Source organism: Ceratotherium simum, chromosome 11, assembly GCF_057802395.1.
Source record: "Ceratotherium simum simum isolate JZ-2026a chromosome 11, ASM5780239v1, whole genome shotgun sequence".
Lineage (NCBI taxonomy): Eukaryota > Metazoa > Chordata > Mammalia > Perissodactyla > Rhinocerotidae > Ceratotherium > Ceratotherium simum.
This window is the reverse complement of record NC_141910.1, coordinates 16,770,204-16,910,910: the sequence shown is the minus strand read 5'-3', so window position 1 is coordinate 16,910,910 and position 140,707 is coordinate 16,770,204. Positions and strand designations below refer to the sequence as shown.

The following is a 140,707-nucleotide window of genomic DNA, read 5'->3' as shown; positions in this document are numbered from 1 at the left end:
TAAAACTGAGTAATCAAGAATAGTTAGAGATATGGAGGAAAATATCACACTAATTGAAAGTGGTTGCCTCTGGGAAGTGAGAAAGTGGTGGGGGATGGGGAAAGAGGATAGCCAAGAGACCGCTTTTCTTGGAAGTATTTATCGTCCTCCTCTTTTTATGCAGCTTTATTGAGATATAATTTATATACCTTAAAGTTCTTCCATTTAAAGTGCACAATTCAATGGATTTTAGTATATTTACAGAGTTATGCAACCATTATCACAATCTAATTTTAGATTATTTTCATCATCCCAAAAAGAAACTTACACTGTTGTTTTAGTAACAAGCTTTGTAGAACTATTTCACTCATTAAACCATGATAAAATAAAATAAAATAAAAACCAAATTTAAAAAGGAAAGAAAGCAACAATAAGGAGTGGTTTCCTCTAGAAATCAGGACTTGTGGGTGGCCATGGCATGAGAGATGGGAGCTTTCCATTGTCAGCCTTTCTGTAACACTGTCTGCTTTTTTATTTTAACTATGTACAGATGTTGGTTTTATATCATTTTCTTTAAAAATTATAGCAATTTCTTAAGCACGAACTTAATGGAAAGTGAAAGATTAAATTTGAGGCAGCGATTGTAAAAGCCTGCAGAAGCCCTTTAAAGTTAGAATTGTTGTCCTTCCACCATCACAGCCAGAAGGGAGGAACAGCAGGAAGGGACAGCACCATGTGAGTGATTTGGGGACTGCGGCTGGGCAGCATAACCCCTGCGGGAGGGGTGGCTGCGAACGGGAAGATGGGGCTGTCCCCACAAGAGATGTGCTTCTCGGAGATCCCTGGGGCACCCGGGCCAGGATGAGCGAGTCTTTGGTGAGGAGCAGGCGAGGACCACGCCTCAGACCACATGAATGTGCACGTGTCCAACATCAGAGACAGAGGCCAGGCTGTGATGGGGATAGGCAAGCATCAATGACCGAGGAGGAAAGAGAAACATGGCATCTGTCATCTCAGCTACAATCTGCTCTCCCCAAAGAGCAGTTTTCATTCCTCTTGGGACTGGGTGCTTTTTAAGTTTTGCATTTTCCTTCACTTGTAAAAAAAAAAAAAAAAAATGACCCCAAGTTGGACTGACTTTTTTAAATGCCAAGGAATGGTGCTGGCCACATAAGCGTTGTTCTCGCCTCTGCCTTAAGCTCTGTTTCTCATCTGGCTGTGGAGAGAAGTGGCCATTACTCTGCCAGCAAACTGTCTTTGGGAAGAAAGGAATGGAAAATGTGAAGAAATTTCCTTCCAAACTCCCAAAGAATCCTCGTTTCAGCTTAACCAATGAGAACTAGCTGCACAACGAACCACATTGGAAAAAAAGAAAAATAGGGTCATAATTCCTCAGGGCCTGATGGCATCTGAGTTTATAGCAAGATCTCTCTTCCTGGACCCCAAAAATGTTGCCATGTGGAGGGAAGGCTTCCCAAATGGGACTGGAGAGGTGAATCTCCTGGGTGAGGACCCATGTTGCAGGGCCTTGATGGGAATATGGGACTAGCCACCCTGAAAACTGAGAAATTTCAAGACTTGGACTTGAGGCTGGAGAGGGTAAACTGTTCTCAACCTTCAAAATGTGACCAAGCCTGCCTAGTCATGACCATCTCTCACTTGTCCCTGAGTGTAAAGCCCACTACCCACTGTTCCCAGGCTGTCAGAGGGGCAGCCTTTGGGAACTCTGTGGGCCTACAACACATATGCCCCAGCAAAGCTTATTTCATTGATTTTTTTTTTTAACCAGGACACCTGGGTGAGAGCCCTGGTATGAGAATGGGACATAGGACAGGTAAGTTTTGATGGGGAGGAAAGGAAAACAGCCAATAGGAGACCTTACTAGGAGGGCAGCCCTGATAAGGAGATGTGGGTGCTGGCTTTGGGCAATACTAAGTGGAACAAATAGCAAGAAGGAAAATGGAGCATAAGTGATACAATGCAATAAATAAATGATAGGAAAAATAAGAGGAAAGTAAAATGATGCAATAATTTAGAGTTTATTTTTCCTTTAAATTTCATTTCGATCGACAGCCATTTTATCTTAAATATGTTACTTGAAAATAAGAAAATTTATATGCAATGCAAGTATGCAACTGAAGTACTGAACACAAGTTTCAGAACAGTCTTTGTATATAATTGTACCCAGCTGAGCCTCTTCTTCTAAATGGAGCCTGAAATATGAATTTCTCTCTTCTTTCCTCTTTAGGTGGTAAAGACACATAGTGCAGAAGTTTTGGGATCAGCCATGCCTGGGCTGAAGTCCTGATTCTGCCATTCATTGGCTATGTGACCTTAGGAATGTCACTCCACCTCTCTGAGCACCAGCGTCTCCATCTGACTCATGGTAGTAGTAATAAGACCTAAAACTTTATCATTTTCTATGTACCCATGTTTTACACTCTCTACATACATCAACTCTTTTCATCTTCATAACAAACTTTCATGTATATTGTTATAAGGTGAATTGTGTCCCCCAAAAATTCATATGTTGGAGTCCTACTCCCAGTACCTCAAAATGTGACCTTATTTGGAAATAGAGTCATTGTCAATGTAATTAGTTAAAATGAAGTCATACTGGAGTAGGATAGGCCCCTAATCCAATATGGCTGATGTCCTTATAAAAAGGGGAAGTTTGGGGGCCGGCCCTGTGGCTTAGCGGTTAAGTGCACGCACTCCGCTGCTGGCGGCCCGGGTTCGGATCCCGGGTGCGCACTGATGCACTGCTTCTCCGGCCTGGCCGCGTCCCACATATAGCAACTAGAAGGTTGTGCAGCTATGACATACAACTATCTACTGGGGCTTTGGGGGGAAAATTAAAAAAAAAAAAAAAAATTAAAAAAAAAAAAAGGGGGAAGTTTGGACACAGTGACATGCACACAGGGAGGATGCCGTGTAAAGATTGGCCTTACACTGCCACGAGCAGAGGAACTACTGAAAGCTAGAAAAGATGCCTGGAACAGATCCTTCCCTAGTACCTTCAGAGGGAGCATGGCCCTGCTGACACCTTGATCTCAGACTTCTAGTTTACAGAATTGTGAGACAAAAATTTCTGTTTAAGCCACTCAGTTTGTGGTACTTTGTTACAGCAGCCCTAATACTCTAACAAATATGTACTATAATTACATTTCTACTTTACAGACGAGAAAACCAAAATGCAAGAGCTGAAGTTCACACATTAAGTAGCTGAGCTGGGATTTGAACTCAATCAAAACCTTTACCCTAACCTCTACATTATCACAGAAGTGGTATTTAACTCCAGAGGATTGTCATAAGGACCAAGTGAGATAATTCATATAAAACATTTAGCTCTGTGACTAGCACATATTAAGTGCTCAACAAATTTAGTTATCATTGTTTACTATGATTGCTCTGTGTCCAGAATTTACATTTACTACTCCTCACAAATTCCTCACTTTAGATATCATTCTCCCCATATTATAGATAAAGAAACTAAGACTCAGAATTAGTGACTTGACTGAGATTTCAAAACCAGTTGTCTTGCCCCAACAACCATACTAAACCACTTCTATTTTCTAATTATCAATCTCCATCTAACTCTATTCCAGAAAAGAATTTCAATAAGCCTTTGTTGGAAAAATTCCAGCCAAGCTCACTGACCGGATCATGGTGATTCTTTTGGAGAATTATGATGAGACAGGTCAAGATAGCTCCACCCTCAAGCTGAAATGGGTCTGGCAGGCCTTGAAGCTGCTTGAGTCTCTGCAGGCCTAAGTAATAGTTTACATGGATTAGACAAGAACCAGGGATGGCGAGAGGACCCTACCACAGGATATAAACTAAAACCCATTATACCACTAAAAATAAACTGCTAGACTTGAGTAAGAGATAAATCCCTTCATTACAGGCCTTGATGAAAAAGTTCTTAAATGAGACCCAAAAGGCATAAACAATAAAGGAAAAGATTAATAAATGTGACAATTAGAATTAAGCAGAGTAAACAGTAACAAACAGAAAAGCCTAGGAGATACATTTGCAATGAGTATAACCAACAGAGAACGGGTAGCCAGAAAATAATTTTAAAAATCCTGATTTTTAGGAGTTTTAAAATAAGATAAACAGGATAAACAGCCTATCAGGAAAAACTGGGCCGAGACTCTGAGGTATCTGCCAGAACTATAAGATACAGGAAGGTTTGCATTTCACATTATGTGACCCAAGAAATGAGGCCAGTGTGCCTGCTCTTCAATCCAGCTACAGAAGCTCCTGTGTGCTCCAGGAGACATGAACCAGAATGTTCTCTGCAGTATTATCTGTAATAGTAAAAAATAAAAACAACATAGATGAATAAATAAATGGTATCATTCATAAAAATGAACTAGAGCTAGTGGTAGCATTGTGGGTAAATCTCATAACACATAATATTGAGTGAAAAAAACAAGTTGTAGAAGGATACATGTGAGACTATGCCATTTCTATAAAGTTTATAAACATGCAAAATAATGCTATGTATGGTTTAGAGCTAAAATTGTATGTAATAAATCTGTGAACATATGCAGGAGCATGATAAACACCAACCTTACAACCAGAGAGAGGGCCAGGTAATGGGATGCAAAGGGAACAGAGGAAGTTTCTTTTTTTTTTTTTAATTTTTTATTTATTTATTTTTCCCCCAAAGCCCCAGTAGATAGTTGTATGTCATAGCTGCACATCCTTCTAGTTGCTGTATGTGGGACGCAGCCTCAGTATGGCCGGAGAAGCAGCACGTCGGTGCACCCCCGGGCTCTGGATCCAGGCCGCCAGTAGAGGAGCACGTGCATTTAACCGCTAAGCCATGGGGCCGGCCCCAGAGGAAGTTTCCAATGCATTTTTTTTTTACTTCTTAAGCTAGATTATGCACACATGGGTGTTGGTTAAATTATTCTCTAAACTTTTAGTAAGTCTGATATATTTCACAATAAAAAAATAATGGGAAAATCTTTCTAGTAAGAGTCCTACAGCAGTAACATCAGCAAGGTGGCCAAATAAGAAGTCCCTTGCTCTTATCTCCCCTCAATAACAACAATTTGGCATCCATCCATAGATAAAAGACATATGGGATCCAGCACCATATGCCAATGGACCCAAGAGGAGTCTTGTCCACTCATGTGTCAGGTAGTAGAAATACAGACCTTGGTCCTAGCTGTGAACACTACAGTGGCCTGTGAACTGGCTCTAGCCCTTCTCAGCTGGGGTCCAGGAGTCTCTGGAGAATACTGTCTTAGACAATCACCCACAAACAAGAGCCCTCCAGGAAGTCCAGGAGTCCAGCAGAGAAGTTCCAGTACACTTGTGGAGCAAGAATAATAGAAGTTTGGACATACTGGAAAGATCTATCAGTAAAGACTGGCAGAGGTGACTGCTACTTTAAATGCAAAGACAGCAACACAAGACTTCAAAGAACATTAAAAAACAAGGATACATGACACCACCAAAGGATCACAATAATCTTCAAGTAAACAACCCCAAAGACATGGAGCTCTCCAATTTACCCAAGAAAGATTTCAAAACGGCTGTTTTAAGAAAACTCAATGACCTAGAAGAAAACACAGAAAGACAATTCAACAAAATCAGGCAAACAATACACAAACAAAATGAGAAATTTAACAAAGAGATAGAAATAATTTAAAAGAACCAAACAGAAATTCTAGAGCTGAAGAATAACAATAAATGAAACGAAAAATACAATAGAGAGCATCAACATCAGAATGGATCAAATAGAAGAAAATATCTGTGAATTAGAAGACGAGAACTTTGAAATTATCCAGAAGAGAACAAAGAAAAAAGAGTGAAAAAAACCATATGTGATCTATGGGCCACCGTCAAAAGAAACAATGTGCAAATTATTGGAGTCCCAGAAGAAGAGAGGGAGAGAAGGGTGGAAAGCTTATTCAAAGAAATAATGGCCAAGAACTTCCCAAATCTGGTGAGAGATTTGGACATCCAAGTTCATAAAGCTAACAGGTCCCCAAACAAATTCAACATAAAGATATATTTTCCAAGATCTATTATAATAAAACTGTCAAAATCAAAGACAAAGAGAGAATCTTAAAAGCAGCAAGAGTAAAGAAGCTTGTAACTTGAGGAATCCTCATAAGTTTATCAGCAAATTTCTCATCAGAAACCTTACAGGCCAAGAGAGAGTGGGACAATATATTCAAAGTGCTGAAAGAAAGAAAACTGCCAACCAGGAATACTCTATCTGGCAAAGTTGTCCTTCAGAAACGAAGGAGAGATAAAGACTTTCCCAAACAAACAAAAGCTGAGGGAGTTCATCACCACAAGAACTGCCTTAAAGAAATGCTGGAAAGAGTTCTTCAAGCTGAAATGAAAGGATGCTAATTGGCAACGTGAAAACATTCTCCAGGATAGATCATATGATAGGTCACAAAACAAGTCTTAGCAAATTTAAGAAGACTGAAATCATTCCAAGTGGTATGTGGATAGAAAAGTCGGGCCGCAACACTATGAAACTTGAAATCAATAACAGAAAAAAACTGAGAAACTCACAAATATTTGGAAATTAAACAACACACTCCTGAACAACCAAAGGGTCAAAGATGTGATCAAAAAATATCTTGCTGGGCCGGCTCCGTGGCTTAGCGCTTAAGTGCGCGCGCTCTGATGCTGGCGGCCTGGGTTCGGATCCCGGGAGCGCCCCGAGGCACCACTTCTCCGTCCAACGTGAGGCCGAGTCCCACGTACAGCAACTAAAAGGATGTGAACCTATGACATACAACTGTCTGCTGGGGCTTTGGGGGGAAAAAAACTGAATAAATAAAATCTTAAAAAAAAAAAAAAAAAAAAAAAATATCTTGAAACAAACAGAAATATAACATAGCAAAACTAACAGGATGCAGTGAAAGTAGCTCTAGAGGAATTTTATAGTGATAAATACCTACATTAAGAAAAGAGAAAGATCTCAAATAAACAATCTAACTTGACACCTCAAGGAACTAGAAAAAGAACAAACTAAGCCCAAAGAGCAGAAGGAAGGAAATAACAAAGAGCAGAGCAGAAATAAATGAACTAGAGGCCAGAAAAACAATAGAAAAGATTAGTGGAAAGAAGGGCTGGCTTTTTGAGAAGATAAACAAAACTGACAAACCATTAGCTAGACTAACTAAGAAAAAAGAGAGAAGACTCAAATAAATAAAATCATCAATGAAAGAGGAGACATTACAACCAATACCTCAGAAATACAAAGATCATAAGAAACTATTATGAACAATTATATGCCAACAAATTGGGTAACCTAGGAGAAATGGATAAATTCCTAAATACCAAGACTGAATCATGAAGAAATAGGAAATATGAACAGGCCAATAATGACTAAGGAGATTGAATCAGTAATCAAAAACCTCACAACAAAGAAAAGCCCAGGACCAGATGGTTTCTCTGTGAATCCTACTAAACATTTAAAAAAGAATTAATGCCAATCTTTCTCAAATTCTTCCAAAAAATTCAAGAGAGAGAAATACTCTTGAGCTCATTTTATGAGGTCAGCATTGCTCTGATACCAAAGCCAGATAAGGACACTACAAGAAAAGAAAACTACAGGCCATAAGCCTTGATGAATATAGATGCAAAGATTCTTAACAAAATACTAGCAAACCAAATCCAACAGCACATTAAAAGGACTAAACACATGATCAAGTGGGATTTATCCTGAGATGCAAGGATGGTTCAACATGCACAAATCAATAAATGTGCTACATCACATTAAAAGAATGAAGGGTAAAAAGCATATGATCATCTCAATACATGCGTAAAAAGCATTTGTCAAAATACAACATACTTTCATGATAAAAACTCAACAAATTGGGTATAGAAGGAATATATCTCAACATAATAAAGGTCAAATATGACAACCCCACAGCCTACATCATACTCAACAGTGAAAGGTTGAAAGCTTTTCCTCTAAGATCAGGAACAAGACAAGGATGCCAACTCTCATCACTCGCATTCAACATAGAACTGGAAGTCCTAGCCAGAGCAATTAGTCAAGAAAAAGAAATAAATCAGAAAGGAATAAGTAAAATTGTCTCTGCAGATGATATGATCTTATACATAGAAAATCCTAAAAATTCCACCAAAAAACTATTAGAACTAATCAATAAATTCAGTAAAGTTACAGGATACAAAATCAAAACACAGAAGTCAATTGCATTTCTATATACTAACAATGAAATATATGAAAAGGAAATTTTAAAAAAAAATCCCATTCACAATAGCATAAACAACAATAAAATACTGAGGAATAAATTTAACCAATTGATATCGTTAAAATGTTCTTACTATCCAAAGCCAGATATAGATTAAGTGCAATCCCTATGGCATTTTTCACAGAAATAGAAAAAATAATCCTAAAATTTGTGTGGAACCACAAAAGACTCTGAAGAGTAAAAGCAATCTTGAGAAAGAAGAACAAAGCTGGAGGCATCACACTCCCTGATTTCAAACTACATTACAAAACTATAGTAATCAAAACAGTGTGGTACTGGCATAAAAAGAGACACATAGAACAATGGAAGAGAATCAAGATCCCAGAAATAAACCCTCACATATATGGTCAAATAATATTTGACAATGGAGCCAAGAATACTCAATGGGAGAAGGATAGTCTTTTCAAGGAATGGTGCTGGGCAAAGTGAATAATCACATGCAGAAAAATAAAATTGGACCCCTATCTTATACCACTCACAAAAATTAACTCAAAATGGATCAAAGACTTAAACACAAGACCTGAAACCATAAAACTCCTACATAAAACATAGGGAAAAGCTCCTTGACACTGGTCTTAGCAACAATTTTTGGATATGACATCAAAAGCACAAGCATCAACAGCAGAAATAAATAAGTGGAACTACATCAAACCAAAAAGCTTCTGCACAGGATAAGAAACAATCAACAAAATGAAAAAGCAACCTACAGAATGGAGGAAAATATTTGAAAATAATATACCTGATGAGGAGTTAATATCCAAACTATATATGTAACTCATACAACTCATAGCAACAAACAAACAAACAATCCCATTAAAAAATGGGCCGAGGAACTGAATAGACATTTTTCCAAAGAAGACAGATGGCCAACATGTACATGAAAAGATGCTCAAGCAATAATTCCTGACTTCCAACAAGCCTCAGCCCCCTGCCCTGGCTGAGGCTCCCTCCCCGATGCCCCCCTCACCCAGGGTCCGCAGCCCCATCCCACAGCTGAGCTGGCCCAAGCTGAGGAGTTGCTGGAGCTGTACCAGGCCCTAGTGGAAGGGCAGGAAGGCACCTGGGAAGCCCAGGCCCTGGTGCTCAAGATCCAGAAGCTGAAGGAACAGATGAGACACCAAGAGAGCCCAAGAGGAGACACCTAAGCTTTCCCACCACTTCCCACTTCACCCTCCAACACCGGAAATACTGTGCACCAGCCCCCCTGAGCCGTTCCATCAGAAACATCCCAGCATCTCCCAGGCCACAAAATAAAATGGAAGACACCTCAAAGGGCCAGAAATTGGAAAGTAGTGGGGAGCCAGAGCCTTTGCAGTCTTTTTAGTCACATCCTCCACTTTGACCCCTCCCACTGACCTCTACCCCCACTAGTAGGGCACACAGTCCTTACAGGAATATACCCTGGATCATGCCCTAAAATAATCTCACCCCAAATCCAATAAGGGGATGGAGAGCTTGCAGGCACCAAAAAAAAAAAAAAAAAAATGATGCTCAATATCGCTAATCATCAGGGAAATGCAAATCAAAACCACAACAATTTATCACCTCACACCTGTTAGAATGGCTGTCACCAAAAGACAAGAGACAACACGTGTTGGTGAGGATGTGGAGTAAAGGGAACCCTTGTGCACTGTTGGTGGGAATGTAAACCAGTACAGCCACTATGGAAAACAGTGTGGAGGTTCCTCAAAAAATTAAAAATAGAACTATCATATGATCCAGCAATTCCACTTCTGGGTATATACCTAAATGAAATGAAATCAGAATCTTGAAGAGATATCTGCACTCCCACGTTCATTGTAGCACGATTCACAATAGCCAAGACATGGAAACAACCTAAGCGTCAGTCTACAAATGAATGCATAAAGAAGATGTGGTTCATATATACATAGACTATTATTCAAGAGAGAACAAGAAAGAAGGAAATCCTGCCATTTGCTAAACATGGATGGACCTTGAGGGCATTATGCTAAGTGAAATAATTGAGACAGAGAAAGATAAATCCTGCATGATATCACTTACATGTGGAATCTAAAAAAGCCAAACTCATAAGAACAGAGAGTAGAAAGGTGCCAGGGGCTGGAGGGTGAGGGAAATGGGGAGATGTCGGTCAAAAGGTACAAACTTCCAGTTATAAGATGAAGAAGTTCTGAGGATCTAATGTATAGCATGTGACCATAGTCAACAGTACTGTATTATATACTTGAAAGTTGCTGAGAGAGTAGATCTTAATGTGCTCACCACAGAAAAGAAATAATAATGTGTGGTGATGGAGATGTTAACTAACCATACCTACTGTGGTAATCATTTCACAATATGTAAGTATATTAAACCATCATGTTTGCACTGTAAACTTACACAATTTTATTGTCCATTATACCTCAATAAAGGTAGGAAAAAAAGAACTCCAAGGTCGGAGGCCCAGTGGGATCCTGGGGAAAGAATGTTAAGTAAACAGCAAACGGGAACCTTTTCCTGTAGCAGGGCCATAGGCCCTGCCCTGTGCAGAAAGCTGAAGAGGGTGATGAAAAGTATAAGACCCAAATGGCTTGTGAGCTAATGGAGAAGAATAAAATCAGTGGCAACACCAGGCAGGAGTGAAGTGACGGCCGTGAGGCCACATCAATACATGACAGTTGGCTGCCCAGACCACCAGCCCGCTGGCCCAGCGCCAAGGGGGACTTTTGGCCCCAGAGAAGTGAACACAACTTGTCCCTTTGCTACAAGACTCTTGCAGCCATCTGAGCCATCCCTCTTCCCTCATCACCCACCTCCCCATACCTTTTCTTGTTGGTTAAATTTTAAGCTTTTTTAATTTTTAACTATGAAACATTTCAAACATACAGAAAAGTACAGATAATGCTACAGTGGACATCCATGCCTACCCTAGACCTTCCAGATATTAGCACTATTTGCATTTTTGTTTGAGATATACTTCGTAATATACCAACATAGATGGAGCGAAATCTTCAGACTCTGACCCCATGTATTCCCCTTCCGTCCCACTCCAGTGGCAGCCACTATCCTAACACTGGTATTTATCACTCCCATGCATACTGCGGGGTCTGTAAACATGTAATATTGTTTTGCATTTTTAATGTATATAAAACAGTGATTTTCAGACTTTTCTACCACACTCAATGTAAGAAATGCATTTTACATTTGGACCCTGTAAACATGCATATGCACACCCATGTGTGTATGTATAGACAGATACCTGTGTGTGTATGTAATCTAAAATAAAACTTTTATGAAAATACTTACTGTTTAACTATTTCCAGAACATTCTGGTATGTTCTTTCTATTCTAATTTTATTTTGTAATGCTGGCAGCAATCCACTAAACTGATTTCACGACTTACACATGGGTCTTAACCAACAGTTTGAAAAAAAATTAGTATTCCATTGTAATATCATCTTACAGCTTATTTTTACACCTCTAATATTTCTTGAGAGTTAATCATTTTGACACAACGAGATCTAGTTCATTCATTTGTACCTAGGCATGTTATTCAAAACTTCATCTATTCTCCTGTTCATAGACAATTAGATTGATTCTCTATTTTCACCATTCCAAAGTGTCCTGCAGTGAATCTTATACATAAATACAAAAGTTTCTCTAGGATACATAGTTGGGGGTGAAATTGCTTAAGTCAAAGCTTGAACCTCTTTAACTGTAATAGATACTGTTAAATTTTCCCAGAAATTGGTATATGAATTTACATTGCCACCAGCACAGTTAAAGAGTTTCCATTTCCCAACATTCTAACCACCACCTAGTGTTATCAGATTTTGCATTATTTTTGTCAATCTGATGGTGTGAAATGATTTCTTATTTTATTTTGCATTCCCCTCATTAATAACAAAGTATGCTTCTTTTCATGTCATCACCCCCCACTCAATCTTCTTTTCTATGAATTACCAATTTTATTGCCTGTACTTTTGTTAGTAATTTTCAAGAGTTTTTGTATATTCTGCACACTATTCTTTATTAGCTATATATGCGGCAAATATCTTCTCATTTTCATGTAGTCGAATTTATCAAACTTTCCTCTTTAACTTCTTTGCCTATTTTCCCTTATTTAAAAATATTTTCTATACTTGAAGTTATAAAGATATTTTTCTATACTTTCTTCTTAAAATCTTAAAGTTTTCTATTCTACATTTATATCTTAATCCAGCCGTGTGTTGTGTGTGTGTGTATCACAAGGCAGGGATCCTATTTTATCTTTTTCCATACTTTATTGTCCAAGGCCAATTTATTAAACACTCTGTTCTTTCCCTGCTGCTTTGTAATGCTACTTCTGTCATGAGCCAAATTCCTAATACAGTCATGCATCACTTAACGACAGGGAGACAGTCAGAGAAATGTATCGTTATGCAATTTCATCATTGTGTGAACATCATAGGGTGTACTTACACAAACCTAGATGGTATAGCCTACTACACATCTAGGCTGTACGGTACTAATCTTATGGGACCACTGTCATATATGTGGTCCGTTGTTGACCTATATGTCATCATGCAGCACATAACTGTATACATAAGTCTCTTTCTACAGTCTCTATTCCGTCCCATTGGTAGATTTCTCTATCCCTATGCCAATATCACATTGTTTAAATTATTGCAGCTTTGTATAAATTTTTGAAATCTGGTAGGGCAAATTTCTCATCATCATCATCATAATTATGATGCTGATTAAGATTCTTGGGATATTTTTGGCCTTCTTTTTTAGGTTTGAATTTTTGGACCTATTTTGTCAAGTTTTGTGAAAAACTCTCTTGGAAATTTTTATTGGAATTGAATTAACTTAAATTAATATGGACAAAAATTGACATCTTTTATGATATCAAGTCTTTCTATATGTGAACATGATATTTTTATCTCCAACTTCTTAGGTTTTATTTTATGTCTTTCAATAAATTGTTTTGATTTTTTTCCAGAATAGTCTTGCACTCTTTTATAATATTTATTTCTAAGAGTTCATACTTTTTTGTTGTTGTTGTTGTTATTGTAAGAAGTATTTTTAATTAAATTTTCTAAATTTTGCTACTGATGATTTTGTATGTTGATCTTGTTTCCAGTAACCTTTCTAAACTGTTATTGTTTCTTATATTTTGCCTATAGATTCTCTTAGATGTTCCATCTTGGCCATCATATAATCTCAAATAATGAATGTTTTCTTTTCCCCTTTCCAACCTCTTTCTTTTTTCTATGACCACAACAATCCCAACCCAGCTCCAGGTACTAACAACAGAGTAGACTCTACTGTCTCTATAGCAATACTTGGTGGAGAATGAGCAGGCAAAGGAAGCAAACTTAACATTGATTCATTACGTTGATGGTGGCTGATCATCAGATATGTCCAGTATCCAAGTTCTCTACCATGTGTTTTTGAACTGTACAATTATACAATTTAAAAAAAAAAAACTTCTATCTTCTCTCTCATGACTCCTTTCAGATTCCTCATTCATTCTCTCCCACTGTATGATCTTATGGGGCTGCTCACAGGAATCGTACTGGTCAAGTATTTCCATTTCTTTTCAATATTGTGTCATTATAATAGAAAGATTATTTTGGTGTCCTAGACAGCCAGGTTTAGTGTCTGCATTCTTATCCTCATGATAATCCTAATGCTAGCTGGTGTGTTTTACAGAAGTGTATAAACCATGCTAAGCTTCAGTGAGTTGAAATATGCAAGGACAAAATGTGGGCCTCTCATTTTCTCTTTCCAACATCTGGCTTTTGGAGTGTTTTTGGTACCTTGGGGTTTTTTGGGGGAAAAGTGAGGATGCTATTGGGTTTTGTTATTTTGTTGGTTGGTTGGTTAGCTGGTGCCAACCTGTATTCCTTAGTTTAAATAAGTTTCCTCTTATTAAATAAGTTTCCTCGGTTTAAAATGTAAGTCTACTTATTTTTAAATCTGAACATGAACACAAACATGTTTTATTATCAGTGTTACTCCCATTCTTTTTCATAATATGTTATTCTCTCATTGTGGCTTCTATTTTTTCTTTTTATCTATGTAATCATTTAAACATTCCATATTTATGGTTTCTTTTAGATTGTTTTGCTATGATCTCAAGTTTGGGGTTGCTGACCCTCTTGCTTCTTGTGTCTGCAAATTCTTGTTCATGGGGATCTTTCCATGGGGTGTTTTGTAATTTTTTACTGGGAACTCATCTTCAACTGAGCTTAATTTTTCAATGGAAATTTCCTATGACCAGAGTAATTTTCCATCTGCTTCTGTACATGTCCTAGCAGTAACATAACCAGGACCACTCTTTATGTGCATTTCTTAATTTGGGAAGTCCACAACTCATGGACAGTATACATTCTGTGTCTAAAACCTCTCAAAGTGTAAGCTTGGAGATTCATTTTTCACAAAAGGCTTTTATTTTTTTCATCCAGAACCCAGGCAGAGGCAAACTTTCTTGGCATCTTCCTGATTCAATGGCTAGATTTTTTTTCTAGTCCTCCTTTCACGGAGAGTTCAGCCCTGCAATCGCCCTGCTTTTTTACTTTCTTGTTTAGGCCCCTGCATGGCACTGGCCCATGGCCTTAACACTCATCTCTGCATGGCCCTACCCCAGCCTAATAAGAACACAGACAAACACACCCACACCCTCCTTGCTTCGGCGCCACTCACCACTTCCGGCTATGTTTTTCCATTCCCTCTTTAGTTTCAGCAACTGGACTACTTTGGTTTTTGTTTTATCCTGCATTTCTATGTGTTTGTAATAGGAAGGGTTCCACATTAGTCCACTCTTCCTGAGTCCCCTTTTTCTTCACAGAGGCCCTCGAAACCAACCAGGCCTTAAAACCTCTTACAGAAGCCAGAAGCAGATGCCTGTGGGGTCTGGGGTAAATTCTGCCTGCAGAAAGCATCTCTTGAATTTGGCCAGAATCTATTTGGGAAGAAGAGACTGGGCTTGTCTGATTACTGACTGGACAATTTCTGCTTAACAACCACCTTTCTGTTCTTGTGCTGGAACGAAATCGGAATGCTTCTTCCCTGCCAATTTCAGAGGGTGAGATCATCCTTACAAAGTCCTTGGGGAGACATTAAGTCAGGAATCTTTTACAAAAGAAATGCATGTGGCATGTGAGACTTGATGAAGGATTCTCTCCTTGAGAAACAGACCCAATGAGGTCTCTTTGTTGTTGTTGTTATTATTGTTGCTTTGTGAAGAAGGCTTCCCAGATTTTTGTTTTTATTTTTTAAAGAAAAATAGCAATAAGCCAGGGAGCTTGGCCCTTTATGGAGGGAACACATACCTTCTTGGGTCAGCAGCCTGAAGGATCACAGCTGAGCACTCTGACAGTGTTCAAAATTGTCTCTTTCAAACAGGATTGGTGTGGGAAGTCAAGAGAAAAGTCAACAAGTATCTCAGGAAAGGAGAGTCATGGAAAACAGAGCCCAGATTTTAAAGTCCATGAGAAGACAAACTCCTTACAAACATTCCAAGTGACGAGTTTCTTCTACATAGACACAAATGTTTATAGCCCAGTGGGCAGCATGCCTATACACCCAGGCTTGAGAATAATCAACCCAAGACTAAATGTGTAGAAATCTCCTTAATAGAATTCCTGGCCTTAGACTTACTGACGTCTTCCTTCCATGGTATTTCCTCACTCCTGTTCTTTAAAGCTCAATACCCTTCTTAGACTCAGAACTGGCTTCAAGGAAAAGTTTGAGCAACCCATCAACCGCACATTAGTGTAAATTTAACCCAATGTATTATCCACCCAGAGATGTTGTCTCTTGAGAATTACAATCTTAGTGAGATAAAGATTTGCCTGAAATTATATGGCACAGAGTTGGGACTCAAACAAGACCCTCCAACTCCAAATCCCAAGCTCTTTCCAAAGCTCACGACTGTGCCTTAGGAAGAGTAGGCTGGGGCTCTTCTCTGGGCCATGAGGCCCGGCCAGGCCTGTGATCTTGACCTTTCTCTACCTAAGTGCTCAGCAGCTCTGGGCAGGCATTGGGGATGAACATGCCCAGGTTCTATTCCTACCATCTCAGCCTCAGAATACACATCCCCACCAGTCAGATCTGTCTGCTGGGGTCATTAAGAAAATAGGAATGATGAGAAAACTCACTTATTTTCTCTTAGGGAGTTCTACCTCATGGTGAAGTATCTTTGGGGAGCCATTAGCTAATTCCTTGCTACCCTTTAGGGAGATTTCAGCATCTCAGAGAAATAACCAAAGGAATTTTCCTGAAACAATTTCATTCACATCAATCCAGAGCCTAATGTACTAAAATCTTTTGAGAGTGTCAATCTTATTAAGAGCCTCTTATAAAAAGTTGCTGGAACACCATCCACAATTTCTGCTGAAGGGTGTGTCTGTGGGCCCATGTTCGTAACACATGGCCCCACACCCTGGCCAGAGATGACTGAAACATGAGTAGAGACCTAGCCCAGAAGAAACCAACACATTGGTTAGGCTGAGCCAGTCAGATTCTCCCTTATGACAGAGAGGCCCAGAGGGTAAGGTGGAGGTAGGCACTGGATCTGTAATTCGAGACCAGGCCACAGTTGTGCCATGGTGAGCTAAGTCAAATGCAAAATGCAGTCAGATGCCTGTAGACCTTAGAAGGGGGAGCTGCACCCTCAACCTGAAGTCAGCCAGAGCCAGCAAGCAAACCTTACGAAGATTCATGTGCTTTGCACTGCACCCAGATACCACGTTGGAACAGAGGAGGGAGGGAGGATAAATCCTGAAAGACAAGTAAGTACCCCACAAAGGCAAGAGACCTCATAACGACGATGCATTTAGTGTTGAATTCTGTGGCAGAAGCACTTGTGAAGGGAGAGAGAGTGGACAAATGCATAAAGAGTGGCCCTCATGGTGAGAGAAATAGGGATCATAAAACATGAAAAAGTCCTCCTAGCTGCTACCTCTCCTCTTATTTTTCTCTACATGTTTCTGATTTCCCTCCTTGCAGCAGCTTTTTCTAAACTTCTTACCCTACCCTTCACCTCTTCACTTTCGGGTGGAGATCTCCCTGCTCTGTCAGTAAAAAGATCAAAACACTCAAGAGGAGGTCTGCTGATGCCCCTCACTCCTCCACAAACTCCCTGTTTCATCACCCACCCATCCCTTCTTCCTTATCTGTTACAAAGGAAACTCCTCCTTTACAAAGCTGAGTCTTCCAGTCTTGTGTTGATCCTGAGGACTGGGACCCCTCCATCCATCATCCACTCTCTCTTTTGCATCTTCAATCTCTCCCACTCTCATAGAACCTTCCTGTCTGCCCATGAATGTGCCCCAGGGTCTCCAACCCTTAAATCTCTTTCCTCAACCCCAGTATTCCCTCCAGCTACTGCCCTACTTCCCTCATTCTCTTCATAGCCAAATTTTTTGAAGGAGTAGTCTATACTTCCTCAAGTCTCATTCCCGCTCAACTCACTATGGCCATCATTTTTGGGAAATGGCTCTGGGGAAACGGAGAGTTCTCAATTGCAAAATTTTATGTCCTGGTTCCAGTCTTCCTCTTGCAACATCTAGCGCTGCCGACCATCCCCTCTCTATTGGTCACGGTCCAAACAGGATACAGAAGGCACACACAAGCTTGGTTGCTTTTCCCAAACCATCCTCTATACATCTCTATAAACAATCCCTTTATTCACAAGGAATGGTGCGGTATACCATGGCCAGTAACAGAGAAAAGAGCTATCAGAACAAGAGTGAGCGAGCTGTGGAGACGGCCTCCCAACAGGAGCAGGGGCCTGTGGTGGAGGCTGAGATCTGGAATATACACCCCAACTCACTCTCCTCCTTCCCTCCAACCTCCTGCCAGTGCTCCCCAACAGCTTGAACCCAACCAGAGTCCAGAAGGCAAGAGAATCCATGGCTGCAGTGTGACAGGCACTCCTCCCCTGGGAGGCACAGTCAAAAGATGGGAGTGGAGGATCTGGGGAGGGGGACAGAAGGACCCAGTACTCCCTCTTCCTCCTCCTGACTCTCTTCTCTCTTGGTTTCTGTCTTCTAATGATCTAACCATGTTTTGTCAGTCTCTTGACTGGTCTCTCTTCATCCATCAACCTCTTAAATGTCTTATCCTAGACCCTATGCCCTATTCTTTTTTCTCTTCATCTCTCTTGCTCCTTTAGCAATTTCATTTCCCCTAAGGCATCCATTATGACCTCCAAGGTGGCAATGACCCAGGTCTGCGTCTTCAACTCTGACCTCTCACTGACCTCTCATTGAACTCTAACCCCACTAGTCATCACCATACAATTTCCCACAGAAAAATTTACGTTCCTCAAACACAACACATCCAAAACAAAACTCACTCTCTTCTCCCTCAGACTCTTGTCCATGTTCTCCCCTTCATTAACCGCAGGCACCTTTGGCTTCTTCCTTTCCTTTACAGTCTTGCTACTCAAAGGAGGTCCAAACCCTGCAGTATGGACGTCCCCTGGGAGCCCATTAGAAACGCAGCATCTCAGGCCCCATCCAGACCTCCTGAATCAGAATCTGCCTTTCAACAAGATTCCCAGGTGGCCCATATACACAGTAAAATTTAGAAGTGCTCATTTAGCATACATCACAACCATTCCTCTTTCTGTTTAACATGGTGTTAACATGCACCAGACTTAGAGGCTTAACATTAAAACAGAAAGAAGTAAACTCTGCAGCAAACAGGAATTCTGTAGAATTCCCCTCTACCTCCCATTCACGGCTTTGGACTCTGTCTTAGAGGAGGTTGCCTTAAGGAGGCTGGTGTGCTTAAAGAAGTGAACAAACATGCACTTCCACATGCATGCACACACCCACATCCACATGCACACACATAGGCAGGCACATGCACTCGCACACATACATGCATACACATAAGTACTCACATACACTCATACACGCACATGAGTGTATGAGTTTTAAGAAATCCTTACCTGTCCCCTCAATCCTTCTTGCCTATATCTCTGGATAACTCTGAAAGGCACCCAGATTACCCTCTTTGTAAAGAAATGAGAGAGAAAGACAATTTTGAGTATTCAAAATGAGAAGCCGATCTGTCTGAAAAAGTCCCGGCTGACGTTTGCCACAGGCACCATGTAGGATACATAACACCCAGTTCAATCTTGTCGGGATTTTTATCTCTCTGAGCTTCAGTTTCCTCATCTATAAAATGGGGAGATAATAGTAACTCCCTTATAATGTTTCTGTAAGGATTAAAAGAGGCAAAATATATAAAATATGCCCTCCAAATGGACGGTGATCAAATATTTATTGAATGAAGAAAAGAAGTTATTTAACATATTGGAGCCTTAGTTTACTCAAATGTAAAATGAAGAACATGATACCAAGGTCACTAAATGTAGGTTCCCCAGCTCCTCTCCATCATACCTTCCCACAGTCCCCCACACACGCTCACACACATGCACGAACATGCACTTCTGCATGCATGCACACACCCACAGCCACGTGCACACGCATAGGCAGGCACATGCACTCACACACATACATGCATACATATGTGTACTCACATACACTCATACACGCACGTATATATGTGTGTACACACAAAACAGCCAGGAGGAACTCTGGCCACTTTCCCCTGATGTCTCCTCTGTGGCCTCCTGCTCTCCGGATTCATTCACGTGGATGACTGCAGAGCCTCTACCGGCCTACCCACCACTCTCCCGGCCTCCTCCAGCCCTCCTCCCACAGCAGGCACAGTGATCATTCTAAAATACGAGCCTTATGGTTTCACTCCTGCTAAAAACCCTCACACTGTAACCAGGCCAAACTCACTCCACATTCCTGAACACACTGTGCAGTTTCATCCCTCTTGGCCTTCATACACATTGTGTCTCTCTATCAAAACTCCTCTTCTCCAAGAAACTAATTCCTATTTGTCAAGACTCAGCTCAAGCATGGCCTCTTCTGGTTTTCCCTGATGCCTCTCGCCGGAGGTGGCCCCTCCTTGAGGCTCTGAGCACCTACAGCAGGGGATGCAAACCTCTGATGTCACCCTGTCCTTCTCCTCTTAGCTGTGTGGGCTCCTCCAGGTGAGGACCTGCCATAATCTGACTGTGTTTTCAGTGTCCACCACCCCAAAGCCTGCAGCACAGTGGGTGGTTATAAAAGCTGGTTATAAATGCTGGTTAGGGGAGAATGTGAGGAACACTGCTCCCCCATCCCAGCCCACCTGTCAGAACCACCTGCAGTCACAGGATCCCCGCCACTCACAGGAGACACAAGTTCCACCAGAAAGACCACACTGCCTCCTATTCCCAGTGGCAACCAAGGCACTGGGATACTTTAGGCCTTCTCCTTTGAGTTGGAACTGCAGAACTGAGGACAAAACCTTGCAAGAGGCTCACTCCTCTGTTTGCGCCACCCCCAGCAGACTGCCTTATCCAGCACCTGGGCAGAGCCGGGGCAGTGGAGTCTCCCCAGCAATGGCCAAGCTCCTCCCTGCAGTCCTCACACACATTTTCCTTCGATTTCCTTCAACACAGAAAAACAACTGCCCTTTCCAAAAGGCAGAAATGTTGGGAAGGAGGAGCTTGCTTGCCCAGAAATAAAGATCCAGATTCCCTTTCTGCGGTTGCAGAGATTTCTCTAGACTGGGCATCACACCCCAGGCCAACCCAGGAGAGCGAGTCAGACCAGATGCCCTGCAAGTGCCAGCACCACAGGGACCCATGAGTGAAACGGACAAGGAAGTGTGAAATGAGCAGAGAGGGAATGTGAGTGAAAGCAAGGTCGACCCACATCACCGTAGCCTGCAGGAAGAGGCTGCAGTCCTATCCATCACCCTCCTCTAGAACAGGTTCTGTCTATGCAAATGCCATAGATATCAACATCAAATTTATATTTCCTTAGGGAAAGCCTGCCATGGACAGCACTGTGCAAGGAGCTTGGGTAGGCTCAAAATATAAGACCCGACCGGTCCTCTGCCCTCAAATATCGGTGAGCTCTACCCTGGCCTGGGTATCAGGTGGGTGTGAAGGAATTGGATAAGAGTTCACCCCCCCGGAAAAGCTTACATCTCATCAGAGGCTGGGCATAAGGCCCACACGAGGGAATTAAAGAACTCCACGACGCCAGATGTAACCAGGAGCTAAACCGTGGCAGAGACATTAGCTGCTGTAAAACTTCAAAGAAGAAAGGGAAAGAGCTGAGTGCCCCGGGAACCTCTGTTCTGTGCTACCGAGGTTGCAATTTAGGACGGAACACAGCAGGTGTCGGACCTTGACAGGCGGAGACTGGAGCCAATGAAAAAGGCAAGATGTGGATGCTGCAGCGGAAGGAAGTGACGTCAGCGGAAGTGCAAGGGAGGGTCTGGGAAGTTGTGTAAACGCCACTTGAAACCGGTTGTCCTGTGCTTGTGAGAAGAGGAGGCGGCAAAGATGTCAGAGCGATAAGTTTTGAACAAACACTATCCACCCATCTTTGACCTGTCAAAGATTCTCAGGCTCAAACTCCCCGAAGACCAGTACCACGTGGTGCGGTGATGGCCCCCCTTCCGCCTGAGGTGTGAGACCTGCGGAGAATACAGCTACAAGGGCAAGCAATTCAACGTGTGCAAAGAGACGGTGCAGGACGAGGCCTCCTTGACCCTGCCCATCTTCCGCTTCTACATCAAGTGCACACACTGCCTGGCTGAGATCACCATCAAGACAGACGCGGAAAACACGGACTACACCGTGGAGGACGGAGCTACAGGGAACTTCCACGCCGAGAAGCTCATGGAGGAGGAGAAGAGGGTGCGGGAGGACGAGGAGCTGAACCTCCCCATGAAGGTGCTGGAGAACCAAACCTAGGACTCCAAGTGAGAGATGGAGATTCTGGAGAACCTGCAGGAGCTCAAAGACCTGAACCAGCGGCAGGCCCACGGGGACTTGGAGGCCAGGCTGCGGCTGCGCCGCCTGTGAGGGGGAACTGCGGGGAGGAGGAGGACGAGAGGGACACGGCGGCCTTGGAGGAAGAAGCTAGGAAGCGAAGACTGCTGGAGACTCCGAATCAGAGGAGGATGCTGCTGCTTCCAGCGGCCTCCAGCCCAACTCCACCGCATCCTGGACGAGGCCCCAAAGGCCAGGAGGAAGATGGAGAGCTGGGAACGGAGCATGGGCACCCTTGGCGGCAGGCCCCAGTAGTCGGGCCTGGTCTGGTGAAGAAAACGGACCTGGATCGCAGCACCTGGCAGGGCCAGGCTGCACCCACCCGAGGCGCTGTGAAGAACAGGAAGGCAGCTGACCCTGCACCCCTGGACACCCGGCACTCCCTCCCTCAGCCAGCTGGGTGCATAGTTGGACAGCAGCAGCTGTCCAGCAGTTGTCTGGTGGTCGGGAGGCCTTGGCACCAACCAGAGCCAGGACCAGACAAGCATGAATATCCTCCAAGGCTGGTGGAGCCATCAAGGGTTTTGGCTGAGGGACTTGGTTTCTCTCCTGTCCCCACACCCACCAGCCCTCTGGGACCTCAGGCTACTCAGCTCAGGCTGTCCCCCGCCTGGCACCAAGTTCAAGGCTGTGACATCCCTGGAGCAGCTCTCAGCTTCTGGCAAGGCTTTGCGGTCCCCTCTTGGACAGCCGTTGAGATATCAGCCATGTTGTGGGCATGTCGGTGAGCCCACCCACCCCCAGTTGGCTCCGTCCCTTCCTACCACAAAAGCGTCTGGAACCAATAAAAGGAACCCGCCAAAAAAAAAAAAAAGGAGAGCTGTGTGGACAGGAATTCTAGTCAGGAAGATTCATAAAGGGGCACCTGGAAGGATGGATAGGTGAGGTAGGGAGGGCATTTCAGAGGGGGAACAGCACATGCAAAGGCACAGAGTATGATTTGTCATGGTGCATCTGTAGCAAAGACATGGATTTCTGCTTGTTATGTTGGGACAGCTTATTTCTACTGATGATTCAATTTGAAATCAGCCCTGCCAGGACTCCATGTGGCGTAGGAGCCTGGATGGGTTAAGTCATCTTCCTTGCCCAGACGTGTAAACAAACCACAGAGCAAAGCCAAACCACGGGGAGCTAGTCAGACAAGGAGAGGAGAGGCAGCCTTGAGAACCAGCGCTCTCTCCTTCTTAAAAGTCCAAGGAGAAAACCTGGTCCTTCCAGTCTGTCTGCAGCTTCACCATCTGTGCTTAGAAACACGGAAATCGATGCTAGTGGGAAAGATAGCTACAGAGAAGAGGGGGAAAACTGCTCGGAGTTGTCAGCTTATTTATCCACCTCCTAGCCTTTGATGGATTTGACTGATTGATCAAAGTTCCCTGAAAGATGAAATATCCTGAACCAAAAGAGAACTCTGTGGTAGGCAGCTTCTAAAATGGCTCCCAGTGACCCCCACCTCCTGGTGTTTGTGCTGTGCTATAGCCCCTCCCCTTGAGTGTGGGCTGGACCTAGTGACATACTTCTAATTAGGAGAATATAGTCAAAACGTGATGGGATTTCACTTCTGAGATCAGATTGTAAGGCTGACTTCAGTCTTGCTCACACTTTCTCTCTCTCTGGCTCCTCTAGCTTGCTCACTGTGATGAAGCCAGCCACCATATTGTGAGGTGCCGTCTGGAGAGGCCCACCTGGCAAAGAACTGAGGGTGACCTCTGGCCAACAACAGCCATCGACCAGCTGAATCCTGCCAACAACCACTGAGTTCACTTGGAAGAGGGTCCTACCCAGTTGAGCCTAGAGATGACCGTGGCCCCCAGCTGAGACCTTGACTGCAGCTCATGAGACCCTGAGCCCGAGGACCCAGTCAGCCATTCCCGACCCACAGAAACTGTGAGTCAATAAATCTTGTTTGTTTTGAGCCACTAAGTTTTGGGGTTATTTGTTACACAACAATAGATAACAAATACACTCTCCAATCAGGCTTTCGAGGGTAATAAATGAGATCATGTGTGTGCCTGAGCAGATACCCATGGCTGATACAACCAGAAATGTCCCCCAAATCTTTTCACCCATCCTCACTGTGAATTAGCATGTCTCCCAGTTTAATACACCGTTTTCAGATTGTTCAACTTGAGAATTGCTTTGTGTGTGTAGAAATGCTGAGTGAAGCAGAAATTTTATATTATGCCATACTTTCATATGTAGGGAGACACTGCAAGTCCCTTCAGAGAAAATCTTTCTTCTCATAGGAGTCAGCGGACCATCTTTTTGCAGAGAGTAGGCACCCACAGTCAGGTTCAGGTAATATTCAACATAGCTAACAACAGGCGTGGGCGTGAGAGCTGACCGTCATACCCCGGGTAAGCCCCTGGTCCTGAGGAAGGGGTCTGCCAGAACTCCAGGAGGCGTGACAAGGCTTTCCCCTCTCTGACATCAGGTGATAGGCAGCTTTCTGGAAAAAGGCAGCACTGTGTGCCAAAGGAGAGCCCAGCTGCTTGGCTCAAACCTGGCAATATGGACAGGATGGTCTTCGAAGAGCGAATCAGGAAAGGACACCAAGGGCTCCAAGGAGGAGCTCACCAGGAGGAAAAGAGGAAGGAGCTGTTTGTTTGTTTGCTTGTTGGTTGGTTGGTTGATTGGTTGGAGGTGGGGGTAGTGGGCTGGCCTGAAGGAGCCGAAGGTCATAGACAGGCCTGAGGCTGAGGCTGAAACCTGTCCAGACCCTCCTATCCCCATGTGGTGTGGAGCTGTGGACCCTCCCGTCCTGGGGCCATGTAAAGCTTTGCGGCCGGGGATGGCTTTTGAATATGATCTCAGAGGACTAAAACTTCAAGCCCAGTATGGGACTCCCTGCATTCGGTTCTCAGCACACACTGTCGAGGTGAGATGACCAAATTAAAATGTCCAGCGTCTGAATCAACGGGTCTTGAAATCATGAGAGTTCAAAACTGAAGATATAGATTTTGTTTGTTTGTTTGTTTGCTGAGGGAGATTCACCCTGAGTTAACATCTGTGCCAATGTTCCTCTGTTTTGTATGTGGGTCACCACCACAGCATGGCCGTTGATGAGTGGTGTAGGTCCGTGCCCGGGAACTGAACCCGGGCCCGGGTGGAGCACAATGAACTTAACCACTAGGCCACAGGGCTGGCCCTGATACAGATTTTTTTATTGTGGTAGGATATATGTAACACAAAAGTTACCACTTTAACCATTTTTAAGTGATCAGTTCAGTGTCATTAAGTACATTCACATTGTTGTGCAACCATTACCACCATCCATCTCCAGAACTCTTTTCATCTTGCAAAATGGAAACTTTGTACTCCTTAAGCAATAACTCCCCATTTCTCCTCCCCACAGCCCTTGGTAACCTCTATTCTACTTTCTGTCTGTATGAATTTGCTTGTTCTAGGATCCTCATGTAAGTGGAATCATACAATGTTTGTCCTTTTGTGTCTGGCTTATTTCACTTAGCATAATGCCTTCAAGGTTCATCCATGTTGTAGCATGTATTAGAACTTCATTTCTTTCTAAGATATACTACTATACCATTGTACATATACCTCACATTCTGTTTATCCATTTATCTGTTGATGGACATTTGGGTTGTTTCCACCTTTTGGCTATCCTGAATAATGCTGCTGTGAACATGGGTGTACAAATATCTGTTTGAGTCCCTGCTTTTAATTCTTTTGGATATATACTTAGACATAGAATTGCTGGATCATATGGTAATACTATATTTAACTTTTTAAGGAACTGCCACACTGTTTTCCACAACAGCTGCACCATTTTGCATTCCCATCAGCAATGCACAAGTGTTCCAATTTCTGCACATCCTCACCAACAATTGTTTTCTGCATTTGTTTTTCATTGCAGCCGTCCTAATGGGTGTGAGGTAGGATCTCATTGTGTATTTGCATTGCCTGATGATTAGTGATGTTTAGGATGGTTTCATGAGCTTGTTGGCCATTCATATAGAAGATATGGATTTTTGAATTGTCAGCAGATAGGTGCTAAAGTCATGGGTAGCACCCGCTGCTGCTTTCCCATCCAGTGTTCATCTTGTCCTTCTTTCTTATTAATACTCCCAGTTCTGTTCGGGGCTGCATGGTGCCCAGCTAGATTATTCACTTCCCATGCCACTCTAGTAGCGAGGGGAGGCTGTGGGACCTGGTTCTGAAATAGCAGTGCTGGGGAGACTCCTGAGACAGCTTTTGTGAATGTAGCAGACTCAGTCAGCATCCTCCTTTTGCTTTTTGCCCCTTTCACTTCCCCTTCCTGGGATGTAGATGTGATGCCTAAAGATGTGGCAGCCATCTTGCACCCTAGGGAAAAGAGCCACATACTAAGGCTGGCAAAGCAAGTCTATAAAGGGAGCCCAGGAAGCCCTGGACTGACAGCCTGCCCCCAAACTCCCTGTTACACGGGAGAGATGAGCCTCTCACTTATATCAGCCACCATTTGTTGGGTTTCTGTTATAGGCAGCCAAACATAAGCCTAACTGACGTATCATACGAGTGGATTTGCTCAGGTAAGTATATGGAGCAGGAAGAGAAAAGAATAAAAGAGAGTAGCACCCTGGGAAATGTTGAGAGATAACAGGAGGCAGCAGAGGAGTCACTCAGTGCATAAGTGAGTAAATGAGTGTGGGAAACATGAAGTTATGATAGCAAATCAATGAAGGAAAGACAGCATTCAAGAGACAACGTCAACGTGCTAGAAGCTGAAGAAACATCCAGGGAGGGAAGCACTGGAAAACACAAGTTCAACAAAAATGAGGCCCCAGGTCTCAGAGGAGTGTTGGGGGAGAGCCATATTGCCTGCACTGAGGCGTGAATTGATGGGAGGAGGGAGGCAGAGAGTGTGAGGAACGGGGAGGAGATGGGGGCTAACAAGGAGTGTATGGCAAAGTGGGGTCTGAGGAGGTATTTTTACAGATGAGAAACACTTGAAATGCTGAGGGCCGGAGCCAGAAGAGAGGCAGAGGTTGACAATTTAGAAGAGAAGGCATGAGGCTGTCTCCTTCTCTCGGTCAGTAATAGAATCCTCTAGCTTTTAACTGCGCAGGTGGCCACCTGAATACAGTACATGTTTTCCAGCCCCTCATACAGTTAGATTTGGTCATCTGTATTTGGACAAATGCTATATCAGAAAATCTAGGTGTGAATTTTCTCGGTTATCTCCTTAAAGACACTTGCTATGGACACATTCTTTCCCTTCCTGCCGGGAAACTGCAGCAGCTACTCTGGACCCAGAGAGGGATGCCATCTGCAGAGGTTGGCAGAGTTGGCTCACTGGCCTGGGTTCATGGAGGACCTTGTAGAGTGGAGCCCTCCACCTGCCCAAACTGCCCACCTACCTTTTGACCAGATGTGAGGGAGCAAAAACTCTTCCATCTTATTCAAGCTGCAACGTGTCAGGAATTCTTTGTCCTAGCAGCCCAGCTTATCTGATACATATGGGAGTCAGAACAGCAGTGCTGAAAACCCCCAGTCCATGAGTAAATAAGGCAATGTATAAACAGATTAAAATTTTGTTTATAAATTTAAATGTATTCAATTTAAAGATTTCCTTTTATTTTGAGATTACACCCTTCCTAAATTGTATTTATATTCAAATATACTTCCTCTTAAGCAGATCGAAGGTTGCGTGGGGCCCAGGCTGGGAGGAAGGGATTGACTGCAAAGGAGCCTGAGGAAACTTTTTAGAATGAGGAAGCCATTCCATATCTTGATTATAGAAATGAGTATACGATTGTTTAGAATTATCAAAATTCCTCAATTTTAAAATGGATGAATTGTGTGTAAATAACATTGTGATAAAAAATAATTAAATTGAAAAAGTGCTCCTTCTTTTATAAAAATTATAAGGAGAGTAAAAATTGGTTGTCATTTTTCAAGGCCTATTTTGTAAAGTAAAAGTAGCAACTTATGTGGATCCACAAATTTTTCCAAAATTCTCAGGGCTGAGAAACTGACAAGTCTGAGAGCTATTGTATTCATTATCTATAGCTGTGTAATAAATTACTCCAAAATCTATCAGTTTAAAATAATAAACATGTATAATATCACAGTTCCTGTGAGTCAGGAATCTGTTCAGGCTTTGCTGGGTCCTCTGGCTCAAGGTCTCTCCAGAGGCTGCAATCAAGGAGTTGGCTGCAGTCTCATCTGAAGGCTCAACAGGGAGGGTTCACTTCCAAGCTAACTCACATGATTCTTGGCAGGATTCATTTCCTCACAGGCTGTTGGACTGAGGAAATCAGTTCCTTGCGGGCTGTTGGCCCAAGGCCTCCTTCAGTTCCTTGCTTCATGGGCCTCTCCATAAGAAAGCTCACAACGTGGGAACCAGCTTCCAGCACAGTAAGCAAGTGAAGGAGCAAGAAAGGGCAAGCAGGAAGGAACCAGACTCTTTTTAGAAGCTGCCTTCTGCAGCCATCAATGTGAATAGGAGAGAGCCGGGTTTGGCCAGGCGGGGAGCCTTCTCCAGTGTGACGGGAGAGAAGGAGAGGCCGGGAGCCGCCACTCCTACCTGCATAATGTCGATGGGAAGCTGAGGGGGGTGGACTGCTGGTTCTGTTTTCTCCCCACCTTAGGGCAGCTGCCAAGAATGGGGTGCAGGTGGTAGGGTAGGAGGTTTGAGGAGAATGGAGAACTTTAAAATAGCTGGTGTGGGGAACAGGGGCAGACATGAGCACAGAAACACATGGGGTGCTCTAGCTGGGACCTCAGCCTGGAGAGTTTTTAAGCTCTGAATAAGCCTTACTCCAAGGCTCCAAGTAGTTCACATCCGTAAGGAGGAGTCAATACCTAAATCCACCCCAAGGCAAACTTGCCCTTTTCTGAGAAAACCACCTTAAGTGCAACAAATGCCCACACGTGGTCCCCGAGGAGAACTGTGCGGCCACCAGGAACCGGAATGTAGATGCTCTGGGCAGATGTGAGCTTCCCCTGATGCTGAGGGACTGACTCTCGACATCCTCCATGCATGGGTAAGGCTCATGTGTGCCGCTGGTGCGCTGCGGCTCTGTGACGCCCATCCTGTGGTAGCAGGGCTGCCCCTGAGGGTGGGGCTGCTGTCTCTCTCTGGAACTGGACAAACAACCCTGCAGTCAGACATCCTAGGAAAGGCAGATCCCAACACGGGGAAATAAGAGGACCAGAGCCCCGGGCTGCGGTGAAAAGGCATTTCCTCTCCTCTCTGGGCCTGGGGACAAAGTAAAGTTTGTCCCAAAGGTGAATTCAAGTCCCCACCCTCTCTCCAGCTTGAAGGCCTGCGTGTAGGGAGGGTAAATAGGGCCCTCTCTTTTGGGGAGAGATGATGGCAGTTAGAACTCTGCAGGGGGACCCATGCTCTCCAAGGATGGGCCTGTGGCCCCAAGAGCCATCACATCCGGGAAGTGGACACTCAGGACACTCCACATCTCACTGCCCTCTTTGTCCGAGCCTGAGTGTTGTACCTGTTTGTCCAAGCCTCCAGCACGGTCCTGTTCCAAATGTCAGCCTGATCTCAGCCGCATTGTGGGGCATGAAGAGAAAAGTTTACCTGCCCCTTTGGGTGCAATAGCAGAAAGGAGAGCAGTGTCCCTTTTTCCAGGCCAGGGCAGCCACGTGCTGACATGACGCAGAAGCCAAAGCCAGGACCACACATGACCCTCCCTTATAAGACAGCATGCTGGGTGAGGGTGGGGGAGCTGAGGCATGCAGGGGTTGGGGTGGAGGTGAGGGCCCTGCGTGGACAGTGGCTGTGAAATGGACTGAAACATGGGTTTATACTCGCAGGGACCTGCTGAGAGTCACACGAACTGGTCACACAATAGCCAGCCGGTCAGGCATTTTGGGGGTCAAGGCTGAGGCACGGTCCACTCTTTTGCACCTGCAGTTGGGTGGCTGGGACTCCCGGCCCCCATCTCCTAGCCCAGGGCCTTTCAGATCAGCTCTCGGCCAGACCTCAGATAAGCTGCTCCCTCCAAACCCAACGAGCTGACCACCTGAGAAGCTGCACATTTCCCTTCTCTCCCCCAGGGCCGTTACTCATGGAGCAAGAAGCAGGCATTAAATGAGACCTAGAGTTCCAAAGCTATCTTGACACCCAGGAATTCAGAATTGTTTTGAATAACCAGATCCAACTTCCAAATCAAGGCAAAATCCCACTCACCTTTGACCCTCGTTTTAGCTACAGCCAGAGACAAAGTTGCCCTCATCACCCCCCAGCCCAGACCCTGAGGCAGACAGCATGCTTACCTTGGGGACATCAACACTCTTTCCTGTGCTATGGACTGAGAAACCTCCGAGCCTCGCTGACCTCAGTTCTATTCCTTGTGCCAAAAAGGAGTTGCAGCCAAAAAGAAGAGAGGCATGAGAGAACGAATTTTAAGGAGAAAGATATTTACAGATACATTCATTTTCTTGCTTTCAACACCTGAGCTATAAAACCCTGGAAAGTTGCAATTTGCAAGCAAATGTCAGACACGCAAACTTCTGGCTGAGGAGCACAATTGTGTCAGCTTCCTGAATTCTCTTCTCAAAACCAGCTCTGTGGGGATTTAAAATGGTTTGCACGAGAGGGGCTTTAGCCACCAAAAAGTAGGAAAGAGAGAGGGCATGAGGCTTTGCGCAACTGTAGGAGAGCTTTTTGTGTGCAAATCCAGCACCTTATTTAACACACCCACCTAGGGTGCTCATCCCTCAGCCAGGAAGCCCACTTCCCGGCTGCTCCTTCTTACACAAGAAGCCAGGACTCCAGGCCCAGCTCTCCCAGACAACAGCCGTTTCCTGGATCCCGTTAAGGAGGCACAAAGAAACCACAGAAATCTAGAGGACAGGGGAAAACACAGTTTTCAGTCTAGGGGCTGATGCCCTCCAGACACGGGCTCCTTTACTCTTGCCCTGACCCTGGGTGGGAGGCAGGATGGCCGCATCTTGCAGGTGAATATTTATCTCTGTGTGCAGAGCACTGTTGGGAATTTTCCCAGCAAGTGAGGAAAGGGAGCTGGTCCAAAGCAATGCCGTGCTTGCCCTGTCACTGTGACGTATTGTGACCCCCCAAAAATAGTTTGGTCCCTGCGATCACCGCGCCTTAGGTGTCTCCAAACGCCCCCTTGTGGTCACTGCCCGCCCCTGCAGCTTCTGTTGCTCGGTCACCATTCCGGGTCATGCCAGCCACACCAGGGAGTGCAGGAGACAAAAAGATATGGCAAGGCTGAAGGCCCTTGTCACCCGTTGCAAAGGCAGGTCTGGGTCAACTGCAGTATTTTGCTCTTGGCCGGGTGTGTCTGGGGCTCCAGGAACAGGTGGAGGTGGTGGCCAGGTGGGAGGAGCTGCGGGGAGACCTCTGCCCCTCCTCTCCATAACCCAGAACAGCTGTGCCTGCAAAGCCCAGAAAAGTGCCTGAAGCACAGTGGCTGCTCACCAAGTATTTCTGGAAGCGGGAGGGAGGGGACGCCGAGGTGGGTGAGATCAGGGAGCGGAGCAAAGGACTCCGGGGCTACCCGCTCAGTGCCCCCGAGTCAGCGGCGCGAGATGCTCCCCAGAGTGGCTATTCGGTTCTGCTCCAAATGGGCTCTGGACACATCACACCCTCAGCCTCCCAGAGCAACCACGCCCCGTTATTACAGGCGCGGTGCGCCCCTCAGAGAAAGAAAGAAAAATAAAGAGGGATAAAGGGCCTTGCCGTGTGGCCACATTTCTTTTCTTCCTCCCGACTCCCGCGGGATTTTGCCCGTTTGGACTTAGACAGACTAAGGAGGCACTGCCCCCTTGTGGCCTCTGCCCGTCACAGCAGCTGTTTTAATTCTGGGCACCATTCCGTTTTCCCTAAGAGATTTTTATTCTGTACAACTTCGCCGCTCTGTCCATTTGAAGTGACCCTCTGCTTCCTCCCGGTCACCCCCACCTGGGGGTAGGCACAAGAGGGCACCATATCGGCATAAAATGGCATGTTTCTGGTTCAGCCCCACTTGCAGAATTGTGAGTACTGTGGATCGCCACAAGTTCCAACCGATTAGTTCAAAAAATCCCAGGGAGTCTGGGCCACTTTGTGGCATTCGCCATTTTCTCTTGCCAACGTAACCCTTTCTCTGCCCCTTGCTCTCCCTCTCTTCCCAGCACTCTCAGTTCTGAGCTCCAGTATGGCCCCTGTCCCTGGCCCTCACAGATAAAGCTGTGCTGCCCTGATCCCTCCAGCTCCGCCTTACTCGAAGCTGCCCTCTCCCTCTGACCGTAAGAGACTGTCCTTAGAGCAAGCTGGCGCCATCCTCAGACGCCCTCCTTCCTTAGGGCTCCCATGCAGTAGCCTGGTCAGTATTATTCCATGGCCCTCCCCCAAGGTTCTCAAATTAGACTCTCAAAACTAAAAACCCTGCTGTATTTGCAAAGTGCCTTTTTTTCTCACGTTTTAAACCAACAGTTCTCTCAGATATTATTATTGACAGAGAAAGTGTTAATTGGTTATAAAGGAAAAAAGCAGAGAATGGGGACATCTGGATCCCAGCCCTAATGGTCATCGGGCAGCTCTGTGACCCTGGAGGTCTCTGTGCCTGTTAAGAGCAGGTGGTGAGCATAGAAGCCTAGAAGGTAGGACCTGTGGTGTTCGTGGGGGAAGAAGAAACTAGAAAAGGATACCGTGGAGCAAAGGATGAGAGAGTGGACATCGTGGCGTGTTGTCTCGGCCTCCCCCACTCCAGGAACTGAGCCCTGTAGGATCTCAAGGGTCTTGGAGATACTTTGGAGTGACCAGAGAAGAGCTCATGGAGGCCAGGCATGGCCCCGAGGAGAGTGCGCAACAGGTGTAGTGAATAGCCAACACAGACCTGGCAGAAGACATGAATGGATTTGTTCCCAAACTCATAAGCAAAACTCCTAAGGACTTTCAGAAATGCCTGCGTCATTGGGGTGATGGGGACACCGAGGTCTTGTCATTGTGAGGGGCCCTGAAGTTTGGGGTAATGAAGCTAACAGGTGGACCCCAGATTGGCTGCTCCTGGGGATACCCAGGGGACATAATTGGGGTTCGTGTGGATCACTGGAGTCCTGGTGCTATGCATGCGTACATCAGGCACTTTTGGCACCCTTGGAATAGAACCGGTTTATTCATTAGGGAAACCCTGGAAGGGGCGTCCGTAGAGACGTCTGCTGCATGTGGTTGAATACAGACCCTCAGTGCTCCTGCTGGCTTTGGAGTCCCCAGAGGGCAGTGATGAGGCAACAACTGAAGAGACCCTCATGGGCTGCTTGGAGCCTCTGGGCAGGTCTAGAGATGTGTTCAGATGTTCATGAGGGAGAAAAATGCAGACAGCTTCACCCAAGCTTGCACAGCTTCCTGATCACTCCATGTTCCTAGGAAAAGGATGCCTGAAAGCACTCTTTCAGTTCCTTACCTCAGACCCTTAGTTTCTAGGACTGAGGCTTCCTGGAGACGGCAGGGGGCAGACAGTGTCAGGTGTGCCAGAACCTGGGGCTCTCTGGAGATGTGGGCATGTAAGCTGGATCCAGCGATTCCTGAGGCCAGATCTACCCCTGCCTTTCCAGTTACATGATCCAATAAATCCCCTTTTGTGTTTCAGTTCAAGAGAATAGGGCTCTTGTTACACATTACCACATGAGTCCTCTTACAATATGGGAGCTTGTTAAGACTTCGCAAATGATTGGATATGGGCTAACAAGAGGGCAACATCCCAGGGAATGGCCACCTGAAGCATGGTGATTGGGAGGGCTGCAGTGCTGTTAAGAGGGAGAAGTTAGCTGGTGGAGTACAAGTTTCATCAGGCACGTGAGCTGAATTAATACGGCAGCCTATACTTCTGAACCCTCAGTGTAGGCTGGTCCGATAGACTTTGGATCCATGAAAAGCCTGTTTTACGTTTTCATAGCAGCCTAATCTCTCTTCCCATCACTAACCACCTCTCACCCCTGTACTTCAAGATATCAGTACTTAACACTTAATTTTGAAGTGTATTGGGTGCCTGAAAACAACCCCACACAATAATAAATGCTACCCAAGTCCAAATGGCATGAACTAACGACACACAAAGAGAAGAGGCCCTGTGGATTGAGGATTATTAAATATGAAGTATGTTTGTCAGGAAAAACCTCTGTTTATAAAAACAGTAGAAGGGCCGCCATGGTAACCCTGCTTGGTTTGCTCTGCAGCCCAGGAAGGCCTCCCAGCCCAATTCCCACCTCCTTTTTCACTGCTAGGCTACATTTTTTAAAAACATCTCCAGCCAAAATTCCATGATCTGCCTGCTTGGTTTCCAGGCTCAGAAAATATCATTTAAAAAGTGCTGGGGAGCCAGTTGAAACCACTGCCAAAGCTTCTAAATGAAAGCTCATTTCTCACACACACACTCTCACACACAAAGACACATCTTGTTTGCCAACTACAGTATGCTTTTCCTTTTCTATGTAACCCAAGTTTCCTTGGGCCCTTCAAGCCTGCAGAGCCAATGAAATAGCTCACATATGACCAGCAGTAACCCACATTTGCTCTGGGGTTTTTTCCCACCTGTTCACAGAGGCCTTCAGCCTCCTAAGAAGTGCTTCCTAGTATTTTCGGGGGTGGACTTAGATGTGTCCCTGAACGAATCCACTGTGCTCTCCCTGGAAGTCGGGGTTCTTGGTGGCATGCAGTGGAGCTTCGGGGAACCCTCACTTTCCTTTGTGTTGTGCTCAATAAATGCACCCCAAACCAGGCTGCCGGGCCCACTGTCTTCTTGTCTTATTGACATATTTAGTGGAAGATGCCCCTGCCATCCAAAGAACCCAGCCACATGTCCAAGGGCTTGTCTGAGTGGTGGCACCTGGCTCTTCTCAGGATTACCCTCCCCTCCCGGGGCCAAGGTCAAAGTCGTCCTGTCCAATCCACAGGAGGCCGCTCAGGCCCTCACCCAGATAGGCTTCTGGGGGGCCCAGCCCACCCATTCAGACATGTCCCAACATGTCTGACCCCACTTATACCTAAGCCGGGACCCCTGATCCATCAGACAAGAGACCATCAGAGACTGCAGCAGTGACGCATCCCCTCCCTCTCGATCCACCGGGCTGAGGCGGGTGATCCGGGCCCAAGCACTGGGGGAAAGGATTGCTCTACTCCAAGAGAGAAGTAAATTGACATCAGATTATTTTCCGACAGCTTTTCCCACTTCTTAACATTTGCCACATTGCATTCTACATTCCAATTTTCAAAAGGACAGGAGAATTAAAAATATAAAAGAAAGATGTGAAATTAACTGAAATCAAGAACTTTATTATTTTCAAGGGTATAAAGCATGAGAATTATGGCAAGCATCAATATGGCTTTTACCTGAAATATTCTCCTTGAGATACCAGAGAAACCAGACTTGCAGAGATACAATGATGTTGCAACAAATCAAGTTAAAGTTATCTATTAAGTTTGGTCAAGTTTTGGATTTCTCTCTTTTTTTTTTAGCTTGGCTTGCTATAGTCTTGCTTACTTTTTAAAGTTTTTAAATAATGCAGGATAAGCAATACCATCTCTCTCAATTACCTACTTCCCATTCACATTCCTGACAAGTTTTACCTTCCATATGTTACATATATTACGTATGTTACATATATTACAGGATTAAAAGTCCTTTTATATACATTCTCTCAGGTAATATGTTTAAGAGCTTCAAGGCCCCAATTCATATATTTTTTTCAGTCTCAACTCAGGCTCCAATTCACACATTTCCAACTCAAGCCAGGGTAGGTGGGAGCCAAAAGTGACTTTTGGAGAAGGGCAAATTGGCTTATCCTGGTGTGTTTCAGGCCAAGTATCACACCAAGAAAATGGTGCCTCTGCTTAGCTCTAGAACCACCTGAGGAGTAGGAAGAGAGAAGCTAAACAACTTTTTGTATAACTCAGGCCTTTTATATCATTGCTTTCTTCGAAGTGTTGTAAATATTTGAACAACTATATTAACAATTTGATACCAATTCCAATGTGGGGGGGGTTTCCCCAGACTACCAAGCAACTAACTCAATTCTGACACCATCTACCCAGAGATAGCATCAGATCCCACAGGCGAAGGGCTCAGTCCTACAAGACTGCCCCCACTTCAGATGCCAATCATAAGCCCAGCTTGTTACCTGTGCATCTGACCGACTGGCTATAAATCAGAGGTTCCCATGACCCCTCTTTGGGTTCGATTAATTTGCTGCAATGGCTCACAGAACTCAGGAAACCCATTTACTCACTAGATCACCAGTTTATTAGAAAGGTTATTAAAGGATATCAGTCAACAGCCAGATGAAGAGACACATAAGGCAAGGTATGTGGGAAGGGGCGCGGAGCTTCCATGCCCTCTCCAGGAGCGCCACTGCACCTCTACGTGTTCACCAACCCAGAAGCTCTCTGAACCCTGTCTTTCTGAATTTTTATAGAGGCTTCATCACATAGCCATGATTGATTAAATCATTAGCCATTGGTGATTGATTCAACCTCCAGCCCCTCTCCACTTTCTGGAAATGAGGGGGTGGGACTGAGAGTTCCAACCCTCTAATCACAAGGTTGGTTCCCCTGGCAACCAGCCCCCATCCTTAGGTGACCAAGGGGCTTTCCAAAAATTCACCTCATTAACAGAACAAACACACCTTTTTGATGCTCATCGCTTAGGAAATTCTAAAGCTTTAAGGAGCATTATGCCAGAAACTGGAGAAAGACCAAATATATATTTATTGTTATAAATCACAAGCTACTTTTGCTCTTATTATTTCACTCAGATTCAAATCTGCAGGGGCACACAGTGCTCCCTCCCATACCATGATTCAAACGATAGACTTAGGTAGGTCGGCCCATGAATATAAAGAGATCAATGGTTACTGAACACTGCAATGAACGTTTTCCCCTGCAGGAACACAGAGCCATGGCTCACACATGCTCGTGCCTGAGGGTGTACAATTGATACTGGATCAACACAAGGTTGACATAAGGGAAGCCATATTGTAGAAAAGAAACAATGTTGTAACTTTGAATGACCTCTGACTAACTAACCCAGCTGGGTCTGCACCCTCCAGATCTACCTGCTCTGTAGATTTTATGATCCCTGCTTGTGCATGTACCTTCCAGCTGTGATAAGATGATAACTTTGTTCTATTGAGTTCCTTGTTTCCTTAGGAATGTGATGACCCCTGGACAGAGAGTCTACCTGGTGTGGCCACTCCTAGTCTGCAACACCAGAAGGTCAACATTCCTAACCGCCTCCCCTGTAACCCATGGGCCTGTATAACTGCTGTAAGATTCTGTGCTCCCCTTAAGATGGTTCTTTTGGACATTAGTCAGCCATCTTCCCTCTTGCTAGCAAGCTGTAATAAAATGTCCTTTCTCTGCCACCATCTTGCCTCTTGACGATTGGCTTTTGTCTCATAGTGAGCAGATCATGCCCTTTTGTGTGGTAACACAATGGACCCTATGAAGCTATGACACTTAAAGACGATGTTTTTCAAAATGTGGACCTGTGCCACCTATATCCAGAACATCTTTGGTAATTGTTAAAAATACAAATTCCTGGGCCACAACTCCACCCACTGAATCATAGTCTCTGCTATTGACCTGAGAATCTGCACTTTTTAATAGGCTCTTCAGGCACATTAAAATTTGAGAGCTGCTTCCCCAAGGCCTAAAAGGAGACATCTCTCTAAGGGGGACATGCTCGTCTCTTTTTGTAAAATTGTACTCTGCAAGAAAACAGTGATGACCAGTATACCAATGAGGTCCTTTAGGAGTTAGAGTTGTGTAGATTTAAGCCTCAAATTCACATCACCTGATGGCACAAAACCTCAAGCCATGAATGCAGAAACCAATTCTGGACTGGCAGAGTCTTAGGCATCTCACAGAAATAAATGCAAATCCTCCCTGAAGGAAGGCATCTTCAACTTGGGCCTCAAAGAATTCCAAAAAATGATTCTCCAAGGAGCTCACAGTCTAAACGACCAAAGTACACAAAGAGAAAAGGCACCAGGAGTGAACGTCAGCAGAAATGACAGACAATCCAGATGCTGGAAATATCAAGTACAGACTTAAAAATAACTCTGCATATCATGTTTAAAGAAGTAAAAGACAAGGTTGAAAATAGCTTCAAGGAAGAAAAAATAAATAGTGACCAAAGTTGAAAAATAACCAAAAAGAACTTCTAAGCAAAATATGTATATATAATAATTGAAATTTAAAAGCCGGTGGATTGACTGCAATCAGGCACAAAGGAACTTTCTGGGGAGATGGAAATCTTCTACAACTGGATCGTGGTGATTGTTGCACAACTCTTGTGATATTGTGATTTATAATAAGAAATATATATTTGGTCTCCGTCCCTGTTTCTGGCTCACAGCTCCTAAAACCCTTGGAATTTCCTAAGTGATGAGAGCAACAAAGATGTCTTTTGTTATGTTATGTAATGACTTTCGGAAAGCACCTAAAGATGGGGCTGGTTGCCAGAAGATTCAACCATGTGATTAGAGGGCTGGAACTTTCAGTCCACCCTACTGACCTCTGGGGAGGGGAAAGGGCTGGAGGTTGAATCAATTGCCAATGGCCAATGATTTAATCAATCATGCCTATGTAATGAAGCCTCCATAAAAACCCAAAAGGGGGGCCAGCCCAGTGGCATAGTGGTTAAGTTCGAACGCTCCACTTTGGCAGCCTGGGGTTTCCAGGTTTGGATCCCGGGCGCGGACCTATGCACCACTCATCAAGCCATGCTGTGGTGGCATCCCACATATAAAATAGAGGAAGATAGGCACAGATGTTAGCTCAGGGCCAATCTTCCTCAGCAAAAAAAAAAAAAGAGAGAGAGAGAAGGATTGGCAACAGATGTTAGCTCAGGGCTAAACTTCCTCGCCAAAAAAAAACCCAAAAGGACTGGGTTAGGAGAGCCAAAAAGACTGGGTTGGTGAATATGTGGAGACTTGGGGGAAGTGGTATATACCTGGAGAGGGCATGGAAGCTCCGCACCCTTGCCCACACCTTGCCCTATGCATCTCTTCCATCTAGCTGTTCCTGAGTTGTATCCTTTTATAATAAATTGGCAAGCTGGTAAGAAAAATGTTTTCTGAGTTCTGTGGGCCACTCTAGTAAATTAACCAAACCCAAGAAGGAGGCCATGGGAATCTGTGATTTATGGCCAGTCAGAAGTACAGGCAACAGCCTGTACTTCAGACTAGTGTCTGAAGGGTGGGAGGAGGGCAGTCTTGTAGGACTGAACCCCTAACCTCTGGAATCTGATGCTTTCTCTGGGTAGATAGTGTCAGAATTGAGTTGAAATCTCAGATACTCTGCTGGTGTCCTGAGAATTGCTTGTTGGTGGTGTGGGGGAACCCCCACACACACATTGGAATTGGTACCAGAACTAATTTAACTCTTTAATGAAGACAAACAGAGAGATGTGCTCAAACCATCTACATAGACTGGAAGATTCAATATTGTAAAACTGTCAATTCTCCCCATATCCATCTATAAAATTAATGTAATCCCAATAAAAATCTCAGCAGTTGTGTTTCTGCAATTTGACAAGTTGTTTCTAAAATTTCTGTATAAATGCAAAAGGGAAAGAAAAACCAAGCCATTCTTCAAGAAAAGCAATGAGGAGAGGAGAGTTGCCCTATCAGATATCAAGACTTTCTATAAAGCTAAATAATGTAGATAATGTTGAATTGGTACAGAGACCAATGGGTATAGCCCATGGAAACAGGTCCACGCATATGAACTCTTGATATAAGAGGTGGCACTGCAGAGAAATTGGGAAAGAATGAGTTTTTTGATAAATAGTGCAGGGAAATAGGGCAGCCACATAAAAAGAAAAAGGTAAAATGAATCCCTATCTCACACCAAACTCAAAATCAATTCCAGGTAGACTAAAAGTCCAAGGATGAAAGGCAAAGCTATAAGGGTCTTAGAAGATAATATAGGAGACTATGTTTATGACCTAGGAAGAAAGATTTATTGAGCAATTCACACAAAAGCACTAATCATAAATGGAAAAAATTGATAAATTTGAGTATGTTAAAGTTAAGAATTTCTATATTATACCAAAAAGAAAATGAAAAGACAAGTCACAAAGGGGGGAAGATATTTGCAATACACATAACAAAGAACCAGAATCCAGAATATGTAAAGAATTCCAACAACTTAAACAGTAAAAAATAGATCATTTTCAAAATAGATCAGTTTCAAAAACTGATTTTAAAAAGACTTGTTCTGACATTTCACAAAAAGAAGGGGGTCTATAAGCATAGGAAAAAATGCTCAACTCATTAATGATCACATAAATACAAATTAAAATCATAATGAGATACAAAGGCATATCCACTATTTGGCAAAAATTAAAAAGCCTTACAATACCTGTTGAATTGAAACTCTCATCATTACATGGTAGAGTCTTTGTCTCTAGCAATGCTTTTTTTCTTTCATTCTTTTATTGTGGTAAAATATATATAATATAAAGTTTGCCATTTTAACCATTTTTAAGTGTATAATTCAGTGGCATTAATTACATTCACAATGTTGTGCAGCCATCATCACTATTTTTTAAAATTTTCATCACCCCAAATGGAAACTCTGTACCCATTAAGCAATAACTACCCATTCCTCCTTCCCCCAGTCCCAGTTAACCTCTAATCTACTTTCTGTCTCTATGTTTGAAATTATTCCATTGTCTTCTGGTTTCCATTATTGCTGTTGGGAAATTGGCTGTAAGTCTAAATGTTGACTCTATGCGTACTCTTATCTCTCTCACTGCTTTTAAGATCTCTTTGACTTTTATGTTCTTCAGTTTCAAAACAATGTGTCTAAGAAAGGAATTTCTTTAAATCTGCTTGAGTTTTATTGGGCACCCTAAATTCCAAGATTTGCCTATAATCTAGTCTGGAAAATTCTCTGAAAAGAAGCCTTGACTTTTAGCTTCTGATTTTCTATCACTCTCTATAGCAAATGCTGCATTCTGGGTTAACTCTTCAGACCTATTTTTCAGTTCACCAATTCTCTCTTCAATTGGGTCAAATCTGTTTATCCATTCTAATTTCAATTATTATATTTCATTTTTATTTATTTAATATTTTATTTTATACTTCTGAAATCTGTCTTGTCATTCTTTATTTCATTCTTATTCCTTTGTCATACATTTGATTCCCCCATTGCTTCTGATAATTCCAATTTCTGCAGTCTTTACAAATTTGATTCTGTCATTTGTTATTTTTTCTCTCACTTATGATGGCATGTTTCTGATTTTGGATTTTGAGCTTGTTTCTTGGAATTCTTGTGGGATTGCTTTGAAGCTTGTTTTTAAAGTACATACCTCCAGAAAAGATTTGGGTTTGCTTCTGCCAGGTGCCTGGAGGCTCCATCAACTCAGGATTACTGTAAAATAAACTCTCAGATTGAGGCTTTTTAGAACATATAGGTAGGGCAAACATCTACACAAAACCTGCAGGGGGACTAGCTGTGGTAAGGAATTCCCATGGAGTTCTCATGGGAGACTTATCCCTTATCCACCACAGCCAAGGTTGAGCACTGCATTTTTCCTCATCATAACCCTCTCTGACATGCTTTATTTCCTGGTTTACTCTTTTTGCCAAGAACATTACTTTCCATTTTGCTGACTTCCCACCTTTCTCCAGCCCATGGCTTTGTCTGCTGTCCCCCATATGCAGCCAATTAAAACGGAAAGATCTAGCCTATGAGAGATTAACAGAGGTCCCCCTCCAGTGTAGCCATCAGCTTCAGTACTTGTTACTTCTCTAACTAGTGTGTTCTTTCTTGCTTCTCAGAGTTCCTTTTTTTCTTGACAACTCACCTACATAAAGAATTCTTTTCTTTCGCATTTTTATCCAGCATTAAATTTTCTGTCCCGGAAAGTTCCTCAGGTTATCTAGTCTACTATATTGCCAGAAATTCCTGCTGCCACCTTTTTAACACATGTGGGTCCCTAGTTTATGTACAAGAATGGAGAAGGTAGGGAGGGGTCTCAACTGTGCTAAAAGGGAGAGAAACAAAAAGTTCTGGCAAAGAATCACAACTACCTGGGTGCAGACTGAGGGCAAAGGGAACACCAAATGGGTAATAGAAGAGAAAATGTATGTATTTGTATATGTGTATGTGCATGTATATATTTATATAAACTATGGGCTCTTGACTGGTTGTACAAATGAGGGCTTAGTAGCAATGCATATTGTCTTTCCTTGATATGTACACATTAATATAATCATTCAACTTTTTGATCATTAAATTCACTGTTCATGAGTTCATGAGTTTTGTCATCTCTAAGAAGGTACAAGAATAGTACTGATCCGAGTTATTGTGAGGATGAAATGGTGTGTGTGCCAGCTGCCCTTCCAGTTATTCCACTTAAGACTACATCAGACTTTTATATCCAGGGGAATTGTGATTAAGGAAGAGGAATGATCACTCCAGATGTTCAGATGGAGTAATTTGTGAAACTTATCTGCTCTTCTTTGGAAGAGGGCGAATGCCTCTATTTCAACAGGGATAGCTGCTGCATGTCAGGTAGAATCATGATATTCTTTTTGTTCTTCTTTGAAAATTTAAATATGGATACAAGGGTGAGTATAGATGCTGTGTATTCCAAAGGGTGAACTGTGCCAGACAATGTCTGTTGAATATTCTGTACTATCCCCACCCTTCTGAGTTCTCCCTTCTACTGGATACTTATCCAGAGAGATCCAATTAGATTTCACCAATGAGAGCCATTTGTACACAATTTGGAAAACAGAAGTAGAAATACGTATTCTCCAGTGCTAACTGCAAAGAGGCTAATGGGCACTAGACAGCTAACATAGGATTTGCCAATAGCTTCCAAGTATCTTTCTGACAATCACGCACCCGGGTTCTGTAGGCAGCTGAGATCACCAACAGGAGCTCCCTACAATTCCTACACTGGCAGGTTTCACAGTGGCCTCCCTGACCTGCATTTCCCAGGCCTTCTTATGGCCATGTAAGCCCAACTCCCCATATTAAATCCTTTCCTACTGGAAATACCAGTAGTGATGTATGATTTGTTGACCAAACTCTAACTCAGCAAGTAAAGGCACTGAAAGAAAAAATAAGGAAAAAATGCTATTTAATGTATAACTTAGGTCAGCAAGTATTTTATTAAGCAACCATTACGGCAAAGTCATTGTGCTTAGGCACCGAGAAATACGTGTGTTGTTTAAGCAGAGTCCATTTGTCCATAGGTCCTTCTCATATGATCTATGTACCTAGTGTACCCAGTACACTGAACAGCACAAGGTAAGACTGGAAAAGCAAGAGATAGCTGTTCAATTTTGTGAAGGGATTATCCATTTAAATAACGATCCAAGTTTTGAAGCATCCTATTTGGGCACAAGCCAAGCCATGGGAGATTCTTTAATTTAAAAATAATAACATTAAAAATCAGCCCTTGGGCCGGCCCCGTGGCTTAGTGGTTAAGTGTGTGCGCTCTGCTGCTGGTGGCCAGGGTTCGGATCCTGGGCGCGCACCGACACACTGCTTCTCCGGCCATGCTGAGGCCGCGTCCCACGTACAGCAACTAGAAGAATGTGCATCTATGACATACAACTATCTACTGGGGCTTGGGGGATAAAATTAAAAAAAATAAAAGATAAAAAATCAGCCCTATCTTCTGATAGGGTGATTGGCAACACTCGCAGAGCTGTCTTTACTTCGTTTCAGCATTTTGAGTCCAAAGGAGTTGAGGATCACTAATTTAGGAACATCACACTTTTGGGAAGGTCAAGTGAGGAGACCCAATGTGTGTACATGTCACCTAGTGTTTCTCTGTTCTAGGGAACTCCAGTCCCTGTCCTTTACTCCTGTGTAGTCACACGGGAAGAACCAGGAATTTGCAAATAAATTTATACAAATCTGTCTCTGCGGAGAAAACAACTCAAAGCACTTAAGTTACTAATGCTGTGTTGGTAAAGTCAATTCTGCCTTCAGAGGCCAGAATATTTTCCCACTTCACTTAAAGCATCAAAAAAAAAGAAAAAGACTACATATACGAAGAAGTTTCAAAATTAACTTGTTTCTTTCAAACAAAGAAATGCGTTGAACTTGAGTAACAACACATGAGTCCAAGTTAATAACCAAGAACATAAGATAGAAATCCTATAAAGATTTCCCATAGTTCCTAAGTTTCTACAGAGCAGCAGTAAAAGTAAATTCAACATTGGGTTTACATTTTATTCAAAGGATAAATACAAAATTAAGAAAGCAAGAAATAAAATTCAAAGCAAATGTGCTTGATAATTCAAAACAATTCTACATACAAAGTAAATACAAAAAAACTACAAAAGCCCCCATAAATCAAACTGGCTAGAAACATTCAAGTCTAAGAGAAAGTTGAATTTAATGCAATTTCGCTTGCCTAGCAACTGAAAGCCTTCATTGTCTCAGATATTTTGCATCCCATTAGGAGCATTAATTGAAGACAAAGTTTTCTAATGAGTCCATCTCACACTGAACTTGCCATAGCAAAACAGCCATGACTGATGACGCCACACTGGCTTTCCCACTGAGGACAGCAGTGTCACCTGAAAGTGGCTGTCGGTAGAAACAAATTGTAGTGATCCTGACACATCTAGAACTTTGCAGCCTGGATGTTGTATGACCATCTAAAATTAATGAGTATAAACCTTTGGGTCTCACAAATCTAAGAATGTATTAGTTAAGAACCAAGGGATCATTTGCCCTTTAGGTATAATTGATCTCGAATTCTCAGTGAGTGTTATACGACACACTTTGGGAATTCTGGCAGTTTTCCTTCTGAGACCTCACATATTTATCTTCATTTTAAAAGCTACAAAGGCAAAAATTAACCCCCAAAGATGCTCAGGGTGTGCAACAGCTGTGAGGTCCATAATATACCTTATTTGGTGGCTCTGGGTTTGGATTGTCGGATGCTTCTACATCACTTGTTACACTGCATAAATTACAGGCATATGAAAACATGCCAAGTGCCTTCATCCTAACAGGCGCAAAGTCTTGGTAAAATTTTATATAAACACATAGAGAGCCAGACCGATAAACGAATGGGAAGGAAATATCTATCATTCTATCCAGAGAGCATTTCTCCAATTGTTTACAAGCTCCATTTTTGATTCCATATTTTCAATTATTCATTCATACTTCATATTCAAAAATCTCTTGAAATATGAAAAGGAAAATATGGTTACATAACAGCATTCTCTATGAGAAAATACATAAGTGAACCTTGAGACTTGAAGCAATGAATCATGTTAATATGAAGTTCACAAATATGCCTTTTCAACCTTGGAAATAATCTCTTGTATACATGCTAACCAAAAAGAGAATAATGAATTTACCTTATTACATATATACTTCCTGGGAAGGGGTTAGCTTGTTAAATGACCTATAACCTGGCAACTTCTCTATATATTATTATGATTAGTTTATAGCTCCAGGATGCTTGTTAAGCTAATAAAGTTCCTACAACATTTTTAAAAATGAGGGAGAACTATTTACCTGCAGATTAATGAGAGAAACTTAATAAAGATTTCTTTCCCTTGTCCAAAAAAATTAAAGAAGTTATTTTTCCTTAAATGCCATTCCAATGAAAAGTACCCTCTTAATTTTGGGGGAAATTATTTCTTGGCCTTTAATAAGCACTCAGTAAATACTTACTGATAGCCAACTGAAGAGAATTTAAAGAAAACTGTTCACTAGGAGTAAAGCTGAATTTTATGTCAAAAATGCAGCCTGTAGGAAAAATGATCACACTAGGCTTTGCTGCAGAGCAAGAGAGAGAGAAAAAGAGAGATGAGAGGCTGGGCTCAATTATACAGGTAGGCAAAACAGCATGTCTATTCATTCAAACCTCCCTCGCATAACTCTGCACTTGCTCACAGCAAGTGCTGTGAGCAGCAGGGATAGATTTCAGCTTACTGTTTATAAAAGGATCCTATAAAAGGAATCTTTGTTCTATAATTAACAGATTGCTAGATACTACAGAAACTTTACATTTGGAGTACATGCTGTCTTGCTACTCACCTATCTTAACATCCTTCTTCTGCAACTATCAGTTCACTTAAAGTTGTTGATCACCGTATACCCTGGAAATTGGCTAGAAACAACACATTCTCACAAAAAATTTTAAAAGACTTGAGAAAGTATAATATCTATGAATATGACATCAGAAAAAAGAGAGCCTTTGTTGTATCTAATGATCCTTCCTAAAATAACTGGGAAGTTGGAGTAGAGACGTGGCTTTTGATTATATTTATACAATCATTCCTTCTTTTTAAAAGCATAAGTAATGAATAAACTTTTAGCATCAGAAATGTTTACTTAACAACTAAAGTAAACACTGGCTACATTCTTAGTACAATACAATCTTCAACACAACTATAAACATGTATACACTTCAAATATTGGCAAATTGCTTCAAAATGCAATTCTCAGCAAGTTTTTGGTAATTTATTCACAGTTCTGGATTAGAGTCACTGGACTTACAAGACATGAGGAAGAAATGACCAATTGGCTCAGTAAACTAAACATTCATTTTAAAGAACAGAAAACAAACAAAGCAAGGATGATTCTAAAATTTCCAGTTCACAAGAAATATAATTTAAACAAATACCAAAAGTTTTATTTAAGCAAAAAAAAAATTCAACTGTAGAACATTTAAAAAGCTAACAGGATCATTTCTATATTCATTCTGAAAACTAGTAAGAAAAGTAATTCAAGAATTCCCTAAAATGTTCTCATTAGTCATTATTTATGGTATATTCCATAACATTGATATCAAGCTATTACAGCCTTAAAAGTTAATATGGTATAACTTTACAGTCTTGCTAGTTAATTATGATTTTTATTTTAATCCTGGATATTATTGGTTCAAAGCTAATGTTATCCAGTCCTATGGGTTGTCATGTCAGAGATCTGAAGATATGGTTAAATTCATCAAGCTAGGGAAATACTGATGTATTAACAATCTTTAAGTATTGTAGAGAAAAAAACTGATTTAAGTGTTACCACTTCTAAACTTGAGACTCTAACACTAAAAACAAAGCAAGCAATCTGAAATATGTTTTCATGGGTAAAACACTCTATCTGGAATTCTGGTATACAAAATCTACTAATACGTGGATATAAGACTAAAATATCTTTACCATTCCCTTCAATTTCTTTGGCCTTCACAAATTCAATGCGAGCTATGAATTTTTTTCAATAAATACTTTTCAATGACATTGTGCTTTCTAGAAAAATCACTAAGTTATAGCACACAATAAATAGTTGACATTAGTCTTTCCCTTTTATTGCTATAGTATATCCTAATTTTTAAAAAAGATATGAGAAAAAACTCGCCCCAAAGGACTTCTTAAAATGTATGTTAAAGCAAACATTTCAGCTGATTTTCCTTCTTTGACGAGTTAATAGAAATAAGCGTCAAAGGAATATCACCAAGGAGCTAAAAAAAAGGCTCCTTTCCTCCTGTCCTCAAAATTAACTCAGGCCAAGAGACCTGTATTTAAAAGGATAAGACAATACCATCTCAGCAACAACTTTCCAAGAAAGCTAAGAGAGAAAATCTGTATCAGCTCTCTTAACCAACAACCCATCTGCACATCACCCTGTGTCAGTTCCCTCTGAGGAGTACTGACGCTTGACTGTTTCTCACCTTTGCATTTAATGACTGCTCTTCCTTAGAGGACCACAGATATATGGATGTATAGCCTGTGATAACAGCTTACTCTACAAAATGAATTTCACCTCTTATAAACATGTTAGACCATTACTTAAGTGAACAAGTCCACTCACAATATTTAACCACTCAGCTGAACTCCATTTTCCACTCTCTCACTCTATGCCTTCCAATGATCCTAGTCTTCACTAGTGCTGAGTCCACCTGGGCACAAGTACACTTTGCTGTAAACGAGATGTATTTTTCAGTTCCTCGCACAGTTACTTGCCCATAACTGGTTGTTGACATAGTTATAACAAACTAAAAACAGTTAACATTAGTTCTCCTCCTATCATTTATTCCTATGGCACAGGTGATTAAAAAAAGATAGAAAAGCTGGCTGACTCCAAAGTAACAATCATTTACTAGGCCATGTGTTAGATGTTACACATGACTCCCGGCCTAAAAAGGGCTCATGGCCTGGGGTAAGGAACTCCAAGTTACATACAACGGAATTTAAACTTTAAATGCTCTACGAGAAATAACTTTTTATATAAAGGACTCCTTTTGTAGAATATCTTTCTTGAAAAATCAGATTTTCTTATCCTATATTATATTGGTTTTAACTGGGCATGCACACTCATTAGTGATTTGCCTCATTGCAGTATCTTTTTTGTGTTCATAATTACTTATAAAAGCATTTAAAAACCACTACATTAAATAGGGTAGGGAGCAAGAAGAAGGGAAAGGGAGGAGAAACCATGTTTGTTTGGAAAATATCACTTCTTTGTTCTTAATTTCAACTCTTGATATTCAGTTTAGAACTTACCCTAGCTTGAAGAATGTGTGTGTGTATGTATGTGTGTGTGTGTCTGAGATAGAAAAACAGAGAGTTTGTGAAAACTAATGATTGATTTCACATATTAGTTTTCACTTAGAATGCTGACTCAAACTTTAGACCACTGAGAAATGCTACAAACCCATATAAATCATGTGCATAAAATGCTAATACAAAAAACATAAGAACTGACACTATTCACATACTAAAACTAGCAGGCCTACACAAAATAATCTTAGAAACAATTCAAATAGATATATATAGCTCTAGTAGCTATATGTATATGATGTAATTAGTAACCCTATTTTATTTTTAAAAACAATCAGGTTTCTAGTCTCTATCTATGCAAGTCCTTCCAAATTACCTCAAAATATGCCAATTCTTTCTCTAACCCTAATATACAAGCAGACTTCTATGTTTCTCTTGCAGCAATAGCTATTAGAAAATCTTAACCTCAACAAGTTCAAACACAGACAAAGGAAAAGACTAAGCTTTCTTAAATAATTATGCTAAATTTCGTACCTTCACAATTTAATAGTGAAAACTCTTGAAAGAAAAGGAGTTAACCAAAACATAAACACGCTGTCCTATAACCCCAAAGATTTGGCCAAAAGACCTCCAAGAAGAAATTACTACTCACAATTTTTTGCATGTCAAACGAATACTCTACTCTAAATATTTTAATCTAAATTGTTAATTTCCCTTTCTCACACTAACCAGCTGAAGGCACCTCAATATCACTTTATTTATTTATATCTTCTTCCTTCCTAAACATGTTTCAGGGGTAGAACACAGAAAATACAGAGAGAAAAATACCTAGGAAATAACTCTAAATTTGATGCAATCCTTCACTAGTATCAGTGAAAGCATGTAGCTTTTCCTACGTCTAGCCCACCATACACATTTAGAGTCAAATGATTAGTCAAAAGACTTGTAAATCTTGCAAACAACCGCAAAGAGCTTCCTAACTGGCTGTACTACCAGTACGGAAGGTACTGGTTTTATATAACAAGGCAGTGAAGGGAAGTTAAAATTAACTTCAGGAAATTCCTCTTTGGGACAAAGTTGAAGAGAATTCTGAATATATCAGTACTGACTTAATCTGAGACACTTGATAGCAACTCTGTGGTGATTTCAAAGAACAAGATAAAATACGTCATTCAGCAGCCATTAAAGAAAACCACAGATACAAGGAAATAAAAACCAATTTTAGGAGAAAAAAACAAGGAGTAGGATATCCAACATGTATGTATCTCATCTTCAAAGTTAAAGTCATATTGTCAGTTGTCCAAAGCAGCTCAAATTTAAAGTTTGTGCTATGAAACTGTGCAAATATTTTCTTTTAAGGGCTGGAGAGAACCAATGCACTACTAGACTTCTTAGCCTCCTAAGTTACCTCGACCTACAGATAAGAGGCAACAAGTTTGAGAGACTAACTTAGATAGAAATCCCACCAAGAAAAGTTTTCAGTTTTTAAGTTTTACAGTTTGATTTAAAAACAAATTTCAAAATAAATCACAGCATCTTCTCTTTATGTATAACTTAGCAAAACCTTAATTAAATGTCCAAATATTAGCATACATTACCGCTGTCATTGGGGTGAAGGAATAGAAGCGTGGTAAAACAAACACCAATTATTTTAAAAACAACATACAAACCCTCTCGGATTGAAGTAGAGGGCCCAGAAATCCAACACTCAGCATCCTTTAAAGAAAATGAGAGCTAAATCTCTTTTTAATACCGATTCCAATATAGATTCCATTATTCAAACTCCTCCACAAATTACTGGAAAAACATGAGTAATTTCACAAAAATCACAAATTGAGTAGAATAATTATAACTGATATATAAATAAGGATTTACTAAAAAAGGCTTAAAGGGGTGATATTTTAAATCAAGGTTTTAAATATAAAAGGTGTCTTGTGTTGCTTCATCGCCCAGAGTTTCAGATGCTCCTTATTCTACAGTTACAGATTTGGCAAGGTTCCGGGGGAAATCAACCTGCAAAAAAAGAGCAAGATTTGAGAGATTATACAGACTGGGGAGAAAAGAGGAGCTGCTATAAGCAAATTATTTTTGTTTATAAAAACAGAAAACAACATGTTCATTAAACATCTTTATTATAGACTACAAAGAATTAAGATTAGAAAATATAGTCAAATAACATATCTTGAAAAGACTTGAAATCACGAAAAAGAATTCTGAAGGAGCCAGTTCAGCACAGGAAGAGCTCCTGTGGTCCTCCATAGAGGTGGCAGCCCTCTCAGAGGACACTAGAAATCTATAAGAGCAGGATGTTTTGGTTGTCACAATGACTAGGGGACCGGCGATGCTAAAAGTCCTGCAGTGTGTGGGACAGACAATCCTAAACAAAGAACTGCCAATAGCTACTCCATTAAGAAACATAGAAAACAAGTGGAGATTCTCCAAGGAGGTAATCTCAACCATGGAGGTAACCTCCAAGGTGCCTTTAAGTTCTATGGATAAGAAAATGTTATGGTGTAACTTACAAGTTGAGCCATGCAAATATAACAGTGACAGATACAGGTATCTAATGGATTTCTCAAATGCTTTTGCTAAAAACAGGAGGAAAACTATCAGAATGAACCTGGGTAAAAAGCCAGCCCAAGATATCTGCAGTGGTCCATCACTTACATCATAGCCTCTCAGCACAGCAAGGTGGAAAGCCAGCAACTGTAAGGGGATCACACTGAGAATGCCCTGCAAGCAGTCCACTGAGTGGGGCACCTTGATTGTTCTTTTTGTGTTCTTAATGGTCTCGGTATCTTCCTTATCACAAATCACCACTGGCCGTCCCTGGGGAAGAAAATCACACACACAATCACTGGTGAACAAAGGCAGGGCTGTAGCCTGTGAATGTGCAAATTTTGCACTGCACTATTCGCATGCAGCCTCAATGACATAGACTTATTTAAACTCACAGTCCTATGGGGTATGGATCTTACCTACAGTTGAGGAAACTGAAGCTTCGTGGGATCCAGTAATTTGTTTAAACTCACACAACTGAGAAATACCAGGGTTAGTACTTGAGTCCAGATCTGCCTGCCTTCAAAGCCCAAGTTCATAAGCACCATGTTGTGACTAGGGATTAATAATGTCTTTGGGGATTTATATATAAAGCCAAATGACCTGAAGAAAACTCAGTTAAGCAGAGCACCCATAATATTAATGTAAAATCTAGTTCCTCCTGAAATATTCATCTCAGAATATTAAATTAAAAGGGAGCAGCATACACTAGTTGAAGAGGACAGGATTTGGAGAATAAGACCTCAGTTTTGGTCTTGGTTCTGCCTATTATGAGATCTACGAGCTGGGTCCTGTCAATACTCTTGAATATCTCAGATTCATCACAGGTTAGTAAACCTAAACATGTTTTGTAAGCCACCTACTGGGCACTGGTCTATCACTTTAAATGTCATAAAATTCAAATAAGCTTTAGTGACCCAACTCTTAGATTGCCAACGTTGTCCTCCCAGCAGCCCAACTTACCTGTCTAGCAACCACCTGCTGAAGAGCATTCTGACACTTCGCATAAGTGTGATCTCTCATGATGATCATGATGACAGGCATCAACTTATCTACCAAAGCCAGAGGGCCGTGTTTCAACTCACCAGCGAGGATGCCTTCAGAGTGCATGTAAGTGATTTCTTTGATTTTCTAATAGGAAAGTACTAGATTAGTCTTCAGTCTGTTTTTCAAAGACTCATTCTTAAGTAAATATCACACAAAACATCTGATATCTGAAGTCACTATCGATTTATCCAAAAGTATTCAAGGATCACTGATCTGTAAATATAGCTAACACATTAATAGATCATTATTTCTATAATATCAACAAATAATTGGAAGTTTTAAAACTCCACAAAGACATTTTAAAGATTTTGGATTATCAGGAATGTACACGTGTTTCTTTGTAACTGTTCTATTTGCTTCATTTTTACCCTCAATTAAATCTCACACCTAGAGAACTTAATCTTTATTTTATTCATATTTGGACAACAAATTAACCCAAGTTACTTGCTAACCCCGAGTTATGCTAAAATGTACTCTTCTTAATTTCACTTTTGAATTAAGTATTTTGTTACACTTTCTCAAGGTAAACAAATCAGAATGCATAAATACAAAGGCACTTTCAAAAGTTCCACCTATTTCATTCACTCAGTCTCAAAGTATGACTATGTGCCAGGTCTGTAAGTCAACAGACTGAAATTATAAGTCAGAAGACTTACCAGTGCCCCTTCAAGACAAGTAGCATAATGATAGCCACGTCCCATTATCAAGACCGACTTCTGATGATAAAGTTCAGTTGCCAGTTTCTGAATTTCATCATCCATGCTCAGTACTTCCTTAATCAAATCTGTTAAAAAGTAACATTAGCAAAATCTATGAAAAAAGGACAATAAACTGAACTGATATAATAATAATAATATATTGGTAGCAACCAACAAAAGACCAGTGTTTCTATTCTTCCGTGATGTCACTGAGGGATTTTTAAATACAGAAGTGCAAAAATAGGAAGATTTTATTGACTAAATAGCTACAACTTTAAGGATAAGAGAATTTTACCCATTACCCAGTCCCTTAGACAACAAAAGAATAATAATCTGAGTATCTTCATACCAGGCAGCCGCTTCAATCCAAGCATGATCTCTTTGCGTCTCTCTTGCATGGAGATCCTGTCATCACACATCATAAGGGCGAACATCACAAGGGATACAAACTGGCTGGTGTAAGCCTGAAATACCACAAAAAAGCAGAATTAGTTACAGTTGCATTTTAAGTACTTGGAATTTTTAATTTTAAAAAAAGATGAAAATAAAAAATTCCCATTGGTTTTATACGTATATATTGTCCATTTTTAAAAAACAGCGTTATTAACAGCAAACTGAACCAGTTTTTAGGAAATCTATCACGATTCTCCTTTTCTGAATTTGAACAAATGGCTTAACCTTTATTTCCAGGTACAAAATAAAAGTTCCTTATAAGACATGGATGCTTATGAAGTCCCTAATACCACAGAGAAAGGAAGAGAAACATGCCAAAGGAAGGCGAGAAGAGAGTGAACGCGCAGGCGCATAACCAAAATAAGTTTTTGAGGTAAGTCAAAAGCGAGAGTTTGAAGGACTCTTTGAGGTATTTTCCCTGGTTTTCTTGGATTTTTTTTAAAATTACTTTTTGATTTTTCACCTTCACCTACTGCCTGTTCCTCACTTCTACCTCTTTTTCTTAAGTTTGGCTAAAAATTTTTTAAAAGTTCAACTGCAGAAAAGTAAATTGAAATAAGAACAATCCTCAGTCTTACTAATAGGAATAATTACACTAATAACATTTGTGAATACTGCCTTCTGGTCTATACTATGTTTTTCTTTCTTTATATTGTTAAGAAAACTAATTATTAGTAGGTACAATTTTATAACTTGCTTTTATTCTTAATTAACGTTACAAGCACTTTCCCAAGACAGAATGCTTTCTCTGTTTACTACTGTGTAATAACCTTGAGCAGTTTTTTTCATCTCCTTAGGCCTCAGGTGGCCCGTCTGTTAAAAGGACACAATAGTTACAAGATTATCATAAGAATTAAATGAGACAAATATAAAGCATTCAGCATAATGCTTGACATACAGGCTCAAAACAAACTTTTTTACTGATGATAGCTTGAACTAAAAGACATTTATTTCCCTAGGCTACAGAATTGTGAATATTTTAAAACTTGCAGTCACACTGCCAAGACTGTTTTCATTCCCATTAGCTGTCGGTGAATGTGAGATATGCTTGTTTTGCCACATTCTTTGCAATACTGAGAATTATCCTTTTAACAAATTTTTACCATTTGACCACTGGACAATAGACTCTCACTACGACTTTACCACACATATCTTGAATCTGAAAAATTACAATTTTTTTTCACATTTGTTCGCCATTTATGTTTTCTCTTTTGAGAATTAACTTCATTGCTCTTCACTTGGCTTTGACTTGGGTTTTTTTTTTTAGTTGGTCTTAAGAAGGTCTGTGTTGTTATGGTTCCAATACTTTTTACCAGTTTGGGTTAACCTTTTATGATGGTGTTTATTGACTTCTTTTTAACTTTTATGTAGTCCTTTTAAGCTTACATAGTCGTGCCATCCTAACAGTTAAGTATTATTAAATTTTCCTAACTTTATTCTTTTCATTGTCCCTTTTTGATTTTTTTCTTTATATTTTCCTTCTTAGTCTATGTGAAATTAATTTCAGTGCAAGGTGTTAACTTCTGTTTTTATAAACAGCCGATTTTCCCTCCATTTCACCCCATCCTTTCTCTCTTGATTTGTGATATTCCCTGTAGTCTTAAGTTCTGTGATGTACCAAAGTTACATCATAGGACTATTGATTCTGTCCTACAGATCTGTCATTTCTTTACAAAACAATCTTCTCATCCAGAAATATGGTATTTCCATCAATTTGTGCTAGGAATTTAAAACTCTATAAAGTTATATAGTTTTCATCTATTAAACAAATATTTATGGAACATCTTACATATTTCTTGGTAAAGTTATTTTTCAGTCTTTTTTATAGCTATTGAAAAAGACTCCTCTCCTCCCTCAAACACACACTCCCATATCTTTTCTAAGTAGCCATCAACAGTTTATAGAGAAAATTTTTTTGTATATGTTTTATATGAAGCACCTTATATGAAGTCTTTTACTTGATATTCTTAAGCTCTGTAAGTAGTCAGTCATATAAGTTGCAAAGAAGGAGAATTTTGTTTCCTCCTTTCCTGCTGTTTTACTTATTTTTTTTTATTAAACTAGATAGAACTTCTAGGATAGGGAAAGCAAATATGTCTTATACAGAGCCAATTCTAACCGACTGATAGTCACATGTTGAGAAAGATTCTAAGGCCACATTTTTTTCTTCTCAGTAATACAGATAAAATCCTAGAAAGGTTCCAGAAAGAACAGCTAAGGCCCACCAAGATGAAGGTCCTAAAACTTCCTGTTTTGCAGTTCATTCATTCATTTTTCTCTATTATTTGCCTCCTTCTGCTTTATTGTGTTTCCTTTTTCTAACTTTTTGAATTAAATACTTAGTTCATTTTCTTTTTGAAGATAAAGCGTTTAAGGCTATTAATTTACCTCTAATTACCACGTTGGCCACACTCTCTAAACTTTTACCCACATTGCTCATTATTTTTTCTAGTAAAAATCTTTTTTTAATGGTAGTTCTGATGTCTTTTTAACTCAACAGTTATTTAGAGTAACGTTTTCATGTTTCAGGCATTTGAGGTTTTTATTTATATTTCTATTAGTAAACCACTAGGATTATTGTGGTGTCATTACCTACAATGTTATGTATAATTTTAACTTTAGGAAATTTATTCTGTTTTTTGTGTGTGTGTGGATAATATGCTGAATTTCTATTACTCTTCTCTGGATAAGCGATCACTTCATTAGTGAATATTTTCCTGTCATAATGTGGATAATGAGCCTCCTGCATAATAAAATCACAGTCTGCTAATGCTCCTCACCTTCCCAGTAGTTAAATGAGACTCTCTCTTTCTTCTTGCTAGACCTCCCAGCTACCAGCTGCTCTTACATTCCTCCACAGTGACTCGTCCTGTGCACCTATGTCTTCCACTGTCAGACTGGGGTTTTTTTCCCATAGCACTAAAGTGGATTTGCAAGTCCCCTGCCTCCAGTCTAATGAGCACATCTGCATTCTAAATTCTAGATCCTCCCAGTCTACCTCTTTTTACTTTTCAATAAACCAATTAGTCACAAAATATACTATCAGGATGGAGGGAGAGATCGAATATCTTGGACCCCTAGGATACCTAAACTGTTTCTAATCAGACAGAATATCTGATCAGAATATTCCAGAATAATCAGACTGAACTGAATATTCCAGTTCCTCCAGCCCATAACTAAAAATGTTAGTCTACAGAGTAATGTTTCTTTGTTTGGACTTAAAACATCTCAACACTGGCTTTTAAGTACAAATATTAAACAGAGTAACTTTAATGTATGCATTTTACCACTGCATTCCTACTATAGCTTAATTTCCAATTTAATGTTTTTCATTTCAACAACACAGACCAGGAAACCAATTATAAGAAAAACAAGCTACACCTCACATTTAGAATTTACTGAGGTTTGAAAGAATTTACCAGGAAAATGTTGGCTCTGAACTTTTAAACTTGGTTTTACTTTTCATTCAGCCAAAAATAAAGTTATATTGGTTTATTTTTAAAAATCAACACAAGTCTGTACTGTGGTGAAATTCTAAACACTTGCAATAACATACAAAAATTGCTGAGCCTGCGCAGTTATAACCATCAATTCCTAGAGAAATATCAAATTGTCTATGGTCTGATATTATGAGAAAGTTAGTAACTTCTCTCTAACCTTGACAGTTTTTCAGGCAAAGTTGGGAATGCATAATTAAGATTATAGAATGACTGTGCTAGCTCCATCACAGGGCCCAGGGATCAAGGATGAACTTCTTTCATCACCCATTAATATATTAACTTATATTTGCCATTCAGAAATAACCTATGACTAAACATCCCAAAACTTTTAAATAACTCCAAGCCCAGAAGGTCTAAGGCAGTTGAACAAAACAAAATTACTTTAGAATCTAAGAAAAATTAAAATAAGACTAAATTGCCACACTTACTAAAATTTTTAAGGGAATCATCTTTTAAACAAATTAAAGTACGTACTATAAAAAGATGCTTATTTTCTTATGCAAGATGTAACCATTGGGGGAAACTGGGTGAAGAGTGCATGGACTTCTCTGTACTATCTTTGCAACATCCTATAAATCTACAGTTATTTCAAAATAAAATGCCAAAAAACTGAGGGAGGGGCGGGGGGAGGGGCTTGCAAAAAAAAAAAAGAACTACCAATACAAATAACAACATGAATAAATGTCAAAAACCTCATGTTAAATGGAAGAAGCTAGACACAAAAGACGTGCATTATACAATTTCATTTATAAGAAATTTCTAGAAAATGACATAACATAGAAAGAGAAGGGCCGGCTCCGTGGCTTAGCGGTTAAGTGCGTGCGCTCTGATGCTGGCGGCCCGGGTTCGGATCCCGGGAGCGCCCCGAGGCACCACTTCTCCGTCCAACGCGAGGCCGAGTCCCACGTACAGCAACTAGAAGGATGTGAACCTATGACATGCAACTATCTACTGGAGCTTTGGGGGGAAAAAATGAATAAATAAAATCTTAAAAAAAAAAGAAAGAGAAAACAACAGTAGCTGCCTGAGGCTGAGGCTGAGGCGTAGGAGTGGAGATTGACTGTAAAAGAGCACAAAGGAACTTTTTCAGGTGATTAAGTCTTCCAAAACTGGATTGTGGTGATAGTCACACAGCCAAATTTACTAAAACTATACACTTAGAACTGGTGACTGTTATGGTATGAAAATTACACCTCAATAAAGCTGTAGAAAAAAGGTTAATGGTAGAATCCAGGTGATGGATATATGGTTGTTAACGTAAAATTCTTTTAACTCAGCGTATGTTTGAAAATTATCATAACAAAATGTTGGGGAAAATTAAACTTTTCATGAACAACAGAATTAGAAATCAAAAAAATTGTATCTCCCCTGGCAGCTCATGGTTCAAGAAAGATTTAATAAAAATGCAAGTCAATAGCATCCATTCAGTGGTACAATCCCATATAGCACATATGCCACGTTGAAGCCCTTGTTTCACAATGTGCTGTGAATAAAGGGACCCTGGGATTCCAATCCCCAATCAAAGCTGTCTGTCTGGACACTGTTCCAAAAATCCACAAGCTGCTGCTGAGGGCGGCTGGTTATTTCTTCAGGCATAGAATGAAGACTCAAGCCCAAACATCTTACATGTTTTAATGACCACATGGAGGAAATTCAGGTTTCAGCTTTCTGTAAATTATAGCGTTAGCAATATCAAAGTAACCAAGAAATAAAAACCTCCCTCAGAGTTATGTTTACATAAGAATCACAAATTTTCCACAAAAAAAATTCTCCATGAGGTTCTTTAAAAGGAAAAAAAATTCAAATGTGGTTATGTACATGTTAGCATCATCTCCCACACACTTTTAAACTCAAACCCACCAATACCTAAGCATCTTCTTAGACAATCAGCAAGAAATATTAGATTTAAGCAGAAGAATAGACAAGAAACAAAATTTTGAAGTCATAAAGAGTAATATATTCATGGAGAGAGAATACCTTTTACTTCCATACAACTTTCTAAGATTCCTATTTTTATTAGTAGTGCTAAACTTATGCATACCCTGATTTCAAAGAGCAACGTACAATCATGCGCCGTATAATGACGTTTCAGTCAACAACAGACCACATATATGACGGTGGTCCCATAAGATTAGCACCATAGAGCCTACGTGTGTAGTGAGCTATACCATCTAGGTTTGTATAAGTACACTCTATGATGTTTGCACATTGATGAAATTGCCTAATGACACATTTCTCAGAACGTATCCCTGTCATTACGCAATGCACAAATATAGTCTCACTAGGCATTAAAAAAAAAAAACGAAGTTGCTTTTAAATCTCCACAGATGTAGTATCCAAAGAGAAACAGATATTGTCACATAATACTCATTTTTATTTTTTTAAATCATCAGATTTTATACCAAAGGTATACTCCTCCTTACAAACTTTCAAAGGTAGTACGTATATTTTGACATATTTATTAGAAAATATGAATATGTAAATAAAAGTGTAAAAAATTGTTAGAATTATACTGGATGTTTCTGATTTGTTATTTTCTTAATTCTCTACCATACTTAATAAAGAAGGGGACTTTATACTTACCATGTATCCCACTGCACCTGGCAGGAGGACTATAAGTGATGAAGGGGGGTAGCCAGCAGAGGCCTTTTCAAAATGGACTTATGTTATATACATTTGTCCCTTTTAAACTCTTAAGCAGGCGTGAGAAAGGGGAGGACAAGTGTTTTATCTATTATTGACCCTTAAGTCTTATAATAATTATAATGATCAGTAAACCATATGAGTTCTATAATTGCTAACAAATGAAACATAAGACACGAATTAGTCTGTTTCACCAACACTATGATTAAATAATCATATGAGAACTAAGTCAAGCATTTACCTTTGTACTGGCCACGCCAACCTCAGGTCCAGCATTAATGTGAACGCCACAATCTGTCTCCCTTGATATGGAACTGCCGACCGTGTTTGTGATTCCCACTGTTAAAGCTCCTCTCTCTTTACAGTACCGAAGACCCATCAGGGTATCTGCTGTCTCACCTGTATAAAAACGAAGCAAAAGTAACACAGAGAGCAGTCAACATATGCTGTTTCTTAGATGCGAAAACAAAAAACTGACTACACTTTCAACATCATTTGTTTTAAATAAAATTTAAAACATGCACTTAAAATAATAAATTTGTAAAACTTTTAATAATAGGATCCTACGTTACTTTCTCTTTGAAAATTCAGCTGAGTGTAAAACGTTAATTTTACTAATTCATAAAGAATTATGTAATATCAAAATAAATCTGTATTTGTCAAGTCATCTGAAATACCAAGTTTATCTTTAAATATCAAGTTTTGCCAACACATGCTATAATTATTAGAAAGAAGGACTTTCCTTTCCTTCAATTCTTTAAAATTAGCATACCTGACTGACTAATGAAAAAGCAAACATCATCTCGAAAAACCGGCGTGTTTCTATCCAGGAAATCACTGGCTAGCTCCACCATAACAGGCAACTCAGTCAGCTCTTCGAGAACTTGACGCGTCTGCAGAGAAAAGATGACTTGGTCATACAACTTTACTTCAAATACTCTTTCTCACTAGACTTCTTTGGACTCAATGTATAGTTTTCATTTTTTCAGATTATAAAAACAATACATGCGCATTGTTAGAAAATACAAACATTACAGATTAAAGCACAAAAAATAAAATGATCAAAATCCTACCACCTAGGAGATAAGCACTGTTAACATTTTAGTACAAGTCTCTTTAGACACTTATCAATGCATGTATTCTTATAAGCAAATACACACACACACAAATGTTTTGAGAAGTGGAAAAAGCACTGTTCTGAGTTAGCTTGTGTGTTATCTCCATCTTCTCAATTCCTAATCTTTGTATGACAATTCATATAATACCAAGTCCCTCAGAGATTTCAAATGAGACAAAAACATATGTATAAACACCCAGTGAAATTCAACACTTCAAAAATACTATGTATTCATAAATAGTACCATTTCCAAAGAAAAAGTCAATACGCTCTAGAAATCTTGTTTTTAAGAAAGCTCACTATTTTCAAACTTTGTAGTATGGAAGGTGGAGTAGGGGGTAGTTTGCTTCTGTTCAAAGGGCACCTTAACATTCATTTTACTAAATTTCCATTCTAATTAAATTTCTTTTACTCTAAACATCAGAAAATTAAAAACAACAGAAAAATTAACTTTTAGGCAGCAAAAATTTTAGGCCCTGCAGATGCGTATATTTAGTTGTTTTAATAATTACTGTGGAGACCACCTACTTCTTTAGGCAAGTAGCCCCGCCCATCTCTTACCCCATCTCTGCATTCCTCCTTCACAGCAGTGAAGAATTGTAAAGGTTTCCTTACTTCACGTCCCTTTAACTTTCTCGCCTACAAATGTAAACTGAATAGTTTTGTTCTATAACTTTGATTTTAGGACTTTTTAACAATGGTATATAACATCACGTACAGAAAGTCTTCAAAGATAAAACATCTGTATTTTTAACTAACCTTGTCCAATGATGTATTTTATTTAGTAATTATACATAAATAAGTTACTGACGCTAAAATGCTAAATGTTTTCCCTCAAATAAATGTAAATCAAACTTCCTCTCCAGTTTACAATATAAATGTTACGCTAGAATTACATTCTTCAAAATAAAAAGAGAAAGATACAAATCTGGCAACTTACCAGATATTTAAAAATAATATGCCCCAAAAAAGAAATCTCAAGATATATATGTGCTAATGAATGGATTGTTCTTTCAGTAGAAGCAGCTCTTTATAAATAGAAAGAATGACATTTTTTCATCATAAGAGACTAATTCAATGTTATAAATTCCATTGCATGCCACTGTAAAAACCTGGAGACAGCTAACATTTTGAAAAGCAAGCTATACTTAGAATGTTTTGGTTGACTGTTATTATTCAGGATACAGAGCATGTACTAAAAAAAACAGTTATGCAAAGGTATCGTTTGTTTTTGACCTCACCAAAAAAACAAAAACAAAAACCTAGATAAAATAAAATTGATGACACTACTTCGTATGATACACTGCAAAGAGATTTCTAACATTTGTCAACTATAGCCATCTCAGCATCCACCAAAAAAAAAAAAAAAAAAACCCTTACATCTTCTCAAATTTTAGAATTAGAGAATTCTAACACAGCATATAATTTCTCCTCCAAAATTCAGGCTTAGCATTAGATGAAACATTTAATAATAGATGGCTCATTCAACAATAGATCTAAGACACCACTACCTTAGCCACTCCCTTAATTTACACTAATGTCATTAATGCATTCTTTTTTCTTCCATGCTCAAAACAATCACTTTCTTACAACCCTTCCTTTCAATCCTACATAGACTTTCCTTTTTAGGACTATGTAATTTTAGGGAGAGAGAAGTAGAGTGCTTTAGAGAAGAGCAAAGCCTGTTGAGATGAAAGGGCTGAGTTACCAAGTTAGTTTCACTCACTAAATGACCAGCTCCCACAAGTACAGATAATAAATATTTATGCCCCAGCAAATAAAAAATTACTATGTCATGAACTTTGGGAATCAATCCTAAAAGTAGAAACTGAGCATATAAGGGTCTTCTGTACTTATGGGAGTCAATATCAACAGCACATAAATTGTCTTTTTATAAGGAAACTACACGTGGATCTGATTTATTGGACTAAAGACCATTATATTCCTATGCTTCTGCACTGACAACCAACATGAGTCTTCGATAAAGAATTTCAGCTTCCAAAATAACAATTTAAAGAACAAAGTCTGACAAAAAGCAGACTTCCTTTCTTTGCAGAAATGTGCCTACTAAGTAAAATCCTGTACAGATTCACACGGCACCAGCCCTCTGTCTGGGGCATGTGAACTGATAAGCGAAACCCAATGACTGCTCTTACACAAGTAGGCATGCACTCCAGACTACAAGGCCAGGATGGTGTAAACCTTTTCCCACTCTGTGCCTCTCATGAAGTCAGTTGAAGATGGCCCACCTATATAACGAAGGACCTTTCTAAAGCAGATCTATTATTGCTAAATAATTCCAAGCAGCTATGAAAGTTTCTTCCCCCAACTTTCTTGATTTTTGTCATCGCAACATGCAAAGATAATGTGATGTTTTAACAAGAGATAGTTTCACATGTGTGTTACGGGAGGTACTGTTTGTCTGCAGATATCTTCTAATACTTAACACAATTAAAATTTTAAGAAGCCACTTACTGCTACACCAGCATGATAACTTGTTCCACAAGCAATAAGAATCAAACGCCGACACCTCTGGATCTCCTTAATGTGATCCTTCAAACCGCCCAAATTCACTGAAATAAAAATTTGTGTAAATAATTATTTTGGAAAGAACCATATGAAATAGGCAATCGCTTTTCATGAGTGTCCACTGCCAATCAGGGAAACAACACTGTTTTAAAGAATTCATATTCCTCTCAGGAAGCAGAGTTCTCTATAGTTTTGAAAAGTAAATTAAGTCAACTTAACGGGCCCCCCAAACTTGTAACTAACCTTACTTGCCTCCCTACATAGCCGCACAACTACAGTATTTATCACACTCTACCTTGTTTGGTCATTTTTACATTCCTCTCTTTAGATCAAAAGTTATCTTAAAGGCAAAACTATAGGAACACAGACAACAGATCAGTAGATGCTCATGGCTGGAGGGGGGGAAGTGGCTGACTAGAAAGGGGCACAAGGAGATTTTTAAGGTGATAGAACCGTGCTATATCTTGATTGTTGTAGAGTTTAGGATTATGACCATGTTGTGGAAGTTTGTCAAAACTCACTGAATTATACATTAAGAATGATGAATTTTATTATATCTAATTATAACTCAATAAGCCTGCTTGGAAAAAAGAATCATTTGGTTATGTTCATTTCCCCTACGGCACCTAGAACAGTGCTCTGAACACAACATAAACCCACTCTCCTCTCAGTCTTTCCCATCTCAGTAAATGCCATCTCCATTCATCTAACATCGGAGTCACCCTTGATTGCTCCTATCCCTCCTCCACATCCACTCCACAAGCAAGTCCTGTGAGCTCCACCTTCAAATTGTACCTCTAATGCCATCACCTAGCCCAACATCTCTCCCCTGGACAAGAGCAATGTTCTCCTAACTCTTCTCTCTTCTATTCTCCACCTCCTGGAGCCTGTTCTACACAAACACTCAGAATGATCTTTTAGAGTGATTCTTTAAAAACATAAATCTGAGGCCAGCCCAGTGGCACAGCAGTTAAGTGCGCACGGTCTGCTTCGGCGGCCCAGGGTTTGAAGGTTCGGATCCTGGCCGCGCACCGATGCACTGCTTGTCAAGCTATGCTGTGGCCGCGTCCCATATAAAGTAGAGGAAGATGGGCACAGATGTTAGCCCAGGGCCGGTCTTCCTCAGCAAAAAAGAGGAGGATTAGCATTGGATGTTAGCTCAGGGCTGATCTTCCTCACAAAAAAATAAATAAATAAATAAATAAAAACATAAATCTGATCTCAAAATGAGCCTGTCCTCTTTCTTTTTCTGTCTCTATAACTATGTATATGTTCTTCTAAGGGTACCTTGTCTATGGATCCTTCTTCACAAGGCTAGTTTTCTACCTGTGAGAAATTTTCATTCAATATTCATTCAATTATTCAACTAATATTTCTTGAGTACTCACACAAGTGAAGATACTGTCCAAGGTACTGTGTGGCTACCAGGAGTCTCTACTCAGTTCGAAATCTGGCTGAGGAGAGAGATGTGCACACCCGTGGGCAGCATCCTCCTGCATCTGTGCCACCATCCAGTCCGTCTACTCTGCCCCTGCTCTTTGTCTCGCCAACTTTTTTCCACCTCAACTGGTTACAACACGGAACCAAGGTATATGTTTTGCTTTTATCTTTTTCAATAATTTTATGTTCTTTTTAAATTTCAATACTGAGAGGGCATATTATATTTCTCTATTTTAAAAAATTAGTAAAGTAGACAATAAAACAACAAAAAAAATCTTGACTGGCTTCCCAAATAACTTAGAAAAACATCTAAACCCCTTATTATGGCCTTCCAGTCCCCACCTGCCCTGTCTCCTGCTGAACTCTGACCTATCTCCCAGCACTTCTCCTCTCACCCGAGCCACTCCAGCCACACTGGCCTTCTCGCAGTTCCTGCGCTAGACCAAGCCTGTTCACGTGCCTCTGCCTATAGTGTTTTCCCACAGACCTCAGCACATACTGAAAAGGTTTGGGAAGAAAGGAAACAAGAGTATGAGGTTGGTTTAGGGTCATGCAAAGGTAAATCAGTTTCGAGATGACTCAGTACAAAAGCAGACTATCAGAGAGACTTGTATTTCAGAGGATGACCAAAAATGACAGGGAGGTAAGATGGTGAGATTAGCTGGTCACAAGGATTTCCCTAAAACTGTCCTAGAAAATTCCCTGCTGCCTGCTTGGGGTAGTTCTGGAAGGAGTGGCCCAAGGTCTGAACTGATGATGCTTTCAGGAGCAGCCTACTTCTGATAAGGTAGGCCACAGCCATGGAAGCAGCAAGAGAGCCTGGAGGATGGAGGCGGAGATGGAGCATACTCGGGACACCACTGAACAAAGGAGGCTAGACCGGCTCCCTAAATGACAAGTGATGTGACCTTTGGCAAGACACACAAACCGACAGAGCTTCAATTTCCTTATCTTAACAACAAAAAATGTTAATAGCTATCCTGTTTATAACAGAACTTTTATGAGGAACACATAGATAAAACTGCTTTTTAAAAATCATGCCTTTTCAAAGTTTGTCTCATTCTGTTCCCTTATAAATCAAATCTTTTTCCTGATCTTATTTCCATAAATACCATAAACGGTATTTACTGCTACTCTCCCAGTTCTTTCAGCTCCACCATCTTCAAGAACACCCTCCCCTGAAACAGGCAGATGCAGGTCCTGGCTTAGACGGCTCTGTTTCTCTCCTGGTCCCCACTTCCCTCCCCTTCCCCACTGCTCTACCCGAGATGGGACAACATCCTTACTGGCAACTGCATCCCAGCCTCTCGCTACTCCGATGCAGTAAAGCTTTGATCATCCCTGGCTCCTAAGTCTCTCGTAAGTCTCCTAATAGCTCTGCAATTTCTTACAAAAGGAGGGACCCCTCAACCACCCCCCCATTATAATCTAATCAAGGCCCTCCTTGGCAGTTCCACTCACCTTCTTTCCTAGACTTACTGCTCTTTACTCATCTTCAAGTACTAAAAGTGGCAGACAAACGGACTACATTATTATTCCACAAATAGCTTTCTGATGGTTTTTCCACTATCTCCCCTTAGCTAATGTGTTCTATCCAACTGCAATGCTCCCAGCTCATCTTCACCTATTTAAGCCTTCCAATTCCTTTAAAGCCACACCTGCCTACTTCATGAAGCCTTCCCTGGCCCCAAAGCCCCTGCCCACAAACAGATTCATTCTCTCCTTTCTCTAAATTCAACATTAAACTTTAAACATTTCAACATAAACGAGTATGGTAAAGTTGCAGGATACAAAATCAACATACAAAAATCAGTTGCATTTCTGTACACTAACAACGAAGTAGCAGAAAGAGAAATTAAGAATACCATCCCATTTACAATTGCAACAAAAAGAATAAAATACCTAGGAATAAACTTAACCAAAGAGGTGAAAGATCTGTACACCGAAAACTATAAAACATTGCTGAAAGAAATTGAAGAAGACACAAAGAAATGGAAAGATATTCCGTGCTCTTGGATTGGAAGAATTAACATAGTTAAGATGTCCATACTTCCTAAAGCCATCTATAGATTCGATGCAATCCCTATCAAAGTTCCAACAACATTTTTCACAGAAATAGAACAAAGAATCCTCAAATTTATATGGAACAACAAAAGACCCCGAATAGCTAAAGGAATCCTGAGAAAAAAGAACAAAGCTGGAGGTATCACACTCCCTGATTTCAAAATATACTGCAAAGCTATAGTAACCAAAACAGCATGGTACTGGCACAAAAACAGACACACAGATCAATGGAATAGAATCGAAAGCCCAGAAATAAACCCACACATCTATGGACAGCTAATCTTCGACAAAGGAGCCAAGAACATACAATGGGGAAAAGAAAGTCTCTTCAACAAATGGTGTTGGGAAAACTGGATAGCCATATGCAAAAGAATGAAAGTAGACCCTTACCTTACACCATACACAAAAATTAACTCCAAATGGATTAAAGACTTGAATGTAAGACCTGAAACTGTGAAACTTCTAGAAGAAAACATAGGCAGTACGCTCTTCCACATCAGTCTTAGCAACATCTTTTCAAACACCACATCTGACCGGGCAAGAGAAACAATAGAAAAAATAAACAAATGGGACTACATCAAACTAAAAAGCTTCTGCACAGCAAAGGAAACCATCAACAAAAGCGAAAAGACAACCTAACAATTGGGAGAAGATATTTGCAAACCATACATCTGATAAGGGCTTAATCTCCAAAATATATAAAGAACTCATGCATCTCAACAACAAAACTACCAACCCAATTAAAAAATGGGCAAAAGACCTGAACAGACATTTCTCCAAAGAAGATATACAGATGGCCAACAGACACATGAAAAGATGTTCAAAATCACTAACTATCAGGGAAATGCAAATCAAAACTACAATGAGATATCACCTCACGCCCGTCACAATGGCTATAATTAACAAGACAGGAAACAACATGTGTTGGAGAGGTTGTGGAGAGAAGGGAACTCTCATACACTGCTGGTGGGAGTGCAAACTGGTGCAGCCACTATGGAAAACAGTATGGAGATTCCTCAAAAAATCAACGATAGAACTACCATATGATCCAGCTATTCCACTGTTGGGTATTTATCCAAAGAACTTGAGAACACCAATTTGCAAAGGTACATGCACCCCTGTGTTCATTGCAGCCTTATTCACGATAGCCAAGACTTGGAAGCAGCCTAAGTGCCCATCAAGGGACAAATGGATAAAGAAGCTGTGGTATATATACACAATGGAATACTACTCAGCCATAAGAAACGACGAAATCCAGCCATTTGTGACAACATGGATGGACACTGAGGGTATAATGCAAAGTGAAATAAGTCAGAGGGAGAAGGTCAAATACCGTATGATTTCCTTCATTAAGTAGTAGATAATAACAACAATAAACAAACACATAGGGACAGAGATTGGATTGGTGGTTACCAGAGGGGAAGGGGGGAGGGAGGAGGGTGAAAGGGAGAATTCGGTACATGTGTGTGGTGATGGGTTGTAATTAGTATTTTGGTGGTGAACATGATGTAGTCCATGCAGAAATAGAAGTACAATGATGTACACCTGAAATTTTTACAATGTTAAAAACCAATGTTACTGCAATAAACAAAAAATTAAAAAAAAAAAAACATTTCAACATAAAATGTGTTTCTAATGCCATTTATCATATTCTATCTTTCGTTAAGTAGTTAATTATATATTCATCCCCCCTTCTAGATTATAAGAACCTCAAGGAGGAGAATAAATCAGAGATAACTTTCCTATGGTCCCCGATATGTTCAGTATGGTGCTCTATGCATAGATGTTCAATTCATAATTCAGCCTTCAACAAGAGAGAAAGAGTCTGATGCTGCTCAGAAAAGAAAAATCTATAAAGACAGCATTTATTCAGAGAAATCGTTCTCTGTCAATTAGCAGGACATGGCATGAAGGAGAAGACATTTAATAATGTGCATATGACACACAGATTCAGGAAAAGATTTTTGCACACCTGCTATTATTTCTCAAAAACCAGTTCCTAATGCTAAGAAGCTTAACCCAAAGCTTGTTCATTAAACTGTTTATTAAACTGGTCATGATGAATGAGTAGTGCTCTGAAAACCTGATTTAGCAATAAACAGTTCAGGGACAGCTTATGACCACAGACCATCGATCTCAAACTCATCTCAACAAGGTACACAAACTCCTGCCTCACAAAGTCTAGAGAGAATTTCCAGAAATAAGACCAAGTTGCACTCTCAACTCTACCTTAAACACACAGGAACGGTACACGTTATCCCATAAGGCATCAGGCAAACACCTGGAACACCTCTGGGGAAGTTCAGACCTTTACTCATTTATAAACTGAGAGGGAAAACGGAGGCTGAGTAGATACATGTAAGCTTCCCAATAAGGGGAGCAGTCTCGTTCTTCTTAGAAAGTACAGTGTGGGGCTGGCCCCGTGGCTTAGCGGTTAAGTGCGCGCGCTCTGCTGCTGGCGGCCCGGGTTCGGATCCCGGGCGCGCACCGATGCACCGCTTCTCCGGCCATGCTGAGGCCACGTCCCACATACAGCAACTAGAACGATGTGCGGCTATGACATACAACTATCTACTGGGGCTTTGGGGGAAAAATAAATAAATAAAATTATTAAAAAAAAAAAGAAAGTACAGTGTCTAGGACAGTCCCTGGTACACAGCAGGTACCCAACAAAGGTTTGTTGAACTAAAAAGAAGTTAAACATGTGTTTAATGGTACACTGAAGGACTTCTTCTCCCCAGGAAAATCCCCCTAATACTCCCATAACTGACAATAATTTTCAAATGTGACTTTCTAGTCATTTTTTATATTTTTTATAACCATTATATTGAGATATGTCACATATCATAATATTCACCCTTTTAAAGTGTACAATTCAGTGGTTTTTAGTATATTCAAAGTTGTGCAGCCATGACCACTATCTAATTTTAGAACATTGTCATCACCCCAAAAAGAAACCCCAGGGGCCGGCCTGGTGGCATAATGGTTAAGTTCACACACTCCGCTTCAGCAGCCCGGCATTCACGGGTTCAGATCCCGAGTGCGGACCTACACGCTGCTCATCAAGCCATGCTGTGGCAGGTGTCCCACATATAAAATGGAGGAAGACGAGCACGGATGTTACCCCAGGGCCAATCTTCCTCAGAAAAAAGAGGAGGATTGGCAACAGACGTTAGCTCAGGGCTAATCTTCCTCACCAAAAAGAAGAAACCCCATATCCATTAGCAGTCACTCTCCCATTCCCCTCTCCCCTCAGCTCCTGGCAACCATTAGTTATTATTCCCTTTTTTTTATTGTGATAAAATCAATTTAAAATTTTAACTATGTTTAAGTGTACAATTCAGTGGCATTAAGCATATTCATATTGTTGTGCAACCATCACCACCATACATCTCCAGAACTTTTCCATCATCCCAAACTGAAACTCTGTACCTATTAAATAATAACTCTCCATTCCCCCAACTCTCCCCAGTCCCTGGTAACCACTAATCTACCTACTGTCTCTATGAATCTGACTATTCTACATACAGCTCACATCAGTGGAATCATGCACTGAAGGACCTTTAAAAGATAACTGGGCTCCACTGACGGCCGGCAGCTATCGTTGTTCTACAAGGCTACAGAGAACAATGAACTTTCAGGCTGTCAATGCCAGCTCCCACAGGAGACTCTGGAATAACAGAGTAATTAATATGTAATTACCAGTATAGTCATCAAAGTTGACTCTTCCTCTCATAGTGTTCACAACTGACTCTGGCTGCTCAAAAATTTCCTTCTGCATAAATGAACTGAAGTTGCCTAAAGTAACATAAATTATATCATTAGAACAAAAATTAACAAACCAAAGAATAAGAAATTTGTACACAACTAAAGATCTATCTTCTTGAACATAACCTTAGTAATTTAAACGAAACAAAAGGTCATGTGATAGAGAACAATATTCATATATGACATTTTAGCCTATGTGAAGAAAATGAGCAAGTAGAGAGGAAAAAATCACTTTTATTAACTTCATACCTAAAATATGCAATTACAGCAAAACAGGGGAGTGTGACAAGCTTAAGTTTTGGAGTCAGAACAGACCTAGGTTCAACTCATGGCTCTATCCTTTATTAGCTAAGGGGTTCTGAGGAAATTCCTTAGTCTGTAAAGTAAGAACAGCAGCTACTTCACAGCATTGTAGAGTAGATTAGTATCGTAAAGACTTGACATATAGCAGGTACGCAATAAATGTTAGCTTGTATTTCCACTACAACCCCATCAGAAAGGAGGAGAATAAAAACCATAATCACAGTAATCATAATAGTTAATAGCAGCAAACATTATGTAGGGCTCACTAAGTGTGTCAGCCACTGTTCTAAGGGCTTTAGATATTTTAGCTCTCTTAATCCTCAAAACAACCTTAATGAGATAGGTCCTATTATCCTCATTTTATACATGAGAAAACTGAAGCACGGAGAGAATAAGAGAGGAATAAATAACAGAACACAAACTATGTTCATAAAGTATCTTAAAAATATCGAGTACTATTTAAATAATCTCTTAATGTTAGAAACAACAAACCATGAATTAGTTTGAAGGAGAACTACTGTAAAACCACCAGATACTTTCTCCAAAGAATCATCCCTTTTCCTGGGGTTATCCCTTCACTAATCATGTGGAAGATTTCACTCAGCTTTGTTATCAGGTTCCTACACTAGGAGAGGAAGTACAATGTATCCTTTCCATTAAGGACACCAAGCTAAGATGACAAAAACTTTCACCCTTCATGATCTGCTGGAGTTCCATCTGGAGGGTTTGCACAGCTCGTCCAGGGTGATCTCCGGCAGTTCGTTTAATTCGATGGATAGAAAGACGGCCATCCACCACCGCTGCGACATCATCATCTTCAAGAAAGATGACGCGATTGGTGTGTTCTATGACAGCACTATAAAACATTCAAGGAGATATTACAACCAATAATCAAGGATGATTATTACAAATAAAATATCATTAGGACACAAGGACCAAACGTAAATACAAACTCTATCACCCTGCAATATCTCTGATAACTTTCTGGTTATCAATGCCATTCCCTACAACGGTGTGAGGGGGCATGGCACACTGTAGATAATGAACAAAAGGATCTCTGTGCAGCAACCTAAACCGAATTAGATTAGATCAGAAAGTATGGCTATTTCCTTCTCGTTCTATCTATCACCAAGTCCTCCAATTTTAACATCTAAATGTTTCTCAAAGCTTCTCTCTGTCTGCCACCACAAACCAGTTCAAGCTACCATCAGCCCTCGGCTGGACTACTGCAGCAACCTCCTAACTTATCCAACTACATTCCCTCTAATCTCCCTCCATCCATTCTCCATTTCTGCCAAAATGGATATCAAAAGGCAACTCTAATCAAGATTCCTCCTCTACCCAACAAACCACTTGATGGCTTCCCTTTGGCTCTCAGGAAAACAACAAAATGCCTTATCGTGAGCCCTACCTCCTTCTCTAGCCTCACCTCCCACTAAACTTCCTCTCTCTATTCCAGCCACACTCACACCCATCCCAAGCTCTCACAGGCTGATCCATCTGCAGAGAATGAAGGTTCTTCCCTCTACCTCTTTACCTAATTAACTCCTACTACTCCTTAATTTTCAGTTCAAGTATTATTCTCTTAAAGAAATTTACCCATAGGAGGGTAAGTCACTCTGTTACAGGCATTCTGTAGCTCTTGTCACAGCTGGAATTCTACACTTTGTGACTAATTAAAATCTGTCTCCTCCATTAAGGAAGAGCTCCTTAAGGACACATAATATTTTTATTTTTACTCACCATTATCTCCTGAGCCCAGCACATAGCTTTGCTAGAGTGTTCAATACGAACGTATGAGTGAATGACAATTTCCAGTTTATTTAAGCCATAACTGTCAACTCTGTAACAAACCTACTTAATGACAGCAATGATACATCTCAGCACTAACTACACACCTACCAAAACTAGAAAACAGTGATGCTTATTTTCCCACTGAGATAATACACTCCCTACAGTCCTAAACTGCATCATTTTCCATTTTTAGATCTCCTTCCTCTCAGGCACAAGGAATGACTCAAATACTTCTTGGCAATTTGAGTGATTCCATTTTATCCTCATTACTATTAGTATTTCATTTATAAATGCATCTATGCACCCCACTGTATTTTTCTCTCAAAATGTCTTAGTCTAGGGTCGGCCCAGTGGCGTAGTGGTTAAGTTCACGTGCTCCGCTTTGGCGGCCTGGGGTTTGCAGGTTCAGATCCGGGTGTGGACCTACACACCATTCATCAAACCATGCTGTGGCAGCGTCCCACAATCAAAATAGAGGAAGACTGGCACAGATGCTAGCTCAGAGGCAATCTTCCTCTAGCAAAAAGAGGAAGATTGGCAACAGATGGTAGCTCAGGAACAACAGATATTAGCTCAGGGCCAATCTTCCTGACCGAAAAAAAGGGGCCGGCCCGGTAGCACAAGTGGTTAAGTGCACGTGCTCCGCCGCTGCGGTGGCCCGGGGTTCGCCAGTTCAGATCCCGGGCGTGCACCGACGCACTGCTTGGCAAGCCATGCTGTGGCGGCATCCCATATAAAGTGGAGGAAGATGGGCATGGATGTTAGCCCAGGACCGGTCTTCCTCAGCAAAAAAAGAGGAGGATTAGCAGATGTTAGCTCAGGGCCTATCTTCCTCACAAACAAAAAGTCTTAGTCTAGTACTATTTCCTTTATAAAAGTGTTTATGCTGCAAATTACTTCTGAATTAAAAAGATAAGTGTCCACACTGAACTAAAATTACAATGGTTTAGCAACTATAATAGGTGGAATACTACGCTATTCCACTCTCCAATCTAAAATATCTCCTCCCTACAAAACCTGGATAAGCCTCCAAAAAGAAGAAGAAAAATAATAGAAGAGCTCAGAGTAAATACACTGGAACAAGTCTCAAGGACGAGTATCTGTTCTTGGTAAACTGACATATGTGCTTTGAATTGAGAGAAGAAGTGTTCTTAGAACCACATCTCCAGAAAGGTCACCTACACTTCCCTAATTAACAAAGTCGCCTACACAGCATGACTAGATTTATACAAAATGACTTCTTGGTTTCCTGTAGCATGAGAAGTTTTACTAAAAATTCCCTTTTCATCAACTAAAGGAAGCTTACCTTGCATCAGAAGCAAAGTAATATTCCACTGCTTTTTCTTCAACAGGGAAAAGGCAAGTTGTGCTGTCCACACGAGAGAGATTGCAGCTTCCTTTCTTGTCTTTCCCTAGAGAACAGCACTAACACCAATCAGCAAACATGTAGGAAACCACGGCCGATATATAAATATACATAATTTTCTACAAAATCAACAAAAAACCATAGCAACTCAAAATAATTTCAGCAATTTTAAAATGCCAGGTAGATCACCTTATTTCCATGCATTAAGCCAACAAGAACAACAGACAAAAGGTGTGGAATGAAATAGCAACTATCAAAGAAAGCGTGGCAGGTAACAGTGCTGTTATAAATTTTTAATGTAATATTTCTTTTCCAGGTAAAAGGCAAATAATTCATTAATATCACTAACTCTTTTTTTGAATCAAAAGTATGTATAGCTTAATCTTAATTTAACTTTATACAAAATTTGATGGAATTAATACATGAGTTCGTATACCTAAACTTATCATAAAAATTACATTAAAAATATCAAAATTATGCAATGAAAAACAAAATGAAGGCTAGTGGTGTAGTAATTATTATTATCTCATAAACAATACTTCTCTAGATTTTAACAGTAAGTCAGCATAACAAATCAAGTTGTAGTCCACACTAACTCTGATTTAAAAACAAAACAAAGTACTTATAACTTTCTAACCATGATATATCATATGTGGCACCTACTGCTAAGGACTGGAAATATAAACTCAGAACCTCTCCTATCTTAAAATTGGGTTTTCTTACATTTCTTTTAAGTCAGGAAAAAGTATGATCCTTTTGCAATGATAATATCTTTTTAATTCTAGCACTTTAGAATTCTGGCATCTCTACTTAATTTGTCAAGTCATTGATGAAGAATTTTTTTTTCTTTTTGCTCATTCACAACTAAAGTCAAAACTGGAGAGTATACTGAAGTTTGACAAATTAGCCAAATATAGAAAAAAATCTATTAATTGAAGACTTCATAGAGACAAAAAAGCACCTTTCTCCAGGATCGGAAAGTAGTAGACCTTATAACCTATGGACACAATGGCCAGAGAATACCATAAATATATTTGTAAAAACTCATGTCTATCCTCTAAAATGCATGTCTATAAAGACTTGGTAATAATTATTCTCAGAAACATACAAAGTTCTTGACAATCCATGAGTATTTGGTGTGTGTTAGGCATGAAAACAAAACAGCTCTTCCCATCCAAATTCAACAGCAGAAAAGATACCACACTTTAAGAAATAAGTATAAGATGACATCCTAGAAAAGATAACACTATACAGAGATAAAACAGATCAGTGTTTGCCAGGGGCTAAGAATGGCGACAAGGGTTGACTACAAAGGGGCACTAGAGGGAAATTTCTAGGGGATGGAATTGTCCTGTGTCTTGATTGTGGTGGTGGTTACACAACTGTGTGCATTTGACAGAACTCATGAAACCGTACATCAAAAGGAGTGAACTTTACTCTATGTAAAAACGTGAATTTCAAAACAAGTAAAAGGAGAGCCCAGCACCTACACTTTTTAAATAAATACAACTAGCTTTGGTTATAAAATATTCTAATGGAGTTGAGTTTTACTATATTCTTTCTCCTAATATTGGTTATTTCATTCTTCAAGTAACAGGTATATTTAATTACACTATTTAGAAGAATCTGAGGTATCATTGCCTATTTAAATGAAGAAAACATTACTATGCACTTGACATCTATATGATTCTTACAATCTATAAGATGTCTTCCCATATATTGATTATCTCATCTGATTTAAGTGGAATACAATTACTATCATTCCACTTTATTTGGTCAGTGGTTATACCTGGAGAAAATAGCAAAAGTCTGAAAGCCAGGCCAGTGTTCTCCCCTTTACACAGCCTCTTCAATAAGAGGCTATAGTATTCAAACTAAACTCTGCTGAGCCACACTTTATCTACCTACTAGGGGCTAAGAAACAAGGGTTCCTAAAACACAACCCCTGATATCAAAAAGATCCGTCTCCTGATAAATTTTTCTTCCTGCATCTTAAGACCTTAACCAGTGTTTTTCCACTGTTTCTAAAAGCAGCCTAAGACAATGTACAAGGTAACATACAGATAACGTACACACGAGCAGAATTATTAACAGAAATATGGAACTCTGGATCCAAAATATGTACTCTCCCTAGTAGACTAGTTTTCCTTCTGAAAAGGGAGGGAGGGGAGGAGGAAGATAAGAAATTCCAACATCTCAGGATTGAAAGTTAATTTGAAGAAATAACTTTCTGCTCTAGATAAAACAGTGAAAGCAGCCACCATCTAACAATGAACAGGTTCAGAGTACTTTGCTAAATTTTTTTCAAGAAACCAAGAATTAATTATACATTAATAATATGGGTTTCAATTTCCTGAATTTATCACTCCCTGTCTTTTACATGGAAAGTTTTTGGTAATAAGTAAATGGAAAGAGCACACTGGGGTTTTTTTCCTAGTTATATCAATAAAATGATTCAGAGTTTATATAGCTGAAAGTCTTATAAAAAAATAAACTTAGAGCATAAATTTAAAAAGCACAACAATTCCTAATTCAAAGCCAATCAAGATATTGAATGTAAATCTAAAAGTAAAATGTCATGCATAAAATAAAAACCATTTAAACATATTTCAGTTAAAAGTTAGGCTAAATTATTCAAATAACTACCACTGAGTTCAATCTATAATAGCCTAGCACAAAATGCTCTTTTCCTAATCTTAGCATCTTATTGATAACAATGTATCCTACATGATTTTAATTTAAAACAAAGAAAAAAAATTTTACAATTTCAACCATTTTCTCAAATTTCAGAGATTTTAAAGAAACAAATTATTAAAAGCAGTTTTCTAAACGCCAAAAGCAGACAGACAAAATACACTCTGCAAATTAGAAAAATAATATCAAAATATACTTCCCCATAAAATAAGCACATTTTTAGAGGCCCAGCACATTCATTCACTCCAAGAACAAAGAATTAGTAAAGAATGAACAAAAGAGGAAAAGATTCCTCCCCATCCATGCAGAGTGCATTTCCCACCTCTTTCTCCCTGTGATCCCCACCGTGTGAATTTTGATCCAAACTGAGTCCTAGCTAAGGATATACAACAGAAAAAAATTCTACTCGTCAGAGAAATCACAAAAACAAATCCTTTTCACGTCTAGACAGAACTATACACATGAGTGGATCTGACCAAAGGGGCATTTATTTCAATTTAAGGAAAACAATTCTTTACATCTACCGCACACAATTGACACACTCCCCCATGGCCTGATGCAGGAACAGTTTTTACCTGTTCTGTAGAGTATTGGAATGTGATCAGTAGAGAGTTTATGCTCACTTCGAACACCAATCAACAGAGGGCTGCCTCGTCTGTTAGTATAAAATTAAACAGAATTAAACCATTTTTATAAATAATGCACTAATGATATAAAACTTAAATTTGATGAAGGAACACTCTTCAACTAATGTTTAAATATCCCTCCAAGCTCAACTTCAGATATAACAAAAGAATGACATAAACAGAATTTTTAAACAATATTCCGTAACAGAGGTCAGCAAACGATGACCTAGAGGCCAGGTTTGTCTGTTTTCCTGGAACTCAGCCACGCCCATTCTTTTACGTGCTTCCTTACGGCTGCTTTCACACTACACCAGCAAAACTGAGAAGCTGTCACAAGGGCCACACGGCCCAGAAAGCCTAAGATATTTACTATCTGGCCCATTACAGAAAAGTTTGCCAACTCCTGTTCTATAACAATGCATTTGAAATTTCTCTCCTTTTAAATGGCATCTTTCTTTCAATATATGAACAATATATGAACATTTATCACCTTCTCTTTAGTAACTTTGCCTTCATATTAAAAATAGCTCTCTCTTACCAAATCTTAGGGCTTCTCACTACTCTAAAAAGGACTTCATGATTAGGCTTAAATATCCTAGCAAAAGTAGTGATGGTACAATTATCTAGGACTCTGTCTAGAATACATAATTCCAAAAAATATGGATGAAGTGGAATGCTTTGAGCCTGAAATTAGGGAATATTCATTATCCAAATTCATAAAGTAACAATGGTGCCCCACTATAGACAAAAGGCCAAGTATAAATGCCAAAATGTATAAGCTTTATTAAGAGATTCTGTTAAATGGAAGAGTGGTAAAACAACAGACAATAAGGAGCATATGAAAATAAATATACTCACACGAATATCTCTAAGAAAGGGCAGAGGAGCCTTTACAGTGAAGGGTCATTTACAGTGTACAGTGAATAAACTTATAATTCAAAAGTTTCAAAATACATATAATTATTAGTCATTATTAAATTTATATAAATATATACCTTGTACCAACTGCTTGGCCAGGAAAATGAACACTTTTAAAGACAAGTGCAAAAGCACCTTCCTATGGAGAAAAAAACTCATTAGCAATATATATTATAATCAATTATCAAATGTGAAATGTCTAAAACATACTGGCTTCAGCACAGAAATTTTCTGTTCACACAACTGCTCTTTTGCACTAGTTTATAAACAAGTCTAAATTTTAGGTAGACAATCCTGAGCTTTGGGGTATCCAAGACCTACTTTTTAACCAAGCCCACTCTTAAAATAGGCTCAATAGATAACAGCTCCAAAACAGACCATTTTAAAAGTCACCTTTGGACACGCTACCAACATTCCTCAATAGACACATCATATTTCCCATACTATGCATTAGTAAGGGAAGGACAGAATTAGAAAAGATGCCAAGCTCAATATCCAAAACTGGCCCAGTAATTTTACAACACTGTTAACTTCCATTCTTTTTGACCTTGATATTGGAGATATGAATACATACACAATCACAATTATTAACAGGCACACCATACCACCCCCTCAACCCAACCTCCTCAGGGACAGGACCTAAGGAAATCAAGAATGAATGAAGATGGAACAGGAGGTAGGAGAGGGAAGGAATCACCATAGAACACAAACTGGGTTATACAATAAGTAGAAACAGGAAAAGGCTGGGAAGGCACACTACTCTGCCTTGAGTATAAGGAAGGAACAGGCCTCTATTTTCTCCATCTTCCTGACTCCTCCTTTTGCTGCGGATGGCATAAGATTTGCTTGGAAGTGGGAGGTGAGGGTTGGACCTTCACAGGGAAGTAGAGGGCTTTTAAACAAGAAAGCTCGAGTTATGAGTAGGGAAAGGGGATGGAAATCACCATGCATTTGGACTTTTGTGGATCTTTGATATCTTTAGTCTTTAATTAGGGCAATTGGGATGCGATCAAAAAGAATACCACTTTTCTCTTGAGCTGGGAAATACTTTTCTACAGAGGTACAAGGCCAAGGAAAAGTCCCCATAATGAAAAATAAGGAGTTGACTATATTGGCCCAGAGACATACAGACATTATCCTAGAATAAAGAGTGTGCATTTCACTGAAGCTACCCTTATGCTATGTATGACTGGGAAGAACACTTGAGTGAGCAGGAAGCAAGAAAGTGATGAATCCCCGACTCTGTGTATTGTGTACAGGTTTGTGTGTGATAAGTACAGGTTTGTGTGTGTGTGTGTGCATAGTTTTTGGACAAACTGTTTGATTTTGGATTATTTTTAAATCCCATGACACTAAACTATAGTGAAAGAAGTAGAATTTTAAGTGTGCGTGGGAAGGAAGGGGTCAATTAGCCAAACAACAGTCTCTGAAAATGATTCAAGTTGAATAGTTATATATACTATAAATAAAAGCCAGAAGTACTTAAGAAATTAGCATAGGCCTTATCAAACTTAATTTAAAGAGATTATGGTGATTAATGTTGGCAATAATTATCTTTAAAAGTGTGGTTTAATACCAATTGTTGGATAACTCTCTCCACCAAGGTAGTAAAACTGGTATCTTGACTTTCCCGATTGTCATACATGTACTTAACAAGCTTGGCAATTGTCTCTGTGTCTGTTTCAGATTCAAAGTCATAGCCTTTGCTTTCCTGTAATTAGAAAGAAAAAAAAATTGACACATTTAAGGACATATTTATAATATCCAAATCTTTTCTACAGAATTTTTTCCTCGAAAATCTCACTAACCAACTTCTAATCTTTTTTTCACCACTACAGCCCATTACCCACTGTTCAAAACTAAGGTCACCATCTAATTATAGTGAACCCAAAATACTGAGGTATTCTGTGTAATTGAACATGCACTTATAATTATATAAATCTATACATGCCACATGTGAATAAATTTTAAATAATTAAAATATAAAGAAATATTAATTCCATAATGAATATAACAATTCTCTCTTTAATGATGATATTGCACTGTCCAATACAATAGCCATTAGCTATATGTGGCTATTTAAATTTAAATTGATTAAAGTGACATAAAATTTCAAATTTAGTTCCTCGGTCATACTAGCTCAACAGCCACATGTGGATAGTGGCTATTATATTGGACAGCACAGATAGAGCAGGTTTCCATCACTGCAGAAAGTTCAACTGGACAGCCCTGAGAAGGCACTCATGAAGGTAATCATCACAACCATTACTATATAGCTATTTAGGGAATACAACCTTCACTTAATCTGCCCTGATTCTTCTTATAGATTCTAGAATCTTTTAAAAATGACAAACAAGGACTTTCACAATTAAAAAACATTCCCCCAAAATTCCAAATTTTATTTGAGCTTTTGGATCACTTATAATAAAGCCAAATAATTATTTCCTTTTCATATAGGAAACAAAAATGTTCCACTATCAACAAAGTAAAGTCCAATAAACCACATACCCTTGTAACCGTCTTAGGAATTACCTGATCATACCCAGGTAGTATTTATTGCACACCCCAACAAACAACCTCACTGCTCTCGTTAGAAGTATTCTCAATTTTTTTTTTTTTTTTGGTGAGGAAGATTGGCCCTGAGCTAACATCCATTGCCAATCTTCCTCTTTTTGTTGAGGAAGATTAGCCCTGAGCTAACATCCGTGCCCATCTTCCTCTATTTTTTGTATATGGGACACCGCCACAGCGTGGCTTGATGAGTGGTGCGTAGGTCCGTGCCTGAGACCCGAACCCACAAACCCCGGGCTGCTTAAGCAAAGCATGCAAACTTAACCACTATGCTACCGGGCCGGCCCCAAGACTAGTGTCTTTTTACTTACCAAAAACTTTTTCAAGTCTTTGTAGTTGGTGATGATTCCATTGTGAATAACAATAAATTCTAAAAGAGATAAAAGTATTGACGACAAAAAATTATAGGTCTAGTAAACACTTTAAATGGCCATTACTGTTAGCAGATTTTTCTCAAGCCAAAAAATTTGTCATATGTTATATTTCCAGGTGTAATCAAGTATTATCTACTTTTCATTACCAAATTATCCTCAGGTAGATCAGCAGCATAGGCAATGTGGCTTAATGGAAGCATAAAATGCTACGGAGGTGGATATAGTGGGGAACTACGATAAACTGGGGTCAATTTCAATTCTGGCTAAACTACTAACCCAATGTCACCACGTGAAAGAGCAAGTTTACGGGGCCTGTTTCCTTATTTGCAAAATGAGAGGGCTGAACTAAATACTATTATTCTCACTTCTTTGTTCATTCATTCTTATGCATAAAACATTCCTAAATTTAAAAAGAAAATCTTTCAAACTAAAACAATTATGTGATTTACACTAAATGAGTTTAAGAACTAAAGTTAAAGAAGTTAATAAGAAAAACCAGACGGTTATTCAGTTCTATAGTTAAATTTATTTATCTGAGGTCCAGACAATTACTAAAATGTCAGATAAATGAATGTTAAAATAACATTCCAAGATCAAATACATATGATAGTGGGATAAATTTCATCTTTTTTAATTAAATAACTTTGAAAAATGTAAGACTGGATAATCAAGAGTTGACAATACTATTTTAGCCACCAACAGTGTATGTAAAGACTATTAATGTAGATTTATTATTTAAATTTCATGTAAGTCAGGAAAGAAATTACCACTAAATTCAATTTTATATTAAATTATCAAAAATGTTTTTAATATATTTAAAGGTCTGACATTTTGGTCTGACATTAAATGAGCCTGAATTGAATGCACTACAAACCAAATAAAAAAATAAACATTTTCATTAGATTTTTAAGAAAGAAAAGATATCACAAAATAATACTACAAAAATAAATCTAAAAAAAAATGTTTAATGTGAGAACACAGAGAATCATAAATAGCTGATAGCTGATATAAAGTCTTAAATTAAAGCCAAATTCTCAAAATGTAATCTAGATATAATTTTTCAGGAATCTTTTATAAAGGCCTTGTGAGTATTAAAAGTTTGGGTGGTTGTTAGCATTCTAATCTGATTCAACAATAATGTGAAGCACAATAAATCTAAAAAGGTAGCTTCTGAATTAAATTATAAAATCTGATCTCAAAAGGAATATATATATACACACATACATATATACATACATATGTATTTGCTTGTTTTTAAAAATGGAAAAGACTCTAAAAAAATCTGTTAAATAGTTATCTGCAGAAAGAGAATAAGGAAGAGGAAATAAGATACAAACTGGACTTATTGTAATACGCTTTTTTTAGAGGTGTGACCTCAGACCTATGCAAATATTTTAAACAGTTAAATAAAATTAATGTTTAAAGAAAATCAATCCCTAAAACTCAAGATAAAATAAAACATTAACATAATGCTGTATCCAGCTGGTAGCACAACCACACAGAAAAGGATTATTCCAAGAGACTCTAAAACACAGTAATTTGATTATACATCCCTAGAGAGATATACCTTAAGGACAAAAAAAAAAATTAACAAAAAATAGTAAACATCCTTGTTATGGTAGTGTTGGTATTACAATTCTGTTTTATATATATCATGTGATAAATTAAATAAGTATGCTGCTGGTGTTAAGAATTTAAGTTTTTAGGTGTGATTAAAAGTAAATACATAGATCAATGAGGTTAAGTAAAAACCTTACAGCCTTGGATTTGAATTGGAAGTGTTAGTGTGAAATTATGCTGTGTTTTATCTTTAAATGTACACGTGTGTGGATTCGAAGAGTGACGTCAGCATCATGGCGGAGTGAGCTTTCCCGTGAACTCTTCCCCCGACAAGATATACAACAAAAGCAACAGTCACAGACCAACAACGGAATCCCAGACAGTGAAAACCTAGAGCGGAGGGATCCACACTGCCGCACATCTGAGAGCGGAACGTGCTGGGCCCCTGGAGGAAGTGGGGAGAGGTAAGGAGAACTCCTCTCCCTCCCCATCAGATCAGCGATCCCGGTCCGCGCGGCTCCCAGAGAGGGGGGAGGGGCGGCCCTCGGCGGGGAAACCCCGGCTCTTCGGACTCTCTCAGCCAGTGGGAAACTTCCGCACAGAGGACTCAGAGGAGCCACAGGGCTACCATCAACATCTGAGCACCCCAGAGAGCGGATAAAGAGGGACAAACCAGAAGCCTCCCACGTCAGGGACCCAGGGGGCAAAAGAGAGAGCTCCCCGCTCCCCACAACCCAGACTCTGCAGCTCAACCGACCAGACCTAGCGATCCGAGGCAGACCTGATCAAACGACTGGACCCGTGGATCGCAGCAGGGGAAAAAAAAAAACAAAACTGCGGATCGCAGCAGAAAAACCAAGGCAGAGCACAGGGGCCTTAGACTACACAGCCCTTTACCACCAGACAGTGGTGGCAGGTGGAAATTGCAACCAGAGACTTCCAGGATGAGGAAAAACAAAACCAACACAGGAACCACAATGCAAAAATATGTGAAATCACCAGACCAGAAACAAAATGACAAGCACCCAGAAATCAACCCCGAAGACACAGAAATCCATAAAATAAATGACAGAGATTTCAAAATAGCTATCATAAAAACACTCAATGAAATACCAGACAACACAGACAAACAATTCAATGAGATTAGGAGTTTCTTCACAAAAGAGATTGAAATCATAAAGAAAAACCAATCAGTGCTGATGGAGATGAAGAACACAATGGAGGAGATAAAGGAGAATCTGGAATCTTTAAAGAACAGAGCTGACAATATGGAGGAAAGAATTAGCACTTTAGAGGATAGGAATACAGATATACTCCAGATGGAAGAGGAGAGAGAACTAAGACTAAAAAGAAATGAAGAAAGACTCCGAGAAATATCTGACTCTAATAGAAAATGTAACATAAGAATTATAGGTATTCCTGAGGGAGAGGAGAGGGAAAGAGGAACAGAGAGCCTATTCAAGGAAATAATAGCTGAGAATTTCCCAAATCTGGGGAAGGAGCAGGAAATACCAGTAAGTGAAGCCAACAGGACACCTATATATATTAACAGACAAAGGCCTTCACCACGACACCTAGTGGTAAGGCTAGCCAGGGTCAACGACAAAGAAACAATATTAAGGGCAGCTAGACAAAAACAAAAATAACGTACAAAGGAACTCCCATCAGGCTCTCAGCGGATTTCTCAACAGAAACTTTTCAGGCTAGAAGAGACTGGAATGATATATTCAAAATACTGAAAGACAAAAACTTTCAGCCAAGAATACTCTATCCAGCAAAAATATCCTTCAAATATGATGGAGAAATAGTAACTCTCCCAGATAAACAAAAGCTAAGGGAGTTCATGGCCACGAGACCCCCACTACAAGAAATACTCAAGAAGGCCCTCAGGCCTGAAAAAAAGAAGAGAAAGGGAACACAAAGCTTGGAGGAAGGAGAAAAGTAGGTAGACAAAATCAGAGAAATAGTAGATCTTTACCGGAATAGGTTAGCAACCACTTAAATACTAAACTCAAAGATCAAAGGAAGAAATACACCAAAAATAAATTTAACCTCATCACTGTAAACACACAGCCACAACACAAGATAGAATAAGGTATAACAAGAACAACTTAGAAGAGGAAGAGGAAAGTGACTGAATTGACTTAGTATAAGGAAATAGGAGGCTATCAGATAATGGACTATCTCATACACAAGATTTTTTGCCCAAACCTCAAGGTAACCACTAAACAAATAATCAAAGCAAAACCACATATGATAAACAAAGAGAAAACTAGAAGAGTCATAAGACAGAACAACCAAACTGAATTGGCAGTCCAAAACAAATGGGACAAGAAACAAAGGAAATGCAAAAGAACCAGAAAATAAGTGACAAAACAGCAACATTAAGCCCTCATATATCAATAATTACCCTAAATGTAAATGGATTGAACTCTCCAATCAAAAGATACAGAGTGGCAGGATGGATTAAAAAGCAAGACCCAACAATATGCTGCCTTCAGGAAACACATCTTAGCACTAAAGACAAGCATAGGCTCAGAGTGAAAGGATGGAAGACAATACTCCAAGCTAATGGCAAACAAAAGAAAGCAGGTGTTGCCATACTCATATCAGACAAAGTAGACTTCAAGATAAAACAGGTTAAGAGAGACAAAGAAGGGAAATATATAATGATAAAAGGGACACTACATCAAGAAGACATATCACTTATAAATATATATGCACCCAACATAGGAGCACCAATGTACATAAAGCAACTATTAACAAACCTAAAAGGAGAAATCAACAACAACACAATAATAGTAGGGGATCTTAACACCCCACTTACAGCAATGGATAGATCATCCAGACAAAAAGTTAATAAAGAAATAGTAGACTTAAATGAAAAACAGGACGAGATGGACCTAGTAGACATATACAGAGCACTCCATCCAAAAACAGCTGACTACACATTCTTCTCAAGCGCACATGGAACATTCACTAGGATAGACCATATGTTGGGAAATGTATACGTGTGTGCACGCATACACACAGAGGTACACATATTTCCTAACTCTGCCCACTGAAAATGCCTAGGTGCAATGAGCATTTCTAGGACCTGGTTTATAATCTTTAAATATCATTTCTACCAAAAGGAACTAGGGCTCCTTAGAGAAACAGCTGATTTTGATTCCAGGTCTGGGGCAGGATTAGATGAACCTGGAACATCTTGGTCTACCAGAAAATTAACAAAGACTATTGAGCCTACTGAGGTCACATCAAAAGCACTCAGAAGCTAACATAAAAAAGCTCCCAATGACCAAAGACAGGAAAATTTGTGCATCAATATAGAAAATTACTTCAGTGTTTTTAAACAAATAAGATATTTTAAATCCATGACTTTATAATAAAAATTAAAAAAAGGAACTCGTTGTTCTTAGAACATTAGAACCACTTCATTTTAGAAAAATGGTAAATAAAGGGGGGGTGAAAATCAAACATTTATCCTGCCTTTCCTAAATAATCTGTACCTCGAGGTAACCAAGCAGTTGATGTGGGGAAGTTTCTCTTTATAAAAGTATTTGAGATAATAAATGAAGAAGGAATGGTAGTATTAGACTATCACCATTCTACAACCCCTAAAGAAATAATTAATCTTGGCAATGATCATCAATGGCCGCTAAAAGTACAAAAAGAAAACTATCCAAATGTTATACACCTCTAGATGTTAACAAACATCATACCAATTTATAATAAACAGAAGGGACAGAGAAACATGTTAAATGACACCCGGGATGCAAGCAATTAGCCAGATCTAGACTGTAGGAAACTCCGTAGGACAAACAAGAGTAAACTGCAAAGTAAAAGGAGAGAAAGGGAGAGGTCTCTTAAGAGACACATCAATCTACTAAGTCCTTATCTTTTAGAGATACACACTTATATAGCCACAAATTAAACGCTTTGATATCTAACTAGATATCATATGTCTGTGATATATCTATCTATACGATATCTATTGGCTTCCAAAATAATCTTCATGGGGGAGTAGAGATAAACACAACTGATCGTGTACTGATAAACATTAAAGCTGGGTGATGGATATATCAGGTTCTGTATTCTCTCTACTTCTGAATATATATGAAATTTTACAGGTTAAAATAATGAAAACATAAGAGCCTTCATTCTTCTCCCATTATTGGCCCTCTACAATCATTCCAAAGCACGGAAAATCTGTCCATACCATTATTTTTATCAGAGCGCTGGGGATGGCTATTGACAGGACTGGGTTCGCCATGTGTTGCCCAACGAGTATGAGCTATTCCAAGGTGTACGTCAAATTCTATATCCAAATCTATGTCCTGTTGTTCTGAAGAAGATATAATGAAAAATTCCAATATTAAATCATGTTGTAAAGGTAATGCTATAAGCTATATTTAAATATAATTATTACAGTGTTGCTCACCTGGAATACACAATTATCAAAACTGAAGATCAGGCATATTCAAAATAGTAATTAAAAGACTTAGAGAAGTTAACGCAGCTGAAATATTTAGGGCAAATGGTTCCAATAACAAACAACTAAAAAAATGTATACAAAGAGATAAAGCAAATGTAAAAAATGTTAACATTTGATAAAGCTAGATGACATATTATAGGTGATTAATATACTATTCTTTCAACTTTTCTGGAGGCTTGAAAATTTTCAAACTCAAAAGTTAAGGACAAAAAGAGTTAATGTGATTTTTAAAAATCTATATTTAATCCTTGCCTTGAAAAACATCAGTATCATTTTAATTAGACATGTAAAAATAAATTCATTTTCTCAATGTCACACAATCTTATGATTGCAATTTCTTTGGTCCCCAGTAAATGTAAACATATCTCACAATATAAACTGCAATTATGGAGAGCTTCCAAAATCAAAGACTAGGTCTTTCAGAGCAACACTATGCAAGTGTGGGGTTATAGGCTGATGGTCCCTTATCTTGAAAAGCAGCTTTCTAATTCCTTTTCCCTATGAGCTATCTCTTCTTGCTTCTTTCAGGAAAAAAATGGACAGTTCTAGTTACATACTAGTAATGCCCCCCCTTCTAATTTCCTAAATATAAAATTCCTTTGGCTAAGAAACCAGCTAACAAAGCTTGTCAGAATTAGGTCTAAATTAAGAACAAACCGCTCGGAAATCTGAATAGGAAAGTCCATGCACATGAGCACACGGTCTTTGTGGGTTTTATACTGGCTAATCAGAGGTCATTCTAAAACACAAATCTGATTAGGAAACAAGGTTAAAATCCTTGAATAGACTTACATTGCTTAAAAAAGTGGCTTGTATCCCTACCTGCACATATGAATCATCCTAAACCCACTCACAGGGATCCGCAAGAAGACCCTGAAATTCTAACATACAACAAGACAACCATTTTCTCAAGATAAAGCTCCCACACCTTTTTATGGCATACAAGGTCCTTCACCATCTGGCCCCCACCTACCTTTCCATCTGCATCTCCCACCCCACTCCAATTACTCCTCAAAGCTCTCAACCCACCTTTTAACAGCTAACATTTACTGAGAACTCACTTCATGCTAGGTTGTAAAGACTTCTCACCACACTATCCCCACCACTGTGACCCACGTGACCATCATCTCTCACCTGGACTACTTCAACAGAATCCTAACTGCTCCCCCTGTGTCCAATCTTCCCTCTGTACAATCTAGTCTTTGCACACCAACCAAAGGGATCCTTTCAAAACAGAAGTTTTATCATGTCACTCCCCTAAACAAGATTTTTCAATGGTTTCCCAGGACATGCATAGTAAAATCCATCATCCTTAAGACCCTACATGACCTAGCCCTCAGCCACCTCTCTAGCTTCATCTCCTGCCACTCTCCCCCTCACTTCCTGTGCTCTGGCCCCAGTGACTTTCAGCTGAAAGCAGGCCAAGCCCACGTGCGGTCTTTGTACTTGGTGTTCCCTCTGCCTAGAATTCCCTTTTTCAGACAATCACATGGTCTCTGCTCAAATGTCACCTCTCCCATACTTTTCCTTCGCTAATCACTATCTAACATTATATATTTGTTTGTTATCTGGCCATCTCACTAAACACTAAGTTCCATCAGGGCAGAGGGTTTGCCTATCTTGTTCTCTGTTTTGTCCTCAGGGCCTAGAATAATGGCTGGTATATAATAGGTACTCAATAAGTACTCATTTTGTTATTGAATCCTCACAGTACTCTGTGAGGTGGGTACTAACGTCTCCCATTTTACAGATAAAGAAATTGAGGCTCAAAGAGGTCACAGAACTTGTAGGTCTAATAGCTAACAGGAAGTAGAGCTAGGATTTAAACCCAAATCTGTGACTCCAGAGCCTAAGATTAAAACCACAATGGATACTCTGCTGTACTATTACATTTGTGATGTTGTCAACCTGGCTTCCATCAGAATTTGAGTTCTACAAAAGCAATAGATTGCCTTATTATCTTTGAATCCTAAGCACTAAGATCTCTATAGGGCAGATACTCAAATTTTTATTGGATGGCTCAATCAATGAATGGATAAAATCATCAATGTATTCTTCCCTAGCTTACCTGTGTTCTAAATAATTAACATTACCTGATAAATGACCTCCAGAAAAGTAAAAGATTAGTGTTAATCACTATTTAACAGGCTAATGCAAGCAATGAAAATATCTGACTAGTTTTTTAGGCTAACTATAATTAAAGCAGTATCTCTCCCCACATGCTGGCAAGCAATATTGGAGAAAGTAATCTGTAAATTGAATCATTTCAAATTCATGGTAATTACCACACCCATTTCACTGCTGCAAAAGGAATATTATCTAACGTCTAAGAAGAAAAAAAATCATTGTTATGACAATAAGGACATTCCTCACAACAAATATTTCATACATTTTATAAATTAAATCATGACGGGCCGGCCCCGTGGCTTAGCGGTTAAGTGCGCGCACTCCGCTACTGGCGGCTCAGGGTCGGATCCCAGGCGTGCACCGACACACTGCTTCTCCGGCCATGCTGAGGCCACGTCCCACATACAGCAACTAGAAGGATGTGCAGCTATGACATACAACTATCTACTGGGGCTTTGGAGGAAAAAAAAGGAGGAGGATTGGCAATAGATGTTGGCTCAGAGCCAGTCTTCCTCAGCAAAAAGAGGAGGATTAGCATGGATGTTAGCTCAGGGCTGATCTTCCTCAAGAAAGAAAGAAAGAAAGAAAAGAAAAAAAGAAAGAGGAGAAAGAGGAGAAAGAGAGAAAGAAAGAAAATCATGACTTCCAATCCTTGACTCTTCCTTATTCAATCTGTTACCTCTGTTCTAAAGCCCTTTGTTGAACCTTAAGTCTAGATAACCCCCACACTCAGTTTTCTCTTCTCCTCCAGCCACCTAAGCTGACAAGCAACACTGAAGAAAGTCACAAAATTCTATAAATTGAGTCCATCTCAAATCTGTGGTAATTACCAAACCTATTTCACTGCTGCCTTTTAAGGAACATGGATCCATGCTCCTTATTCATTAAGCTGACAGCTCACTGAATTCCCCAAGCACTCATGACGTCTTTTCTACTCTCCTTATGCCTCAGTCCTACCTATAGTCCCTCAATTTCCACTTCACTCAGCTCTTTCCCCTCACCTCATAACTCTGTTTTACCTAGCTTTTCTTTTACCTTTGACTCCTATAAAGGCTAACTCCCTACTTGTGCCTTGACATTTCAGAGCTATAATACCTCAATAACTTCCTTATTTGATCTTCTATCTTCCCACCACCTTCCTACCCAAGGCTTCTTACCCTCTGCATACCTTTTCTCCTTCTCTCTCTCTTTTTTTCCATTAGTTCAAACATTTAAATTTCCTGGCAATAATACTCAAATACCTATGCCCAGAGATAACAAAAGTTAACGTACAGCCATTTGTGTTTTACATCTTTTTTAAGATATAAACCGCAAGAAAATCTTTAATTTTTGTCACTCTCTAGAACAGTAGCCCTGCCTCTGCCCCAAACTTCACTGCCTTTACTGCCGACACCATCTAACGACAGTACCTACTCCTCTATATTTGAATTTCCTCATTCATCTGCAAAATGAAAATGATAATTTTCCCTACTTCATGGGTTATAGTGAGGAATAAATGAGTTAACACATGCAAAGCACTTACAAGAGTGCCTGGAACCCAGAAAGCAATCAATAAATGTTAGAGCTGCCAATAACCTCTTATTCTACCAATCTAATGGCCTTTTATTTTCTGAGATGTCTTCCTTCCCTTTTGTCTTAACAGGTCAAACATATTGAAACTTGCTGGGAATAATAAAATAAACATTACAAACATCCAAATATCCATACCCAGAGTTAACAAATGCTAACATCTAACCATTTGTGCTTTAGATCTTTTTTAAAATCTAAAATGTAAAAAATGCAGTTGATACCTCCTTTATACCCTGCCCTATCCCATTCCTCCCAGAGGATTCTCAAGTTGATGTACAGCTTTCCCACCTGTACCATTAAACTTCTATTATGCGAATGTGTGTCCATAAATGATAGTATTCTTCTGCGTTTTTTAAATGGTCCTATACTTTACATATCCTTCTGCAGGTTGCTTTTTTCACTCAACATTAGGTTCCCGGGATTTATCTATGTCCCCACATGCAGAACCAGATCCAGTGCACTCCCTTCACAAGCTACACATGGTCATTCACTAGCATTACAACTACTTTTCCTATTCCCTTACTGGTAGACATTTAAGTTGTTTCTAAATTTTGCTGCAATCAATCTTGTTGTTATGTCTCCTCGTCCACGGTGTTTTTTCAAATATATGCCCAAGAGTGAAAGTGCTTGGTCATAGGCATACAGGCATCTCCCCTTTAGATATTGTTAGATTGTTCTTCACAGTGATTTATCAGTTACAAATTCACCAGCAATGTCTATAAATTCTCATTTCTCCACTACTTCCTGACTTTCCGGCAGGAAAGGAGGAGGTATGTTTCAATATGCTGACATTCAAACATGGTGATTCTAGTCATAATCTACCTTTCTAGCCTCCCACACCTGTCTACCAATAATGTAGATAAAAAGGACTACCTACCACTCCATCAACAAACTTGCCTTCCCTCTTCTTATCTTTACCCTAGCAATTCCACTCTGAAGATTCTTCCTTCTCACCTTCACTGCCCAAATATAATCAGTAGCCATTCCCTATGTATGCCAAGTCTCCCCAACTTGTGGGAACTCTCTCTCCCCTGAATTACAGCAATTTATTTATTCTCTCCTATAGAATCTCCTATACTCAGCCTCATATACAGGACGTAGTATATGAAGTAGACAGAATACTTCTACTATAGTTTTTGAAGTATAATTATTTGGGTGCCTGCTTTATCCCTAGCTAATCTTACCCACAAGATACACAAAATAAGTATTGATTTAATTTTTTAAACAACTATTACAAAGCTAAATATTTGGTTTATATGAAAAAAAATGACTAAATCTATCATTTTCCTCTTCTACTTGCACTCCTTTGACAATGATTATGATGGTATCCGTTTGAGCAAGTACATAAAAAAACTCTTGTTTCCTGGTTTTTGTGGGGAGTTTTTAAAATGTTTTTTCAATCAATCTACTTCAAAGTTTTTGTTTTGTTTTCAAGTTTCTTATGAAAAAATAAAATGTATAAGCCTAACGTTATGAGCTAAATACTGAGAAGTATATCCTCCTTAATGGAGCATGTATCTCTGGGCAACTACTTTATGCCAAGGAAATAAGAAAATCGTGAGGAAAAACATGATACTTACCTGATTATATCAGACCTACTAAAGGGTGCAACATCCAGACTTACTATACATCTAAACTAGGCATTTAATCCAAAGTGAAGACAACAACCAAGTGAAGATACATGAATAAGGGCACCACTAAAAATGCCTTTCTCCTAGGAACGGCCCTTCCTCAGGAATTGTGGCTACTTCATTTGAGGATACTGAGCTTGCTCTGAACACAATGCACCTAAATAATTTCCTTCCCTAGTTAATATGATCACTTTTGAAGCTCAAGTACATTTTAAACCAGTACAGACAGTACAAAACTACTTTTCTTCTTTCTCTTCAACTTTAAGTAGCACTATCTTAAAATGGGCCCCAAAATATGAGAGAGAAGGTGATTTAGTGGCAAAGGGAAAGGGAAGAGAAGGGGAGGGGGACACAAACCAAACTAAGTACATTACTGTGAACTTCTTCATCCAGTGCTTTCACTTTCCCTTTCTTCTTTATGAGCTGGATTTTGCAGGCATTGGCTTCCCAATCTTTGTCATTGCCTCCATCAAATCCCACACCTAAATCATTAAGAGGTAGAAAAGCAAGATTTAGAAACTGGCTATTACTTAAATTATCATTGTGAGGCAAAATTTTTAATTAAAAAATACTTTCATCTAATTAATTCATTTATCAATTCAACATTTACTGAAAGCCTACCATGTGTCAAGAACCATGACAGTTCCTAGAGAGAAAATGAAAATAACTCAGTTCCTGTCCTCAAATTCCTAATAGTCTACTGAGAAGACAGACAAGGAAAAAATGATTGTGCTTTAGGTTATAATAAAAGTAATACAGGTTACAACTGGAGTACAATGGAGAAAGGCAGAAGATGGGCATCTAACTCAGAAAGGGGATAAAAAGAGAATGTCAGGGAACACATCTCTTGAGAACCTACTTAAGCTCCTAAGGAATTTGGAAAGGGTGCCCTGAAGGTATTGGAAAAGCACTGAGTAGTTTCAAGTAGAGAAATCACATGGCAAAAACGTTTAGAAAACTCTCTTTGAAAACAGTATAGAGGATAGACTGGAGGGGGAGAAAGAAGAAGAAACCAGCTGTCAGAAGTTATAGCCATAGCAAAGCACAAATGAGGAGGGCCTGAACTAAACAGTGGTAATGAAGACAGAGATAAGTGATACTGAGAAGTAGAACTGACTGCAAGTAAAGTGAGAAAGCAGAAGTCTGGGATACCTCCTAGGCCAAAACTCGTTGAATGATTATTGATAAAAGGAACACAGAAAGAAAAGAGTGTGGAGTGGGGTGAGAACTGGAGTGTATTCAGTTCAATTCTGCACATGCAAAGTTTACAATATAGTGGAGAAATTTATCCAGGGAGAAATTTATCAGAGAGAGATTTCTAGGAGGCAGTGGGAAATACACATGTGCAGCTTCGGAAATACATCCAGATTGTAAGTCACCAACACATAGGAGGTTGATGAAGTCAGAGCTCACCCATCAAGATACCAAGTAAGAAAAGTGGGCCTAGGAAAGTATCTTAGAGAACATTAATGTTTAAGCAATAGGTGAAAGAAAAGGAGCCCCAAAGCAGACAGAAAAGAAATAATCAGTGTGTTAGGAAGAGAACGAGAAGACGTGTTGTCAGAGAAGCTAAGAAAGGAGAGAATTTTAAGAACAAAGGGGTTGAGGAACTGACTTTCCATTATCTGAAGAAAGTCATGGAACATAAATGCCCATTATATCTGGCAATGGTAAGTGTATAGAAAAGAGTTAACACAGTAGGTCTGATACTGCTATGCTTAGAAAGGCCTGCTTGTAAAGTTGGCCCTTGGCTGGCATCTGGGAACTTGGATTTCAGGAGGGTTCCCACTAGCCTAACTGATTACGAAAATGGCTCACTGCACCTGAACTGTTGGTGCAAACAATGTGGCTTATGCTGAACATCTGCTTCCTTTTTAGGAGTCTGGAGTTTTGGTACATGTTAGGCAGAGGATGTCTACGTGACCAGCCCCCCGTAAAAGCCTCTGGCACTGAGTTGCTAATGAGCTTCCTGGTATACAACATTTCACACATGTTGTCACAACTTGCCAGGGAAATTAAGTGCATCCTATGTGACTGCACTGGGAGAGAACTCTTAGAAGCTCGTGCCTGGTTTCCTCCAGACTTCACCCCACGCAATTTTTCCCTTTGCTGATTTTACACTGTATTCTTTGGTTATAATAAATCATGTAATAAATATATGCTGAATCCTCCTAGGAAATCACTGAATCTGAGTGTGGCCTGGGGGACCCCTGACACAGTTAAGGGAAGGAGCTAGAGTAGAACAAAGTTGACAAAAAGTTATTTTTATTTGCTTTGTCATTTATTTAAGACAGAAGAATCTTAGGCAAGTTTATATGCCAAAAGCTTAAAATCCAGAGAGAAAAAGAAATAAAAGTTACAGGAAAGAAAAAAAGATAATTTATAGAGTAAGGCCTTCAAGAACTTTGTTCTATAATGAAAATGCTCCAGGTGATTTATGTTTTTACAGTAACATTATTAACAAAAGAAGAAGATACCCATAAGAAGCAATACTCTACATAAAAGGTAATACTGTTGAGGGGCCTGCCCCGTGGCTTAGCGGTTAAGCGCGAGCGCTCCACTACTGGCAGCCCGGTTCGGATCCCAGGCGCCCATGGACGCACCGCTTGTCAGGCCATGCTGAGGCGGCGTCCCACATAAAGTGGAGGAAGATGGGCACAGATGTTAGCACAGGGCCAGTCTTCCTCAGCAAAAAGAGGAGGATTGGCATGGATGTTAGCTCAGGGCTGATCTTCCTCACGAAAAAAAAAAAAGGTAATACTGTTGAAATTACATGAACCAACCCTTTAAACATGATAAAATACAAAAATTCTTCAAATTAGATTGGTGGTTACCAGAGGGGAAGGGTGGAGGGAGGAAGGTGAAAGGGGTGACAGGGCACATGTGTTCAGGGATGGATGGTAATTAGTCTTTGGGTGGTGAATGTGATGTAGTCTACACAGAAATCGAAATATAATGATATACACCTGAGATTTATATAATGTTATAAACCAATGTTACCTCAATAAAAATAATTAATTAATTTAAAAAAATTCTCCAGATTTCAGATTTACCTGAAACAACAAAATAGACATTACTAAAGAATCTAGTCACCTAAAACAAACACAAAACCTCTCTATTTAGATTCAAGAATTATGCAAAACCCATAATATTTTTTAAAAGGAAATACCAGCAGAATCATATCCTCTGTACTCCAGTCTCTGAAGGCCTTTGATTAGGGTCTCCAAGATTTCTCGTCTTGTGCGAGGAACGTGGTAGTTTAAGTAAGCAAATATACCTGAAAATAAACAAATATTTAAGAGAAAATTGTGTCTAAATAATCAAAATTAATATGAAAAAATCCTCATTTGCATAATTATACCTAAGATATGCAAAAATGTGAAGCTAGAGTCCATCTTTAAAAAAGAAAGAAATCCTCATTTCAAACTGTTTAAAGGCAGTGAAACTTTTTCAAAGGGGAATTTCTCACAAGTATTAAAGATTGAAGTAAATATGTCAAAATAAATGTCTAGTCTTTTCAAATAAGTTTATAAGGCTGGTCCACTTATCTTCCATCACTGCCATTTTGTCAAGTGAAATCTAATTTCTAAAAACTAATCAATCAACAAATTTGTGATTTATGTCCTAAATACTGAGCATATGTTTGAAGAGAAACATTTTCTGAAATAAGTATTTTAAGCAACATAAGGGCCCTGCAAAACTATACAGATGGAATAATTTTCCTACTTCCAATGACCACGCTATCAATAACATTTAGGAATAAATAACTTATAAGTATCAGTGATGTGAAAAATACTTACAACCTAAATAATCTAATAATAGGGAAAAATGGACTAAAAATATATACAATCATCTTAAGAGAAAATGGCTTGAATCACTTGTTCACAGATCCTAGCAAAAGACAACTATGAGACATGTTAACAACTTGTGAATTCACAGAAAATGAGCAATCATTTGGAGAAGCAAAACTAGAAATAAAAGGACTAGTACAGTGTGAACTGAGCCAGGAAAGCAAAGTGGTAGTAGAACACAGGTAGAGAAAATCCACATTTTAGGAATAGCAGCATGGAAATCATCTGAGGTTTTCCATGACGGTGCTTTGCCCAGGATGGGTACAGCTTAAATATAGAAAAACTGAAGACCAAAATACAAGGAAATATAAGTTCAAGTTGCTTATTTATGAAAGAACTCTGCTTTTTCTTACTATATTATACTATAATGCCACTGATTCATAAGAGGATTAAATTAATTCTGTGGGGTGACTAGTCCACTTCCATTTGAAAAGGTCTCTTTATTTCTATAAAGAGCTTGATCCTATCAAAGCATTTCAGCATACAAAAATACCACATTGCTAATATTCAACAAAAAAGCCATCATAACGTGTATGCTGATCACCACGATCAGTACGGCGTAATCTTTTTCAAATAAACTATCACGCCCTTCCAAAAAAATAAATACATGTTTTAAAACTAAAATCCAAAACAACCTGAAACAATTGTTTGAACATTCCCAAAGACTTATAGAAATCCTATATTTCATTCATATTCAAAAACAAAAACCTTACAGTTGTAAAGATTTTTTAAGTTATTATGTTGTACAGCATCTCACTTTCACAGAACCACAACCCTACATGAGTCCAGCGTTTTGTTATTACTGCTGTTCCTTCGTAATATATCTGTAATACGAACAAACTAAACCACTAACCAACTGTAAATCAAACTTCTATGTGTTCTACACTTTTTTCCCCCATGGGTAACTGACCTTAGTTTTCTGTGTGTATTTAATCTTTACCAATCAGTCCCAAATAAGTATTTTTATTAGATCATTAAAGGACAATACATAGAATATAAATCTTTCCCAAAATACTCTAATATAAATGTGCTAAAGAATATTGATTCTCAACTAGTCTACTCCCCACCAGTGTGACTAGCACCAGCTAAATCTGCTAAAGAAGGACACAACCTAGCTCATTTCAAGGTTATTAACTAATAAAATATATTACCCTGTCAAGAACTGCTTGCAGTCTGAGGTGCTCTGGAAAGCCCTGAAGAGGAAGTTCAAAGCTGCCAAATCCCAATAATGCAGTACATCCACAAAAATTCACTATTAAATCACCTTTTTTTAAAAAATGTTAATTCTGCTGTTAAAAGTAATACATTTGGGGAATTAAAGATTAAATATAATAATCAAATATCAATTTAAAAAACTTAAATGCTGACATAAAACCAACTGTTTTTAAGACAAGTTATAGACCCAATACATTTTTTAAAAGAAAATTCAGTGATGCAATATTAAATTCACTGTTTTCAATACATGTAACTTAAAAGCATTCAACTTTGATATTATTTCTAACTTCAATCTCCTTGGTTCAACATTGTGTGAATCTTGAGATCTCGAGTACAATTGCATAGAAAAAGGAATCTTCTAAACCAATACTCATCTCCAAACAAAATTACAAAATTCTATTTTATAAACTAATAAAATTCACACTAAACATTTGTTAGCTCATAAAAAAGTATTCTCACATTGAAGAAACTCTGCGAATTTTTTTAACTCATGTGTCCCCAAAGTTTTCCACTAGACCACCCTGCCTCAGCTTCCTCTTCTGTGCAATGAACAAGTTTTACTGAGAGATGGGAAAACAGGTTTCACAGCAAGTGCCAACAAGTTATCAATTGGTAGTGGCTGCAGAGAATACCATTGAAAAGGATTCAGTGGCCCCACTTCCTAAAGAGGAAGGAAAGCCATGAATGATTAGCAACATCTATTACATGGGGAGTGACAGCACAAGGGCCACATACTTCCTACCTGATGTTTGAGCACACTTACCCTCCCTTCCAACTTGAGGTTCATGATTTCTGAGGGTTCTTCTCTGATTGCTTTAGAGACATTCCTGATGAATTTGACACTTTAATACGTCTACAGACTGCACTTGTCTCCTGAGCCTCATTTCTTTTTTATGACATTTACATGATTTTGTTCTGTGTATCATTGTATTTACCAAATTAAAACTGGAAACCTGGTGAAAGGCTTTATTATTTTCGAAGTATATTGTTAAGAACTAAAAGCAAAGTAACATATAAAATATGAGGACATTTTTCTACCAAACCACATGATTGCACCTAAGAAAATAACACTCTAATATCACCTAATACAATGTTCATATTCAAATTTTTTCTATTATCAAAAAAAGGTCTTTTACAGCTGATATGTTCACTCTAGGATACAATAAAGGATCATATCTCATATTTGACTGTTATGTCTCATAAGTCTCTTTGAATCCAGAATGGTCTCCCCAACTGCCCTGTTTTCCCCAAGACATTGACTTACTGAAAAGCTGGGGCCAAGCCTTGTTGAATGTCTCACCTTCTGGCTGTGTCTAATTGCTTCCACATAGTGTGATCTAACCAGTTCCTCTATTCCTTGTATTTCCTGTAAACTGGAAGATAGATCTAAAGACTTGATTGAGTTAGGTTAAAAACAGAGGGCAAGAATTATTAACAAGCATGTATTTTATATTGTCTGTTGGTCCCTACTACTAGTGATGCTATGATTCATCACTGGCTTAAGGTAAAGGGCAACTTAGCCTACAATATTCTGAAAGCATCTTCAGAATACTTTCTAGGGCTTTAGATATTGACAGCATTGATTTTATGACATTCATATTTTCTTTCTTTGTGGTCCATATAATAATGGTGCATTTCCCAAACAGTGGCATCTTAGATTCAATGAAATACCATATATCAAATTCCATTTCAAAACCTGCCTTTTCCTTGAGAGAGGAAGTAATGATTACCAATAATCATTACGTCATTTTCGGGTTCACTATTGGAACAAAGAAAATGAGAAGAGTAGGAATAGAGGAAAAAGCAGGAGCAATATTTCTCCTTATATAACTAAGCAGGAACTGAAAGGAAGAAAAGGATGACACGTAAGAGAAATTTTCTAAGATCAAAGTAATCGAGCTGGGAGAAGGAAGAAAGAGGATTAACCTAAGTCATCCCTGGTTAGGAAAGTGGGAGATAAAGAGGTTGAATCTGTCCATTTTACACACCAACCCCTTGAAAGCACTGTTGGCCCAAGACAGTCCACCTGTTGGGATTAGTGGATTATCTGTAATCATGGGATCGCTGGGAAAATATAATGCCAAATAACCAGCCAATCAGGTATGTAGCGGATGTTTACGAGGGAGGCACTCATAACTCAAAATGGTGCTTATTTGAATAAAAATCACTAGATTGATCCCTATTTCGGGTCTTTGACTTGTCTTATCAAACCTCCCAATAAACAGTTCTGCTTAAAGTAACTACAGAAGCCTAAAGATCAATTCTCCACCACTCTTCAGTAATTGCTCCAATAGCACACACAGTAGTTGTATGGAGCACAGGAAATTTTCTACTCCCAAATCAGCACGTGCTTCCAAAGTGTAAGTTTTCTTATTAATGGAATATACTTGGAATAAATACCTCCCTAACTGGAGCAGATGCTTGCACCTATAGGCACCCTTCTCAGAAAAAGGCAACTTAAAAGTCAATGACATAAAAGCACTTATGAGCACCTTAACAAAATATTCAGACACAACCTGGATCACGGACTTGACATACCTGGTTGAAAGCAATCTAGTTGTAAGTAAATGAAACCTTATTGAAATGAAAACAATGCAATTTAGCTGACTAATCAAATCATTAAATTTCCTATGCCTAGTTGAATTTATGTTCTGATGAATAAGAAATTTTACTTTTACATATTTTTTCACTTGACAACTTCAATATTATGAGACCCTGGACACTGTGATTTATCAGTGTTAAGTGTTCAGATTCATTCTCTAAATTTTATAATTTTTGAATCAAAATCCATCTACAATGCCACTTAAGTTTCATTTTTAAAATTTTTCTGGGCCGGCTCCGTGGCATGGCGGTTAAGTGCACACACTCTGCTGCTGGCGGCCCGGGTTCGGATCCTGGGCGCGCACCGACACACCTCTTGTCAGGCCATGCTGTGGCGGTGTCCCACGTAAAAGTGGAGGAAGATCGGCACAGATGTTAGCTCAGGACCAGTCTTCCTCAGCAAAAAGAGGAGGATTGGCATGGATGTTAGCTCAGGGCCGACCTTCCTCATAAAAGGCAAAAAAACAAAATAAAATTTTTCTTATAGTTACAAATTAATTCATTATCATTGTTAAAATTTCAAATTACAGGGGCCAGCCTGGTGGCACAGCAGTTAAGTTTGCGTGCTCCGCTGCAGCGGCCCAGGTTCAAAGGTTCGGATCCCGGGCATGGACCGACACACCGCTTGTCAAGCCGTGCTGTGGTAGCATCCCATATAAAGTAGAGGAAGATGGGCGCGGTTGTTAGCCCAGGACCAAGCTTCCTCAGCAAAAAGAAGAGGATTCGCAACGAATGTTAGCTCAGGGCTAATCTTCCTCACAAAAAAAAAAAAAAAATTCAGGGCCAGCCCCATGGCTTAGCGGTTAAGTGTGCGTACTCCGCTACTGGCGGCCCGGGTTCAGATCCCAGGCTCGCACCGACACACCGCTTCTCCGGCCATGCTGAGGCTGCGTCCCACACACAGCAACTAGAAGGATGTGCAACTATGACATACAGCTATCTACTGGGGCTTTGGGGAAAAAAAAAAAGGAGGAGGATTGGCAATAGATGTTAGCTCAGAGCTGGTCTTCCTTGGCAAAAAGAGGAGGATTAGCACGGATGTTAGCTCAGGGCTGATCTTCCTCACAAAAAAAAAAAAATTCAAATTACACAAATGCTACAGAATGAATTGTGAAAATCTCCTCTTTCTACCTCCATACAGGGGAGACAACCACCATTAATCCCATATACCCATTGTCCCAAGCCTTCAACTAGTAATTTTTCTACATATACGGACCTAGATGCATGTGATGACACTATAGTTATTGTTCGGTAATTTTTTCGCTTACTTAAGATGTTGGAGATCTTTCTATGTCAGTACAACACATGTACCCTATTCTATTTAATGGCTGCCTCCTAGTCCATAAAAGAGTTATCATATTTTACCTAACCATTCCCCTATAGACTGAGGTTTTTCTAACTCTTTGTAATTATAAACAATGATGCAATTAAACTTACACACATCAACTAGATATTTGTCACAAATATAGTCAATACTATAGTGGAGGCACATTCTAAAGGTAAGATTCCTTTAGAAGACGAAATATTAATTAAGGTAAATTTTCTACACTCCTAAAAAACACAAAGAAAAAATTACATAGAGTGACACAATGAGGAATTTCAATTATTTGTGTGTTTCTTAATTGTTTAAAATCTTTTTTCTATTTACAAAATGCTGGTTCAAGTGTCCCCTACTTTGTCGTAAATACATGTTGCCACTGGAAGGAGCTCCAAGACACTTCTCTCTTGCACATTTAACATTCTGGAACTTAAAGCACTGTTTAAACCCTGACACCTCTAATTATATACTCCCTCACAGTCTACCTATGTCATCATCTTTCCTCAGAAAAAGCATGCACTTCCTGCTCACAAACCTTCAAACATTCCCTCTCACCCCCTTCTCTCTGATCAATCACATCAGACCACAATTTTTCATCATCCTGACAAGCCAGCCGTTCTAGGCGCATTATGCTCTCACTCCTGTGTCCCTGAGCACCCCTACAGCGAAGTCCATCCATTTCAGGTCATTCATCCATTTCAGGTCCACTTTCATATGGGTCCTCCCACCTGCTGACCAATCCTATTAATCATTGCTCGTCTAACTTTCAAACTTCCCCAGATATTACTCTGAAGTCTAGAATCTAGACTACTCTCAAATCTCCATTTCTCTCTTCCCAGCTTCTTTCTCATTTTTCATAGATTCTCACTTTAGAGAACTGAAGTCTTTATCTTAACAGTAAAATAACCTATATACCCTCTTATCCTTCCTTATTAGCTCAAAACAGAGAAACATTCCACATACTACTCCCTGAACCAGCCTCTCCTATTTGTAACTCTTGATAAGTGATTCCTCAACTTTGTAAATACTTTGTTAATATCAAAGTATTTTAAGGATCCTACACAAAGGGGGTTGAATTTTTATTATCCAATGATCCAGAACAACTTTTATTCAATTTACAGATGATGCTTAAGGTATGAATCAACCAATGGACATCCTGTAACAACTTCACAGCTTACAGATCAGGAATCGCAGCTCTAGAACTCAACTTTTCACCTCTATCAGGCACCTCAGTTCCATGATACTCTCTACTTTGTTGGTATACTTGCCCTCCTCCTCAACACAAACTCAGGTCCTTCTGCCTTCATATATGCAAGTTGTCTAACAATTTCTTCATAGCCAAATGCAATTAACTTCTCTCTGCAGTACTAAACATGAATGACCTTTTTCTACATTTGCAGACTCTGCCCAAGGCAGTATACTACTTTGGAACTCTTCTGTCTCTAACCACTGTTTTTATGGCCGCTTTTCCTGGCACTTCTATTTCTTCTTTCAAACCCGCTGGCAGTAGTTCTCAATTTATTTCTAACTCTGTGTATTGTTGGGTAATGCTGGGTAATATATGCCATCAATGATATTTCTCACAGTGTACTAGTTCTCTACAAGCTAGCACTATTCCTCAACATAAAAGTCCTGCCTTATTATCAGAACATTCCTAACCTAATCGGTCTCTGGATTTCTATGCATTCCACTTGGTCTCTAACATGGCAACAAACAAGGATTGTGTATTATCACCCACACCTGTTGCATGTGTATTCGGTTTCTGCCAATCAGGAAGCAATTCACTGAAGGCAATTCCTTTGTTTTAGTCATCTGTCCAAAGGGCACAGTGCAAAGTATAAAGCCATCATTTCATTTTCTAGGTACCTGAAATGTACAGTCAAAAATTCCCAAATCACAGTAAGAGGACACTATTTTGCAGGATGCTAAATAGGGATGAGGTGAAAGAAAGGTTCCATAATTAAAGATCTAAGAAATACTGGGTTAAACAAAGTTAACAGAAGAGGTTTATCTGCAGAACTTCCTAGAACCTTTAATCTTGCTAATTGTGAATCTCCAAAAGCAGAATTTCCCAAACTTGTGTGTTATAAAACTCTTTCCCATCTTCTACTGCTCATTACCAGCACTTATGAACTTCTCCCTTTCCAGGGAACACAATTGAGGAAATGCTTATCAAGCAATTAATTATCTTCTTTCACAACTACTTTATATCCAGTATGATTTCTAAGAATATGTTAATCGTACTGGTTTTATGATTCATCCAAGCAGCCAGTCTCAGCATCCCTCAATTACCCCCAAAGTCATTAGACAATATAATTACAAAACTTTTTAAGGATTCATTTCAGGATACTTTTAAACTGCAAGCTGTCTTACTGCTTTTAAATATGACTTCATTTGCAAAAAATCCATTTATATACACCATCGATCAGAAGGGTATAAGCCCACATTTATTAAAAAAAAAAGCAAAATATGCTAAAAGGTGTGGGTAGCTTAAGTGACTTTTTTTTTTTAAAGATTTTATTTTTTTTCCCCCCAAAGCCCCAGTAGATAGTTGTATGTCATAGCTGCACATCCTTCTAGTTGCTGTACGTGGGACTCGGCCTCAGCATGGCCAGAGAAGTGGTGCCTCAGTGCGCGCCCGGGATCCGAACCCCGGGCACCAGCAGCGGAGCGCGCGCACTTAACCGCCAAGCCACGGGGCTGGCCCTAGCTTAAGTGACTTGACACCAGCTCACCAAAGCCAAACGTGAAACAGATAAAGGACAAACTTTATTCCAAAGAACCAAGAATAAGAAGAAGATAAAATAAATTTGAAAAATAGACATACTATTCTTCTCTGGAAGATTCACAACGTTTATTAGCACATTAAAGGTTCCAAGAAGTCCTCCAATAAAAAAAGCCAGTTCAACACTGTTTAACCTGTTGCTCCTCAAATTTACTTGACCATAGAATCTTTTTTTTTTCCTAATTAACATTTATTAACATCCCAATACAACCTGGCAAACATTATAACAGTTTCATCACTATATCCGATTGGAAAAAAGCATATCACAGAATTATTAGCCCTCATTCTTCTGCTTCAACATTTTGCAATGTTGCAACAAAATAATCTTTTAGAAAAACTTCAATAGGCATCAGGTAATCAGAAGGTAAACTTCTAACTTTTCCCATCTAATCCTATTCTCATTCAACTTCTCTGCCTCGAAACTTTCAATGATTAAGATGCGGGAGGAAAATAAAGACAAACTTGTCTTCTCAACAGTTAACTTTCAGAGTTTACATACGAAAGGAAATATATTCTGGACCCTACTCCTGGAACCATGCAAAACTCTGGTCTGGGTTAAAAACAGGACCTTACAAATGCCTCAAGTACCAATTCTTTATTTATTGGTTGTAACCTGTTTCCTCAGCAGTAAAAAACTGTGGAATGGGAATGAGTATGTGAAAACTCCCAATGTTTAGTCTCCACCCTAAAAGCCTCACCCTTATCATCGGTAGTCGCATACCTCACCACTCAGGAACAGTTAATTACCAAATGAAGCACGCTGGGGATTAACCAGTTTGCAAATTCACTACTTCACAGCTGCAAACTAAATTATGTGTTTTGCACAACTGCTCTACTAACTAGACATAGCACAAGTATTACTGATTCTAAAGTCAGCTCTGCTCTAATAATTTCAGCAAGCTATTTATAGGTGTTTCTGTTTTTGTGTTTTTTTTTAATCTACTCTAAATTTAAACCTGCTCCTCATTTTCAGAAGCTGAAATTAGCATAAAGTTAAATACAGGAAAAATATACACTAATGAGACAAGCCACTCCTGCTCAGTTCTTCTTGCAAAAGGCTAAAAGAATAAGTTTTCCAGACAGCTCTAATTCTATTACAATCATACTTCCCTGAAAAAAGTGTTCTTTCTTCCATGGGTAAGGTCAGTTGTAAATTTCAATAAGAACGGTAAGAATACAATTCTTTTTACTGACAATGACCAAGTTAATACCAATTTTAGAGCATATCAGTCATTTCAGATATAATTCTGACGACAATCCCTTTTAACCGACACTTTTAGGTAATATTAAAACGACTTAATCTCAAAACATGGAATAAAAGCTCCCAAACTTTACGTCTTAACTGTTCTAGGTAAAACATTTGTTAAACGTTAGACAAATATTGTTCTTAGGTTAAGTGTTTTAAATGAGTGTATATGCAAGTGAGAAATGATGTATGATCTACCGCCACGGTCACTTCCGGACTTCTCCCACCAGGGGTCAGGTCTAAGCCCATTCGCCAAGTTATTGATTAGCAATGGTTTCTGTTGAGACGGGGGTGGCAGGAAGTAAGATCATGTGTAATGCCATTGTCGTAGCTATAGCTATAGTTCTGTTTTCTATTGGGCATGCCCGAAAGAAAGCAACTAAAAATAAATATTTTAAAAAGGTAAATCCTAGAAGAATGCAAGATAAGTTCAAACAGACCTCACCTGATGTTCCACAGGTTGCCTCCCTCACCTGGTGGACTCTTGAAGACACTCCCCTCCACACCTCACTTCCCTCTATTCTTTTCCAATACAGACATTTCTCTTCCCTCTTGGTTCTCTCTCCACGCAAACCCGCCGCCTTGGGCTCCCCAGATCCCCTCTAGGGCCCGCTCTCCTCTCAGGTGCCCGCCTAGGTCCACTACACCCCCTCCGACTCGCAGAGGCCGGCCCCTGGCCCCAGCACCCGCAACCACTGCGGGACGCCCCCCACCCATCACCCAGACTTCGCACCCTCCACACTCCCGCTCCAGCCCCCGCCTCCGGCCTAGGCGGCGTCCTCAGCACATCCCAGCACCGCCTCGCAACACGCCCCCCGCCCGCGGCCCCCTTACCGCACATGATGCAGGAGGCGCGGTCAACAGGACGAGCGGCGAGCGGCTGGCGAGGTCGGGAGCGTACACACGAGCCCGTGGGCCGATCCGCGGACCTACGGGACAGGGAATAGCCGACACGACTCCCTCGGGGATGCGACAGCTGAAGCAACCACAGCCTTCTCGGCCTCCCGGGCTCGACAGCAACTGCCGCCGGGCCCCGCCCCTCGGCGCGCACCGCGCCGCCGCCGCCACCGCCCGCAGGTCCCATTGGGCGGTGGCCGCGCCGCTCACGCGCAGATCCCGCCTCCCCGCGCCGCCCCGCCCCAAGCCCACGCAAGCGCTGGCCTGCTGGCAGCGGAGACGTGGCACCGACTCGTGGCCGCATCCGCCTGAGGTTCCTGGAGCCGCCCTGGCACCCCGGCGCGCAGCGGGAGAGACCGCGCCGCGGCGGAGGAAGAAACTCGGGGGCTGGCAGGGAATGACGGAAGAATAAGGAAAGAGGAGGAGGGAATTGTTAGCAAAGCAAATAGCGTTGGGGGGCGCGCCTAGTGCAGTCCAGGGCCCCAGGCGTCGGTACCCCACGAAGCGGGGAAAGAGGAGGAGGAAAACAGGAGACCTAAAAAGGGGATCCTGGGGGACAAACAAACAACTCAGGGTGGAAAAGGGGCATAAGGCTGAAGAAAAATTGCACAAAGAATTGAGTGAGGTGAGGGGAAAGAGGTCCCAAAATTCTCACTGCAAAGTGCCATTCAGGTTCGGCCAGTCTTTCTGGTGACAGGCAATTTAGTTCCCGACTTAAGCTCTGTGTAATATGCTTGGCTTCTAAAAGCCCTCTGCACCCCATTCCCACCCCCATCCGTTGCCTCCCTAACCCTCAGTTTTTTGCAGAGGGGGAGGGGTGGGTTGTAAGGCTCAAGTATCCAACATCATGCGCCTGCCTTTGAGAAACTTGGCTGGCCCAGATTTCTGATGGCCCACCCGAGATGACCGTAGGAAGTGCCTAGATTTGACAGCCTGACGTTTGACTCATAAACGATTAATTCTATGAATTAATGCACCATGCCTGCCAAGAAAGACTTAATCAGAGAGAGATGATGTTTCTGAGAATTTATTACCTGGGCATTTGCTTTAGGAAGATTTAAATGGTATCTTTAGTCAAATGTAGATGTTTATCATAACTCTATTAATGGCTCTAAACTAGAATCAAAGCAAAACTTGCATGGCATACAGAAAACGGCATGAACTTCTGACCCCAGATGTCTGGTCTTACCTCACACTACTGCTCTCTTCCTACCTCACCTTCTAGCCCTTTACACTCCAACAATGCTAAACAGTTTCCCAGCTGGGCCAACATTCTCAAATCTTTTGCACACATTGGTTCCTCTTTATGGAATCCCCACCCCATCTCTCCTGAATTGCCACCTCTTGGGGAAAACCTATTTTGTCTCCCCAGACAGACTTAAGGATATGCATTAACCTCTCATTCTTTGATCTGGCCCTTTTAAACAATATGCTTCGATATTTTATGATGTTTTGTGTATTTTCCTACTAGGCTATAAGTTTCTTGAGGCTAGAACAAGTCTTTGCATACCAAACACCTAGTATAAACCCTAGCACAAAGTAAGGGATCAAAGATGTTTCGAATCAGTAAAAAAAAGCCATATGTTCTTAGGAGAATTGACTTTCTATGGCTGGTTATATAATCAAGTAAGCAAAGAGCTTTTCAGTTTTTCTTAGAGTGAAAAAAATGCCTTTTTATCACTGGCCTCAAAGGCCAGAAAGTGTCACATTTAACTAGTCAAAGTATTTCTCACCTGAAAGCCCTTTAATATTTCAGGCCTTTCAACAGGTCCCTAAATCACCCAGAGCAAAGTTAAAGAACAGTGAGCTGTTAACAGACAACACATTTCTTAATTCAAGAGGCAAAAGGCTCTGGGGATGTACATCTTAGCCTCATCTAAGAGGTTCTGGTAAGACCTCAGTGATATTGCCAAGGAGTCAAGGTATGATTCCAATGTTTGAACACCACCTTTGTGCAGTGTCAGCAAACCTGTCGATGCCACAAAGAGAATGCCAGCAGTACCACCCAAGTCCTCATGCTCAAAGTAATAATCTGTTGAACCCCTTGCTTTCTTCTGCTGCTTGTTACTCCACCATGACTATCAATTTGTCTTATCCATCTCCATTCTACAGCTATTTTGGAAGGGGCTTACACACAAGTTGAGAGGAAGAAAGTTTGAAGGCCAATATTTTCCCAACCCAACCATGAGCAACCTCACTAACCCACTGCAACAAAGAGCCCTTTGTAACCATGTGCCAGTCAAGACACTGATACAGAAGAACTTTGACCCCTATCTATAAGGAGATTTGCCTTAGCTGGACCTTTGGGAATAAGGGCTGGAGGAGAAAATAAATGATCTGTGAAGGACAGGGGACATCTAGGTCTACTTTAAACATCTGAGGAAATGGAAAGGATTTTCTCTCCTGATAAAAGTTCTGAACTAACTGAAAAAAAAAAAAAAAGTAGTGATGGTAAGAGGATGTCATTCTTCATCACCTCTTTTGTAAGTCCATTTCCCTGTTCACAAAATCAGTCCTGTCAAATCTGATGGCTCTCAGCCCCCTCTTGGCCCTGCAGCCTGATGGAAGGCCATCAGGGCTTCCAGTTGCCATTTCTAAAGAAACGTAGAATCATAATTGAAATAGCTTTATCAGATTTTTCAGTGTCCCCACATTTGTGATTTTTTGTTATTGCTTATCTGAATTCCAAAAATAAATAGCAATAAAATTATTAAAATAAAAAAGGTCTGGGTACAAACTTCCACTTATAAATAAGTCCTAGGGATGTAATGTACAGGATGGTGGCTACAGTTAATAATACTGTATTGTATATTTGAAAGTTACTGAGAGTAGATCTTAAAAGTTTTCATCACAAGAAAAAAAATTTGTAACTGCGTAGTGATAGATGTTAACTAGACTTATTGTGGTGATCATTTTGCAATATATATGTCTATCAAGTCATTATGTTATACACCTGAAACTAATATATGTCAGTTATATCTCAATAAAAAAGACCTGTGCATAACAAGAAGGTGGGAGTGGGAGGAGTTGGTCCCACTTTTTAGGGAGTTTGTGGAGAAATGTACCACAGTGGACAGAGAAGATGGTGGCAAGTATCAAAGGAAAAAGAAGCAGGTGGAGCCAGTAAGGCCTCTGAGAAGAAAGAAATGAGCACAAGAACAAAAGGCACCAGTCAAGGCCTCAGAAAGACTCCTTAAATGAATCCCTTTGCTTCCACCACTACCCCAATTCATCCTATACACCTTCACACCAGAGTGACCTTTCAAAAACATAAATCTGATCCTGTTTCTCCCTGCTTCCAATTCAGTGAGTACCCTTTACCTGCAGGATTAAGTCCAGACTCCTATGCACACACACGGTTATTCAGGAACTCATTCCTGCCAGTTTTATCAGCATCATCACCCACCACTCTATTCAAGTATCTTATGGGCTAGCTATACTGAACTACTGCCAGTTCCCTAAAAAAGAATGCCATCTCAAACTTTTGCATCTTTGCATTTGCCTCTTTTTGAAAGGAAACATTAAAAAGGGAACCAGTTGTTAAATAATCAGGTCTTGACTATAGAGTACTAGATAGTCACTCACAAAATGGGATTATAAGGGGACCCTCGTCCAAAATTACCTCTACACCTTACCTATCACCTTGCCTAAACTTCACCTGTATGCATGTATTTAATGCAGAGCACATCCCTCTCCCCAGGAGACCTACATTAAGTCATTATCACCTATTAACAATTTAGAATGAAACTATTTATAGGATTACTTTTCATTTGGATACCAAGTGTGAAAAGGTCACTGAGGAAATGCAAGTTTAATGGGGCTAAAGATAATTCTGAAATCAAAAGCAAGGCAGACCTGGACAGATTACTTTGGTTGATGACACTGGGCAAGAAACGGAAAATATAAGGGCATGTGGAATTGAGTATTGGGAGGGAGAGGGGGTCAAGATATGGAAAAAGGAATCAGAAATAAGTTGGTGATGAAAGCAAACTTTACCCACTGTAATGGTTAATTTTATGTGTCAAATTGGCTGAGCCACAGATATTTGGTCAAACATTATTCTAGAAGTTTCTGTGACAGTGCTTTTGGATGAGATTAACATTTACAACGGTGGGCTTTGAGTAAAGCACATTGCCTTCCATAATGCGGGTGGGCCTCATTCAATCAGCTGAAGGCCTAAAAAGAACAAAAGACTGACCTCCCCAGAGCAAGAATGAATTTGCCAGTAGAACGGGACTTGGACCACAACACCAGCTCTTCCCTGTGTCTGCAACCTGACAGCCCACCCAACAGATTTTGGACTCACCAGCCTCCATGACTGCATGAGCCAATTGCTCAAAATAGATCTCAATCTCAATCTCTCTCTCTCTCTCTCTCTCCTATTATACACACACACACACACACGTATGTATACATATATACACACGCATATACACATATGTATACATACACATATATATGCACACATATATACACATATGTATACACATATATACGTATGTATGTACACACGTATATATGTGTATACATAGATATATATACTATTAGTTTTGTTTCTCTGAAGAACACTAATACATCCACCTAATGTTGATTTTATTGATTTCCTCAATGTTGAATATATGTATTTGTTTTAAATTTCTAGAGGATAGAGCTTTCAATTACAAGTAATAGAAATCCACTCAAACTAGCTGAAGAAGGGGAGTTATTGGCTAATGTAATTGGAAAAGACAGGGATCCAAACAGCTTCAGGCATGTCTATATCCAGGGACACAAACAATGTTGTCATAACTCTGATTCTCTGACCTCATGGACAAGGAAATGACCTTCAAACAGCTCTACAATGACATGTTTACAGCTCACAGTCCAAGAGGACAGAGGCTTTTCCTCCACCCTCACGTTTTCTATTCTAGGCACTGATTCTGACGGGTCCAGTGTGAGTCATATGCCCCCCTCCTGTGGCAAAGAGGGCAGGACACTGTGATTGGACAGTTCCACCACATACAGTAAGCAAAAGACAGCAGTTCTTCAAAGAAAGAGGAAGGTGTTGCTAAAAGAATGAAGAAGGGACACCAAAAGATGTCCACTACATCAGGTAAACATGACCTTGATTGCCCCACCAAGAAACCTCAGGCTTGAGAACAGACGATGCTGACTCCAACTGGAATTAACACTCTCCAATACGCCTCCCCTAAGTGGCTCCAAATTTTCCCAGTAGCAGAACCTGGGGCAGACTTTTCTAGCTCGGATTGAAAGAAACTCATTCTACTGCCAACAAATTGTCAACAAACTGGAAACCATGAGATTAACTGGTCGTATCCACTACTTCTGTCCCATAGGGTATGACTGGAGCTAGAATAGAGGTGGACTGTTCACGGAGCTGCCTAGAGCTGAAAGATCACTAGAAATGTAAGGTGACAGAAAAAATACTACTTTCTAGAGTTTCTTTCAGGGAATACAGAAGTCATGTCTACATAGCCTGCAAGCACCCTGTGGAGTCATCATAGATAACTCTGTTGTGGGGAAATGGGGTATAAGGCTGAGGTTTCTCAAAGGGAGGTAAATTTCCACTGGACTAGAGACCAGCTAGCTTTATATTGCTGCATAAAAAATGGACACACATGCACTGCTTTGGCCCATGATAGTCTGGAGCAAGCAAAAGATGGAAAAGATTTTTGCCCACTAGAAAGTAGCACCTATGAAGACAAAGAATGCTTCTCTCCTTCCTCAGGTAGGAATACTCAGGAGCGGTATGTGGGTCCAATTCCCTTAATGCAAAATAGTATAGTAGCAATGTGCATAGGGTCTGCAACCAGAATGCCAGGGCTCATGTCCCTGGCTTTTCCACTTAAGTTGTATGGCAACAGAATATGTACTTCTCCTCCCTGTGCCTCATGGGGACAATAATAGTTACCGTTCTCATAGGATTAAATGACTTCATAAATATAAGGTGCTTAGAATAGTGTTTGTTACATAGTGAATGCTCAACGAAAGTTTCCTATTTTTATGTATTTTGCTCTTTATCATTCTGTGTAGGGCTTCATCCTAATTTTGGTTAGTAAAAAATCCTCCAAGTGCTTGGTTTACTCTTGGCCAATAATCTTAGTTTCAATACCGAATGAAACATCCTTTATTTATAAAGTGTTTTGAATACTTCATGTAAAAAGATCTTAGACATTTTGGGTGGCTAATTGAATGATTACTTTCTTTCTTTGGGACTATCTCCGAGGAATTTAAGTATAATTTAAATATTCAAGCGGCAGGCCTGGTGGCATAGCGGTTAAGTTCACGTGCTCCGCTTCAGTGGCCTGGGGTTTGCAGGTTCGGATCCCGGGCATGGACCTACGCACCACTTGTCAAGCCATGCTGTGGCGGCATCCCATATAAAGTAGAGGAAGATGGGCACGGATGTTAGCTCAGAACCAAGCTTCCTCAGTAGAAAGAGGAGGATTGGCAATAGGTGTTAGCTCAGGGCTAATCTTCCTCACAAAAAATAAAAAATATATATGCAAAAATGAAAACTACTACCTGATTAAACTACACCTTCTAAATTAATCTTTGATTGAAAAAGTGGCTCAATTAATTAAAAATGTTAATTTGTTTTCATTTTAAGATTGACATTTGGCACTGCCATAAATTTAAAAAGCAGTAAAATTATTTACCAAGTCCTCCATGATTTACCAGGCTGTCTGTTAGAAGGCAATAAGCTTCAAGTGACAGAATACCCAACAACAGTAGTTATTAACAAGAAAACCTTTTATCTCACAAGATACTTTGAAAATGGATGGTTCCTCGGCTGGCTCAAAGATCAATAATGTCCTCAAGGATCCAGGACCTTTTTTTCCTTCCTCTTGGCCATTCTTGGTGGACTGGCTTTTCAGGATTACAAGTTGACTGGCACAACCTTGGACATCGAGTCTTCATACTACAGTTTACCAAGCAGGAAGAAAAGGAATGAATAGAACAAGAGCCTTAATTGATTGATTAACATTCTCTTTCTCTCCCTCTATCAGGGAAGAAAATTTTTCCCGAACTCGTCAATAGACTCTTACAGCTCATTGGCCAGAGCTCGGTCATATGTCCACACCTAGACTAATGATTGGCAAAGAGAAAAGGAGTTGAAATGACTGATTTAGACTAGTTATAATTTATCCCCTGGGATTGAGATGGGACCTACTTCCCTGGGCATATTGCAACCAAATGATAACAGAGAGGTCCTCTCTCAGTAATAAGCAGGGGTGTAAGCTGGGAGTTTCTGCAGCACTCTCCACACTGCCCACTGCCTACTTCTGCATCATTTCCAGCTAAGCACTTCCACTTCACACTCAAGCCATACTTAGCTTCTTGCAGTTCCCAAATATACTTCATGGTTTCCAGATTCTGATTACATTGCTCTGTATGCCTAGAATATTCTTCCCCACCTTTCATCATTCTTCATGGCTGCTCCCTTTCATAGAAAATCTTTCCAATACCTTGGCCTCACAGTTCTATGATTTCCTTTCTTCCAATAATCTAATCCACCACCCACCTCAGTCACTTATTTAATGGCCATACCCAAGACTTGCCATTAACTGCATCTACTCCACAATCTCAATTCCTGTAGCTTCAGCTAAAAGATGAGTTAATGTGCCTAACTTATAAAGCCATACCCAGAGTCTAACCTGAATTCATCTATAATAGCTCAGGGAACAAATTTTCCAACCCCACTGTCTGGTTCTATGAACCAAAAGAAGAAAATAAAAACTTCAATTCCCTGCATTCACAACTGCTAGAGTTCTTCCGGTTTCCATCCCTAACTTAATCTCTGTACTTTTGGGGACCAGAATTCCAGAGATGCAATGTACTTATCTTTCCTTTGCTAATATTGTCTGTAAATCGTTGTCTCTGAATTACCACAGAAAAATGAGAGAGGATAACATGCTATTTGGGCTATCTGAAAAAGCAGTACCCCCTAGTAGAAAGATAACTGTCCAAATTTCTGGCATGGCACAGATTATAGATCTCTGAGTCAGAAGAAGCCAGTAGAAGAAGGACCAAAGTACTTTCTCATCTTTTTTTCAGAGAGGTTCTGCTTCATAAGGTAAAGCCTGAGCATGCTAAGCCAGTTTTTCTCAATTCACCCTGCTCTATCTTATAGTCGATGGAAATTCTGTCTACATTCTGGAACTTGGTTCTTTATCAGTTTTCAGCATTATGATTTTTCTTTTCTTGGTCTTTTAGTGAGAAGTTATGTGCTACTACGTTGGGGGCTCCTAGCCAGATACCATTTTTAAACCAGAATTGTTTAGTTGTTTCTTTTTAAACAAGGTAAAAATTCAGTAAAAACAGTTTCAAACATCTCACAAAAAGCTAAGCCATTTTAGAATATTTTAAAAAGAATTCTCCCTATTAACTTCTGCATTTAAAAGTAAATAAATTAGATGGAGGAAAATGTATTTTAACCTGCTTCACACATTATGCAAAGAGGGAACCATGAGATATGAAGAACAAAAATAAAAATATCCCTGGATAAAATCCACGTGTACACAAGATGACTCAGGATGTTATAAATAACTCATATGAGGTAAAGCAAAATGCAATATTTATGTATCATTCTCTGAACAAAGAGCATATTTTATTAATCCTCAAGTTCCTTAGCAGATTAATAATAAAAGCTTGGTATATATTATCAACAAGTCCAATTGCTGGGCCCAAAGAAAACTCAAATTATTTTAAGGTGAGTCTACTTCTTTTCCATCTGATTCATCATCCATAACCTAAAAACAAAAAACAAAGAGAATTTAAGAATTAAGAAAAGGATTAGAAATTGCTATTTCCTGATTTTAATATTACTTGCTTACCTGAAATACTCTACTCTATAACAATGTATGTCAATCCAATAAGAATAAATCTATCAATAGCCCCCAAACCACGAAGTATGCATCATAACTTGGTATCCTAACAACATAAAAACAAGGGGAATATTAGCAAATTAATTAAAGCACTGGTCTCTTCCTTGTCCCAAAAGAGGTTTCCAATGGCAGAGTCTCAGCTAGACAGAGAAGACTATAATGATTAACTGGTATTTCCTAGCCATAAGACTAATATAATTGACTTTTCTTGTTTTTTTAAAAAGCATCTTATTTACTTAAATATATTCTGGGGGGCTATACCAAACTGTTATTGTAAAATTATATATTAGAAAAGTGAATCTCTAAAAAAAGAAACAAAATATCATACTAGCAACTAACTATTGTAGTCCTACTCAGATAAAAATTCATTTTAAACCTTAGAAAAACAGGAAGACTTTCATTTCTAATAAGTGAAGAAAAATACTATCTTTTCATGAGTTAATATATTTACTCAGATAATAAAGATCAACGCCTTCAGAGAAGAAAAGAGCTATATAAGCCTAAGAATTTTTTTTCTCTTCACCACACCTACTACAATTAAATGCTAATTCAAGTTTATAATCTGACTGCCAATTTATCACCCCACCCTGGACAAGTGAATAAAAATACTCCTTTGTCAATCTACCAAAGAGTCAACTAACGTAATTTTTTTAAAAGGCATATAAAGGATAATGGAACAAAAATAAGTTTAAAAAAAAAATCTAGGGGCCGGCCCGGTGGCGCAAGCGGTTAAGTGCGCGCGCTCCGCTGCGGCGGCCCGGGGTTCGCTGGTTCGGATCCCGGGCTCGCACCTACGCACTGCTTGTCAAGCCATGCTGTGGCGGCGTCCCATATAAAGTGGAGGAAGATGGGCACGGATGTTAGCCCAGGGCCGTCTTCCTCAGCAAAAAAAAAAAAAGAGGAGGATTGGCGGATGTTAGCACAGGGCTGATCTCCTCACAAAAATAAAAAATAAAAATAAAAAAATAAAAAAAAAAATAAATAAATAAAAAAAATAAAAAAAATCTAAATGAACCTGGTTCTGATCTGAGACAATCAATGGAAAAATAATTCTCTCATAGTTTCTCTTTTGGATTGAGTAAAAATGGATATATTTACTTCCAAGGAATTGATATTTTATATTCAATCTCAGCAACACCCAATCCAAAGAATTTTGTCAATCAACTCCTATTTTAGGCAGACTATTCCTAAATTTGGAATATTTCCAAACACTTATTTAATACAAACTATGTATAGAACATGTATAACACATAGGGCTAAGTGGTGCAGAACACAAAGACCTAGATACGGTTACAGGCTTCTCAAGGAACTTACCCATAAACATAAGGCTGAAACAGACACACAGACAGAGGCTTTGGACCAAAGCAGAGCTCAATTCCAAGTGGAGGACTGATAAGGACTTCAAAGAGGAGATGGCATGTATTGTACCAAAAGGACAGATTTTAATACTACCCAGAAATGAGAAATTCTTAAAGGAGCTGAGAAGAGATGCCCTCTCCTTAAAGGCACAGAATTACCTAAAGAGTTTTTTCAAATTTCTAATTTCCACAAACTCTCCCTCCTTGAGAATCTCTCTCCATAAGGCCATGCCTCTTGGTTGAGAATCCCTGCAGTGAGGGTAACTATTACTGCTGAGAAGGTGCTTTGCTTTATTCCTTAGGTATCTTGGGGCAGAAAAATTTTGACATCAGGTGATAGGTAAAGCTCCATAACTCTACTCAGTACTGTTTTACTGTATAACAAAGAACGATTTCTCGATGAGCTTCTTGCCTGCATGTTTAAGAACAAGAAGTGGATAAATGTAAGAAAAAGAAGTGGATAAATAGTTGTAGTGGAGCTATTCTACTAAAGACTTCTAAATCTCATCTATAAAACTCCACGATGTTTTGAATCCCCTTTTCATAATTTTTCTACAACCAAAGCAGCAGTATGCCCTCCGAGTCTCAATTTCCTATATACAAAATGGAAAACTTAGTAACACTACTCGTAGTGCTACTACTTAATATGCTGTGTTGTTAGAAGATTAAATGAGGTAGTATTTTTTTAAAATGCCTGGCACATAGCAGGTATTCATAACACTAAAGTTAATTCTAAAATAAGGAGTCATCAAGTCTGATAACAATCACAACACAATCTTCCAGCCCTTGAAGAAAATGTCAGGTCATGAATTTCTTTTTTTTTCAAATATTTATTTTAATATTAAATCTGAACTGTCATACAATATTGGCATACCTGTTCTACGCCTTCTACTTCTGGAATATAAAATTGCAGCATGTTCTGAATTCCATTTTTCAGAGTAATGATTGAACTGGGGCAGCTGGTACAAGAACCTTGGAGTTTCAGCTGTACAATGCCATCTTCAAAGCCTTTATAGATTACATCTCCTCCATCTTCCTGCACAGTTGGCCTGTGATCACGGAATTATTTGTGATATATTTAAAAGAACAGAAGTTTTTGTTGAAAAAATTTAATACAACTTAGAGCTTAGATTTTATATTGCTAAAATTCACAAAGTTAGAGCTATTTTTACAATAGAGAACAATTAACTGTGGCTAGTTGCATTTGTAATTTTCTTTTTACTTTCAGATAAAATGCCAAAATTCATTCATACAAATATTTGCTCTACTTATTACATCTTAATCTTGCTTATTAATAACCTTTTTCAGCATTTAAGATTTCAAATTTCTTTTTTTTTTTTTTTTTTGCTGAGGAAGATTAGCCCTGAGCTAACATATGCTGCCAATGTTCCTCTTTTTCTATGTGAGCTGCCACCACAGCATGGCAACTGAGAGACGAGTAGCACAGGTCCACGCCTAGGAACCGAACCGAGGCTGCTGAAGCAGAACACACCAAACTTAACCACTAGGCCACTGGGCCAAGCCCAAGATTTCAAATTTCCTAATAATTATAGTGATTACCTAAGATATACTCATTCACTTCTTTTGGGTGAACAGAGGGAGACTGACACATGCTGGCTTCTTTTTTTCTCAGGTTAACTTTTCATTAAAATATACCATTATTACAGAAAAATCCATAAATCATGTATGATCAATTTGATGAATTTTCACAATGTGAACACACATTTGTCCCAGATCAAGGAACAGAACAGGTACCCCAGAAGTCCCTCTTGTGCTTCCTTCTGATTATTACTCCCAACCAAAGGTAACCATTATCGCAATTGCTACCACCATTGATTAGTTTTGCCTGTTTTTAACTTTATAATTTATAAATATAAATTCCATTTAGAAAAAATAGTATTTATTCTTTGGTATCTGGCTTCTTTTGCTCTTTGTGAGATTCATCCACATTGTTGCATGTAGTAATAGTTTATTGAATTTCATGCTGCATAGTATTCCATTAAGTGAATATGCCAGAATTTATCCATTCTATTGTTGATGGACATTTGGGTTAGTATGAGTCTTTGGCTTTTACAAATAGTGTAGCTGTGAAGATTCTTGCAAATGTCTTTTGGTATACATACACCTTACTACTGGGAATATACCTGAGAGTGGAATTGCTGGATCAAGAATATGTTCAGATTTAGTAGATATGGTACTGCCAAATAGTTTTCCAAAGTTATATAAACTTACATTCCCACCAGCAGTAAATGAGAGTTCTTATTGCTCCTCACCAACAATTGGTGTTGTCAGTCTTAATGATTTTAACCATTCTAATGGATTGGCAGTATATATTTCATTGCAGTTTTAATTTGAACATTTATAATGACTAATGAGGTTGAGCAATTTTTCATATTTAGTGGCCATTTGGTTATTGTCTTTTGTGAATTCCTGCTCCAGTGCTTTTATGAAGAGACTGCTCCAGTCTCTATTTGATTGTTTATCTTTTTCTTAATAATTTGTAGGTGTTTTAAAATATAATCTGTCATATATGTATTATAAATATCTGCTACTTTGTGCTTTTTTTTTTTGTTAAGGAAGATTCTCCCTGAGCTAACATCTGCTGCCAATCTTCCTCTTTTTGCTTGAGGAAGATTCACCCTGAGCTAACATCCGTTGCCAATCTTCCTCTATTTTGTATGTGGGTCACCACCATAGCATGGCCACTGACAAGTGCTGTAGGTCCGCACCTGGGAACTGAACCTGGGCCACTGAAGCGGAGCGCATTGAACTTAACCACTAGCCACCAGAGCTGGCCCTACTTTGTGCTTTGCTTCTTCCCTGTAACTGGTGTTTTTTGATGAAGAGGAAGTCATAATTTTATTGTAGTCCAATTTATATATATTTTCCTTGATTTTTCTTGTTTCCTGTTGAAAAAAATATTTGCCTACCCAAAGGTCATGCAGATATTCTATTTTAAATTTTCTTTGTGATTTCTTTGTTGGCCATGGATCTTTTTGAAGAATACTGTTTAGTTTCCAAATATATGAATATTTTTTAGTTACCTATTAGTAATTGACGTCTAGCTTAATCCCACTGTAGAAAACAATATTCTCAAGATTTCAATCCTTGAAATTTGTTCAGAGTTGCTTTATGATTCAGAATATGGTCTATTTTAGTAAATGTTCCATGTAAACTTGAAAAGAATAAATATTTTGTTCTTGTTGGGAGCAATGTTCTATACATATTAGTCAAGTTTGTTAATCATGTGTATAAAACTCCCACATCTTAACTCATCATTTTATTTACTTGCTTTATTTGTTATTGAGAGAGATATGTTAGTCTCCCACTATGAGTTTAAAATTAGTATATATTCCTGATAGAAATTACCCTTTTATTATTAGGCAAGATTTCTCTTTATTGCTAGTAATGTCTTGAGCTATAAAACACATTTTGTCTGATGTCTGTACAACTACATCAGCTTTCTCTTATTCATTCTTTTCATGCTATATATTTCTCCATCTTTTTACTTTCAATCTTTGTGTCCTTATATTTAAGATATATTTCTCATATAAGCAGCATATAAATGGTTTTATTTTTTTATAACCACTCTGACAACCTTATTTTTTGTTAATCAACCTATGTACATTAAAATATAACTACTAACATATTTGGGTTTATATTACCATCTTATTACTTTGCATTATTTTGGATCAAATATTTTTTTATTATTCCATTTTTCTCTTCTATTGGCTTGTTGGTTATAGGTCTTTTACTATTCATTTGGTGTTTACCCTACAAGATGCCTACTTGGTTTCTCAGGATCTAATATAAATTAGTACTTTTATCAATTCCCAGCTAATGCAAGACTACAGAACACTTCCTCTTAAACTCACCATCTGTTATATTTTTCTCATGCATTTTAATTCTAGATATATTAAAAACCCTACAGGACATCTGTAAGACCTTTTTTGTCATGCACTATAGTCTCTCATGCTTTTTCCTGTATTTTCCATTCTCTTTTCTGTGCTTCAATCTGGATATTTTCTATTGACCTATATTCCAGTACACTAATCTTCTCTTCAACGGTGTCTAATGTGACCTTCAACTAATCTAATGAGTTCTTGAGTTCAGTTATTATATTTTTTAGTTCTGGAATTACTATTTATTTTTTTATAGATTCCAGTTATTTCATGAAATTCTTCATCTTGTTTTCTATTTTCTTGAACATGTTAATCAGAGGTATTTTAAAGGCCATATGTGATAACTCTAATATCTAGGTTACCCATGGATCTGTTTTATTTTCTCTTGGTCCAGTTTCTAGGTATACCTATAATTTGTGACTGAATCATGGGCAATGTGTATGAAAAACTGAAGTGACCTGGGATTATAATACATCAGAAAAGATTCATCCTATCTTCTGGCAGCAGTTCAATCCACTGTGGAATTAAGGTCACTCAATACTGGACTACAGTTTTATAAAGGCTTGGTCTACCTACGGTTTGCCCCCATTTCAAGGTTATAGTCCTCTAGGGAGCCCAACTGAGAGCCTGGATGTTTCTTGAGGCCCCACCGTCCTTGACAGATCCTAAATTCCAAGTTTTGTCACCCCTAGCACCATAAAACTACCAAAACTCTATTCAGCTTTCCAACTGCTTTTTGTTTGACTCCTTAGTCAGTTCCCCTACACAGCTAAGAATAAGCAAGTACCTTGTGGGGAGAACCTCTGTAAGGTAAGGCTTACTTTTTAACTTTTCTTTCTGGGATCTTGACCCTTTAAGTTAAAGCTTCATTGATAACCCAGAATTTTAATTTTTGTCTTCCCATCTCAACAAATTTGCTAAAAGCTAAATGGTTTCTGATTCTTAGCAGCTACCCTCTGCACAGCTTCTCATACTCTAGCCTCACACCAAGAATCAGCAAATGCCCCAAGGGAAGCCTCAATGTGCTTCGCTCCCCCACAGGATCTTGTTTGCTTTGGCAGCTATCTAATGCCTTCAAACAAATATTTTTTTACTGTATTTTATCTAGCCTTTCCGGGAGCTCTCAGCAGGACCACTGGTCTGTTACAAGCAAAAATGGAAGGCTGCAGTTCCCTACTCATTTAAATTTATTCTTTATGGGCAACAGCCTAAAAACAGGTAATCCTTCCCGCCTCACAATCCTCCCAACACCAAGTCACTTTTTCTCTCTAAGAAATTTGGTATTATAACAATATCAAACCTAAATGGTGACTGTGAAAGATAAATTCTTTCATTGGCTATGTTTACATCGGTTGAGTATTCTAAAATTTTGAGTGACTATAGAGAAGGTAGAGGCTTTAAATTCAACTGTCATGGTTACCTATCGTGGTTTACATTAACTTATACTTATACTTATTTTGGAACTCTACTATAATCTCATACACAACCAAAACTATACTGCTATAATGAAAACTGTCTCTGCAATATATCTGATCTCAGGTAGAAAGATGAGTACATACCGTATTCTAGTATCTAACAATTCCTTAATCATTGCCACAACTTCATCATCTTCTTCAGATCCTAAAAACAATTACAAATAAAACATATCAACAGCAAAAATTTTATATCCATGCAAGTACAAGTTTTAAAACATGATGATTTTAACTTAATGTCTCATTAAAAAATAAAAGCATAGAACATGTAACTTGGTAGGGTGATATAAGTGATTTTCGGGAAATGGAAAGATCATTCAATTCTCTGAAGAAAAATTAAGCAACACTGATCAACTCAACATTTGATGATAAAGGCGAGTATACTGAAATAACTTGATCTACTAATGATGTTAGGGTTTGAATTCTTTGGCCAATAAATTTGTAAACTTTCATCAGTCTCAAGGATTGAAAAGTAGCAGAGAAAACATATTGTCTGGATTTTCATGGAAACTTTGAGACAAAAGGCACACCTATTTTGTAAGTTAAGCTACATTTTCAATTTCTCATTTTAGTGGTTTTCAAAAAGGACAATCATACTAAATAGAGATGTAAGCCTTATGGAAATTTCCAAAAAGTCCTACAAATCTGAGCAAAAAGTTGGTTTTTTCATTTTGTTTCATTTTTGTTTTTCCTTTATTCTGTAAGCTTATATACTGATGTTCACCAATGCCTTTTTTGGGGTTTTAAATTTTTTTTTTTGAAAAATTTATTTACCTTTGGGAAAACTATAAATGCAGATAATTCAAATTACATTATAACAAACACTCAAGTTCCGGCAACAATATAACAATTCTTAACATTAAATTATATTAACTTTGAGTCTTTTTTTAAATAAAAGAAATAAAATATAATAAAGCTAAAATTCTCTTACATCAGGAAACCTAAGTTCCATTCCCCACCATCAATTCCATAGGCAACAACTGTCATGAGTTTAGTGTATATCCTTCTAGTACATGTTTACATTTACACAGATGAGATCACACTATATACACTGTTCTATACCTTAGTTTTTCCTATTTGCTATATCTTAAAAGTCTTTCCATATCTGCATACACAGATATGCCTCAATTTTTAAAATAGATGCATACGAATGTTTGTATGGATTTGTCTTCATTTAGCTAGTTTCTTAATTATTTCAGTTTTTTCCAACTTGCTTTTTTTTTTTTTTTAATTTTATTTATTTATTTTTTCCCCCAAAGCCCCAGTAGATAGCTGCATGCCACAGATGCACATCCTTCCAGTTGCCGCACGTGGGACGCGGCCTCAGCACGGCCGGAGAAGCGGCGCGTCTGTGTGCGCCCAGGATCCGAACTCGGGCCGCCAGCATTGGAGCACGTGCACTTAACCGCTAAGCCATGGGGCCGGCCCTAACTTGCTGCTATTTCTAACAATCCTGCAGCATACACACTTGTGTAAAGTATGGATCAGTGTACTTTTCCAAATATATCTACAAGATAAATTCCTAGTGGTGGGATATCTGAGTCAACAAGCTTGTGTATTTTTTAATTTTGGTAGATGTAGTCAAATGGCTCTCAAAACATTATATAAATTGTACATATATATATATCCATCAAGAACACATATAACTGTTTCACTTATTATTTAAAATTTGCATACATGGTATATAAGTAAGAGTATGTAAATAACCGTACTCTTTAATTTTCTTATCACTTAATATTTTCTTTTGTATCTTTTCACTTTGATATCTCCCAACCTAGTTCATTCCTTTTAACTGCTGATATATTTTTAAAATATTTCAATGAACATGCTTCCACGTGTTGTCTTGTGTACATTTATAAGACTCATTTAGAGTATACACCTAGAAGTGGAACTGTATCATCTAAAGGTGATTACTGAAATGTATAAAGATATAAGAAAGTTGAAATTCTTATAACCGCTAAATTGTATGTAAATCAGAACAATTTTCAATACAGCATTTCTGCTTTTACAAATGTACTCTAAAGAAACGCTCCATATATGCACAAAGAGACTTGTACAAGGATGCCCACTGCAACAATGTTTTAATAGAAATTGGCACAAATAATTTGTTGAACATAAGTAAAGGAATAAATTAACTGTGGTTTATTCATATAATGGAATACTACTCAGCACTTAAAATAAATAGAGCAGAACTACATTTTTTCAAAATATTATGCTCAGTGAAAAAAAAGAAAAGCTGCATATAACACAAGTTATTTAAAGTTTAAGAAAAAAACCAATACTATATATTCCCTGTAGAGACTTATATGTGTAGTAAAAGTTTAAAAACAAACCAAGTTTACATACATCTCTGAAAAAGGAAAGAGGATGGAGGTTGTGGGGCTTTGGCTGTGTCTTTAACATTTTATTTAAATATGGGTCTAAAATAATTATGGCAAAAATTTAACATTTGTTAAATCTGAGAAGAGGGCAAATTGGTGACCATTATATTATTTTCTGTATGTTTGAAAATTTTTACAATTGAAAAATTTAGTTTTGTATAATAGATTCAATTTATACAGAAGTTTTCTAAAAATGATGGGTACAGCTAGTATATATGAAGTTTTGTTCCCTCTGGAATTGGTTCCAGAGCTAAATATAGTACAATGATAAAAGTCTGTATTCCTATGACTTCTGAAATCAAGACAAATGTGAAGAAAGTTGAAAAGTTTTAAAAAAAAGAAAAGATAAATATTAATCACCCAACACATTACCTGCTTCTCCTGAAGATGTTTCCTCAGTAACTAAGGGTAAGCCAGATGCAAAGAAATCCATGATTGTTGCATAAATATCTGGTTTCAGTAAATTCCAGTCTAACTCTTCACTTTCCTGTAAATATTTGAAGAAAAATGGTACATTTCCACCCAAAAGCATAGACAAACACAAAACAGTACTTTGTCTCTTTTAAGAATCTTTTCCTATACACTATGCAACAGCACCCATTTCTGTAGAATACATGTCCGTTCCAGTTCTTAAAGGATCTGGCTTAAAATGAATTTCAGAAGACACCATCTTAGAACACTTCTCATTCATTCATTCATTCATCAAACTTGTTTTAAGTGTGCTGTTATGTACCATGCTCTGTACAGGAGATACCAAAATGATTAAAAGATACTTTTTCATGAAGTGAAGAGAGTTAAAATACTGAATGGATTCTCTGTGTTTAAAGAGGATGATAGGGGCCGGCCCCGTGGTATAGCGGTTAAGTGCACGAGCTCCGCTGTTGGCGGCCCGGGTTCAGATCCCCGGCACGCACCAATGCACTGCTTGTCAGGCTATGCTGTGGCTGCATCCCATATAAAGTGGAGGAAGATGGGCACAGATGTTAGCCCAGGGCCAGTCTTCCTCAGCAAAAAGAGGAGGATTGGCATAGATGTTAGCTCAGGGCTGATCTTCCTCACAAAAACAAAATAAATAAATAAAGAGGATGATAAAGAGATTCCCCATTCTTTTAAATAAAATAGGGTATAATTACTTGATCATATATACAGGATATCCCACAACCATTCAAAAAATTCAACTTACATATATTACTTAAGAGTACTGAAGAAATCCAATGATGCAACTGTAGAACCAAAACATATGTGTCTTATCTATGGCTACTGCGCTAGGGCACTTGTGGACTATCCATGGGACCAGTATCCTTAAGAAAGAATCCATAACTATTTCACCTCTATATCTGGCCAACTAGTTGATTCCATAAACAAAGATAGGATTCTTAAATACCTAAATAGTATTAACATTTAAGAAATAGAAGGGCAGCATGTTTTGTTTTAGTTTTTTAAAGGACAGCTCTTTAGGAGGAAAAACTATTGGATGCAGTCTATTTAGACTCTCAGGAGACTGTTAACCAGGGTCTCTGCTTAAATACAATTAAAAATTGAGTCTACAAGCATAGAAGGGACTATTTTTGTCATGGATTAAGAACCAATTTAGAGACAGTACACAGAAGGTAAGATAAACGGGCACTGCTATGGATATAAGAGCAAAACTAGTGAGATGCCTTGTGATTGGGAATGGGAACTAGTCCTAGGTAACATTTTAATAAATTATTTGGAAGATGGATCAGAGGACTACCTCAGATCTTCAGTAAATAGTGGGCTCTACTGAGTAGGGAAATTTTGGTAATAAAAAAATATTCTGAAGTTGTCTGAACAAGAAAAAAAGGCAGCATATAAGCTGTAAACACACTTATACATTTAGCAAAAAAACATAAATGATGCATAAAGCCTCTGAATTATCAATTACAAATCAGAAAGGGAAACAGGTGATCCTGAAGATATCAGGTAAACGGAATAGTCCATTAAAAGGAAGGTAATTGAAAGAAAAATCAAATCTACTATTCTACCTATTAAATATCAATGTGTGCCCTAAGTTGGAATATTATTTATTGGTCATGTCATTTCATTAAGAAAAAATAGTGGAGCTGGAGAAATTTCAAAAAGGGTAACTAATTTATGAAGGGAAAGGGAAATAAAAGATGACTTACCAAAATCAAATCAAAAACAAAAAAACCCTATAAGATATAATCGAGTTTTCATCAAAAAAAATTTTTTATATAGTATAGTACAGGCTGTATGCAAAAAAAATTTTAAAAACTTGTTAAAATAAATACATAATGTCCCATTTGTAAAATGAAGACAAGAATTACTAGTTTTAAGAATTACATAATATATGTAAGGCACTAGTACCTTATCAGACATGTTGGAGATATCAAATAAATGCTGGTCCTTTTTTCTCCCTCAAAAAACATCAAAGAAATAAAACTGAAGAATAACAAAGATAGATTAGATGTCTATAAACTGGTAAAGACTGGTGATTCGTTAACACAGATTTGCACACCATAATCCTACATTTGGGGGAAACAACTGCAAGCCTAAAAATTCAATTTAGGACATTTTATATCATTGTTTCCTTCTACAAAAATTTCTGTGAGGGCATACTACGTGCTAGGCATTGTCAGGTGAACTTAAAAAGATGGACATTCCTTATCTTCATGGAGTTTACATTCTAATGCAGGAAAAATAAGTAATAAAAATAAACAGGGCCGGCTCCGTGGCTTAGCGGTTAAGTGCGCGCGCTCTGATGCTGGCGGCCCGGGTTCGGATCCCGGGAGCGCCCTGAGGCACCACTTCTCCGTCCAACGTGAGGCCGAGTCCCACGTACAGCAACTAGAAGGATGTGAACCTATGACATACAACTATCTACTGGGGCTTTGGGGGGAAAAAACTGAATAAATAAAATCTTTAAAAAAAAAATAAATAAAATAAACAAAAAAATATGATCAAGTGATAAGTGTAATAAAGAAAATAAACAGGGTAATGAGCCCCTGGAAGGAGTGCTACTTTCCCTAATACAGTCAAGAATTTAGAACACATAACATGGGGCCGGCCTCGTGGCTTAGTGGTTAAGTACGCATGCTCCGATACTGGCAGTCCGGGTTTGGATCCCAGGCGAGCACCGACGCACTGCTTGTCAGGCCATGCTGAGGCAGCGTCCCACATAACAACAACTAGAAGGATGGGCAACTATGACATAAACAACTATCTACTGGGACTTTGGGGAGAAAAAGGGAAAAAAAAAGGAGGAGGAGGATTGTCAATAGATGTTAGCTCAGGGCTGGTCTTCCTCAGCAAAAAGAGGAGGATTGGCATGGATGTTAGCTCAGGGCTGATCTTCCTCACAAAAAATAAAAAAATAATAGAACACATAACACTTTAAACAACAGGGAAAAACATTTTACAACTGGGATACTTGCAAGAACCACCATAGCCACTGGGATTGCCACCAAGAAGGAAAATCATAATTCTCCTCTATACATAAATAGCTACAAGAGGATACTGGACCACATGTAACATGTTGCTAACCCAGTATGTCCACTTTTATGGTGCATCAAGAACTCAGAGTAATCCTTTCAAATTGCTTAAGAGGAGTTGAATGAAAACTTTTGATTCTGATGCAAAATTGGCCAAGTGATTAAGTTCAGTGCATATATACGAATTAACAGATTTAAAAGAATACATAGCTCAAATTTAAATAGTTCATTTCTCATTAATCTATTAGACTTAAAAATGAAACAGCCCTGGGGCCGGCCCAGTGGCGCAAGCAGTTAAGTGCGCATGCTCCAATGCGGCAGCCAGGGGTTCGCTGGTTCAGATCCAGGCGCGCACCTACACACTGCTTGGCAAGCCATGCTGTGGCGGCATCCCATATAAAGTGGAGGAAGATGGGCACGGATGTTAGCCCAGGGCCAGTCTTCCTCAGCAAAAACAGAGGAAGATTGGCAGATGTTAGCACAGGGCTGATTTCCTCACAAAAAAAAAAAAAAGAAACAGCCTTTTATAGCAGATACCACCTCAGTTGTTGGAATGGGTAGCACATTCAGCTTGATTTTTTGAGGTTAACTAAGTGCTGCAGAACTACACAGTCCACTGCTCTTATCTGTAAAGCTCTGAAGTATTATCCCAGGATGGAAGAATGTGTCAGATGCCATAAGTGCCCACTTTGAAAGGAGATATACATTCAATCATTCTATTGGTCAAATATATAAATATTATTTGGTTATTTATTTGCTTTTTTTTTTTTCACTCTATCAGTCTAAATTAAGAATTAGTAAAAATAACACTTGGAAGCCCAAATTCTAGTCCTGCCAAAGTTGAGTCTTGGCCCTGTCGTAAGGTAGCTATATAATCTTGGACACTGCATTTAACCTTCTGAAGCTCAAGTTTTTCTCTTTTGAAAAATAAAGGATCTGGACTATAGTTAATTTCAACTTGAAAATTCTATTAAATAATTAATTTTACAAATGTAAGACGCAAACATAATTTCATATTTTTAATAAGAGTATGTGTGAAATACATTAAGAATGGAAATTCTGGAGAGGAACATTTGACTCAGAAAAAACTAAAAGTACTTCACATCTTATTTTATATAATCCTATGTTTACCTTTGTGACAGTGATGAAATCTGGTCCAAAGAAGACACCTTTTACTCCTTCAATTCTAAATAACTGCCTGTGAAAAAATAAAAGTAAAATGTTTTACTATGGAAAAGTTTACACATATAGAAAAATAGAGAGAAAAGTAGAAGAACCTCCACGTACCCATCACCAGCTTCAACAATTATCAACTCATAGCCAATATTGTTTCATCCTCTTACCCTACAATCCAGCAATCCCACTCTTAGGTATTTACCCAAGAGAAATGTAAACATATGCTCCACAAAGACTTGCACATGCATCTTTATAGCAGCTTTATTTATAATAGCCAAAAAAAAAATTCTAGAAATGTCCATCAATTGGTGAATGATTAAAGAGATTGTGTATACCCAGACAATGTAGTACTACTTGGCAATAAAGAGGAATGAACTACTGATACACACACAAAAAAGGATGACTCTCAAAAGCATTATGCTAAATGAAAGAAGCCAAATACAAAAGACTATATGGTTCCATTTACATGAAACTCTAGAAAAGGCAAAATTTTGGTGGCATAAAGAAGATCAATAGTTGGGCTGGCCCCGTGGCTTAGCGGTTAAGTGCGCGCGCTCCGCTGCTGGTGGCCCCGAGTTCGGATTCCGGGCGCGCACCAACGCACCGCTTCTCCGGCCATGCTGAGGCCGCATCCCACATACAGCAACTAGAAGGATGTGCAACTATGACATGCAGCTATCTACTGGGGCTTTGGGGGAAAAAAAAGGAGAAGGATTGGCAATAGATGTTAGCTCAGAGCCGGTCTTCCTCAGCAAAAAGAGGAGGATTAGCATGGATGTTAGCTCAGCGCTGATCTTCCTCACAAAAAAAAAAGAATGTTAAGAAGATCAATAGTTACCAAGGTGACAGATGCGTTAACTCATTTCACTATATATGTATATCAAATCATCATATTGTACACCTTAAACTTACTCAATGTTTTATGTCCATTACATCTCAAGAAAGCTGGATGAAAATTTTTAAATAACAAGTCATTGCCGTAAAAAAAAATGACCAGGGCAAGGAGGTGAAGAAAGAGGACTGAATGCAAAGGGAAATGAGGGATCTTTTGCCGTGATAAAAATGTTCCATATTTTTATTTTGGTGGTGGTTACACAATTGTACACATTTATCAAAACTTACTGAATTGCATACTTAAAATTGGTGAATTTTATTACATGTAAATTATACCTTGGTAAAGCTAATTTTTAGAATCCTTGAGAGAAGAAAGGCCAGATTATAATTTGAAAAGCCCCTACAAGGGATTTTGAAATGCATCTTCTCTCTAATCACTGATGGCTGTACCATACGTAGTATATACTCTAGAGCAGTTTCCTTTTTCCCAACCCTAGGAATCAAAGCTGACATACTCCAAAGAAGGTTATGGTTTTCCTTTTCTTTATCTACCATTACAAGAGTACTATCAAAATTGCTGTTTTGAAATTATTTAGGAATTTGTATGAAACAATGTCTTCTGAGTCCTTTACACAATCACTCAATATTAAATTTACAAGTAGTTATAAGGTTCTTGGTTGCAGCTTATGATCCAATAAACCCAAGCACAGACCTTTAAGTAGTTCCTTCAATTGGCTCTATACATCTGCACTGTTAGCAAAGCCTTTTTTTCCAAATGAAAGGACCATGCAAAGCAATCAACCTGATCTATAAGCCATGTCATGGGGACTGCTTTAGGAAAGAGTTCACAGGTTCTGTCCTTAAAAGAAGGAAAAAGCTGAAATAAGAGTTTCAAACATTATTATACATGCTTTGCCATTTAAGTTACTTTCCTTGGGACAATTTCAACTTGTCAACGTCCAAAATAAAATATGATACCCAGAACTGAACACAATATCCCAAATATAGTCTGACTTGTTCAAGGTACAAAGACTGTTACCTCTCTTGAGCTGGACACTCTGACTCAAAGTTTGATTGACTTTTTTGAGCGCTGCATCATATCCAACACGAATAACTGAAAGGTCAGATTCTCCTACCCCATAATTGTGCTATTCATTTAAAAAATGTAAATACACGGCTTCATATTTGTTCCTGTTCAATTTTGTCTTATCTGCTTTAACCTATCATTCCCGTCTCATGAAACTTTTTGAATTTCCCTGAATTTTGCCATCCAACATATAAGCAATTCCTCCCGTCTGAAAAACTCATAATTATCTTTATTAATGTTGCTGATAAAAAAAGTATTGAATAAATATGCCAACTACAGAGATACAGAGACCTTTTACATGTCACTAGAGACAGGTTTACACCTGTGAAAGAAATGCTTACATTTGTCTTGTCCAGAAGGATAATAAGAAACATGTCAAATGCCTCCCTGAAGTAAGATACACTACTGTTTATTCATTCATTCAATCAGTTACTCATTCATTCAACAAATATTTGAACACTTGCTGAGTATCAGACACTGTACACTAAGCACTAGGGATACAATGATGAGTAAGACAGACTGGTCTCCGTCCTCGTGAAGCTTACATTCTAGCTTAGAGCAAAAACATTCTCTGTCAAAACAACAAAAATAAGATTAATTTTGCTTAACTGAAGAGAATAAATTCTGTGAACCCAAGAAATAGGTTACTTTCAAAAGACTACTTTGAAAAGGGCTTTTGCCAACTGAATATCAGATAGAAATAATCTCCAACCAACCTCTAACTGAATTAATTAGGGCTTTTTTCACTTTTACATTTTTAAAAATACACAATATGTGAACTCATACCTCATATAAACATTTCAACCTAGACATGTAAAGTGAAAATGCCTCTTGACCACTCCTCCCAAATCCACTGTTATCAGTTTGGAGTGCATTCTTCCACACCTTTTTGTCAGTGCATTTTTTTTGTTTTGTGGTTTTTGTTTTTATATACATAATAATCATATTATACCCACTTTTCTGCAACTTGCTTTCTTTACTTAACAGTATGTCTTAGAGGTCATTCTATGACAGTAAATATGGGTTCTCCTCATCCTTTTTTACTATTTGCAGACTATGGACAGAGAACGTTTACCTAACTCTTCCTACTGATGAATATTTAGGTTGTTTATAACTTGTTACCATTACCAACAAGGCTACAATGAACATCCTTGCACACAGCTTGTGTACATATGCAGGCATTCTCTAAGGTAGTGTTTTTCAAACCCACTACTAAGTTGTGAAATCAACTATGTAGTGACCAGGACCTTATTAATAAAATAAAACAGAACAGAATAAAATAAAAAGAACAAGAAAGGAAATTTAAGAAGGCATTACACATTGTAAGGGTGAAAACTGTCCCATCAAACATCTGTTTCATACTACACACACATGTATGTGCGTATATGTACATATATATGTGTGTATATTACATATATCTGTGTATGTGTGTGTCTGTGCGTGTACTGGGTCATAATATAAAACACTTCTCCAGTGTGGCTTGCATCAAAAAGTGTGAAAAACAAATGCTCTATAAGGTATATTCTAAGAAGTAGCATGTTAAGGTCAAAGGAAACATGCATTTTTACTAATAAGAAGTTTTAAAAACCATTCCTGACATAAGTATACATCTGCGTCCCCTAAATGAGACATATAAAATGGCTGTATGTATAGAATTAGTTATCTAAGCTTTATTTTCCAAATATCCTTGGCAATCAGTATCAGGCTTAGGTTACCAAAAACTTCAATTGTTGCTGACTCTACCATTTCTTATGATAAATAATTTCTCTGTCAGTTAAAAAGAGGTTCATTCCAACAGTTTCATCATTTGTGCTTTATCATCTGACATACATTTAACATGCATTTATCTAGTAAATTTTAAAACTGTCTTCACTGACTAGTTTTTAAAAAATCATGCCATATCTGATATCTATTATGCCATATCTGATATCTATTATTATTTATAGTTCTGAGTGGAATATTTCAGAAATAACTTCATTTTGAAACATCTAGAAATTTAAGTATCCTTAAGAATAAAATGAGCAAGTTTTCATTGCTTTTTAAAAACAGAGTTTTAAAGATTTAGAATGGAAATTTACCATATTATCATTTTGATGGATTTTTTTTCTTAAGTAAAAATATAAATTCTTATTTAGCCATGCTACAGATCTCTCAAATACATCACTTTTCAGGAGAAGGGTTTCCTAATATCAATTCTTATTTTTCTTTATCTCTTACCTGAAAAGAAAATAAAGTATTCTCTACACTGAAAAAATGCACTGCACATAAAAATGCAATAGCTAAATATTGGCTGCCTTAACACCCAAGTCGGTTATTTATGTTTCTTGGTAAAAGCAAATGAAAAATAGTAATATACCTAGCCAGAGGGGAGCGAAATGCTGCAGCTGGTGTGGGAAAATCCATGGTCCTTGTTTCAAGAACTGGTTTTCCTGGAATAAACTTTAAACTGTTGGGATTTGGGGTATCTTGTGTTTGAATAAACATGTATCTCACTAAAAGAGAAAAAAGAAGAAAGAATGTTATTCCAGGAAAAAGAGTAGTTAACAAGTTTAGGGACTTGGAAGTACTCATTTTCAGAGAACCAAAAGAAGAAACATTAGAAAAAAGAAAAGGCTTTATTCCTCAAGGTGACAAAATAAGAATTTTTAAAGACAAGAGAGAAATTTACCAATATATTTAGGATAACTGCACTGAATTTTATATGAATATTGACTCTTTAGATAGTTTTGTTACTCAGCAGCTTCTAGCAATATCCTACACTTAAGGAGGAAGGCATAATATAATTCAGGAGTCTTATATGTATTCAATTTGGTGACTTAGTACCAATGGCTATCACAATCATAAATCATCATCACTGAGATATTAATACAGTAAAATGTTACATTCTCTTCTTTCCAAAGTGCTACCACTCTTTTAAAGACAAAAAATTTATAACAACAACTAATATTTATGGTGTGCTTACTTATTACATGCCAGAGACAGGGTCCTTTAATGTGCTATAAATGTATTTAAGCTTTAAGTGTATTTAAGCTTTTAACAACCCTATGAAGAAGATACTATTATTCCCATTTAACAGATGAAGAAATTGAGGCTTAGAGTTAAGTAACTTGCCCAGAGGTACAGAGTTAGTGACATTAAAAATTATCACATAAGTGGGAATCTATGTGAATTACTTTCTGGAATATTTTTAGATTATCTTTACAGTTTCTTCTCGGGCCATGATTATACTGAGAATGAATTCATTACAGCAATAAAGAAAGAACAGAATCTTTAATTTCCTACCTTGCTATTACGATAACAGCTTGTAGGACAAAAGGATAGTACTGGGGTTTTAACAGCTTTAAAACTATTAAAGAGGCCCTGATTATTTATTATGAAAAGAAACATTCTGACCAAAAAAAACAGTAATTCTCATCTTAGAACAGTATATTCAGACAGGTTAATTTACTGAGTAATTATCATGTGCTGGGCATGGTGCTAAGCACTCTATGTAAATTACATCATTTAGTCCTTATATCCTGCCAAGGAGGCAGTGTTTTAATCTTATTTTATGAATGAGGAAACTGAAGCTCAAAGTCACTCAGCTAGTTAAGTGATCCAGCCAGGATTCAAGCCCAGCCAATTTCCCAGCACTGACTTGCTTAACCACCGTGCATACTGCCACTCCATACTTATAAGCGCCAAGAATAACAGGAAATGTATTTAAGATCAGTCTTCCTATCTTGTCACAATCCTCATACCACATATCTTAAGAAAGATAGTAAAATATCAAAAATCAACAGTTTTATTTTAAATTAGAAAGAGATTAAATTTGGCAAAACATCTGGTTGGTATAGAAGTGCTTTTCTTAACCATTACAAGAGAAGATTCTAATTTGACAGCTGAGAGTTGTTTTTGCACCTCACCATGTAGTTCCAGCTAACTGATGTTGAGTCATTTCATTGGTGAAGTAGAAATTGAAACTAAATTCCTATACATTTTGCTTAAGTCACTGTCCTATAAAGATATCAGTTGGTGACTTGCTGACCAGGCAAAGCCTAAAAAAGAGAAAAATTAAAAATGATAACCTCCACGTCCAAGTACTCGATTTAAAATATTTATACCTCTAACCAATAAATTCCTCTGAAAATCTGTGTTACAAGAGAATCATTTTTCAGATGGAACATTAAAGAAAGGGCTGCTACCACTTTCTATAAAGACAACAAGGTTCTTTCAACCCTGGTACTGACCAATCATTTCGTGGTCTTTCTTAATAATTTATTGGTAACCAAAATCTCTGCACTCATTAGGTACTCTATCAATATTTGAAGAATTAAATCTGGCTTTATTCTACTCAATTCACTTGTGTAAAACTATACATGCAGAAAGAAAATTTTTTTAAATATTTGAAGGTAAGAACTATAAATGTAAACAAAATTTAAGACAGCATAATCTATATATACTATCTGAAGTAGAAAATATGATAATATATGACATCATTACATAAATTTTCTCTTTTGACAATTAACAAAGCTATTTGAAAAGAATAATCTGACTAGGTATTAACAAAATAATTCCAATTATAGTCTAAATTGGGTTTAATTAGGTTTTTCAAAAATGACTCCCATGTCCATCAGCCAGAAAGATGCCCCTAAAAGTGTTATAAAGGTTACAGTAGGATAGAGAGACTGATCTAAAATAATTTTTCCTATTATGCTTGGTACTAATAGGTAACAGATAAATAGGTAGGTATAAGTTCCCCCCAAAATAAAGATTAACAGTGCTTACAGTCCATACCAAAAACTAAAATCAGCGGGTTTCCAATTTGAAAAGCCTAGATGACCAAATAATTCAGTCCACAAAATTTAAAAGTCCAATTAGGGGCTGGCCCCGTGGCTTAGCGGTTAAGTGCGCATACTCCGCTGCTGGCGGCCCGGGTTCAGATCCCGGGCGTGCACTGACCCACCGCTTGTCCAGCCATGCTGAGGCCGAGTCCCACATACAGCAACTAGAAGGATGTGCACCTCTGACATACAACTATCTACTGGGGCTTTGGGGAGAAAAAGGGGGGAAAAAAAAAGGAGGAAGATTGGCAATAGATGTTAGCTCAGGGCCGGTCTCCCTCAGCAAAAAGAGGGGGATTGGCACAATGTTAGCTCAGGGCTGATCTTCCTCACAAAAAATAAATAAATAAATAAATAAATAAAAGTCCAATTAAAGTAGCTTAACATGCTGAGTTACTCCATATTTATGCCTAAATTATTCTATGATTCAAGGAGACAGGCAAGGCACTCCTGTTCTTGCCCCAGTGTACAGGGGAAGTGAGATCTCTACCCAATCCAACTCATGCCTATAGCCAGAGTCAGTCACCTTCCAGAGTAAGGCCACAGGAGACATTCAAGGTAGTGATGGAAATGGAGATGGGCCAAGAGCTGAATCTAAACTCTTACAGCTTCATAAGCACATATAGATGGGCATTTACACATACACACACACACACACTCTCCTCCCAAGGTTCCCGAACCACATGACAGTGGTCACATTTCAATAATTTTCAAATTCTATCTTCATACCTATTTCCAATATTAAAGAAAATAAAGGTATATAACATCAGAAAGATTGTCAACAAAACCATACTGATTAATTTTGACAAAAAAAGAAAAACTACATTCAAAGTACTATGGTCTAGGGCCGGCCCCATGGCTTAGCAGTTAAGTGCGCGCGCTCCGCTGCTGGCAGCCCGGGTTCGGATCCCGGGCGCGCACCGATGCACCACATCTCCAGCCATACTGACGCCGAGTCCCATATACAGCAACTAGAAGGATGTGCAACTACAACATACAACTATCTACTGGGGCTTTGGGGGGAAAAATAAATAATTAAATAAATAAATAAAATTAATTAAAAAAAAAAGTACTATGGTCTAAGGCCTAGATGAAAGCTAGAAATTTAGTGATTTTAGGGGTATTCTTATCAAAAGAAGGAGGGCAACAGATAGCAACTAGACTTTTGGTGGTGAACACAATCCAGAGGTCGAAATACAATGATGTACACCTGAAATTTACATAATGTTATAAACCAATGTGACCTCAATAAAAAATATATATATATTAATTCTTCCAAAAAAAAAAGGGCAAAAGCTTAAAATACATATGATTCTTTGAAACACAAACCCATTTGTAACTTCTTTTCACAATATTTTCATTTCAGAAATCATTTATTGAGCAACTCTATGTTCCAAAAGAATGTGTTACACAAGATACTGAGATTTCATAGATATACTGAACACTGTGCTCAGGATTCTCAAAATTTAATACTAATGATATGTGTAAGCAAATAATTACAGTAAAGTGTGATGGTATGACAGAAATAAATGCTATGTTCTTTTTTATAGCCATCTGAACAGAAAATTCATAAATTCTCATCTTTTATGACCCACAAATTTCATTCAAGCAGTTTAATTAGCTTCTGAAACACAATTTGCTCTAAAAAAGGTGAAATTCTTACCTGTGTTACATAAGGTTGCAGGTAGTGGGAAAAGTAGTCTTTGTACAAACTGATGCAGAGGCTGTTTCTTAATGGTGTATGTATTCATTATACGACAGAATCTACATTTGAAAACAAATAAAAATGACACTTTAAGAGATAATATTTTAAGCTCAGTTTCTACTTTTCATACATTAAAAAAACCATAATGACAATAATAACAAAGCCAAATTTTCATTTTCCATCCACATTATTTCCACTTCCTTAGGCAAGCAATATCTACAAACAATTTAAAAACAACAGCTCAAGGGGGAATTTATAGCCTTGATAACTACACAGGATAGTGCAATATCCAGTATAAAAAACAGAAATGCATCTACATTAGTGATTTATAACCTGGAGTCCCAGATTCTTAGCTATGCACTAAGGAGGCAAAGAACCAGAAACTGTTTTTCCCTTCTTTTTAAATTTTTAAAAATTAGGTTAATAGGGTCACATGGTTCAAAATTCAAAGGGAAGAAAATCAAATACAGTGAAAAGTCTCCCTCTTTTTCCGTCTCTACCACCATGTTTCCTGGGAAAGAAATAACCTATACTATTTGTTTTGAAAGGCATTTCAATACTTCAGAAAGTCTAATAGAAAGTACACTATTCTCCTCCAAACTGCTAAAGAAGCCAACAATTCAGATTGGAAACATATTAAGCCAGTGTTGTAACTTTGGTTATTTCACTCTGATAGAGAAGTGCTGACTGGCTATTTTTTCATGGCTTTGACAAATTAAAAACCAAAGCAAAAGAGAAAAACAAATATAAATGGAAAAAGAAATAAAAGGAAACTTTAGTAGTGAAAAATTTTAGAAATCTGATACATTACTTTAAAATCCAGTTTACTTTAAAATTCTATTGCTAGCCATTACAATTTTCATTTCACAGGAGTCATTAAGGAACTTTAAGCATATATATGACCACTTTTTTAAAAAACATTCCTCTGATTATTTACACCTGCAAACTCACTAAGGGGAGAGAATGTCTTCACTTCATGTGTCCCTAGCAGCTAGCATGACGGCCTCAGTTCCTCATCTCTAAAATGAAGTTAATACTCACAGCTACCTCATGAAGACTGTTGCAAAGATGGATCCAGATAATCCATGTAAAGTGCTTAAAAGAGTGCTAGGCTTAACTGTTCAATAAACGTTAGCTACCACTATTATTATCATTACGGGATAGGCGCCCAATAATTACTTACCAGATGAAGTTCGAGGTTTGGGGAGAAAACATTTTTATCTATAGCTCACTGCCTAAATCTTGAATACCCTGGAATGTGGAAATACACTGCAAGACCAGTATTCTTGTCCCTTCAGCCCAGGGAAAAGGCAGCAGAATGGATAAATATTCTGCCAGAGATGGTTTTAAAGTAATAAAAAAAGGTGAGTTACATTATTCCAGGAAGACATCCACTCAAATATAAGAGGAGGAGACCGGAGGAGACTAACAAAAAAATCCTTCTGCAAACTTAACTTTTTTAGGAAATGCATTTAAACTTCAAGAGCAGGGCCGGCCCCGTGGCTTAGCAGTTAAGTGCAGATGCTCCACTACTAGCAGCTCGGTTCAGATCCCGGGCGCGCACTGAGGCACAACTTCTCCGGCCACGCTGAGTCGGAGTCCCACATACAGCAACTAGAAGGCTGTGCAACTATGACATACAACTATCTACTGGGGCTTTGGGGAGAAAAAGGGAAAAAAAGCAGGAGGATTGGCAATAGATGTTAGCTCAGGGCCAGTCTTCCTCAGCAAAAAGAGGAGGACTGGCATAGGTGTTAGCTCAGGGCTGATCTTCCTCACAAAAAATAAATATATAAACTTCAAGAGCATCATTAGCACTAAAACTCCTAACACTCACAAAGTCAAACCCCGTTTAGGCCCTTTTCTCCTTTTGTTCCAGAAGCACAACCAAGGCACAAAGCCTACTTAAGTCCTAAGTGCTTTTCACCTACCCAAGGTTGACAGATGTCATTGGGAGGCCAAACTCAAAGGCAGGTCGCATGGAAGGAGGAAAACCAAGGGAACAGAGCCGGGTTAGGTGGTGGGGAGGAAATCTAGGTCTGGATTCTCATCAGAGTTGCATCACTTAGAAGCTGTGTGACCTCAAACAGGGCACGTCCCCTTTCTGGCGCACATGGAGAAAATGACACAAGATATTCTCGCCCATTTTTGTAAGACATCTTGATTTTGTGTTTCAACAGCAGAGGAGAGGGACTGGCCAGTGGCACAGCGGTTAAGAGAGTGCCCTCCGTTTAGACACCAGGGGGCGGGGGACGGGTCGCTTGAGGTTGGATCCCGGGCGCCCACTAGCGCATAGCTTATCAAGCCATGCTGTGGCGGCATCCCATATAAAGTAGAGGACGAAACAGAGGAAGATGGGTAGGGCTGTTAGCCCAGGGCCAACCTTCCTCAGGAAAAAGAGGAGGATTAGCATCAGATATTAGCTCAGGGCTGATCTTCCTCACACACAAAAAAAGGCAGAGGAGGGAATGTAGGTGGTGACAGGGCTGCAGGGGTCACACAATTTAAAGAGCTCCTCCGTTTGGTCTCTACAGCCGGTTTCTGCGAGCCCCACCACAGGGGTTCAGGCACCAGGTCTCAGAACCTGGGACGAGGCACAGCAAACTCCGCCCGAACCGGGGCCTCACGGACAGCCGCCCACCTCAGGGATAAACCCCTAACTGCTGCGACGGGGGCGGACCCAAAGGCTCGGTCAGAGGCACTTCTCCCCACCCTGTTACAGAAAGGGTGGGCGGGGCGGTGACCGTTCCGCTGGCTAAGCCCAGCGGCACCGCTATACGGTGCTTCGGGCTCGTCACCTACCGCTTGCGCAGCACTGCGGCAGCAGCCGCAGTTCCCCACCCCAGCCTGGCCGCCGCCGCCATCTTAGTCCAAGTGCGCAGGCGTGAGACAGGCCTTCCCCCTTTCTCCGAGCCGCGGAAGCCCCGCGCAGGCGCAGGCCTGCCGGGAGCTGCGCAGGCCCCGTGAAGAGCGCACCCTACCGACCGCGGGCGGCGCTGCTGCGGATGCGCCTTGCTGTTTGCAACCAGCGTTGTGTAAGCTTGGACGCGGGTGCAGCGGCGTAGAAATCCCTGCGATGTTTGCGGGGGGGGGGGGGGGGGGGGGTCTTCCGTAACGCACGCAGGTCTCTGTACGCATGCGCAGAGCTGTACATTGCTTTTCCTACTTGCTGGATGCTGCGCTTGCACTGACTGATCGTGTGGTTAGAATGCTGTTCTCCACCCGTAAACCTGCCCTGTTGCCGCTTGTAGGATCCTGCTCATTCTCCAGGCCCAGCTCAGTGACTGCCTC

At 39.2% G+C, this 140,707-nt stretch overlaps 2 protein-coding genes and 1 pseudogene across 6 annotated transcripts; 1 reads left to right on the top strand and 2 right to left on the bottom strand.

Moving 5' to 3' along the window:
* Window positions 1-21,615: 21,615 nt before the first annotated feature.
* LOC101404995 (splicing factor YJU2 pseudogene) lies at window positions 21,616-22,835 on the top strand (annotated as a pseudogene).
* Window positions 22,836-44,251: 21,416 nt separating this feature from the next.
* Window positions 44,252-106,440, bottom strand: GFPT1 (glutamine--fructose-6-phosphate transaminase 1). Its single transcript, XM_004435591.3, has 19 exons — window positions 106,255-106,440; window positions 95,574-95,681; window positions 92,779-92,886; window positions 86,802-86,927; window positions 80,960-81,018; window positions 79,654-79,788; window positions 78,155-78,216; window positions 77,109-77,188; window positions 73,780-73,885; window positions 71,372-71,535; window positions 70,311-70,406; window positions 63,051-63,148; window positions 60,231-60,351; window positions 59,700-59,857; window positions 53,212-53,326; window positions 52,821-52,948; window positions 52,081-52,248; window positions 51,226-51,387; window positions 44,252-50,571 (listed from the first exon to the last, which is right to left on the bottom strand). Exons 1-19 carry the CDS (start codon window positions 106,259-106,261, stop codon window positions 50,527-50,529), a joined length of 2,046 nt encoding a protein of 681 aa, XP_004435648.1. The 5' UTR covers window positions 106,262-106,440; the 3' UTR covers window positions 44,252-50,526.
* Window positions 106,441-114,906: 8,466 nt separating this feature from the next.
* NFU1 (NFU1 iron-sulfur cluster scaffold) lies at window positions 114,907-140,317 on the bottom strand. Of its 5 annotated transcripts, none has more exons than XM_087436637.1 (8): window positions 140,219-140,316; window positions 137,375-137,475; window positions 133,245-133,380; window positions 128,923-128,989; window positions 124,691-124,805; window positions 122,025-122,085; window positions 117,438-117,612; window positions 114,907-115,070 (listed from the first exon to the last, which is right to left on the bottom strand). In XM_087436637.1, exons 1-8 carry the CDS (start codon window positions 140,278-140,280, stop codon window positions 115,026-115,028), a joined length of 762 nt encoding a protein of 253 aa, XP_087292763.1. In that variant the 5' UTR covers window positions 140,281-140,316; the 3' UTR covers window positions 114,907-115,025. The 5 variants fall into 5 exon arrangements, with proteins under 5 accessions (XP_087292763.1, XP_087292764.1, XP_087292766.1 ...); XM_087436638.1 differs by lacking the exon at window positions 140,219-140,316 and adding an exon at window positions 139,348-139,495; XM_087436640.1 differs by lacking the exon at window positions 140,219-140,316 and adding an exon at window positions 134,794-134,925.
* Between the last annotated feature and the right edge of the window lie 390 nt (window positions 140,318-140,707).

Bases quoted from the DNA above. Each gene is read 5' to 3' on its own strand.
- GFPT1 (XM_004435591.3), bottom strand. The intron at 86,928-92,778 runs GTAATGTACTTA...TATCTTCTTCAG, and splicing joins ACTGGATGAAGAAGTTCACA to AACAACAGGACATAGATTTG. The intron at 52,949-53,211 runs GTATGAAGATAC...ACTTTTTAACAG, and splicing joins TGGATTGAAGCGGCTGCCTG to ATTTGATTAAGGAAGTACTG.
- NFU1 (XM_087436637.1), bottom strand. From the start codon at position 140,280: ATGGCGGCGGCGGCCAGGCTGGGGTGGGGAACTGCGGCTGCTGCCGCA. The intron at 137,476-140,218 runs GTAGGTGACGAG...TTTCAAATGTAG, and splicing joins GCCGCAGTGCTGCGCAAGCG to ATTCTGTCGTATAATGAATA. The intron at 133,381-137,374 runs GTAAGAATTTCA...TTTCTCTTTTAG, and splicing joins TGCAACCTTATGTAACACAG to TGAGATACATGTTTATTCAA.